At 40.4% G+C, this 144,179-nt stretch overlaps 9 protein-coding genes across 11 annotated transcripts in view; 4 read left to right on the top strand and 5 right to left on the bottom strand.

Moving 5' to 3' along the window:
* Window positions 1-14,151, top strand: part of gabrg1 (gamma-aminobutyric acid type A receptor subunit gamma1) — a 21,841-nt gene extending 7,690 nt beyond the window's left edge. Inside the window, exons 2-9 of the mRNA XM_035167102.2 lie at window positions 2,571-2,731; window positions 3,401-3,468; window positions 4,582-4,802; window positions 5,077-5,159; window positions 6,629-6,766; window positions 8,191-8,343; window positions 10,804-11,006; window positions 11,083-14,151. Of these exons, the coding sequence (XP_035022993.1) occupies window positions 2,571-2,731; window positions 3,401-3,468; window positions 4,582-4,802; window positions 5,077-5,159; window positions 6,629-6,766; window positions 8,191-8,343; window positions 10,804-11,006; window positions 11,083-11,364 (1,309 nt within the window). The 3' untranslated portion in view covers window positions 11,365-14,151. The remainder of the gene's footprint in view (window positions 1-2,570; window positions 2,732-3,400; window positions 3,469-4,581; window positions 4,803-5,076; window positions 5,160-6,628; window positions 6,767-8,190; window positions 8,344-10,803; window positions 11,007-11,082) is intronic.
* A 47,624-nt stretch (window positions 14,152-61,775) lies between these two features.
* LOC118116836 (glucosamine-6-phosphate isomerase 2) lies at window positions 61,776-67,695 on the bottom strand. Its single transcript, XM_035168760.2, has 7 exons — window positions 67,592-67,695; window positions 66,727-66,862; window positions 66,513-66,614; window positions 64,624-64,806; window positions 64,315-64,499; window positions 63,238-63,412; window positions 61,776-62,288 (listed from the first exon to the last, which is right to left on the bottom strand). Exons 2-7 carry the CDS (start codon window positions 66,848-66,850, stop codon window positions 62,230-62,232), a joined length of 828 nt encoding a protein of 275 aa, XP_035024651.1. The 5' UTR covers window positions 66,851-66,862; window positions 67,592-67,695; the 3' UTR covers window positions 61,776-62,229.
* Window positions 67,696-69,162: 1,467 nt separating this feature from the next.
* On the bottom strand, window positions 69,163-70,817 carry LOC118116837 (cytochrome c oxidase subunit 8A, mitochondrial). The gene is made up of 2 exons (XM_035168761.2): window positions 70,625-70,817; window positions 69,163-69,514 (listed from the first exon to the last, which is right to left on the bottom strand). The coding sequence occupies exons 1-2, from the start codon at window positions 70,739-70,741 to the stop codon at window positions 69,419-69,421; spliced, it is 213 nt and encodes a 70-aa protein (XP_035024652.1). The 5' UTR covers window positions 70,742-70,817; the 3' UTR covers window positions 69,163-69,418.
* A 1,217-nt stretch (window positions 70,818-72,034) lies between these two features.
* rrh (retinal pigment epithelium-derived rhodopsin homolog) lies at window positions 72,035-80,486 on the top strand. The gene is made up of 7 exons (XM_035168473.2): window positions 72,035-72,303; window positions 74,339-74,529; window positions 76,796-76,895; window positions 77,577-77,730; window positions 78,655-78,823; window positions 79,828-80,006; window positions 80,151-80,486. The coding sequence occupies exons 1-7, from the start codon at window positions 72,192-72,194 to the stop codon at window positions 80,254-80,256; spliced, it is 1,011 nt and encodes a 336-aa protein (XP_035024364.1). The 5' UTR covers window positions 72,035-72,191; the 3' UTR covers window positions 80,257-80,486.
* Window positions 80,487-81,777: 1,291 nt separating this feature from the next.
* Window positions 81,778-105,377, bottom strand: LOC118116494 (glutamyl aminopeptidase). Its single transcript, XM_035168220.2, has 20 exons — window positions 104,567-105,377; window positions 100,978-101,119; window positions 99,740-99,874; window positions 99,523-99,643; window positions 97,771-97,925; window positions 95,966-96,079; window positions 95,740-95,874; window positions 95,274-95,339; window positions 95,050-95,115; window positions 94,339-94,499; window positions 91,880-91,962; window positions 91,639-91,775; window positions 88,688-88,743; window positions 88,459-88,609; window positions 87,660-87,733; window positions 87,339-87,443; window positions 86,234-86,407; window positions 85,509-85,649; window positions 84,234-84,315; window positions 81,778-82,493 (listed from the first exon to the last, which is right to left on the bottom strand). The coding sequence occupies exons 1-20, from the start codon at window positions 105,208-105,210 to the stop codon at window positions 82,347-82,349; spliced, it is 2,889 nt and encodes a 962-aa protein (XP_035024111.2). The 5' UTR covers window positions 105,211-105,377; the 3' UTR covers window positions 81,778-82,346.
* A 1,711-nt stretch (window positions 105,378-107,088) lies between these two features.
* Window positions 107,089-113,282, bottom strand: lrit3b (leucine-rich repeat, immunoglobulin-like and transmembrane domains 3b). Of its 2 annotated transcripts, none has more exons than XM_035168444.2 (6): window positions 113,081-113,282; window positions 111,180-111,557; window positions 110,867-110,952; window positions 109,871-110,164; window positions 109,710-109,769; window positions 107,089-107,628 (listed from the first exon to the last, which is right to left on the bottom strand). In XM_035168444.2, exons 1-6 carry the CDS (start codon window positions 113,188-113,190, stop codon window positions 107,165-107,167), a joined length of 1,392 nt encoding a protein of 463 aa, XP_035024335.1. In that variant the 5' UTR covers window positions 113,191-113,282; the 3' UTR covers window positions 107,089-107,164. The 2 variants fall into 2 exon arrangements, with proteins under 2 accessions (XP_035024335.1, XP_047197690.1); XM_047341734.1 differs by having other exon boundaries at window positions 111,180-111,554.
* A 2,119-nt stretch (window positions 113,283-115,401) lies between these two features.
* fam241a (family with sequence similarity 241 member A) lies at window positions 115,402-120,957 on the top strand. Its single transcript, XM_035168032.2, has 2 exons — window positions 115,402-115,623; window positions 117,542-120,957. The coding sequence occupies exons 1-2, from the start codon at window positions 115,489-115,491 to the stop codon at window positions 117,836-117,838; spliced, it is 432 nt and encodes a 143-aa protein (XP_035023923.1). The 5' UTR covers window positions 115,402-115,488; the 3' UTR covers window positions 117,839-120,957.
* Window positions 120,958-121,519: 562 nt separating this feature from the next.
* LOC118116358 (jnk1/mapk8 associated membrane protein) lies at window positions 121,520-128,450 on the bottom strand. The gene is made up of 7 exons (XM_035168031.1): window positions 128,328-128,450; window positions 127,662-127,741; window positions 126,216-126,370; window positions 125,455-125,661; window positions 124,587-124,768; window positions 123,723-123,799; window positions 121,520-123,047 (listed from the first exon to the last, which is right to left on the bottom strand). Exons 1-7 carry the CDS (start codon window positions 128,329-128,331, stop codon window positions 122,829-122,831), a joined length of 924 nt encoding a protein of 307 aa, XP_035023922.1. The 5' UTR covers window positions 128,332-128,450; the 3' UTR covers window positions 121,520-122,828.
* Window positions 128,451-130,139: 1,689 nt separating this feature from the next.
* On the top strand, window positions 130,140-136,716 carry LOC118117020 (G-protein coupled receptor 135). Of its 2 annotated transcripts, XM_035169046.2 has the most exons (3): window positions 130,140-130,694; window positions 131,324-131,610; window positions 133,006-136,716. In XM_035169046.2, exons 2-3 carry the CDS (start codon window positions 131,504-131,506, stop codon window positions 134,345-134,347), a joined length of 1,449 nt encoding a protein of 482 aa, XP_035024937.1. In that variant the 5' UTR covers window positions 130,140-130,694; window positions 131,324-131,503; the 3' UTR covers window positions 134,348-136,716. The 2 variants fall into 2 exon arrangements, with proteins under 2 accessions (XP_035024937.1, XP_047197773.1); XM_047341817.1 differs by having other exon boundaries at window positions 130,140-131,610.
* Window positions 136,717-144,179: the final 7,463 nt, after the last annotated feature.

Here is a 144,179-nt window from a genome sequence, read left to right as displayed (position 1 = left end):
TGTCCACATGTCACAACGTATTTAATGGCCTCACAGACCATTGCTGTTTACAAAGTGGGGCCTTTTGCCTCTTTTACTAAGAGGTCCATTATCACAACCTCCTCCACCGTCGCCATGTTTGTTGACAGAAACCCTCGACTCTGCACTGCCCTCTTAGGGTTGTATTGTTTAGAAACCACGCCAAAGTAAAGGACACATGGCGGTATATGAGCATTGACAGCTACATTGTTTGAAATAGACATATATCGCTTGTACATAATGGCAGCATAGATTAGATTTATTGCTAATCCCCTGTGTACCAGTGCAGCAGGTAGAAGGAGAGATGTCCACATGTAAATTAAGTTACATTTACGCTCAAGCACTTTTCAGAAGTCAAGAGGTCACCACCTGTCAGATGTGGTCTGACGTAGCCCCAGGCAGAAGTCACTGTGGTTACATACACACTTAAGTTGGAGGAAAACAGACGGTGCAGACAGCTGGAGGGATTAAACTAAAGCTCATTTGATTCATCAGAAGTCTCTGAGACCTTTTGAGTGAAGACTGCTGAACAGCTGAAACACCTCAAGGGCTTCATTATACAAATTCCAAATAGAATTAGGTGCATTATTACACACTGAAAATTCCCCAGGGCCCTGTACCAGAAATTGGGCTTAGTAAACTGAGTTTGTGTACCCTGAAATGAGGGGAACCCTGGGTGTTCCGTCCCAGCAGCTGAGATCTCTTTAACAGTTCACTGTGCAGGATAATGACATCCAAAATTATAAAATTACAGCTTACTACATAAAGACATAAAGACACAAAGACAATTCTATAGTTTCAGGTGGTGCAGCATGCAGAGGCAGGAAGTAACATAATAATTTTGCTGCGGAGATCACATGTTTTTGTTCACAGCTCATAGACATTGGCGTCAGCCTTCATCACCAAAAGCTCTCTTGACGTCTTTATTGGTGTCTCCTACGTGTACGTAGGCGCCGCTTTTACGTCCTTAGATATTCAGTCTGTAGTCTTTTCAGTTTTTTTAGTTTTTTTGTACATTTTGGGGTTCTGTGGACGATCTCCAGCTGTGCTCTCACATTGGCTCCTCCAGAGATTCTGCAGAAAGTCCAGAGGCTCTCACTTGGACATTTGTGTTCACATCAACAACCACTCCGGAGAATGTCCGGAGGATTTCCTGTCTCTCCGTCTCCTCCTTCTGGCATGATGCTTCATTTTCTCGCTCAATATCACAGTGCATTTATGATCACACTTTTCGATTAAGTTTATAGTTGGGATAAGATTCAAATTCTGCTCGTACATTAGTCTTTACTAAAGTTACTTCTTTAAGGATCAGTCAGTCATCAATGTGAGGACAGTACAGTGATCTCTAACATATTACACTGTGTCGGTTTGTCCTCAGCTTATAATTAAATATATTAAATGTGGACATTAGGATAACTTTCTGGTTATCATTTACTAGTTCATTTAGTTTAGATTATGTGAGATCTGATTTATGTTTGCTGTGTGGCACAAAGACTTTTTGAAAACGTTTAAAGTTTTTAAGTAAACATGTTTAACACCTTTTCAGTTACTGTGTTTACTACATGTTGTGATATGGTCATTGAATGCTCTTGAGTACATTTCTAAATGTTAAATAGTACTGGTAAATGTACTTTTTTTTTCACCTGCAATTCACTAAACTCATCTGGCTGTGACTGGTTCAGACGATGAGGTTCGTTCATGGATCTATAAACTTATGTTATATGTTCATCTCTCCATCAGGTTACAGCTGAACAGATATCGAATCATTTATTCTAACAAACAGGATTTCAGCACTTGAGCACACATTAAAGAAGCCAGATGTTAATCCTTCTGGCTTCACTGAATTTAAATGAGTTGATAGATTTAACTCTGGTCAGCTGTTCTGGAAATGAAAACTTGTAGTTTCCAATCTTGGGGTTCATAGACTCAGACTTTAGAGTTTGTTAAACCTGCTTCTTGGAACAGGCCCCACGATGCCTATATATTTGAGTATAACTAGATAGTTAAACAGGGAACACTGGGCAGGGAAATAGGAATGTAAACATTGGAAGAAGGACATATAGCATATTTGTGCAATTGCTAAGCCTGTGTAGACCCAGATTAGTTGTGGCAATGGATGGATGAATGAGAAATGACAGAAATCTAAGTTCTGAAGGGGGATGGGACTTTTTCAACCTCCTCCAACTAAAACAAAGTAAACTTGTGATGTCAAGGCTCTTCGGTATGGGCGTTTCTCAAATGCAGTTGCTGGGACAGTGAGGCTGTTGACAAATCCCAGTACACTGAAACGTCTGCAAGTGTAGTGGAAACTGGAGCCTCCAATGCTAAAATAGGTCATTTCCATCAAAAAGAGAATCAAATTATGTAAAATACTGAGTCTTATCAGTTGACAAAAAATACGCGTTAACTATAGACTGTCATGTCAAAACTAACAAAATGCTCAAATCTGACCACTGAGCCATTTCATACATGCAGAACCATCATCTGACATTCAAAGACACCCACTCATATAATCTACAAATTCTTACCGTGTTTTTTTTTCTACTCCACAGTGCAGCGCTTGGGCCCATTAAACAGGAAGAGGAGGACTATGAAGATGTGCCCATAAATAAGACCTGGGTCTTATCACCAAGGGTCTATGAGAGCGATGTGACTTTGATCTTAAATAAACTGCTGCAGGGCTACGACAACAAACTGCGCCCTGACATCGGAGGCAAGTCAATTTCATTCTTTATTTCACAGCTACATAGGTTTCTTGTGCTAAGATAGAGATTCAAGGTTTTCTTCACAAAATACTTTATTTGAAGTCTGGCATCTCTAGACCAGTTTGCATTTACAAATGGGAAAGCTTCAGTTCATTATCAGTTTATAAGGGATGTTATCAACAGTCGCAGAGCAGACTCACAACCTATCAAAATACTGTTTCTATGGTGGATTTAACAGACCTCTCCACATCAGTGGCAGCCAACCCTGGTTGTTAAAGAAAGTGCTTAACGACACTCCCATTGGGTGCTCATCTGTCAGTCATTGTGTCAAACGCTCCCCATTTTTCATAAGTGGTTGTGATTGGCTCGACCCCTTTCAGGATGGATGTAAAACAAATAACGACAAGCTTGCTGATTGGTCTGTTTTCCAGGCTTCATTATATAACTAGTTAAATTCCTCACTGATGATATCAAAATAATATAACAGGAATCTGTTGGCCTTGAGGAAAGTGTGTGCTTTGTGATTCGGGGCTATAGACATACATTTTGACGTGACATGAAGTCCCTTCATGTAATATGCTGTTCGCTGCTATCGTTCACCTTGTGATATATGTTAATAACATCAGTTAACAAATATGTTCTGTGTAAGTTGATGTCTGTCTTCTGATATATTTCAGTGAGGCCAACAGTGATTGAAGCAGGCGTGTATGTCAACAGCATCGGACCAGTGGACCCCATCAACATGGTGAGACTGCCTCCACTGACTTCCTGTTAAATCATTTTATTCATTAGGATTCATCCTCTGGGGACCGTGAATGTCTGTACAATAATCGAAGGCAATATATCCAATAGTGTGAAGGTTAATTTAATGATCCTTTAAAACATGACACAGCTATTTAGAATTCCACATATTTTCTCCAATAATGTTCCACCTTGAGCCACTGAGGAAAACTGAAGGTCAATTTCCATTGAAATGTCACTGAGCTGGTTTGTCGAGTTTGACAGCTGGTGGCACTTTTTTTTTCCAGTTGATGCCATTTAACCAGAATGGGGTGCATTAAGATGACATAACAACCAAAACTAGAATGGTCAAAAAAATATAGAAAACTTTGTGTCACATTGGTGTTTTTCAGTGGACATTTTAGAAGCATGATTCGCAAATATCAGTTTTTGCTCAATCTGATTCCATTGCACCTGGTTGCATTTGCCATTATCGACACACTTACTCTTCCACCTCTTTGGGTTATTTTGAGTGTTTTCTGTTTTTAATTTACCGTGTTTCAACTTGAAGTCTGATTGTAGACAAGTTGAAAGGGAATACAAAACCAGATGGATACTCACCTTCAGCTATGGTTCAAAGTGTGCAATACAGCAATGAAGTGCCTCTGAGTTTAGATTTTTGATTGTGTGCTTCAATTTGCTGCATTTTTAAATGTGCCATTAAATACTCAACTAAAACATTGTCAAACCTAGTGTCACTAGAGTAATGGATTCAGTAAAGGGCTGATTTCATTGTCTGTATGGTAATCGCAAATGTTTGTAGAAAAGATTTGTTTTAGCCCCTCAAGTCAAAATTTTTTAAATCAAGTCAATAACTTCAAATTTTGACCCAATGATTGTGCTATATGAGAGGTCAGCGTCTCACTGTAGAGATTAGAACTGATCCTCAGTGGAGGATTTCATGGCAGTCCATCCATTAGTTGGCTCTAGCGTCTCTCTTAGAGAGTCTCTACTGGCTGTAGGGATTTCTTAGGTAACAATTTAGAAATCCTCTTGTATAATAAAGTTATTGTACATTTATTATAAATTTATATTTTTAACTGGCTGTATCTGCATGGATTACTTATCTCTGTTGCAGGAATACACCATTGACATCTTCTTTGCCCAGACATGGTACGACAGCCGACTGAAGTTCAACAGCTCGATGAAGCTGCTCATGCTAAACAGTAACATGGTAGGCAAAATCTGGATTCCCGACACATTCTTCCGGAATTCACGCAAATCAGACGCCCACTGGATCACCACTCCTAACCGCCTCTTGAGGCTGTGGAGCAATGGGAGGGTCATGTACACGCTAAGGTAGGACAGGTTTTAATGTCGATGTATCAACTCTTGAAATATCTTTGTCGTCTGTGCAGCTTTAGTGTGTGCATCTGTGTTTTTTGTCGTGTAGTTCTATTTTAGGTGACACCATTTTAAACATTGCACAATTTAATTGTCATATTTATTTCTACATTTGTTGGAATAATTACACAGTGAACAAAGTTCCTTTGCTGTGTGCAGTCCCACTTGGGAAGGAAATCAAACAATGCTGAGACTTGCTTTTTCTCTGTCACAATTCTGTTTTTGTCAGGTTGACTATTAATGCGGAGTGTTACCTTAAGCTGCATAACTTTCCAATGGATGAGCACTCATGCCCCCTGGAGTTTTCAAGCTGTAGGTGGTCCAACATTTTCCCCTTCCATTTTCGAACCAGTCATCTCGACTTCAACTTGCCCAGAGAGAGGGGCTTCTGTGTGGGCTAGCATAGAGCCTAAGCCCTCCTTTCTTCTCTTTGCAAAACGACCCATCTGCTTGAGGCTGCCCTCTCTAAGCCTGTATCAATCAATCATCAGCTCCATGAGCAGAGAGAGGAGGTCACCCAGTCCCATTTTCTCTGACAGACTTAATGCATTATGCACCCTCTCCCAGTCTGATTCATGCTGTCTGTGTCATTCTTCATTTGTCTCTTGCATTGTGCTTTAGCCTCTCATGACACACACCAGTGAAAAATGCAAAGACCATTCCATGGAGTTGAGGACAAATGTCAGGACCAGCACAGTCACACTAAATATCTTAAAAGGAGCACAAGTGGTAACTTCATGAACTGTAACTATGGCTTTGTTCATACCTGCCATTAATGTGTGTCCAGGGTGATCCGTTCACAAGTAGAGTTCATTGTGATGCCAGAGTGACCACTTGTGATCAGACTTCACTTCACCACAACTAAACATCTACATAGTTTCTAGTGGCAAAGAACGGAGCCATCTCGTTTTTATCTGGTGGCAGGAAGCAATTCACTTCCCATGCCTCGTCTGCCGAGAATATAAATGAGAAGTAGAAGAGAGTTCACTGAGTTTACTCCTTGGTGTGTTCCAGGTTAATCAAATGACTTAGGATGCATTGCACACTTATATTAAGTATATTATTAATTATAATACATACAAGTATATATAAAAGTTAATATAAAATGTTCGTGAACAGAGCCAGTTTATGTAATTATAGAATGCAGAAGAATCAGTACCCAAGAGACATTTGTGGACACAACGACAAAAGAATGTTGCCTATTCACCCAAGTAACTTTGGAAGGCACTGAAATAATATAGTTTAGGTTTGAAGACTAAACAATTCTTTCAATCTCGATTTAGATTTTCAATCCTTTAAATGTAAAATTATCGATTTTAGAAGCAATACAAGCTCATGTCAAATAAAATACTGAATTCTCAACAAGCAAACATAACTAAACATATAATAATTTATATATTAATATAATCAAAAATTATTAATTAAATAAAGAAATAGGAATTTCCTTTTTCAGGTAGAGCAATTACACTGTGTTACCTGAACAACCCTACTACACACTATTGCAGCAGTGCCTGTCAAAGCTCACTTTAACATACCACATGCGTTAGTACACGGACGGTTATTTGCATTTGAAGACATCTTGCTCATTTGAAGAAATTTCATGAGACTGGGAAAGTCAGTTCCATCTTGAATGCTCCCTTTGCTTTGCCATGGTGCATCGTTCACCTGTGATGTGCAGTGCTCTGAATGACAGATGTGAGCTTCCTGTTACATATCATAGGCATTTGTAAGGCTGCTAACTCATCTATTATGTGACTGTGTTGGGTGTGGGGGTTCTGCAGATGGTTATCCTAAGAATGAGATCATGTACCGGTGGCAGAGACGAGCGGTAGAGGTGGCCGACCAGCGATACTGGAGACTCTATCAGTTTGCCTTCGTTGGGTTGAGGAACAGCTCTGATGTGGCCCACACCCAATCAGGTGAGAACTGTTATAGTTCAGCCACATCACATACATATGGTCAAATGTATTGGTACACTTAAAAAAGAAAGAAATTCAATTATATCTAAAATAAGGTGAACATGAAAAAAGTAACTGTTCTGTTTCATATTTAGTAAAAGGAATTGGTCTTGCAGCCTTAACTTTGACCCTTATCGTAGAATAAGCAGGAATTCAGCACTCTTCACAGCTTCTTTGATTTCTTCTGTAACAAACCAATTGTTAGGAGCCACGATTATGTTAGATCACTGACCACCACTGATACGAAACAACAACACAAAGCCTTTAAAACAGCCCAAACCATAAGATTTATTAACATCAAACGACAACACACACAATGTTAAAATCCCAGACTGAGGCCCAGCAGGACCATCAGGACCCACACTGGAATTCTCTCTTCTGATCCTGACACAGGAGTTTTTAAAGAACCTCAATCCAATGGCCAGGTGCACGTCAATGGTGACTGATCAGGGTGGAGCTAGAGAAGAGACAGGAGAAAAAGGGGACACAGAACAGGAACACATCCAGCAGTAACACCAAAGGCCTGCAGATATATAAGACAAACAAATATTTATTTCATCACTTTCCTATGTAAATGAGTCAAAAGAGTCAAAGGTCATGTGTTGTGGGATGCCACAGGGTATTCTGTGGGGCCCTTTATATTTGTCAGTAAATGACCACACAGCAGTGGCTCGGAACACAGTGAGGACCTTCAAAATGTAGATGGCTCTGAGATATTTACTATCATTACACTGGGGGGAAATGAAAGCCAATCTTTTTCCTTCTAAATTAAAATGATCAAGGTCATCAGATTTTATAGTCAAAGTTGGAAAGGTCCAACTAACTGCTGTGGACAATTCAATTTATATATAATAAATATTGCTTTAAAAACCCTAACTCTTAAACACAGAATTGTCTTTCTGGCCGGAAGCCTTTCTGGAAATTGGATCAGAGTATTTTTAATTATGTAGCCATCTCCTGTTACATCACAGCACCTTAACAATAAATGACAAACGGCTCAAAATAAACGTAAAAGGGTTCTATTAAAATTCCATCCACGAACACATGTTGGCCCTGATCAGACTTGGTATTATCAACTGGCACTGCAAGTTCATCTTTTCACACCTGACATTAAAATGCGTCTCCACATGTGCCTCCAATGACCACTTATGATTGCATCCCCCCCCCCGCTCTATATGCAAATATACACGTACATCATTTCACACTGTTAAAAGAATATGGACACTTCCCAATGTGATCTGAGCGATTGCATCTCAAATACATCCTCACTGAGTTTTCGGTGTGTTCTCACCTTAATTTATAACTACTGTCTGAACACCCACTTATTTACCTGGGATTTTGGTCATTCTTTGATATCTAGATTTACCTTTCTGTTCAACTTCCAGGGGAATATGTAATCATGACCATCTTCTTTGACCTGAGTCGAAGAATGGGCTACTTCACCATCCAGACCTACATCCCCTGCAGCATGATCGTAGTCTTGTCCTGGGTCTCCTTCTGGATCAATAAGGATGCCGTCCCAGCCCGCACGTCTCTAGGTTTGATATATTCTCTATGTTATAAAGAGTTTACTCAGAGTGCACTTATATAACATAGTAATCTTTGACAGTTTAAAAGAAAAAAGGTTGAAATCTACAGTAGAGATGTATGTATTTGTTGGTTTCCCTGCTGTTCATATTTTTAAAGGGCTGAGCTCTTTGAATGAGAATGTGATGCGATAGGTTGGTTGTATTCAGATTCACCACCACACAGTAATAATAACCAGCTGAATTTATCAGAGCAAGGACATTCATAAAAGCACCTAAAGGCAGGATATGACATTGTATTGAATTCATTCTTCTTTCTATCCATCCTAAACAATTTCCACCCCCCACAGTTAGATTCTCCTCCCTTTCCTCCGAACGCACCTTTGGTGAATGGAGCCAGAAAGCTGAATTTTAACTTCATTAGTCTATAGGAAATTATAGCTTGATGATATCTGTTTTATAACTTACACTTCTTATAAGCTGATTGTCAGTCAGTTGCTTAGAGGAAACTATGGCTCCTCTGTGACCTCAGTATTTTTTTCTCAGCTCTGGACCTTAATTACAGTCGGTCACTTAGGTCTAATGTACTCATTAAGGTTTGAGTGTTTCACAAGTAGTAGACCCAACTTTTGCAAATGCAGCAGTTAAGTTATTTTATTTTAAGTTTAGTAAGTAACTAAGTGACTAAGTGAATTTACAATAGCAGCTATTTCAGGTAAAGGTCACCAAGTGCTTCATATGAATAAAATAACACCAGTAATGTGAAATACACAATAAAAGTATTAAATAAAAGAAAAACTCTGAAAAAGATGCAACAAAAAGACAATATAAATGCATGGATTCAAACACAACAGTGCACATGGTGAGAAAAAGCCAGTGTAAACAAATGGGTTTTCAGTTGTTTTTAATAGGCTTTAATAGATACTGCAGAACATTAATCTATAGGAAGAGTTTTTCATAATGCTCATATACAAATAAAGGGATAGTTCACTGAAAAATGAAAATTCATTTTGTGGTGGGAGAAGTGTCCACAAAACAGTTTTCAGTTTCAGGGGTAAACAACGTAAACAGCCAAATCCAATGCAATTGAAGTAACTGGGGACTCCTACTTCAAACGTAAAATAAACAACATTAAACATAAAATGCCTCCATACTGCTCCTCTGGTGTCATCCAAGTGTCGGTAAGCCCCAACATTCAAATTCGACTCGAAACTGCATCGTTTACAACATGTTTTTAGTCCGCGACCGGAAGTCAGGGGGAAACATGATGGAAATGAAGCTGTTTCAAGTCAAATTTTAATTTCAGGGCTTACAGAAACTTGGATGAAACCACAGGAGCAGTATGGAGGCATTTTATGTCTTTTTCTGTAGTTTTATTTATGTTTGAAGAAGGTGTCCCCAGTTACTTCAATTGTATTGGATTGGGCTGCAACACTGTTTACCCCTGAAACTCCTAAAGTGTTTTGCGGACGATGAGTGAATTTTCATTTTTCAGTGAACTATCCCTTTAACAGATACACGGGACCCCAGTGATCTACCTGGGCTGTAGAGACACCGCAAACTGGCTGTGAGTGAGTGAGCAGAGAATCTCCTGCTGTGTTGTTTAAATGTGAAAAACAAACTCTGGTGAAGGTCTGGACCCAATTGTACAGACATTCTATGACATTCATGTATGAAAACAGCTCTTACTTTTCACCACCGCTGTTGCTCGTTCGTTGTATTTTCTGTTGCTAAGCAACCAACTGCAGAGTAGACAATCTGATTCCTGTTTAAACTGGCCCAGTGTACGTAACTGGTCAGACGATTAACATTTTCAGGGGCTGATGGTCAAAGAGCATGGACTAATTTCTGAGATTAGTCTGAACAGAAGGGAGAGTGATGAATTTAGGAAGCTATGATGTCTGAAGCAATAAGGAGGATTCAGTTGTATCTGCATTTAGTTGCGGAAAATGTTGGCCATCCAGTCCTTAATGGCAGTCAGACAATCTAAATTAGACATTTTATCAGCCATATCAGGTCTCAATGAAACATACAACTGAATATCATTAGCTTAACAGTGGTAGGAGACGTCTTTAAATTGGTTAATGATGTGATCTATGCATTTACAACATAAATAGTAATGGACCAAGTATGGAACCCTGGAGCACACCACAGGTGAGACCAGCAGACCCTATAGGGACCAACTGACCCTGAAAAACTCCTATCAGAAAGATTGGAGATGAACCAGTCAAAGGCACTCTCATAGACACCAACCTGTTCTCTGAGCTTTTCGATGGCTGTGATCTACAATATAAATACCAGTAACAGTGCATTTCATTTGAAAAGACATTCAATGTCTGTTCAATGTTGCTGCATTGGTTGCATGTACTTTTACACTTCAAAAATTATAATTATGTGAGTGTGCCAGGGGTGGCCAACCATTTGCATACAACTGTGTACAAATATACCATGTCTTTGTGATAATCAATTTAGGTATCACCACAGTGCTCACCATGACGACTCTCAGCACCATCTCCAGAAAGTCCCTGCCCAAGGTTTCTTATGTCACTGCCATGGACCTGTTCGTCTCTGTTTGCTTCATCTTCACCTTCGCTGCCCTCATGGAGTATGGCACTCTGCACTACTTCACCAGCAACAGACAGACCAAGAAGGCTAAAGCCAGCATTAACACACAGGTACCTGACACTTCTCTTCTTTCTTTTATTCATGTCATTCCCTTTTGAACCCACTGAATGTGTAACACCTCCACAGCAGAGGGCGTCCAGCATGGTGAACATCCGACCGGGAACGTCCCTGCTGCAGATGAACAACATTGTGCCGTATCATGATGAGGATGATTTCGATTCCGAGTGTTTGGACGGAAAAGACTGCACCAGCTTCTTCTGCTGCTTCGACGACTGCCGCTCAGGCGCCTGGCGTGAAAACAGGATGCACGTACACGTTTCCAAGATTGATTCCTACTCACGAATATTCTTCCCCACCGCTTTTGGCCTTTTCAATCTGGTTTATTGGATAGGTTATCTGTATCTATAAAACCAGTATTAGTCAGAAGGAAAGCTGAAGTTTAACATCTGCAAACATTTCACGGAAATAGAAATGTTCACATAGCAGAATTAGGAAATTTATGACAAAAAGGTAAACTAAATTAAAATCTAAATAAAAATTAAACCTGCTAGCAGTGAGGTATGGCAGCACAACATAGAGTAGCCACTAGCTACAGAACAGAATAGATATTCATTGTCCCCAGTCCATAATCCCTAATAATTAAAATGACCCTCTGACCTTACATCCATGAAATCTGTTATGGAATCCCAAATGTAGTACTTGTAGAAATATCTATAATAATTGACATATTGTTAACTCATGACACTTAGGGCTCTGTTGTGACTGCAACATTAGTGCAACTAGTACTACAACAATGTGGTATTCTTAATCTTTAAATATACCTTCGAGACGTTGTTCACGTGAGGAAAAACATCTTATTTGCCTTTACATCTCCTACTTTCCATCCAAAACATCCATCGATCAATCTATTGGAAAGGTAGCTTAAACATCCTTTCTTCCCACATTTAATCCCTCCAGCATGTTCGGAGTCAACTGTGCTCAGAAAAGTCCACAGATAGATGCGTCCAAAATGCAGTTAAACAACTCAACTTCCTCCCTTGAATGTAGAGGACAGATAGTAACACTCTGTCCTTCTGTCTGATATCTGAGACCCTCACTCTGTCTGTAACATTGAGACCCAGACATCCTGCAAAGCAAACAATACTTTGGGCCACTTGTAGCCACAGTCTCATTCTTCTCAGTCATTACCCAGAATGCATAGCAATAGGCAACTAATGCGACACAGATTATTCAATTAACTGAGGCCTTCATCTTCAGGCTAATCGCAGTCTTCATCATGGCAGTCCAGCGCAATCAGAAACCCTGAGATTCTTCATGTCCTTCCCTTGTGGCGTTGATTCTCTACCAACCTAGAGGGGGCAATGCATCGTTTCCCAGCATCATGTTCTGTGTCTGTACGAGTCACAGCCCACTGTGCTTCACACTGTGCTGTACTGGTGTTTGTGACTGCACCATTACATCAGAGCTCTAAGTACATTTTTCAATAGCAGGGGTTCATAATATAATATAATATAATATAATGGCTCTTGATCTTTAAGGTTAGCTCAATACTGTGATTCAATTCAATGCTAATGACTTCTGTTGCGATCATGTTTTTAATTGAAAAAGAACAACAGGCCTCTTTGTTAGCCAGCATTGTCTGTCACTTTTAAGAATTAAAATAACAAAAATAACTCGTAGCAGATTCAGCTGTAGCTAACACATTTAAATTCTACAACAGATAAAGTCAACTTTTAAATATTGGAATTAAAAACTGATTATATCCTGAAAGGATTGTGATTTATTTACCGACTCATGGCAGCTCTATAGCCGACACATGTTTGCAGAAGTAAAACTCCAGTTTAAACAGAGGAGATATTGCCATCAGACGTTTATAAAACAGCCCAAGTGTTTACTCTTTGCTGCTGTGCTAGTGACATAGTTGAGAGGCAGGAGTGAGGAGGTGCATTGAACTTTGGACCTGCAATATGGGATGGAGGGTTGTTGTGCCCACTCTTAAAGATATACTACCTGATTTAATTATAGAGTCCAGTAGTTATAATGATCAAAAGTGAGTTTTGGAGAGTTCTGTGACACTATTGGTCAATGTAACAAAACCAGGGAACATATCTTTATATATTTGAACAACTTAATTGTTCTGCTGCCTTTTCTTGGCAGCAGCTCATAGAGGTAAAATTATGGAGGTCAAACTGGGCCAGATTCTGCTCAGAGGTGAATTCATGGAAGGAATTAGTCAAATCTGTCAAACAGTGAGTATCAATGAACGGCGATGGTTGTTTTTCCCAGCAGCCACATTTTATACTGAATGAAGTTATAAAAAAAGTTATAGAATTATCATTGATACACTGTAGAGGGAAACGCTAACACGCCTGTGTTAAAAATTGAAAACGTCCAGCTCTAAATTGTACATTTCTTTTTTGGGAAGGATTGAGAAAACTATGCCCTTTAGATTATACGGCTCAAAAATTACTTGAATTTCCTTTTTTATGGTTGTGTTGCATGTTAAAGGCTTACAATAATGCCACCATGCAGTCTATCTGAAACACAAGAGATAGATACATACTGATATATTTCCAGCAATACCTTGAAATTGCTGTATACATGTTAGATACAATGTCTGAATGGCAGCTGTCAATAGCATAGAGTCAATAGCAAAAGGAGCATTTAACTATGATAGACTTCAAGCTTCAATTTTATACAACATTCTTTACTTTTCAGAGGCAGAGGTTCAGAAAGTGGTCCTGGAGTTTGAAATGTAAAACTTTAACTCTGAATTATTGGTGGAGATGATCAGGTCAAATCTTTTCCCTGATTCCTTCAAGATTCTTTTCACCATTTATAGCACCACAATGTTTCACAGCTGTTTACCACTGTTGCCTGATTGACTCTAAATTCAATTCAGTACAAATCAACTGTATGACACCGAGTTGACAGTGGAATCAATCTCAGTTGAAGAATGATTTGTAGGTTTGGAGTTAGTTGACAATTTGTCGTTTGTCACATGAGGTCACCAAGGGGCTGCTGTTAGTCAGGCGGCTACTGTTGGAAATATTGGTGATTTAATTGAAAGAAATTATAATTATTGTCTCTGCTGAATAAAAAGTATTCAGGCGATTATGTAGTGAAGGACTACATTCTCTAAGACAGTGCAGGATACCTATGTTCTTTGCTCTACAATAAATGCTTAAACCAGAAGTTAAATAGTTGTCATAAATGTGCCATCATCAAATAATATGCCTTTACCGACATTTGCTTTCTTCATCAATTTGAAGTTGCGAAGCATTTCCTGTTGTTAGTATTTAGAAAGAAGGATGGAGTGAAGCCCTAAAACAATACTACTCTTTTTACATCTTCGAGTTAAGAAGCATCAATATACCCTGCTAAGTCTTTGGCTTTACAAAAAAAAAAACAGGTGAATTCTTCTTCAGGTATTTTTCTCATGCTTCTTAAATGTAGTAATAGAAATGTGGCACCTGCAGACAACACAGATACTAAGGGAGAACAAAATCATACACCAGCATTGGTCCATTAAATGACTGCAGACGAGAACTTTTCACATACACCAAAGAAACTGACAAGACACAAGTTTAGCAGTGATGTCATGTTGCTCTCAGTTCTGATTGCATTTAGTCTAAAAAACGTATATATAAAACATTAGAAACAGAATAGTCTTAACCTGGAAAACACCATTCCCCCATTGCCAAGATGCCATATTTCTGCCAAGTTTATACAAATAATAAGTTGTCATAATCCACATTTCGTTAATAATTATTGTCTGATATGTTATAGATATAAGTATCTAACAGGGAATGTACGGAAAGCCTCATCAATCTATGCAAACATGAACATTGTTCCAGATGTTATTAATCTCTTTTTCATTGGTGTTAGCTAGAGATGTACAATTTATGACATTACTTTCTATCAATGGAAATAAAGGAACAGTAGAAAATCATTTAGAAAATGTCCATAGTGCACCAATAAAAATATGATGCACATGAGGAGTACTTGACGAGGCCAAAATGGCTTTACATGGCAACGCGTAAAACATGGCATTCCCCATGTATGGCAGCTCATTGCAGCCACGTTGGAAAAAGAAAAGACTTTTAACATCTTATTGTCAGTAGGCGATCATTCCCCTGATAAACTATCAATTCTGCTATCCTATCTCAGCCATGCCCCATCCCCTATGAGAGAGAGGGCTGTTGATGTGCAGATAAAGAAATTGTGTGAGCAGGGGGTTAATTGATTAACTTGATTCTGGAATCTGCAGTTTAGTTTTTAAAGTTGAAAACCCCTGAGATTTGGGCTGGAGAAGGTCAGAGCAGTCTGTCACTGTCAGACTGACCATCAGCAGCACCGGGAGAAATCAGCGTGAAAGCAGGCGTGATTTAGCATAAATTCAGCTTTCACTGTGCAGGTTAATACAAAAACCATGTGTGATTGAGATACACACACACACACACACACACACACACACACACACACACACACACACACACACACACACACACACACACACACACGCTTGTAGGATGATAAAGAAAGAATGAGAAAGTACGACCATACCCTGATAATATTAACAAATGATTATGATCCATTTTTCTTTTTCTGGTGTGGCACCAATACGTCTCCAAAATTGTATTTTGACTTTTCTCCATGTCTTTTTGGAGTATTGGTTCCGCTTGTAACCCTTCTACAACTAAATGCATAATTCGATATAATACAAAAAGTCGATTTCATCAGGCCTCTGGTATACCAGTTGTCTTGATTAATTCATTTCCTCGTAATCATTTCTACGAGTGCTCACCACTCTGCTGCTCATAGTTTCTCTTCTTAAGACAAATATTGACCCCACTCACTGATTAAAGGCACTGTAAAATCTGTTATTCAGATAGAACTGAAACACTTGAGACAGCCCTTCTCGCAGGTGAGGAATGGCAGGGAAGGACTGTGGTGGATATTAGGCTTAAGGTTCTGATTGGTGACAAAGGCTCAAACTGAAGCTGTAGCAGGCTGGAGACACCTACGGCTCACAGGGTCCAGGGAGAGTTTCCTGCTCCTCTCTGACAAATTAATACTATCGTCTCTCTCAATCACTTCGATCCACCTAATTATCATATAATAGCTTCAGGCCTAAGTTAAAGGTTGAGTGTGTATAATTTAGTGACATCTAGTGGTGAAGTTGTATGTTGCAGCTAAATAACCCTCACCTCACCCTCCCCTTCCAAACATGAAAGAGAACCTGTGGTAGCCTTCAGTTGTCATAAAAACTCAAAAGGTGTTTAGTTTGTCCAGTCTGGGCTACTGTAAAAAACATGTCGGCCTCCGTAGAGAGGACCCACTCCGATGTAAATATAAAGTATTTCAATATAAAGGGACAATTCTAGGGACTTTACTGATGACATCATAGCTGTATCTGCACTGTTCCTGATTGTAATATAGTGGTTTTACCGTATAGCTTGGCTAAATCCTGGAATAAAAGAGTATAAAAGAGTACTCCTTGGAGACTTCATCCCTTACTGACGCCAACAAAGAAATCGCAGTGCTCGCTCAAACTGGTGATGCCATCAAGCAGTCATAGCAACGTCTCATTTTACGAGTGTCAATTCTTACAGAATTAAAAGAAAACAGTCTTGACTTTTACAAGTCAAATTTCTGTGATGGTAGCAAACAAAAGAACAGCAGTAGTTAAAAATGGAATTGTTTTTCGAGTGGAAACAGTGTTTCTGTTTGGTAAAGTTTTTGTTTTGTTAAAAAATAAATAAACGCAAGCTGACAGATAGACATACAGTGACACAAAAAAATTAAAGTTAATAAAGTAAAACACAATTTGTCATGCATATAGTTAGGAGATGATACATTTTAATATAAGTTCAATTCCAATGTGTTAAAAAGAGAAACTGGGAGCAGTGGAGGGTTGAGTTTGATATAACCCTGTTATGATTATATTATATAATTTGAATACTGAATTTATGTGTCACATTTGAGCACAAGTTTAACTGTCTCTTTTATTACCGATGCCTTTATGTGTTTGTGCCAGCTGAGAATAGCCAGTCATCTTTTTAAACTGAGAAATTTATACCAGGTTCAATATCTCCACACGCTGCAAGGTTATTGCAATCTATTCCACTGTACATTAGATTAGATGGAGTTTATTTTCCAAGTGGAAAAGTTGCCTTGGACACCACACTGTCTGCAGTATAAAATTGCAGCCATAAAACAATAAACACATCCGTCTGACAATTGCACAATCACATCTGTAATATCATCAAACAATAATGTTTAACTCCACCAGGGGATGGTTGATCCAAAGTCACACAGAAGTTCCTCTTACCTCTCCCCACCTCTGTGGCCGTGAAACCCCTCAATAGGTTTCACTGATTCCAGTCACATGATTCTTTGAATTGCCCATTAGTAGCAAAAACAAATTCATGTGCAACTGAGAAATATTCCTCTTATGTAGCATTCAAAGCAGGCCTGGTACACCTGTTGATACTGTACCAAAAGGAAATTATGTAGATATATAGGTTGCAAAATGTTGATTCTCATCATGGCAACGCTTATAAAAATCTAATATTGCATTATAATATCGTGTTGGTCTGATATATTGCTCTCTTTTTTTCACTAAATGCATTTATTGATATTTGGAGAAATCAAACATTTGACTAACTGAATCTGCTTAATATGTACAGCTTATTTACAAAATTATCAATGCAAGAACTATTTCTCTTTCAAAAGGCCTTTGCCCAAATATCATAGCTACATCCGCTGACTGTGTTAATTGTATATTGTATAATTTCAAGAATTTAGCAGTTTCTTACAAAGCTGTGTCTTGGGGTTAGCTCTAATGGCCCCTGCCTCCCTCCTGGTAGGATGGTCCAGTAGTTTCTATAGGGCCTTCAGTTTCCCCAGCTTTAAAACTCCTCTGTCTTGGCTTCAAAAATCATTGTTTTCATGATCTGTGTTTAAAAAAAATATATAAAATGCAAGTTTATATTGCTTTTCAATCTTTGTAGTGCAACTGAAATCATTCATTTAAATGTATTCAAAAGTTGTATTGTCAGACATTATGTTGCATATCCTTCTTTGTATGTAGCCGACGACTAGAAATCAAATGCTGTATTTTTCAGCCCAACAACCTCAAAACTGTGTTCATGTGAACATGACGGCAAGGTTTTTTTTAATGATAATGCTACGTATTGCATTCAGCTCAAGCCATAAACACATCGATCACCTGTGTACAATGTCATTCTCTGTAAATGTTGCTCATGTTGTGTCGTGACTACTAACTCAATACACTGTGAGACAATAAAGCAGTGCCTGGAAAAAAGATGAAGTGGTCGGACTCCATATTGGAAACCAATGTCAGACACGCCCCTGTTGTTGATCATTAAAGGTCCAGTGTGGAGGATTTAGCAGCATCAAGCAGTGAAGGTGCAGATCCCAGTGCCTTCACTGCTTGATGCAGGGGGGGGGGTTGTATGATTTAAGAATTCACCTGGCTTGTTCATAAGGAATAAGTTCCAATCTAATTTACTTATATAGCTAGAACTGCACTCAACATTCCTGAAACCACATAAAATTCTCTAGATTTGGATTTTATTTGAATCAGCAACTACTTGTCCATGTTGAGGTTAAGAAGAGCCAACATATAGAATGTTCAGTCATGCTGACATTCAAGTTGTATTTATCAATGTTGTGATTCTGCTCTTAGAAAACGTATTACTTTTTGTATTTGGCCTTTTATGTTATGGTTTTGGATTTGCCTCTGAGTTTTTTTATACCCTGTTTTATTTTGAAGTTTTGTTCCTTGTCTGTCTCTTGCTTCACTTCCTGCCTAAAGTTGGCTTAGCAACATTTTCAAAGCCTCCCTATTGGATGACCTCTGTCTGCACTACAGCTTTTGACTCAGCACACAGATAAATGAAATCATTTAAAACACAAACTTGCGTTGAGTCATCTACTCTGCTTAATGCCACATTATTTACAGCCTACTAAATCCATGATTTAGTTCAAGACTACTACTAGACTCACTACTGCAAATGATTCTCAGTCCGACATGTTGTTGTGTGCTCAGTTACACTTAAATAATGTATGTCAACTTGGCACTACAGCAACAGTGGTTACTAAACTGATCCACAATTTAACTGAGAATGCACGTCTGTGTGGGTGTCTTAGGTTCGCTTTGGCACATGAAGAAATAACACTGCACTTTTGTTAACAATTACTCAAACACATTTGGGGCTGTTGGTAACTTGAAGCATATGAATGGAGCCTTTGTAAATGAGTTCCCTGGCACATGTCTGGAGGGAACAACACAAGCTAAACACTCATTCTTCTCCAAATATTACCTCAGCTGTCTGTTCACAATGTCAGGGCTTTGCACAAACATTGTTGTCAAACTACTTGTAATTTCCTCAGTGTTCACTTTTTTCTTGATGAATTTTTAATTGAAATTTAATGATGAAACATTCAGGGAAAGGAAACATTTTCTACAGGCAAAGTCAGCTGTTGGGTGCACGACTACAAAAAGCTATTTCAAAGCTGTGAGTTATCCAAAGACACTTTGAGGTTTCTTTTGTTGTTTAGCTTCCACATCCCTCGAGTCGTGCCTATTTCTCTCCTTCTATTTTCCCTGGAAGGTACCAATTAGCATGTAAGCTTAATGGGAGAAGGCAGTGGCGGCTGAATGAGGATGCTGACAACAGGAGGGAACTCAAACTGTTGTTTCTTGGTGATTATGGGGTATGAAGTTGAAAAGCTCCCACCTCATGGCAAGCAAATGAGAGTGCAGTATGAAACCTTCTTAGATTAGATTAGCACAGAAACTTGTAAGTCTCAATTCGTAGGACCACTGCTCCTCTCATTGTGATTGAGGTCTCTTGAGGTTTTCACGAGGCAAATTTGCTCATTTTGAATGTACTAGTAGAATCTTCAATTACTCTCACATGACTGGGTCAACCTGAGCCATCGGTTCTACTTGAACCAAGAAAATGTCAAACGCCCGATTCAGACATACTGAATGACCAGAAAATGCTCTGTCAGCTTGTTCATATCTGCAATTATTTTTCTCAGAATCTCTTGCCTCTTTTATTGAATTCATCTATCTTCTCACCTGCCTTGTACTTTGCCGGCTTTTGGGTCCTATTGAAAGCAAACTAACAGTAAGAACCTTTATATTTGCATCCAGCAATCAAATCTTAACTCCATCTCTTTCTCTCGTAGGACAATTGATTTGGTGATTGTCATCGTAAAGTGTGAAGTGTGGCTGACATTTTGGTTAATATCTGGTCATAATCATTTACTGAACAACTAAAAGCCTGGAATAAAGATATAAAGGAAGATATCTCTTTAGAAAACTAGGTAGTAATAAGTGGAGATAACTAAATAACTTAAGATAACTACAATATGATTAAACTCATTTTACCCTGGCCATACCATGGATTTGACAGTTTATCATTGCCACATTAACACTCCTAGCAATCCCCTTATCACGGAGAAACACTCAAAGATCACGGGCAGAACAGGATTAGGGAAATAAAAAGTCGTTCTCCTACAATAATTTGTATTTGTATAGCACTTATCTAAACAAGGTTACAAAGTGCTTCACAAAAATCCATGGCAAAAAATCAATTAACTAAAATAAAAGTATGGAGAAATGACCTATTTTCTGAAAAGGTAGAACCTTCCATAGAAGTCTAGGCCCCAAATCATAGCATACATTATCTCAAGGAATTTACATAGTAATTTTGAGACCTAACAATATTTTAGAGAAACTCAACAGTTCCAAGCACTGATTACTGTGGAGAGAAAAAACTCCCCTTTGACAGGGAGAAACCTCTGGCAGAACCAGACTCAGTGTGGGCGGCCATCTTCCTCGGCCAGTTGGGAACTTGTGATCGGAGAAGAATGGGGGAGAGAAGATGAGTATGTAAACATATTAGTAAGTTTCTAAGTCGTGTCTTGACTTATACATTTTAAGTTATTTTATTATAATTATTTCATTGTTGTTTTAACCTTGTGCAAAGCAATTTGTGATTTTACTAAGTAAAGTGTCATACAAAAAAACTATTAGTATTATCCACCTACTAATTCCACAAATGTCCGTTATATGTATGTGGAATGAATATCTTGTGAGTCGTTGCCTGTTGCAAATGGATCGAGAAAGTGCAGTACCAAGTTTAGTGTGATTTGGACACACATTAAATATAAAAAATGTATTAAACAGCCTCTATAGGAGTCAGTGGGGGCGGGGCAGTGTGTCTACTTTCTGTGGACTGAGTCAAACATTTCTTCTACTACGTCCTCTAATAATCTACAGCAGGGTTCAGCAAACTACAGCAGGGTTCAGCAAACGAAAATTGCATTATTATTTTTTCACCATTTATTTCCTCGGACTGTCACAGACACCCGCAATGGTTGCTGATTTCATTGGATGTCATGGCAACAACGTTCCTCGAATCACTTCCTGTTTGGCAAGTTGTCCTCTAAAGCGCAACAATCGTTATTTGGCTGCAATACTTTATGGTGAGCATAATTACAAAGCTTTTATTTCTGAAAAGGTGCTTAATAGACTTCTAAATTAGCTGACATGCAATGAATGAAAAAAATTACAGAAGCTCAGCAAATGATTCAAACTTATATATAAGCCAAAGATGTGGACAGTAATAAAACAAATTCTGTTTCATTTTATGGAAGACATAAACTATAAAATCTTCATTGCAGATAAACCAGGTTGGATGAACAAAAGGTTTTCTAAAAAGCTCTGCACACAACTTACAGCACACCATCAATAAAAAATGACAATATTGTAGAACAGACAGGTTTAGAAAAGGCACTGCACTAGTTATTATAATGTAGGCTTTGACAATCGGTAAAGTCCATCCCCACATTTAACCCAAACAGTTTGGTTTTAAAGATGAGTTTGCTTCTTGCATCAATACAAATACATTTTTCACACAATTTCTTACAGCTTGACCTGGAAAATAAAATGGACTCTATTATATTGAATATTTGTACAGATTAGGAAAGAGCAACCTCAGTGTGTTTTCTTCAATCAGTTCATTCACCAGTCAGAACTGGTTAAAATCATACGTGATAAGTCAGATGTCCTTCCTCAAAATAATTAGCATGAGTAGGTGGTGTTGTTCCATCCACCCCCCTCACTGTCAGTCACTGTGGAGTCAGACATAACTGATCTCCAGAGGGTCAGAGGTGGCTGTGGCTCTACCGGCCTCTGGAGGCTTTTCTCTTCCCACTGCCTGAATCAGATGAGGTCGGTGGTCGTGTGGGGGGGACGCTGCTATTATCGGTGTTCTCTGAATTGTGTGAACTCATTTGAAGGTGACATGCTGTGCAAGTGGCTGTAGCGCTCCAACATTAAAAAGAGACGCGCTGGTAAAAACACAATCCTTTTTTCCATGATGGAACACAGCACTTGACATGCACGGCTAAATTCTGACAGCCATGCATAACTTCCACTTTAAGCCTTTGGAAAAACACTTGATTAGTTTATCTTCTATCTACCCACTGATGAGCTGCAGTAAATGGCTGATTAGCTGCAGCTCTGAACTTGATCTTGAATGGTGCAGTGCCAATTCTTTCTGTCTCGTTCCTCTTCGTTGATGCACACCAAAGCAAGGTCTGTCACATACTGAAGAAATGCACACAGCATGACTGATGCATTGATCTCATGCCTTGACGATTCGGTCTCTCGTGACTGGCCTAGGTGTTTCAAGTGTGAAAATAAAAACAAACAGTAAAAAATAAGGTTTTTATTTTGATGAACATTTAGTAATAGGAGCATTTTAAAATGAGTGACAGGACACCTGTGCAACAGTCTTGGACCCATAGTAAAGATGGATGTTGACAACACAGAGACTGAAAAATGGGGGCAACTTCACTGGTTGCGAAAAAAGTCAATTTTCCTATAGAAGTCTATGAGAAATTGACCCAACTTCTCACATGATTTATAACAATAATAAACATTGTTCATGTTAATGGTCTCCATTGCTAGTTTGACATTAATTACACTTCACTAAAGAATGATGTTTGTTTTGTAAATTGCGGTCCAATTTAGACAATAAATCTCTGTGTCTTGGGGCTTGGTTACGTCGGGCAGGCGGTACTGTGCCATGCACGGTGACTTTCCATTCTCTCAAGACCGAGGAGAGAGAGTACTGTGTCAACGCTGTGATCCATTATTTCAGGTCATGAAAGTAAATGGTAACAATTTGTTTACCTAAATTGTCCCTGTTAAACTATATAGGACATTGTAAGGAGTCGGCTGTTCATTTTTTCAGGTAGGTATTTAAGCCTGGTTTTCACTTGCCAAAATAAGCCTCCCAATTAATATCACAGTAAATGTGAATTGCATACATTGTTAACCAAGCTAGCTAGCTAGTGCTAGAGTTAGATGACAACTTAACATTTAATAAAGATGTTTGTTTTGATGGCCCACGTGTCTTTTGGATTCCTTTGGATAAGCAGCAAGAAAAAGACCCAATAATCAACAGTAAATGCTCTGACTCACCCTATGCACCACAGATGCTCTTCAAGGAGCAGCCAGGCTCAACCTGTCTGCATGGGTTCCTCCTCAGAGGGAGGTGCAGTGTGTCTGGTGGGTCAATTATGTTCAGGCTGGGCTCTGGTAATCTTAAGAGATGTAATGTAGTGTCTGGGTTTGTCCAGAACTTGCTCCCTCAAGTGGTTTTCCAGTCTAATTGTGAGGAGACAAGAGAGCTCAAATTACATGGGACATCACAAGAAGCCAACGCATTTTTCATCAAATCATTCAAACTTTCAAAACTCCTCTTAATTCTTCCTCATTCCACTGGACATCAGCAAGTATGGAAATAAACAGTTGTCAGTTGTGACACTCCTATTGCTCTGCTAGACTCAACAAAAGGTTTGATGCGTTTCCCCTAAAATGTGCCAGTCAAACTCATCTTTAAACCTGGTACTACATTCTTCATACGACTGAGTGCTCTGGTGGCCAAATGGTCCCAGCACATGACACATTATTTCTGCGCTTCCCATTCGATTCTGGTTGTGGACCTTTGCTGCACGTCATATCCTTTCTCTCTCGCCTTGTTTGCAGTTGACAAATCAAGTTAAGATGAAAATGCCAGATGAAATCTCCAAGAGTATCTGAGGGCATCTGAATCTTCAGCTTTGTTTGGATGGGATCCACCTTTGAATCAAGATGAGTGTGCATGTCTGTCTTGATCTGTTGTATCCTATCCCATAAAGTTTGCCAAGCATTATGATGATTTTCAAGCTAGAAGTGTAAGTAATCTTTGAGGTTTATAGTATGAACTGTTGGGAGTCTGAATGAAGTAGAGCATTACAGCGGGAGCAGATGAGAAGCAGGAAAGGAGTCTCTGGATGAGGAAGGGGTGAGGCATTGGGGTTGTGGGACTGAGCAGGATAAGTAATGAGACTATGGAGAGCTGGACATTGGGGACTGAAGATCCAAAGCAGGTAGCAGAAGACAAGGACGGAGCTGCAGGTGGCACACAACAGAAGGCAAACTGGCTTACACACCTGGAACAAAAGGACAGTCAGGATTAGAAATGCACAAAATTACTCAAAGTATTACAGACTAGAATTTGGCCATGATGTTATACCGCATGGCAGACATTTATCTGGCAGCGTCTGCAGGGATGAGCTGGGGTTTAAATACTTTATCAGGTAATAGGCTGATGAATCACAGGAGCTCAGGTGTAGTGACGGGAGCAGAACCCATGTAGCCACACCCAGGGAGACACACAGACAGACAGGAAGAGAGACCAAGTGGGGACAAAAAGCTACACGAGTTTAACCGTGATACAAAGTGCATGTGTAACCTCACAACTGAATGCGTAACTCTAACCCCTTGAAACCAAGTCTAAACCCTCTAATAGCCATTTGAAGATGTGTTTGTGAAGACTGACCAAAATGTCATTACTTGCTCCAAGGAACAAAACACACACACACAATTATTAAATGCCAGCTGAGGTGGTTTATTATGGGAGGAAAGAGACCATTATATAAAGTTTGCAAAAACACTGTGCAGCTCTATAGATTGTTGTTTAGCCCATTTCAGACATGACCTATTGGCTATGTATTTTACCCAGAGTTTGCCTTTCACACATGCACAACACGGGGAGGTTTTCTGCACAGCCACATTCATAACAGCACATCAACTGCTCCTGGATTTCTACAGACTCTGTACTAGGAGGTCAGGCAGAGAAAGCCCGTAGAAACTATGGAGCATCTCACTCAGACATCTGCGTTCACACATGCATCTCTTCCGGAGAGAATACGGAGGATCTGCGGAGTCCAGTGCATGTCTGAAAGCAGCTTTTGAGAATGAATAGTTGAGTGCGCAGACACTTCATGTTTTAATGGACACAGAATAAGAAATACAAAGGCCCACTCACTCACTGCCTTTCATTGACAGAATAAAAATCAGGTAAAAGCAAGTGGTAACCTGTCACTAACACTTTGTTTACTTTCCTTTATGGCCAAAAAACTATCATCTGAGCTTTAGATTTCTAAAAAGGGGATGACTTTGAAGCCTGTCACTTAATTTCAAATTGGACTCCACCTGTATATCTCGTATCCAGTGTCATTGGAACCATGGCTGTGGCTCAGGGGTTAGAGCGGTTGTCCTCAGAAGGTCGGTTGTTCTATCCCAATCTTCCCCATTCCGCATGCTGAAGTGTCCTTGGGCATAGAGAAAAGTGCTGCACATACGTATCTTTCACACACAATAATTTATTATGGGGACAGATCAGATGAAGAAGCAGTACTCTCCCTGACATGAATATTGTGGTAGAAATAAAGAATAGAAGACATAGACTCTTGAACAACTGCCTTAACCTTTACTAACTTTTTAATAATATTCTTTGATATCAACACTGTGTGCTAGCACATTGCCAGAGTGTAAGCAAGTATACAAAGTCAGCAAAGACAATACTTTGTGTTAAGATGCAGCTGCAGACCGTATAGTTAACAATGATTATTTGCTATATATGTGGGTGGCCACCACAACATACTGTAGAAATAACCAATGTAAAAGGACCTCAGGGCACTCACAGGCTTTAACCCCTATAAGTGTGATGATAAATGTAACAAAGCAATTCCCTCTGTTTGTGGGTGTGTATTACTGAAAGTTCCTCCTCATATGGTTTTAACTATTTCTGATGTTGCAATTCAATTGTTTTATTTACTGAGGATCACTGGAGCATGTGATGCAGGACGAACCTCCATGTGGACAGGTGTCCAAGTGTCGTCACCCTCAAGGAAACATGAAGCCTGGACATATACAGATGACGTGCAACAGCAGTTCCTTCCTGCATAGCTGAGGTGGTTTGGATATCAGTGTATTGATATCATATTGACCATCTCCAGATGTGTGTTGAATCTGGAACTTTCTAATCACATGACCTATGTTCTTTTTACACCTTTACATAACACATGAGATAGGTAGGTGTTTAGGATGTCCCTTTTCTCCCTGTCAGAAAAGAGGACTCTTTGTTTAGAGAAAGTCCACTTGATTTGTTACACTGCTGAAGTTTTATATTAGCTCCAGACAATAAAATCCCCCATCACTTGGCAAGGGGACTTTTAATTCAGTGTCTTTTGCAGTGGTATGATGTCATGCAGCTTCCACCTACATTGCAGACTAAAGTCATTATGTGCATGACTGCATGAGACTATCAGGGAAATGAAGATGGAGGTTTATTTGGTTAGTTTTAGACGGTTTCATTTTATAGTTTTCTATACCTTTGCAATATGTTTGTGTTCCAGGCAATGAGTTCAAAGTGTGTTTAACCATACATGTTATTGCTACAACAGATACAAACAAAACTTGTCGGAACATTTGTTAGTGTATTCTAATGTAAAGTTTTCCTGGTGCTTTTAGAGACAATTGTCTGTTTTCTCCTGTACAGTGAGTGGAAGTAATTAGTGAGACACGAAATGAACCTATTAGAATGATAGCATTAGGCAATGACTTGTATGATTAAAAAATAACTGGAGCTTAACAAAAGTTTACTTCACTCACATTTATTCCTTTACTGTTCTATTCAACACACCATCTTATGCTAAGCTGCACCTCAGCCTTGTCCCACTTTCACGTTGAATTCTTAGGGGGATCATTCAGTCACTGATATTCAAACTAAATTTAAAATACATTGCAATCCGACCTACAAAGCAGCCTCTCATCAAACTGTTCTCTGTCGCAAATCGATTGTCATCGTTTGAATTTCCAATTGGACAAATCCTTATAGTGGGAGTGCAACAGAAAGTACTGTGGAAACCGTTTAGTGATCACGGATAGAGTGGTCAACAGTTTATATGGATCCAAAAGCTTGGGACAAACTGTTGAAATGATTCAGTTATAGTGATCAAGTATAGTGATTTTTTTTTACAGATTTCCCCGACTCTGTCAGTAATTTACTGCTCCTATCTGTGTCAGAATCGACCCAAACTGATCGCGCCCGACATCTCCTCCGGCTCTCCATACTCTGTCAAAGATTTGGTGTTTTTACCCAGTCTGATGACACTGTTTGTGTGTCGGTATGTGTCAGAACAAGAGATGAGCTGAAAATGAATTAATGGATGCGCGCAGGTATGTCAGCTGAGGCGGTGTTGGTGTGTGTGTTTCTGTGTGTGTGTCTGTAAGGCAGCGAAAGAGAGAGAGAGAGAGAGAAAGAGAGAGAGAGAGAGAGAGAGAGAGAGAGAGAGAGAGAGAGAGAAGGTGTGTGTGCACGTACATCAATCAATCAATCAATCCAATTTTATTTGTATAGCCCATATTCACAAATCACAATTTGTCTCATAGGGCTTTAACATGGTGTGACATCCTCTGCCCTTAACCCTCAACAAGAGTAAGGAAAAACTACTAAAAACCCTTTTAACAGGGTAAAAGTCAAGTTGATTTAGTATTATCTGAGAAAATATATCAAGCAGTCTTGTTGTAATCATAGTCTGGTCAGCTAAGTGCAACTAAATCCATTGTGTCTTACGTCTTCACTGTGTAGTGAAGTTGGTGTCTCTTTGGGCATCTGGTACTTGAAAAAGTACCTCATAGACAAAGACTGTTCCTTTCTCAATGCATGAATCAACATTCTCTAATGGTGTAAGAGGATGTGAATGTCAAAGTAATCTTAAACTAGTCAAAGCACAATTGCATGGATGTTGGTTCTGATGTGAGCTGTTGCATTTAGGAGGCAGCTTAACTGGAATCATGGCAATTAAAGCTGCTCATCTTCAATTGAGCTGCCAACAACTCATCTTACACCTTTGTTCAGACAGTATGCCACAATATGGACACTTTGAGTGATATGTATGGCCATTATACCTCGAGAAACCCTTTGTTCAATTCCTTCCCAGCAACAAAAATGCAGTCAGTGTGATGGAAGTTTGGTCAAAGCTGGTGAAAGGAGAACTCAGGCAGCAGCTGATGTCTTATGCATTTTATTGCAGGGTTGATGCACCAAGTAGACCACGTGGTTGATAATAAAGATTCCTTCACAGTCAGGAGGTGGTATTGGTAGCTGTAACTGTAACCTCAAAGGTAAGGAATGGGTCAAGCTGTGTCAAGTTGTTTTAAACTCATCACGGTGAGGTTTCACACATTTCATAATACAATGTTAGTCAAAGTAATGACCCAAGGAACCAACTCCACCCATCTCAAACCTTGTCTGATCATCTGACTGCTTTTAGTACCTGACCCGTAGCTGATTCAGTTCATTACATTGGTGAATGTGATGTTATTCAAAGAAAGATGAACAATGTCTTTCTATGAAATATAATGTAACTTTAAAATATGAGAGTGCAGCATTGTAGCTACTTTGTTCCAACCCTGCTGAATCCTGGGTTGATTGGTGACTAACTTTGACACTAATTAGATATAAACCCCAGAGCCTGGCAGATAAAGTGTCTCAGAATTGTCAGTATAGTGTCACTAAAAATCATAGCAAAAACTGAAAACACTCTTTCTCCGGAGTAGAACACCAGCTACAGTGTCTGTTTGCTGTTTTTTTAGTTTTTTCAGCAGGATAACGTAAAACGTATTGAACAGAAAATCTGCACCAAACTTGGTAACAGGATTAGGTATTGATCAGGGAAGGACCCATCATACTCTGGTGCAGATGGAGAGTGTAGATCTAGGTATTACTTTCAATCACTTTCCTTAACATTGCAAGAGATGGCGTTCTTTTATTTAGATTTCTTTTCAACATTTCAGGAAATATTGTTAAGGTGTTGAGATTGATAAGAGCTAGACAGAAGTCTGGCCAAGCGGAGTAACAGTGTGTGCTCTTCTGAATACTCCTAGTGTCTGTTTTATGACACTCTGAGCTGCAAAGAAGAAATGATGATAATTCCCTGTAGTATTATTGACCCTAACCCTTGATGGCCAGCACTTTCTCCCACAGTCCAAGCAGTGAGATGCAGTTAGGTTATTTGGAGACTCTAAGTCGACCATATTTGTGTCTCTGTAGCCTGTGATAGGCTGCTGGCCTGTTTAGGGTGTAACCCCACTCTCGCCCAGTGTAACTGTGATTGGCTCCATATCCCGTATAGTATAAGATATATTCAAAATTCAAATGCAGATAATGTAACCACTTTTGTATGTGTATAGGCAAATCTTATAGGTTTATATGGAGTTGGAACTGGAAGAAAAGAATGTAGCATATAAATAAATTAAAATAGGTGATCTGACTCAGCCATGTAGAATAAGCCTATCAGCCCCATCCAATGTCACACGTTTACATCCTAGAGCTAGAATGATATTCAGTAGAGTACATCCCATCAAATTGCAATGTTAAGGGAAGGAATACAAAAAACATAAACCTACAAACACACCAGCAGACAGGGCTGAGAACAGAACCTCCTTGGCAGAGGTTATAACACAGCATCTCACCCATATTAAACAGGCACACAGCAATAATTCAGAAAATGTTCTGGCTGCTTGTCGTGTCATCGTCTCTTCTACTGTGAAATTCCTCTTTCATCTAAAACCCTTTATGTTCCCTGCAGGTGTTGAAAAATAATTATTTCTCCAATGCCACCCAGTCTATAGAGATACACCAACAATCCTAACGAGCCTCTGCAATATTACAGCCCCCCGCTGTTATGCAAAATAAATTAAAAATCGTTGTGGCATATAAGACCATACATAAATTTCCCCTGTTATAATTAAGAGGAGATGTCATCCATAATCCAGGTGACGTGTTACCCTGATGGTAAATCTTGTGACCAAGATGTATTGAACAGAGCCATGTATTGATGCTCAATGCATCAAGAGGGAAGTGTGATGCGCAATACTATAAATAACTTAACCAGTAAAGCCACCCAGAATCTGAAGCTGTTCCCTGAAAAGGACGTATTTAAACCCACAGATCCTCACATGGACTGTGTAGCATGTTACGTATGCCACGTAGAGACGGTTTGTGTTGACATTGAAACACTGAGGCAGTTTTTTATGTAGATTTATAATGGTTCTTTAACAATATCCACTAACGTTATCATATTGTGACTTTAATAACTGTAGTTCCTCAATTCCTAGGGGAGGATTTTCTACTCCCTTGTGGCTCCGTTCATATCTAGGGGTGTAGGGCCAAGGGAGAGGGACTGGGACATAGAAAACGTCTAGTTGGAGCAAATATGTCACGTGACAGAAAGTGTCCTAGTATCTTGTGCCATCAGCAAATTAGACAATAAAAACAGTCGTCAGCTTGAGGGTAAGTGACCCTGAAACACAGCAAATGAACTGTACTACTCTAGAGTCAACAACAAATGTTCACCACCTGCCACACTGAGTCAACACTACTGGCCTGACAGGTTTGGGGTGTTTTTATGTATGTAGGTAACCAAAAGGACAATAGCACCCAGCGGTTCTTCATACCACTGGGAAGTTTTGTAAATACGTTTGTGTTATGGACAGATAAACATTGTGTTTCACAGAAGAATAAACAGAGAAAATTATCTTTTACCTGAGTTTTGATGTTTATCTGTTGAAATGATGTCACAAACATGCATTTTAAAATGTTAAAACCACTTTCTGTATGCGTTTCAAAATAAAAGCACTCCAGCGTTTCTGTTGACGGAATCCATTCTTTTGTTTAAAATTTTTTTTTTATTGTGAAATATTTGCAGGAGCGATAGACGCACGGCTTCATACTGTATATTCCATGTATTTATTTGAGTACAAGGGACTACTTTCATACAAGGAAATAGTCATATTTGTGGCCATATTCAAGGCAAAGCCTATGTAACAACATTGTGCTGCAGTAGCAGCTCCTCTGCAGAACACAATATTTAACTGAAGCCAAATATTGTGCACTGAACAGATGCGGTAAATATGAATTGATATTAATGTGAATATTGTGCATTGAATAGAAACAGTTGCACAGCTGTCTTTCTTTGTGTATATTTATTTTGTGTACATTCAGCCTTTAACAGAAATTGCAAAAATAATAAATATGACCCTCCTAAGTGGGTGTTTTGGAAGATATCAGGGTGGTAGATCTCGGCTTACGTTTGGAATTAAAAAGGGATCTTGGGCTCGAAAAGGTTGGTGATCAGTGCTCTGAAAGTTTGAATGAACATGTGTTAGCGTGTTAGTGTGTTTGCTGAATCTTACAGAGGTATTAGTGTCAAATGACCTCATGATACCTGGTGTCTTGGTTTTGGGAAATGTCTCGCCCCCTCCCCTCTTCTCTCTCTTCATCCCTCCCTCCTGTTCCCCTACTGAGGGATATGAGTCTGTCACTCATTCCTACATCCTGAACCTTCATGCTATCTTGTTGTGGTTGTTGTTTGGATTTCACTAAACTTCATGCATTTGGTCCAAAGTAAATTGTAAGTAGTAAATTAAATTGTGGTCCATTGGTCCAGACCGTGGTTCAAGGCACCTTCCACGCCTGTTATTTTGGCTCAGAATAAACTGAAGAATCCAAGGTCTGAATGTGGGTCAGTTCTTTTCTATCTATGGATGCATTCCTGTATCCATGCACATAGCATCAAGATGTGTTTAGGAGTTAGTTAGTTGGTTGTCTGATAAAAGCCATCAGGTGGAAGGTCAGAGTCTTTTAAGGAGCAACAGGAGTCACGTATAATAAAGTCGGTGGACCAAAATACATCGCAGACAAAAAGCCATGTTGGCCGACAATCCTGAAGTGAGCAGTAACAGCACAGCAGGGGATTCCTGCAACCCACTCACTTGTTTCATTATCAGCTGTGTGCCAGGTGATAGCCAATGAAAACTGTCAAATCAATGAGATGTTACATATTTAGTGCCACACTGACCAATAGTGTGTGAAATCACAAGAGAGTCTGAAAGGGCCTCTCTGAAGACTGGCTGTCCAACTGCTCCTTTAATCGGCGTCTAGTCTAAATGAGCCTTTTTTCTTTAGACTACACTGATGTGTCACTTAACAGCTCAACAGCTACAGCATCTCATTGGACTACAAACTGTGGAAGGAGTTATCCACAGCAAGGCTCAGATCTTATGTTCAACACGACTCATTTGGAACTGATTGTGCTGTAATGCTGACATGATAAAGTGCTGATGTGAATAACCCAACTATACGTTATTCCTGCCGGATGACTCCACAGTCTTGGGTTAGGGTTAAATGGAGTTGATTTAATTCACAGTAGTCTTAATTTAATCCTCAATGGGATGTCAATAACAAGGCACTGCTTATCAGTTTCTTACCAAAGTTGCAACTTTGCAATTTGCATTTTCCAATTTTATTCAAATAATTTATTCAATGCGATAATTTATGGATTGGAAATGGTTCCTTTATGGGCAAGAAATGGTGGCTAGATTTAGAGTGATTATGATACAACTTTGAGATCCTGCGTCGAGAAGTGGACAAAAACCCAGTCACAGATAAAGATCCCGCACCAACCCACCTTAACACATCTGATGGACAATCCGTAAATTGACTGGAGGGCGGGCTCTGTCCAACCAACCACCCTTTCTGCAATCTGAATTGTGCTTGTTGTTGTTTTGTTTTGACCCTCAGCATTAAAATGACTTCTTTGCAAACAACTTCTGAAACTCAATTTCCGGAAGCCAACCCCCAAAGCATTTTCATGGAGACATCCAGAATATAGCAGCTTTAATAAATAATAACGCTAATCTTAGCATTCTGAAGATTTCAGCAGTAGTTGCCGTCTTCCAGTACTGATCCATGTGCCACTCAGATGGAAAGCAAGCCTTTCTTTTAGTGAAATGCCTCATAAACAATGCATGACAAATGTATGTCAGTGGAAGTGCTCCCCTTGATGGAATTTCCTATTTTAAGGTATGAAGGAGAAATGTCCCATCCATCCCATCTTCTGCCAGAAGCTCTGCAGCCGCGGCCCCAGCACAGTGGAGGAAATAGATCACACACAAAATGGGTGGGGGTGGCACTCAATGGTTGAGATGTATCATCTGTTTTCAGCTGCTGTTAGTACACATAGTACAGTGCACACAACTGATCACATACTGTATATACAGATGGACAATATGTCATCTCGCCAAAAGGGATAGCAAATCATCTTGATCGCCCCTGGTGGCTGGCTGCAGTATAGGTCATAAACTCTAATGTGTTCTCGCGATCGAGTGCAGGGGCAAACTGGGGCCAACAAATGTTGTGTTCAACACACACACACACACACAGGAAGATAGCACCACTATAGACAGCACAATGAACTTAGAAAATTTGAACTTTATGATTTCAGAATGTCAACTAAATAAGAAGTAGCCTTTAGTATTTTGTCAGCAGCTCAATCTTCTGTGCCATCAATCACCATGTCAGTGTCCAAGGTCATCCTGCCCAGCACACACTGGAGGTGTGAGCAGTGCGTGCACATCACAGAACATCTTGCTTTTCATTTAGGCTCCCATGTTATCAGGTTCGAGCATTGCCTGCTTGAACCACGTGTCTCAGACTGTTCTTCCTCTGTTTTCCATCAAATTAAAATTTGTAGGAATCCAAACAATGATACAGACAAAAAATTAACGTGCTTTGGGTCTGGATTCAGAAAGAATGCTGCTCTTAAAGTTTAATTGTGAAATATTGTCTTGTGTGTACAAAGATGTAGACTGAATACTGATGCAAAAATGAGGTTAATAGTAAATATTTAATGTTTCTTCTTCTTCAATGATTCGGTGCATCTTCTAGGTCAGTGATCAGAGTCAAGGTATTGACTCCTCAGCATGTCTTCTCTTGTATTCCTTTCATTGAATGGTGCATTCAGGTGAATTTTAAATAATCATCAGAAGCTTGCTGAAGTAACTTCCAGCTTCCAGTTTCCAGGTGATGGTTGACTACTGAGTAACTTTGAGATACTTGGAAAAAAGGCATTAGAGCTAAGTGAATGGCCGGAAGTCAAATAGTTATTCTCAGCAGAGAGAGGCTTCACCAGCATCAGAGTCTGTCTGGACTAAATGTGTCAGCGGTGAACTCGACAACAAACTGGATCAGTTGTGTCGAAGGCACGAGCAGTCGGACCAGTAGTGCCCACACCATCAGAAGATCAATACATTAAACTTAGTTGCCTGAGAGACAGAGACACAACTTCATCACAGATACACAATTGACTAAATAAAAAGGGAAAGACTCCAGTCAGCTGTATCATAGTGGTCTCAGAGGAAGAGGAGCAGTTTCTAACGAGGACAAACACTTTCACAGTGGACGACTGAAAAAAGTCCAATTTACTGATGAATCCAAGTTTATTAAAGTGACAGAAGGGGATTGAAAGAGCACGAACAGGAGATTGAATGATTCCAAGTGAATCAAACCAACAGTGACAAATAGGTTTATAGGTTTTATTGTAGGTTTATTCAAGTCTGGGGGTGTTTTGTCTACTCTGGTGTAGATGTGAATAGAGACGTCATTATCTGTATGAGTTCAACCAACAAAATGATCTCAGTATGTGTATTCAGCTAGAAGTAAGTATGGTAAATAAAGTATGCTAAGTACCATTACATCAAGCAAATGTTGTACTTTCCAGGGCTGTAAGTGACGAGTTACATTTACCCTCATGACAAAAGACATTATTTTTTTATATCTTACTCTCCTAAGGCTTCTGTCGTTTGTTTGTTGGACTTTTTTTTTCAACTTATTCACAAACCTTGTTCTATATTAAAGACACTTGACATGAGCCTGTGACTAAGAGTCGAGCATTTGAGTCCAGAGTTTGTTTCGGTGCACATACATGTTAATGAGGACATGGCTTCGTTATCCCACACCATTTTCATTAGAGTACAGAGGTTCCAAAGATGCTCTTAGATTTAGCTGAAGGAACAGCTGATGTATCTGTCTGCAGCTGCACAAATGGCATATCAATCCCCACTCCCACCTTCACAGGCAGTTGGTGCATGACTTATTAATTCAACAAGGCATATGGGTTCATTATTTATAGAACACAATGTGCGGCACTGTCCCATCACTCCTGATGTAATGAAAGCTGAGGCACTGGGGTTTTGGCATTATAAATAACCTTTAGGAATGGTGTCAGAGTGAATCATGGGAGGGGTGAGATCAATGCATTACACTGAACAAAACTCTCTGCAGACTTTAAAGACATTGCTATTGGCAGGAATTCGCTCGAGTATAGGCACTGAATGCTGACAGTCAACACCCATAATGGCTCTAAAAACTGCATGTTATATCGAGCATTTTGTTCACTTTCATTAGGCCTGTTGAAAGGCTGACAGCATAACTGATATCCTTATAAAGTCCAGTATTGATCCTCGAGAGGAAAAATTCAGGTGGCAGAGGAAACAAAACACAGAATGGGATGATACCCAGCTTAAAACCTTTGTCTGTTAACTTAAAAACTAGATGTTTGAATATACTCACCAAGGTTTAGGGGATAATGTGTTGGTTAAAAAACAAATAAATAACAAAAGGAGCATCTTTATTAGAAACAACAATAAATCAAAACAAAGTTATACAATTATTTGAAAAACCATACTAGATAGTTATTTTCTCTTAAAATGGCTTCTGTGTTTCATGTCATAGATTCCACAAATTGAAAACGTTCCTATGAGGTTGTGCTCCATGTTGACATGGTTGCATCACATCATTTCTGCAGATTTGTCAGCTGCACATGCTTTCAGTCTCCTGCTCCCTCAATGTTGAAGTCTACTGCATGTTGAAGTGTCCTCGGGCGAGACACTGAACCCTCAATTGCCACTGATGCCTTTGCGTGTGTTTGTGTATATAGAGGATCCAAGTGAATGGTTAAAAGTGACTAAAATGCTTTGAGTGGTCATTAAGTCAATTTCTTCTCCTTTCAACTTACATTACACTTGCATTATTTGTTTGTATTTGTTTTATAATTAATGTTAGGCTGCTGAATTACTGAAACATTGATCTTGATGTGTCGAATCAAAAGCAGGACAAGGGGCATTTTTGACTCTTCAATGTGAAGAAAAGGGCAGGGACGGTTGAGTTTAATACATACATCAACAGATAAATTATGAACCTCAAAGTAGCACATTCTTATATTACACTGACTTGTAATTGGAAAAGTGTAAAAAGTGCAAAACTGAATGATAGTCAATGGCTCAAACACACCCTGTGTCCCCTCTTTGGCTTGTGGGGCGGCTCTGGAGTTGGGATAGAGTGTGAGCCGGCCCCCAGCTCTCCTTCCAGGGAAACTGGGAACGCTGAGACCGTTTCACAGCTCAATGATGTGTGTCTCCTCACCCTGTCCGCCTCTTTTGATGCTTCTTTGATCAGTGAACTCACAGCTTCCTCTGGGGAAGGGAGAAGACCGAATGACCGAGGCCTTGAGTTTCCCAGGATCCAACGCTATCTCTGACAGGAACAGGTGCAAAGCAGGTAACTGTGTCTGCGTGGGAGGGGCTTATCCTGCTGACCACCGTAGATATCAACCAGCATGATATTAGGGGCAAGTGCTGGGGGTTCAGGAGGCAGTGTGATATTTTCTGCTCTGCCACTGTATTAATGACATGTGGGAGGTCCTAGATCACCACTCTGAAAGGCTGGCAGGTGGCCTACGGGTGGGGTGGTCGAGCAATGGTAGCATCGTTGCTGACATCCATATTACCCAATGTGGAAATGGGAGATCTAGGAAGGAAGTGGAGATAGAGGGAGCTAGAAGACTTGCGAGCAGGAGTGCAAGGGCATGTGGAGCAGGCATTGAGGGGATTGCTTGTGTGCTCCGGGCCAAAGCATTATGGGGACCAGGCATGGAGGTCAAAGTTTAGGTATGTAGCTAGATTGGAAGGAGGGGCAGAGGCCGAAACCACCGATTAAACATTGTACTTTAGCAAACATCTTCATCTTTTGCTCTTTAGATTGCTGGAGAAAAAGAGGGAGCAGATATCACATCACATATAAATCTCATATCACGTGTTATATACTGTAGGTGCAGAGGTAATTGTAGCCTGGTGCAGGGCACAGATCAAGAAAAACTGTTTTCACTACTCGGCAATCCTGAGGGACAATGACAGCTTTTAGAGGGCGAAGCCTATACCATATAGAATATAAATCATTCGGCTGGGTTTCACTTCAGTTAATTGGACTACACAGGTTAAGCGATTGGTGGAAGAAAACCACTTGACTACATGGACTCAGAGCCCAGCAGAATTAATTATCGCATGCAGCTTTGAGGCAATATTTCTCAAGATCAACAGAATAGGGAGCAAAAGAGCAGTCAGTATGATTGTGACTGTTTTAATCTGTGTGAATCTCATTAAAGGGTCTTACAGCAATGAGAAAAAGGTCATGCTTTTTATTTAAATCCCACTATGATTGTGGTCCCCTGCATTGCCTCCTGTGTTGGTCTGTGTCCTGCCCAGATGTCATGGACATATATAGGCTTTGGTGTGTCAAGCACATTGTGTTCTGGTGTTTGTAATGCACAACTGTGCTCTCTGGCCATACCCCCTTCAATACGTGATTATGATAGTCCCTGTTGGTTTGTCTCCTCAGCGCCATGTCAGACTCCTCACTGCTGTCTCTGCATGCACTCCACTCAAAGTGTCACTGACAGTCAAGATCATGCAAGGAATATCCTTGGAACTCCCTATACATCTACATGCCCCTGTTTATAAAAGTCCTAACTATAACTACAGGTGCTATTGGAGTTCCAGGCTGTGAGAATATGACCAAATGTGTGTTGTGCTGTTGCTCTGCCTCTAAGGAACTGGTACTGTAGCAACCACAATGTTTGGTCAGACAGTGCTAACAACTGCTAATAGCAGTATATTAGCATTACAAGGGTGTGATAGGCATGACCTCAGACCAACACAGCATGTCTTTTTTTGAGCAAAATATTCCACAACACGAAAGCACTGGATGACTTCAATAAACCACGTATTACTAGATGTATGCAGTGTTTGTAAAAAACAAATACATTGATAATGATACCACATTAAATTACAAAAATGTGACTACATATAATGTGGGGGTCACATCAATATTATCAAACTACCAATCCTCCCCTTTAATTGGCAGTTTATTAGGTAGTCCTATGGTAAATATGATATAGAAATGTAATGGTCCTCAGAAGAAATAGAATTAGTAAATTAGTTGTAAAATGAGTAAACAGAGGATCATCATGGCTGAGCTTTATCAGACTTCAAAAGAACTAGACAATCTTCAAGCTCTCGTGCGTGGTGACTTGTTCTCTCATGAACGTCCTTCTTTAACATCTCTTCTTCTCAATTTTCCCCCAGCTTTTGTTCACATGAAGCCTCATATATTTCTATAACTTGGTAAAATGGTGACGGTCTCAGTTGGCCACATTGTTCTCCTTCAAAGTCAGGAATCAATGCACTGAGTCATCTGACCTCATCGGATCTTACATATTTTTGTCATATAAAATGGAATAAGACATTGACGCTTTCTTGTACTCTCCACAACCACTCCGCATCCACCCTGCAGGCAACGTTCACAGTTAAACATTTGTGTCAAGGATGGTTGTGTTGTCACAAAGGAGGCAACTGTATGTGCCTCCCTGCCCCTGGTGCCTTACAAGGAGGAGAACAACCCCCAACACCTTACATTGGTGTAGTTCTCCATGTGCTCTGCTAGCTGAGAACAACAGCTCCAAGTGGCCGTGACTGAGTTTGTAGGTCAGAAGGTATCGGCATGGGGCAGTTGCAGGTTTATCACACTTCTGCAATACAGTTAAGTGTATTTTTTTGCGTGTGGAATGCACATGTACAAGTCTCTTTCTTTTACGTTGAGCACATACAGCAGTGACCCCATTTCTTTAATCCCTCCCCAAGTCTGTTGAAAATGTTTAGGATGTCAAAGGCTGCATCAATTATGCACAGGAACTGAACTCTGGTTGTATTGTATCTCTTGTTTACAATACCAATCAGCCACTCCACAAAGTCTGGGCTGCAAGATGGACCTTCATTTTCAGATTTTGCCTCTGAATGTCCGATATTTTTTATTTGATGCAAGCCATCCTTCACATGAAACTTTGAAACCTCCTTGATGTAATTTTATCTGCCGGCTATCTTTCCCTGATTATCAGAACCTCAAATGATGAGAACACATTCGGAAGAAGCTTGAGCATGTGTCAGTTCATGGACTTTTTGTGTTTAATTCCTCAGGATAGAGACGGTGAGCTCTCGTGTCAATGATGTCTTGGTTGACACCACACTCCCCAATCATTGTGAAGTTTTGAGAGGGTCCATCACATGTCAATGGGACAACTGCGTGAAACCTAATAAGGCTCTCATGGATGAGGTGTGCTCTTTTGCTCCTGTCATGCCGTTGATAAGAGAGTAGGCATTGGGGATCTTCCGAGACTCATGGTTTGCAACAACGATGCTTGTGTCGCCACATTTTCAGTCTCACTGCCACAGATAGAACATGTCCATGGATTTACCCTCCTGCCTTCAGTCTCCTTGTTTGGTGGCTTTTCCACCTCAGCCTATTGCGAGCTTCATTGAGCTTCTACTTTAGTTTTTACTTTTACTGCAGAAGCTTTCCTTGTAATTGTTCTGGGAAACTCATAAATGATATAGCAGTGATCACTCAGAAAGCAGCTGGTTTGAGACAGTAAAAGTGGCCTGATGCTGAATCTGCCCATCCACCATTTAGATTAGTTTGCTTAACTCGACCACCATAGCCAACATTGTAAGATACATTTGCTGTCAGAGCCATATGTCATCATGCACATCATCTTGAGCTACATAAGCTGTTCAGGTTTGTCCTCATGGCATTGCTCTGACTGATGTCACGACTGCAGTTGTCTACATCGCCAACCTCCTCCTTGCTATTTCCAAATGAAACTGAGATGTCAGTTATCTCCCTATAAATACTTAACAAAAGCAGTTGGCTGCTCATCTCCTCGGACATACTCATCACACTTGTGCAACAAGCAATGAAAGAACAGATAGGTGTTTTTTCTTATTTTATACTATTTTCAGATTTTTATATTAATGTTAATACACTTAAGACAATAAACTTCAAACAGCCTCTACCTGTTTAGTGCAACACACCTGGCTGGCAGAAAGGTCCCATTTGACCGGCAGGTTTGAACTCAGAAACTCCTTGCTGTGAGGTGACAGAGCAAACCACTGCACCACTGTGCCGCCAAGGGCTGATGTTAGACTGTCAACATGCAGTCACATTCTGAATCTAAACACTATAATGAGCAGATTTGCAGTCGTTCTGAACTGCTAATCTGCCTTTGACATACCACAATGTTGATATATTGGGATCCAATAAAGAAGCGGCTGAATTTTCTAAAGTGACGGGTCCTTGTCATTTACAAGTGGGAAAAGCAAAGAAATGAATCAGTCTTAGTCAGGTGCCGATTTGAGAGGAAAAACTCACTGCTGTGCTGCCACTTTCTTATTTCCTCCAAATACGCCAGCACAGACATGAGCTTGATAATCTCATTCTTAGATAGGAAGGAGATTGTTTCCCCCAAAACGATGAACTATTCCTTTAGTTTCGTGTCCGTCCAATATTGTGTGAGACAAAATGTGAAGACCTAATTTAAAGCAGATGATTTCAAGAAGTCTAAAAACTCAGTCTACTTGTTGTCAGTGTTATTTTATAGTTGAGTAAATACACAAGAGAAAGGTAGGTTATGACAGATCTGTGATCCATCACAATGGACTCCTGCTGCGTGCTTGGTTGTCAGTATTCATTCAAAGATGCACTAATGAGTATGCAATATAGTTCTAATGATTACTGATAGAGTCACAGTGTGAGTTGAACAGAATTGTGTGGATGCAGCGGTGCTTGTCTGTCCTGCGGTAAACCTGGTGTGCTCAGTCAGATGTGCTGGATTACTTCTTGTCAAGTTCATTCTTCATTCCTCATCACAGAAGCTCAGTTTCCATGGAAACAGACAAGACAGCCACAGTGACCATGAATAGCATACTAGTGTGCTGAGCATCAGGTCAGTCCTTGCACACATGGACTATGAGAGGAGCTCTAATGACTCACAGCAGTGGTGGAGATGAATCATGAGCGAGGTGACGCAAGGTGATAAAATATTTGAAACCTATTTTGACGTAGCACTCACCTCAAAATAGGTTTGGCAAGTGGAGCAATCCACCTGAGGCACACTGGCATGTGTCAACAGTGAATCCTTAACCTCACTTGATTTGAGTGATAAAAAATAGATTAAAAAAATACAAATTGTGTTTCACATTTAAAAAATAAGAAGAAGTATGGGTTAGGGTTAGGCACAGAACATCATGTACCTAGTGGCCCACTGTGGCCGCGAGTCCACAGGAGTCAACTGAAGATCCCAACAAACATGCATGTAGAGCATACCATGTGACCAAACTTAAATTTATTTCTCGTTTAAACACGTGTTCGCGAAGACAACCGGCCGCATAGAACAGGGTTCAGCAACCTAAGGCCAATGATGGCACGCGTGCCAATTGCCAATTGCTTTGTCTCACTTTGAGACAAAGCACGAAAGAACTTTCAAAGATCAGGCAGACAAGGGAGAATCAATCAAACGTGCAGTGTCCAGGTATGGGAAGCAAGCCAACTCTCAAAGTCTTTGCCACTGCCAAAAACCATGCGACTGAAGCAAGCTTTTCGCAATTCTGAATATGAGTGTGGTTGGTGGGGTTAATGACAAACTTATTATTTTCAATCATAATGAGATAAACATGTTTCTTTAAAGTGTTGTTCTATATATAGCCAAAATGGATGGAATAAAATGACATGTCTGTTGGAAATATTAATGTGGTTCAATAATAAAACTTAATTAAAAAAAATGTTGATATGGCACACTAATTAACAAGAAAATTTCACATTGGCACTTATTGTCAAAAAGGTTGCCGACCCCTGGTATAGAACATCCGGATTTGCATGATGTAAACAATAAACATGGCGACACTCGAGGAGGTAACTATTTTGTTCATTCTGAGATTACGGCAGAAAAAGAGACAGCGGCACCATCATAGATGGTACTGATCTGTCGCCAGCTATTTTGACAAGCATATTTGTCACTGTGCAGTGTCAATGACACATCGTACAGATGCAGGTAATTGCGGACTTGGTCAATAAGCCTGTCTTCAAAACTTTCCACCATTGTTGTCGCTGCTTTTGTGCCCATTGACCCCTGACCTGTTCGTTAGAAAATCTAAAATCTAGCCCACAAGATTAAAACTTAGGTTAAAATCTTCAAAAAGCCTAAGGGTTCAAATGTGAGGTTGAATTGTGTTAAAAGCAGATGAGAAATCAATAAATAAAAGCCGAGCATGACAGCCCTTTCCCTGTAAGTGTTTAAAAAGCAAATGGAGCAGAGTTAGTGAGGTATCCTGTAGGCAAACTGCAGCGGGTCAGACCGCACAATGTTTTTAAAAAATGTCATTAAAATAGAAGTTAAGGCCACAGGTCTGAAATCATTAAGGGTTCTTGGAGTGTTTATTTTAAGTACAGGGACCACGATGGCATCTTTCCAGACCGTGGGAACAAGCTGTGTTTCTAAAGATTTATTAAAACTATAATTAAAAACTGGGCTCAGCTCTTTTGCACAATATTTTAATATGTGACCGCAGATATTGTCTGGCCCATGGCTCTTGTTCACCTTTGTAGAACGGAAATATATATATATATATATATATATATATAAATCATGCATTGCAGTAGTCGAGTCATCAAAAGACAGAGGCGTGAATAAGCTTGTCTAGGTCAGAGACTTTATTTTATTTTGGTTATATATCTCTTGCTTGTAGTAATGGCTGCGAGGTGGTGAGGTCCAAATATTATGATTGAGATTTTCTTTCAGAATTTTGCTGCAAGTTACTGGACATCAATTTCTCAATAGCCGTGGCACACTTCATTAAATTACTGAGATGATTAACATTATTTGGTTTAAAAGACATATAAATGAAAAACTAAATATGGCCAAGAACAGAACCATGTGGTACCCCGCATGTCAGTGGAGCTGAGGATGACATTTGTCACTTAAATTGTGTTTCTAAAGTACATAGACTATGGTTGCATGTGCAAATAGACAAAGCAAGAAAAATAAAAAATACAAATTCAACTCAACCAAATACAGGAATGCGCCACAATTAGCACAGACAACAATGGAAGTGTTTTTAGGGGAGATAAAAAAGTATTTGTCCTCATTCACCAATATCATCTCAAGATTTTTATTTAATTTGTTCTCAAGAAAATTCCTTTTAAAACTCTACATCAAATGCATGACGTGTTCTTAAGCACTAGTATTGTTTGCACCAGTGTTATATATATCTTATATTGAAGCATGCCTATGTCTTTGTGAGTTGAAAGCGCATACCAGTCATTCCTACATATCATAGGTCAGCACACTGCCAATGCTTATAAAAGGGCATGAGACTGCAGGGCAGACATTTCCCAAACATATATCCTGTAATTACTGTGGTGCTGATAAGACGTTGTACAGTGCTAAGATTACCAACTCAAGCTACCTAAAAAAAATGCTGTCCATCATGATGCTGACTGATATTTTCTCTAAAGAGAATTTGCACACAACAATTATTCCACCCATCCAATGTTAGAATGATGAACTTTCACTGAAAGTTGAAATACTTTTCCTTAAATCAGTCTTTGTGAAAGGTTGAACCTCAAGATGAGGTATGCCCATATGCTATTCTTTTCATTTCAAGGTTATTTTAGCGGAGGCTGATAGCATTTGCATATATATACAACATCTATCATTTGACCCTGTGTTTGCTCTCAGTTACACAGACGAAAATGAAAAGACTGCTTCGATCAAAGCTGGTGATGGAGATGAGCGAGGAAGAGCAGGTGCTGCCACTGTGTCGGATTCACTGATCACATTCAAACAATGTGGGTCTAATTACTACAGAGATGTATGTTCTTTTATAATAACAGTAGAGCCTATACGCTCAATAAAAAAAAAACAAATCTAGCTTACTTATAATAATAATAATAATACAGTATAATTGTATTAATACATCGCTGTATGATACACATTTTGCTCATGGTTATTGACAAGTTTCTATAATTCAGTGAAAATGTCATGATTGTGTCCTTTGTTGAACTTTTGAGAGACTTTGGACATTTAGGAAAGACATTTGATTTGTGTTGTGGACATGCATTTCCCTTTTGGGGCTTTTTCAGGGCCTAGACATGCTCAAATTGTTACCAAAGTTTGCAGGGAATTCAAAACCCCAAAAAGTAATTGTATTCTGGAGTAATTTGAAATGGAAAAATGGCTCAACAGCGCCATCTAAGGAAAAGCCCCTCAGTTAGCTTTCACCGATCTTCACAAAAATCGTAGCCCAGGTGTATCATGACCAGACAAACAAAAAAGGTCAGAGGTGCAATGGGAAAAAAGAAACAGGAAGCCCGCCATTTTGACTTTAGTGGCCATATTGGCCATTTTCCAAATTTTTACTTTGATGTACTTGTCCCAGGGCTTTCATCAGATCAACTTCATATGGAGATGCATGTCATCACAACAAGATGGAGATATAAACTACCTTGAATTTCGTGTTTTTGTCACACGGTGTGACCGTGGCGTGGCGTCAAAGTTTGATTACACGCCATCAAAACACGAGGTTGTGTATCTCAAAAAAACCTTTTAAACAAGGGAATGGATTCCATTAACAGAAACGCTGTAGTGCTTTTATTTTGAAAAGGCATGCAGAAAGTGTTGCAACCATTTGTTTGTGACATAAATTCATCAGATAAACATTAAAACTCAGGTAAGATCATTTTCTCTGTTTATTCTGCTGTGAACCACAATGTTTATCTGTTTATGACACAAATGTATTTACAACACTTTCCGAACCCGTTTCAAAGTAAAAGCACTCCAGCGTTTCACTTTCGGAATCCACTCATTTGTTCCAACGGGGCTTTGATTGTTATCGACAGACCAAAAGATGCGCATCTTCATGGATCATCATTATGTCGATAACGTGAGCTCGCACATCGTTAAAACAACAATTAAGACATTATCATAGACGATATATATCACACACCCCTAGGTTTCAGGTAAAAACATAGACTGTCTATAAAGATGAAGAACACAACCTATTGATTTATGTAGTATCATAATCATACTACATATGCTTACATGCGTCAAGTGGTTTGTTAAACTGAGGGCACAGTTTGTTAAACCGGGGGAACGGTTTGTTAAACTGAGGGAACGGCTTGCATCCATGTAGCCACTTTCTGATGTAATTGTTCTCAGTTTTGAACTGAAATGGCTCTCAATAGAACGTGTACCTATGCCAAGGCCAAACTGTCCGCTTAAATTCAGTCAAACTGCACCGAGTTGCACACGGTTTAAAATTTATTTTTTTTCATCAAGATCCTGGGAAATTGGGAAAATGTCCAAAAAAATTCTGTCTTACAATGTTAAAGAAATCTGTGCCTGAATTTAATTGTTTTTCTTGACCTGTCACATCCTTCCACCAAATTTCGTGGAAAACCGCTGAGTAGTTTGTGCATAATCCTGCTGACCAACTAACCCAGCAACCAAATCATAACCTCCTTGGGGAGGTAATCCATCTTAATACAGTGGTGGGAAATGGACCTCAAGAGTCTCAAAAAATTACTGAGGGACAATGACATTGATGAACTGTTCCCCTGCACTGAGTTGGGTGATTTTATAACCCCACTGATTGCTGCTGTTGTATATCAAAAGAGGGATATTGGCATTTACCTTCTAAAGGAGAATGGCGATCCAAATGCCCTTTCCCAAAAGATCTTGACACCTTTGCATTACGTTGGACTGTACAACCCACCGGCAATTTGTGCAAGGATATTACTTGATGCAGGCGCTGATCCAAACGGACGGTTTCCACAGCCAATCACACCTCTGCAAATAGCCGGCATTTTTGACAGGGATGATGTCATGAAAGAACTCCTCTCTGCTGGTGCACCGGTAAACTTGATACATTCGACTAAACCTGAAAATCATTCTTTTAATCATAAAATAGCTCAGACAATTTTTAGGTTGGCTTCCAGTGGAGATGAACTTTGCTCCAAATTAAGGGATTTTGTGGAACTAATTGCTGTGCTACACGGACCAAAACCAGAAGAAGTGTTTAGAACTTTTGACAGTCGTATGCTATGGTCTTGATCCTCAGACTCATCTGACCATGATTGAACTTCTCTTTACTGTTACTGGGAAAGATGAAGACAAATACCGCAGAGAAAGCATCAAATGGCTGAAAGAAACTGGAAATTTGAACTCCTTCATTACAGGGGCAGTGAGTCGCCTTCCAAAGATTCATCAGGAACATGTACATTGTACAGTTTAAATTTTCAGTCGTTAAAACAGTTTTGTTCAGGAGATTGTTCGTGTGAAGTTAGTAATGATCATGTAGGTTGTGTTTTGGTCCTTTAGATTTATTTTGCCGACTCGTTTTTTTCGAAATATAAACTAGAACATAAATAAATGACCTTGTTGAGAATGTCAGCAAACTATACAAGGAAACATTGTCATGTGGAAAAGAGATACATATGGGGTTATATGACAGACAATTTATGGATATTTATATATGTATATTCCTAAATCTTTTGTAATAGACAAGAGACCATTTCTTTTAAGGAGGAGGAGTAAGGGCTTAAGAGGCATAAGTAAAAACATCAAGACATGAGGATATATTGAATATCTTTTTATTAGTTTACTGTTTTCTGTTTTTAAGTGTTTGATTCTCAAAGAAACAGAAATAATCATGAAAAGAGTTTGGAGAAGCACAATGGGAGAAAAATCTACTGATGGCGCTGGATCTTTATGGTGGTGTCACAAGCAGATCTTTGAAGACAGAGACAATATATTTGTCCAGTGTTGGGTCTTCCATTTCAATTCAAACAGCACACTTACAACACCGTGCCACTTTTTGCAGATTTTTGAAACGGCTTTTCAAGGTGTTTCATCATTTTGGGTGATCTCAAAATCTTCATCTTGATTTACCCATATGTTTGTAGATGCTCGTTGATGGTGTTTGGTGATCTGAGAGTGTTCGACAACTTTGCTTTAGCAAGATCCTCGAAACCAGCTTCAGAACAATTATCTGATGGGTAATTTCCTTCCTTCACTGTTGGTTCTGCTCTTCTCTGTATTCTTCATTGAATTCAGGAGTGGTCACCTTGCTTTCTGAGCCAGACCCTTTACCAGGTGCCGAAGGCAGACTGGCCCCACCGATCGGGCCCTCTGACACAGCTTTTCTAAAGTATGTGTTATCACCCTGAAGTGAGTTTCTGACTTGTGTGAAGCCACCACCTCATTACAAGGAAACACCACACAATGGCAAGGATGTCAGCTGATATGATAGCACGTGGCGGACAAACCGTTATGCTTGTGCACTGTGGTTGTGAGGCTTTTGGTCGTGAGGTAATCTTAAATCTCATCCTATCTATGTGATTGTTTAGGATATTATTCAGCTTGTTGGTTAACTCGAGGGTTTCACCACTGAAAATATCATCCATCCATTGAGACCCATTCTGCCCCTGCTGTATCTCACCAACTGCTGCTGGAAGCAGAGTGTCAATATCACTCATGACAGATTGCATTGACTGCCTACTTAAAACCTTGTCAAAGGCTGGGTTGTAAAGGCTGTCAAAGTACTTGTTATTCAGTCTGCCCACAATATGACAAATGGACGCTTGGGCAAACTGCTTTGCAGCGCATGTCTTAATCCTTTCAGACACTTTCTTCAGAGAGGGTGTGCTCTGGGCTGTTTCTAGATCATCTTTCTTTTGCGACATGATTTCATCAACAATCACCTCAGCAACGTCATCTGCAACATTCTTAATCTCCAGAGTGGAGCCAGATTCTAACTGTAGTCTTTTTGGAGGTGTGACACGAGGAGTAGTTGCCTTCACACTGTCCACGCTCATGGAAAGGACAGAATTGACACACTCTGCAATCTCTTTAGCAGTCAACTGGGTCAAATTCTCTGAACTTACAAGATTGATCTCATCTGGAACATCAAGAGCCAGTGCAAAAACCTGAGGAAGTGTGTTGCCCAAAGAGCAAATCACACTCTTCTCAGACACAGGCACAGCTGTGCTCTCAAGACCCTTCATGATGGATTGTGTCATCAAAATGACAATTCCCAGCAGTTTCTCTCCGAGTATGGTCATTGTGGCCACATCAGGTTTGCCTGCTTTCGAAAGATTCCATTGTTCTGATGTCATGCCTTTGAAAAAGGACGTCACAATGGGCAGAATGCTGTCGATGTCCATCTTCATGTTTCTGATATTGTTAGGCTTAGTAATGAGCAATTAGCAGGCAAGGATCGACATCACGTGACGGACGAAGGAAGTGAAGCGTTTATCCTTGCCGCAGTGCGCAAAACGCATGCAACACGGAGACGTGTGCTTGGTCATTGATCGCTCTCTCCACTAACCGCAACAGGCTTCGAAATGCGTGTGCTCGGGCCCGTCAGTGCTACAACGTAGCCCTAGTGTTTCTGTTGAGTTTTGTTTCTCGTCTTCTTTTTCCCGCCTTCAGAGACTTTAGGTCTGTTTTTGTTTTGTCTTTGTTTAATTCACCAGCCATTGCATCTGCACATGCATTTGGGTGCTGCTTTGCAATGCGTAACAAAATGATGCAAACTCAGTCACAAAGATGAAATAAAGAAGGTGCAGTTCTTTTGAAAACAACAAGAGGAGTAAGAACATTCTGGACGGACAGTGAAATAAACAGTGTGGTGTGAATTTCCCTTTACTTGGAATAATTTAATTAAACAGAATCAACATTTATTCAGATGTTTAATTGTATCTTCTGTATATTTACAGATTGAAGTGTGGGTCATTTATTGATAGATGCAACCTGATCCAGATTGTTAATCCTACAGCTACTGGTATAGTTTTAAATCTAAATCTTTTTTTTGAAAACCCAAACAGTAAAGTGCGTGAATAGGTAGATACGATTTTCATGGGGCCCTGAACCCCACTAGCCAGCTCGGTGTTCATACCCGTGTATTTCTCAGTATGACCAGAATTGCAATGTTCAATATAAAAGTATTAATTTGGACTGTATGGCATTTACAGTGAGCAGATCACATATAGGGGCAGTGACATAAAGGTGAGACAAATGGGTGTTTGACCAGAGGGTCACTGGATTAATCTCAGCGCCATCGAGACAAATCTGCGAGGGGAAATTGACAGAATAGGACTTATCCCTCCCTCATTAAAACCACCCTGATGCCCCGGAGAAAAGCTATTAACCCCCAGCTGTTTGGAGACTGGGGTTATACTGGGCACATTCAGGGGTAAATGAGTGTCACCAGGGTCTGAGCTGCAAAATCCTTCCGACTCATAAAAAGTATATACATTTCAGTTAGTTTTATTGAAATTAGGAATTCTACACACATACACATTGATATTAATACAATGTGCAAAAGGATTTTATTGTGATGAATGGACTTTTCAGGTTCTAATGCAGATACTGAGCTAATACTTAGTATTATTTAGTATTCACTCACAGATCTGCATTGTATTTAAGTAGTAACCAGTATGTTGTCACATTTCTCCACATGATGTGAGATTTGGTGAGATGTGGCACTGAGGGACTTCACTGACCACAGCACATGTAACCACCGCGCTGGCTGGCAGACACTTGCACAGTCACTAAGGAGCAGTTGCCATAGTGACAGCGCCCACACAGTGCCAAGGGGATGTCCAACGCCCATTTGAAGGGAATCCTAATCATCGCGTATCACAGAGATGCATGAAGGAGGAGGGAGGGACTCAGTGCACACTGGCCTGAGGAGGCAGGAACAGGGGCTGAGAAGCTGCTGATGGCTCCAGTGATGTTATACCCTCAACATGAAACACTCTGTGTTCGCTGGAATAATGGAACATGTGGGTGGGTTCAGTCAAGATGCAAGACTTAAAGTAAAATGGTAAATTATTTTCAAGTAAATCAAACCAATAACAAAGAGATAAAAAAAAATAAAAACAGATCCACAAGCTGTAAGTAGTTACATCTGAATAATCTTATACCTTTGTAACACTAATAGTGTGAAGAAAACAGTGCAGCAGATAAAACACTGTTTTATAGGGTTATTAGGATAGTGTTTCAAAAACAGATAAAATATATGAACTCCATCTAAGGATCTTAAATAGTTTTTGTGTCCATACAATGTTTCCTATTAATTATCAAATATGTGAGAATGAAGTGGAGCCATACATGGAGAGGATGCAGATGTGTCAGAGTTTGGTGAAAGCAGGAGGAGCCGAGCAAAAGGTTTTAACAAAATGTGTCCTTTTAATGAGGCAGGGTTCAATACAAAGCAAAATCCAAGAAGCTCCATAAACAGACAGAAACACGGTGATGTAAAAAAAAAACAACAAAAGGACAAAAAGAGAAAAGCACTGGAATCCAAAAACTCAAAAAGAAGGCTAAACAGAAAAAAACAAGGGAACACTAGGAGACACAAGGAACTTTGAGGCGAGGGATGATGGAGGAGAAATCACAACATACAATGTTCGACAACCTTGTATGAAGATGGCGAAGTGACAAAGACCAAGGGACAAACAGAGACAATCACAAGGGCAGGAAATAGGACAAATACAAAATAAGTCAAGGTGGAAAACACACAAGGAGCAGAATCTACAAAATATACCAGGAGGCAGAACTCATGGAGGAAACATAAATACAAACACCAACATAAACACAAGGAGACACAGGAAAAGGCAAAATAAACAAGGAATCTATAATTAAACCAAAGACTCTCCTTATTCAGGAGGCAAAATCCAGACAATATATATTTCCATAAGTTCATAATCATGACAAGATGAAGAAGTCATTTGGAAACACGAGATTTGAGAGTTTTCAGTGATAAGGGCAGAGGCCAGTGTCGGATAATTTGGATAATAACACACTGTCTCTGTCCTTCAGGCACATTCAATTCAAAATGTAACAATACTACATTTAAGTGGTAAGGCTCAGTTTTAATTGCAGTAGGTATACATCATTATATAAGAACTTCGTTTGGTCCACAAATTTTCTTTTAGTTCTCTGTCAACAGTAAAGAAGATATGTTAACGGAAGCTTATATTAAATTTAAACAAGTATTTCAAGTTCATCGACCACATTGATTTTTACAGATTTAGTTTTTGTTGAAGTGTAATGCTGTTTGGTAAGATATGTTTCATTACACCCACCTGGAGGTTATGTTTCCGCCCCTCTCTGTAATGTACTGAGATGTGTTGGACTCAAATGCTCGACTCGGAGACAGAGATGATAAAGAATAACTTTTACTGAATGGTTTCGGTACACGGGTAGCAGTCCAGTAACAAACTCAATATTCCAATAAGTGTCGGGCAGCAGCAGAAGTCGAAGGAGATCCAGTCCAGGTTCGGTACACAGGTGAGGCAGTCCAATAACAAACACACAATTCCAATAAGTGTCAGGCAGTAGCAGGGTTCGGTGAAGATCCAGTCCAGGTTCGGTACACGGGTAGACAACAGTTTAACAGGCAGAGGTACCGACAGGGAAGAAGCAAAAGCGGAGTCGATTACACAGACCGGGGTCGGAATCACTAGAAACTTAATTATCATAGAAATCGCTGGGACGCTTGAGACACGGGGAAACAAAGACGAACTGGCAACGCGACACAGGAACACACAGACTAAATACACTAGGTGATGAGGAACAGGTGCAAACAATCGGGGAGGAGCAGACAATCAACAAGGTGGAGACACACACAAGGCAGGGAGTGAGGAGTCTGAAACGAGAGGAGAGATGAGTAAACAATCACAACACAGAACAGAAGAATAAACGATAAATATCAGGCCAACTTAACTAGTAAGCAGGACTGGACGTAACACTCTCCTTTGTTTGTTTGTTTGTTTGTTTGTTAATTGACTGTGCACAGAACAATCTTATCGAACACTAGTCAAATAAATTCACGTCATCTTTATTCGTCATAATGCAAAAACTACTGAATGGATTTCCATGAAACTCAGTGGAAGGATGGGACATGGGCCACAAGTCCCACTCCCCTGGCTTATGTCATGAATCTGCCCCCTTGTTAACTTCTGAGAGACTTTTTGTGTTTGGACTTTGTGTTGTTTATTCCTTTGTGTATGGTGCAGCTTGATTGTATTTAAGGGGACTGTCGGGCTGTGGTGGAGGTATAAGCTCTACTGAGTGCCATTCTAGTCTCATTTTACTCACTTTCATTGCACAAAGCAAATTGAAGTCTAATGTTTGCAAGACACATTACCGCGCCTGTGTTCCCCCCCTAACAACACTTTTCCTGCTCTGATTTCATTATTCAAAGGTCATGTCTTACTTCTGAATTGATTGGAACTGGCAGTATATTGTATAACACTGTAACACTTGAAGATTCCTTTTGTGGAACACAAAGCTTTTATTTTCCGCTTATACCTGGAGATTCTCAGTCATCCAGGTCACGGTATCTTCAGGAGTTGTACATAGCACACCTCTGAGTTCAGACACATAGTGGATTTACACTGATCTGATTTATATCACATACATTAATATCATTTTCTTTATATTAGCTTGAGATAAGATACGATTGGTAATGTGGTGGGACTGCAGGCCCTGTTCTGTTTCTAGTGGTTGATTATATCCAGCATTGTTTTATACACAAAATGGTTTGCAGTAATTTGGGTGAGCCAAAAAAAATATTCTCATAATATTGGCTCATCATTAGATATTTTAAAGCTACACCTGGCAAGACTTTAGTGTAACTATATGCTCATAGTATCTCACATCCATCTGTGTGTCCCCTGTCTGTTATCTCTGTGGGCGTGTGTGTGTGTGTGTGTGTGTGTGTGTGTGTGTGTGTGTGTGTGTGTGCGCGTGCATGTGTGTGTGTGTGTGTGTGTGTGTGTGTGTGTGTGTGTGTGGGCATGGCATCCCCTGCAGGTTCCAGAGGACCCCTACTGCTCATCATCTCATCAGCTGCTGCAGTAACAATACCCCAGGTCTTCCTCCACTCACTGTCAGTTTGTCCAATCAGTGTCAGTAGTAATATCTGCTCTGCTCTCGTGGTTTTTGGCTCCATCATTTATGATCTCTTGATGCAAGATCCTTTGTGAGATTTTGGCAATTTCTAACACCTGTTCTCCACTGCCTCAGGTTCCCTGCCTGCCTGCTCAAACATACTCTCCTTTGGATTCTTTCGACCCACTGAGCAATCACCGTTGACACATTTCACGCTCTGCGGCTCTTCAACTCAATTCACCTCTTCCCCATCTCATCGTTCCTTACCTCTGTCTGGTTTCCAATAAACCTTTTTATTATTTCCTCAGTCTGCTTCACTGATCCTCATTCAAGACTAAATCCCAACACTGTATTTAATTATTTTAAATGAACTTCATGGCATCTAAAATCAAGATGTCCAGGTGGTGTTTTATTCTGTTATATACGGTTTGGACCACAGTACAGTCTTTGAGGTATCATTTTGTCTGAATACACCTTTTCCTGCTTGTGCGATGTGAGTGGCTGCTCTTATAATAATTCAAAGTATATCTATCAATCGGAGAGTAAAGAGTTCATTTGCTTTACACTATTTTTCATAAAATAATCCAATATTTGAGTTTAGGTGTGATACCTAAGTCCAGTGGAAGTCATTTTGGATATTAGTCCAAATGCAACTTTAACTGAATATTTAGCAACCATTCTCTGATGAGTTAACAAAATAAAGTCAACATCTTCATAGATAGTAATTCTGTCTGTAAATAATTGTGGTAACTTACGATGAGTGTGGTGGGTCAGAATTAAGATAGACATTTTAACTTTTATTAACAGATAAATACTCCCAATGTTTAATCCACTAATTGAAAGGCACATCCCTGACTCCGTGGCATTTTAATGTTATTTAAATTAGAAGAAATATTTAACACAAATACAATGTCGTGGAATTTGATGAATATAAAATCTTTCTCAGCAGAAGCAGGAACAAAGTTATTTTTTTAACCTTTATAACTACTTTACTGGAGTGAAGCCCACTCACCTTATTGCTGCTTTTTAAAACTCGTATTAAACTGTGGGAGTGCAAAACTTTTCTGCAGAGCGGAATCAGCTGGTCATTGGAAAATAACAATTTTATCCTAAAAAATGTGTTGTACTGTTTCTGTTGCACTTTTATTGGTATATGATTGAATTCAGTTCAGTACACTCATTATTTACAGTTATAATTTCTTTCTGCTTTTGCCTCTTCCTTCAGGCTTACACAGCTTTTTACAAAGTTATACTGCTGAATTCTCCTGACCCATGGAATCTGTTTTCTAACTTTGTATCCTCTAGTAGCTCTTTGTGTGTGTGCTGGTGCAGTATTTGGATGCAGCCTCTGTTTTGAGCAGCATGAATTACACAGAACTGGGATGAAGGTGTCTCTTCCTGCACCAGATAATGGAAAGTGACAGTACTGACAGTACCTGGAAATGCCAATACAATTCAATTGACTGTTGACTGCACCTCCCACTGCTGACACAAATCAATTATTACAGCCAGCCAAACTCACTTTCCAAGTTCAGTGAATTGAGCTGGAAATGAACTGAGGCTCATTGTCAGACTTCTAAAAGTCATCGTCTATGGCTGCTTCATATCAAAACTATAAACTTCTGAAACCCCCATGGAGACTACAATAGTTGTCATACTCCATTTATTCCATTATTCTTGTATATATTTTTATTATTCAGATTTTGGGATAGATGTGTTACAAAGTTGGAGATGTGGGTGGAAGACAACCCACTCTAAAGATGAAAAGACATTTACAAATTAGCTGCTGTTTTTGTTGACAGCCAGGAGATACAGTACATGGTGTGTGAATATACTCAGGGTTTGGTACATAATGACATTGGGTTGTGTTGCAGGTGTAAATGAACATAATCACCAAACCATTCAATGACACTAACAGAATGAAAACTACAACCAGAAGAGAAACATACCTGGTTTTGAGTTAGTATTAAAATAATTAACCTTTGAATCCTAGACTTTTTTCTTGGTTTTCTCTGAAATGGATTTATTGCACAGATGTCTTAGCTAGGCATGTCATATATGTATTAATTTCCTCAGGATTGGTTGGGCTGCTTGAAAATGTCAGCAAATGGCATGTTAGTATCACATATTGCATGTGTTCAGACCTCCTCACGTTTTGCACGCTATTGTGTTATAAATTTGCTACATTTGGCAAATGTTATTCAAAGTGAATTACAACTGTGGGCAAACACACCAACACAGAGCTTCAGCGCAGTAGGAGATCTTGAATTAAGTACTAAGTGCAAAATGTATCCAATGAGACAAAGACTAAGGAGATCAGGTAAAGAAGTGCCCTGTAAATGCTAGTTAGGATGTTAGAGATTTTAGGAGACGAGGTGCACTAGGAAGAGATGAGTTTTATTAAAGATAGAAGGGTATGTAGTTGGGTGTTATCTGCAAAACAGTGATATCAAAAAAGCCATGCAAGCGGATAATTGGATCAAAGGAAGTGGTGAATATTGCAAAAGCGAGGGGCCCCAGCAATGAGCTGTGGGACACCCCTGTGGCAAGAGAATAGGATAAGGATATTTGTCCATGCCATGACACACAGAAGGAATGCTCACTGACATAGGATTCTGACCAAGAAAGGGCTTCTCCCGAACTGCCTATATTGAAGAGAATGGATTGCAGGATGTGGTAGTTCACTGTATCAAAGACTGCTGATAGGTCCAGACAGATAAGAAGTGAAGACTGGGCTGCAGCTCTAGTCGCCCTCAGGGTTCCTGTCACAGATAACAGAGCTGTTTGAGTGGAGTGGCTGCTTTATAAGCCCAAATGATTTAGATCAAGGAGGCTGCTCTCCAAGTTTGAAAACTGCCCTTTCGATAGCCTCAGCGAAGGGACCGGTCAACAATTGTTAATTGAGCAGAGTTGAGTGAAGCTTGAGCACTGTCACCTGAGCCTGTTTGAATGCATTTGGAAATGTTCCAAAACCCAGTTAAGCATTTATCACATGTCTGGTTCCTGGTGCAATGGTGGGGGATATGGTTGGAGCAGATTGGTAGGACCAACAGGTCCAACGGGTCCAACAGGATGTTTTGATATCTTGTTTTCAGTTAGAGGGGTGAACCAGAGAGGTGATGCAACAGGAAATCTAGTAGGATTTCTGCATTTTATGCTTTTTGGAACCTTGCAACTCAGTTAGATTGAGCAATTTGGTGAGCAATTAGCCAGAGGAGGCAGAGAAAGGGTATGAGAGCAGAGCAGGACTGCTACATGTTTATTGTAATGATGTGCTGCCCTTGATGAGGCTTGAGCATGGAGGATGATATGTCCTTAGTTTACTCTCAATAATCTTTAATAACAATGTGACTGTTGCTAGCAATAACACCTTCTAGGGTAAGTTTCTACAAGCTTTGTGCACTGGGATTTAGGCATTCTGTGTGACAGATCCTCTCAAGCTCCATCAGATTGGATGGGAAACTACTGTAAATAGCCATCTTCAGGTGTTTCCACAGATTTTGTATGTGGTTTAAAGCTGGGCTTTGGTTGGAATGCTCAAGGACCAGCAGAGATGTCCTGAAGCATTTTCTTGGCTGGATAGCTTCAGGCCATTGTCTTGTTGAAAGATATGCACACACTGAAGCATCATTTCCTTGAGGGACCAATCTGTTATATTTGTTATGCTAGCAGCTAGTTAGGAGGTCCCAGTCCGAAAGCTCAACCATGAGGATCAATTTAACATAGTCTGTAATGTAAAGCATTTGTTTTTAGTCCCAAGACAATCCCAAACCATCTGTTTCCTCTTTATGTTGTGATGTTGTGGTAATAATATCCCACACCAAATATCAAAGGTTACAATTATTTACAGGTGAAACGTACAGCAGTTAATGTGTAATACCCAAAACTACCATAAATTGGGGCTGGAAATTAAATCACAAAGAAAAAGAAGCATTAAATATCGAGCTGACACAGACACTGCAGCCAGTTAAACCTAATACCCATGACGAAAGGTGTGTGACTGAGCGAAGATGAGTCAGTGCAAAATCTTAAGCTGATAAAGCTAGCTGCTGAAATCATAAACTGAAGTGTTGCGTTATGTTTCTCATTGAAATATAGTAGCTGAGGTTGATTGTGATGATATAATGTATGCTTTGCTGCTTAGAAAGATTATCATTGTTGTGGATTTACAAGAGTTGTTGTAGGATAGTGTGTGTGTAGGTTCAACACTATTACAGTATTTACAGTATGAATCCTAAAAGTGTATTATTATTATTACTTTTAATTCAATGTTCTTAACAAAAATGACTGTTATTTCCAAGCTGTCACTTCTCTATCACCTTGTTTTTCCTGTTAATTAATTCTTCTCCTGATCTCTAAATGGTCTTGTTTCTACAGAAATGTGTAAAGATAGGGGGTCGTCTTTTCATTGGATTCAACAGGGCATGTCTATGGCCCCTGGGGGGGAGACAGGGCTGAGGTGAGTGTGTGGTGCCCACTGTGAGTCATATCTACTCACTCGCTGTATACTGCTGGATCACAAAACCTTTAGATAGAATATATACCCATGTGATGTCTGTGGTGTAGCCGCAGTGAGGCTGCAGGTGAGCTGCTCCATAGGACATGGTGCAGGTTCATACTACCGGTAAATGTGGCCCCTGGCTGTGCTATTAGAGGCAAATTATCCGCGACAGGCAAATTGCCCTCCGTGCTGATGAGCCGGATATTTAAAGACACCTATTCTGGTGATTTTAATCAGCTAAATAAACTGATGTATTCTTTCTGTTGCTCAGCCCTTGATGCTACGTGATTTGCCCTGTACGACTAGGTGAGATGTTTATGACGGCCAAAAGTGAGGGGTTGGATGACTGCTAGAGCTAAACCAGGAAGCTTCTTTGCTTTTTTTTTGCAAGATTCATTTCTTTGATGAACGCCTGCCTCTTACTGCTTGAATTAAACTATATCATCGAAAGACAATTCCTAGCTTTATGTTAGGCCAACAGAAGTGCATTTCCCTGGAGATCCCAGAGGACTGATTTCCTGTTTATTTTACTACACATTGTAATTACAGAAGCAAAAAGCAGGGTTGTATCTTCAGAGAAAAAAATGAAACATAGAGTAAGGCGGGACTGCTGTCATTGTGCTGCCTGTTTAATCAGGCCTCACTGCATCATAATCATCATAATGAAGTAATTACTCAGTATTAACATATGCCATATTTAATCAGCAGCGTGGATTTCAGAGGTGCTGGAATGCAAACACGAGTCTGTTTACCACGTCAGACTGCTACTGTGGGCCACACTGAATTACCATCCTGAATCAACCAGGCAGAGCCACACTTGCTGTTTGTCAAATGAAAATAAACTCGGAAGTAAAAGTTAAGAGTGTGAGTCAAAAGTTTGGTTTCGACCAAAGTAACTGGAACTTTTTTTCGAGGAACTAAAAGGTTCCTGCAGACCTGTTGTCCCCCTGCATTTCTACCACGGGCCTTAAGACCATGGGGGATGTGGCAGAGAAGTTGATCGGAAAAACGACGAGCACTAGAAACAAATTTCAAAACACCTGAAATATTCGACTTTACACATTAAACCAATCAGGCATCTTCAGCTCTGCAAGCCCCACCCCTAAAGATTCCTGTAAAGTACTGCCCTCTGAGCAGGGACTTTTTGGGAAGGTTAAATGTTTTACCCAGAGATGAATTTAGAGCGTGATCTCTGCTGTGGATGAAAGAGGAGGTGCTGCCACCGGAGCCAGGACAGGATCAGCATGATGCCCTTGTGCCGTTCAACACTGACCTGAGCACATTCAAACAATGTAGGCCAAATAACCACAGAGATGGTTTGTGAAATATCTTGCTCAAAGCTCTTTACAGTACAGTTTTACATTCCATTCACACACACAATCATACAGTGCATCTATTAGCAGCACTTTGTTGTTCTATGAATTGTTCATTTCCAAGGACATCTATCAAGCAACACTTTTATTTAGTACTTAGTACTTCAAAATACTGTATTTCATTGTATAAATATTATAATATAAATTCTAAAGCTAGTGCTATCCAATTTTATCTTGTTTGGTTTAATTATATCCTTGTTTTCTTGAATTTCTTTTCTCCAGAATGATACAACATTGTCATTTTGTATAAAATGCGTTGTTTGCCTTTTTTTCTTTTAAGTATAATTCTGTTCTCCATATTTGTTGCATCCAGTAGAAGATTGTGTGTGACGTTTTTTCTTTCTGGTGTCAAACGAGTGATTTTACTGAATAAATCACTTAGAGTTTATATCTGTTTTGTAAACTGGTAAAAACTGAATTATGTTTTATTTACATAACTGCTATTATGTAAATATGTGACAAATTATATAAATTGAATAATGTGTCTTAAATAAGTACTATTCATGCAGTGTAGTGTACATGGGAAATATCTGATTCTGTTAACATAGATGATTTTGGTAATTGATTAAAAATATTTTGTATTATGCGTTACATTGTGTTACCTAAATAACATAGTCTGGATCTCCCACATTAAAAAAGTCTGATTGAATGACAAATTAAACCATGGCGGTCATTTCAACACATTGCATCTGAGAGTGCACATTCAAGTCTTAGCTATGACTGCCCCACTGTGGGAAACAATGGAACTGCATCACAACGTGGCTGAAAGTTGTTTCCGGCACAGATGATGTCAGGACTGAAAGTGTCCCCCGGAGAAAGGACATGGTGGCCTTTGTATATTTCTTTCACAATAGATGAGACCTTTGAAGCAAAGGGTTCTTATCAACGTTTTAACTGCCATCACAAATATGAGTAAAACACTAGAAACAGCCTGACAAAAAGAAGGAGAGACATAAAATAGAAAAAGAAAAAAAACGTAGGAAGGAATGCTGTGACCAAACACAAAAGATAGAAATAAATCACACTATCAGACTGGAAATATTTCAAAGCATTCAAAAATATATGACATGGGTAAATAACATTTAATTTAGCTGACGCTTTTATCCAAAGCGACTTACAATAAATAATGTCATCGAACTGTTACTCTTACATTTTCTTAACAACTCAACTGTCACTGAATCTTGTGAAGTCAAATCACTGCTCAAAACTAAACTAAATATGGTGTTTGTAACTTTGAGGTTCACTGGTGGCCGAGGGATCTGTCGATGTGACAAACTAATCTCAACTCAAAGTTTAATTAGTTGCTTTTTCAGACCTTTCAACCACATCTCAGTCTTCAAGAGACTGGATAAACACTGTAAAAAGCTACAGGCTGCAAACACCAAAACTAAACCATTCACTGCATCCATTTGGAAAAAATTCAAAGGTCATCAACCAGAAGTCAGAAAACTGATAGTTGGGCCTTGAGTTGAGATTATTTTGTTACAATTAAAAGAGGGTACTGTTTCTAAAGTCCATGTAAACGTCAGTGCGCAGTAGGGGCTGTCAGTGGAGGAGCCCCCGGTAACCTACTTTTTACATACAAGAGCAAGTCTGACCAAAGACAAAGGTACTTTAAATGGAATTCGTTTGAGTGAAGGAAGTTTTATAATCGCTTTTAAGTTTTAAAAAGTTCCCACTATAGAAGTGTGCTTACCAGTGATATAGGGTAGCTAAGCCAAACTGTAAAGGGCTTTGAGTGGTCATCAAGACTAGAAAAGCACTATATAAATACAGACCATTTACCATTTACCATTTATAATGAAAAGAAAAATAACTCTGCTGGGAGTTTTCTACCATGTGTCGTCCCTTACGGTCGTGCTAGCTGCTCTGTCCTCTCCTCTGCTGCAGACAGATTTGTTTCCAGAGGATGTAGTGACTCCGCTCAAATCAAATCTAATCTAAAAATATTTTAGGATCGCATAAAGGCCCTCTGAATTGAAAAGGAAATCACTTGAAGATTCACGGCCCTAGAAATAAAAAAAATACCATAACCTTCAACTTTTTTTCAATCTCCTCAACCACCATCCTCACCACCAACCCCCCAGAACTGAGACAGCGTATCATATACCGTGTATAGTACACACTGTACTTGATTACTCTGGCCAGTCAAGAAAAAACATCATTACAGAGCCTGCAAGTCAGAGCTGTTTGATTCCTCATACTGTATTTGCAAGTGTCTGGTAAAAACATGAAGCTTTATTACGCCCTTGTTCTAGAGTTGACAGTAACTAGCAGCTCAACGTGTGATGTCATGACAGCCTGCTCTCCGTTTTCAAAGACTTCCTCCTTCCTCCTTCGACTTACGCCTGTGGTTTAATCATAAAGCGTAGGTCCCTGTGCACCAGTCGCTAACTGGTTGAATTTACAGTCTGGGGGAAGAAGTCCGAAATCCCAGAATGCTTTATGATTGGGTGCAAACTGAGTGCAGGAGGAGTCATCAAACAGTTCAAAGTGTTTTACAGGAAGAGAAAGGACAGAGATTTAGATAAAAAACATTTGTTTGATATTGTTTTTATAACAAGAGATAAATGAACAGTTAACAAAGGGATAACAGGATTAAAACATTACATGGGCCCTTTAACACTGTTTAATTCATTGTACATTATTTCAAACCGCAGTTTCAGTTACAGTCTGGGTTGATTTCCACACAAAACCAAGTGAACAAAACTTTAGAACTTCCCTTTAAACACAAACTGCAAAACAAAGAACTTTAGAGGGAGAAGCTCCATTAATGTAAAAGGAACCTGATCATTTCCCCACTCACTGAGGATGTGGAACTGTCTGGGGCTAACATTATCCAAAGTCCTTTAAAGTCCATGAATTAACAAAGTACATAGACATAGTACAAAGCTGACAGGGAGTCAGCAGTTCCTCTGTATAGAACAGTACCACAGTAATAATGTTGTCCATTCGTGTTGGATCCAGGAACCTTCAACCATCGTCACTGTGTCATTGGTCCTTTATACTGAGCACCGGGTCCACCAGCTTGTTATGAACATGCATTAACCCTACAATGCACATGAACAGTAAAACAAAGTATTTTAGATACACACAGAAAAATGCCGATGATATAATTACTTTTATAATATTTTGTGACATGTTGATGTTCAGTTTAACTTAAGACCACTCGGAGTGACCTTTTTAGAGCTGTAGGGTACCTCCTTTAGTTTTTAGTTAATAATCAACTGTTTTGCTGCTAACAAACTAAGAATTTTGACAGATAGTAATAGTTTAAAAAAAAATCTCAACTAATAAACTCTTTAACATCTCTGCCCTCCTGGGACACCAGTACCATCTGAACACATAATCTCCACCTCCTTTCACAGTTGACAGACTGTCACTAACCCCACAGCATGAGGACATGTGCTTGTTTCTGAATAGTGTTGGTTATTGTGATTACCTAGAGTGCGCTCGTATGTGCACCAGTGACAAGCGAGGACAGGTGATACACTATGTTCTGTCTGCCTGTTGCGGATTGTAAAACACTTTATGGATGTTGATGTGATTCATGTGCTTTAATTTAATAACCTGTTTTTATATATTGACAATTACAATATGTGTAGGTGTATATATACATACATACATGTATATATACACCTGCAGGATTTATTAGAAGTCTCTCTTCTGATTTTTAAAATATCACAAAAGCATGAAGCTGCTTTGCTTCCACACCACAAACTAACTGACTTTTCAGATGGTTTAGATCTGGTTGTTTGCACAGCAACAGATCCAGGTTGGTATGAAAGCAGAGTTCGGTCCACCGAGTTGAAGGGTGAAAGGTGCTAATGTTGAGGTTTTGGTGACACTGATTCTGATAAGTGTTGATTCAACTTAATTCTAATTTTGGATGCTGTTGTTTGCCATTTACTGCCGTTGAATTGAATTGTGATTGTAACTCTGATGTGTTATTTATATTTAATCAACCCCATTTATAACCTCTGGTATAACATTTGGTACCTTTAAAGTACTTCACAGTCTTGACTCGCAGCTCCAGCGTGGCGTCCTCGTCACAGACAAAGATGGTGCGTGGGTGCTGCTGGAAGGCTGATACTGTCCACATGTGGTTCACTCCCTCCTCTATGGCTTTATACAGAGCAAAGGCTTTGTGTGCTCCTGTGATCAGAATCATCACCTGAGCAGAGGACATCAACAGGGTTATACTCAGTGCAGCTCCTACTTCCTGTAGATCCAGCTGAGTGTGAACATGAAGTTGGTTAATATAAAGTGTGACAAAGGAACTCTTAAGTAGTAACATCATTTGATAAGTGATCAGCGCTAAGCTCTGGTCTGTTCGCACTCAAATGCGTCCTGAATGCATCCTGAGAACTGATCACTCAAACCATAGTAGAGCTGCATGCAGCACATTCGATTTTCTCAGCCCCCCCCTGACTGCTCTCACTAATAACAATAATAATAATTATTGTTATTATAATTTTTATATTACAACTGCGGTCGTACATTGTCTGTTGTGGGTGTGTTTTCTGTTTTTCCCATGGTGAAAGTTGGCCTGACTTGTCGAGTAAGCGACTACATGCAATTACGACGAGGTGGTGATTGGTGGACTAAGGCCGATCTTGCAGCTGATTGGCTTGCTGCTTTCAATAAGAAGACCCAAGATGGTGCGGTTGAGTTGCAAGGGGACACTCATCTTCCAGTAGAGGGCAGTACTGCATTACTAATGGACAAACATACACTGCTGAAGGTTGTTTCTTGTTCACCCTTAATGATGTCCTTTCATTGTTCATTGAGTATTTCAAAACATTGTGTTCGTTTTTTAAGTAAGCAGTAAAGTTTGTGATTTTTTTCATATTACTAATGAATACAGGTTCATGTTTATACTTACATTATGTTAGCATGGAAATAGCAGGGAAGCTACACCTTGCTGACATGTTTTTTTAAAAATATGATCTTATTGAATCTAACACAGGGTTTGATTTGTGTACACAAAATGTACATATATAGTACAGAATATGTTGCAGTGGTCAAGTAAGATGATGTTATGGGAGGAATGAATGAACTGCATTCCAATCTGACCTCTTTGGCTGCCATGACAGTTCCTACACCCACAGTGAGAGCCATGGTGGGAACCTTGGACAGGTCGTTACCAAAGAAACGAGCGTTGGCCACAATGGTGTCCTTAGCCAGGGTTTTCACTCTGGTCCTGGAAACGAGGCTGGAGCCCGGCTCGTTGAACGCAATATGACCATCAGGGCCAATACCTACAGAAACACAGTGAGAAGGAACCAAACCACTTTACATTACACAAGAGATTAAATCCCCCTAATGTCATCTACAATAGGCTCTGTTTTACTGATGAGTTACAGCAGATGAAACATGTCTGACCTCCAACAAACAACTCGATTCCTCCGGCCTTTGTGATCTGCTGCTCGAAGGCCTGACACTCGGCCTCCAGGTCGTCTACGTTTCCATCCAGGATGTGAGCGTTGGCTGGATCGATGTCGATGTGCTTGAAGAAGTTGTTCCACATGTAGGAGTGGTAACTCTCTGGATGAGCTCGTGGGAGACCTGAAGAACAAGAGGGTCACATCGGTAACCTAAGAGCTGAGAGGCCAAATAACAGCCTGCTTCAAAACCATGGGACCACAATTGAAATGATGCTAAAAATAAAACAGTCCAGAGCTAACCCATGTAAACAGACCAGGACACTTCATTTGACATAACACACGTCTCTAGGACAGCCTTCTTCCACATGCGCAATATCATGAAAATTAGAAACATCCTGTGTCAGAAGGAGGCTGAGAAACTAGTCCATGCTTTTATGACCTCTTGACTGGAATTTTTAAATTCTTTATTATCAGGATGTCCCAGTAAGTCTGTGAAAAGCCTCCAGTTGGTCCAAAACTCTGCAGCACGAGTGCTGACAGGAACTAGGAGAGATCATATTGCTCCTGTCTTAGCTTCTTTGCATTGTCTCCCTGTAAATCCTGCTCCTTACATATAATAAAGCCCTTAACAATCAAGTCCCATCAATTATTAAAGCAGCATATTATCCCAATAGATCACTTTGGTCCCTAAACACAGGCTCTCTTGTGGTTCCTTCTTTCTCCTATCTCCTCCATTTCAACCCAACCTGTCGAGGCTCATGTCCCTGTCACACTGAGCCTGGTTCTGATGGAGGTTTTTTCCTCTCCACTGTCACCAAGTGTTTGCTCATTGTAGGAACGGTTTGATGTCTGTCTAGAATATTGTAAAGGTCTTTAAACTACTCTGTTAAACTTTTTAAAATTGGATGACCCTCTCAACACATTACTAAAGAGTCCGTGTTTGCAAAGGTCAGTTTGCAGAGTTCCAGAGTAATGAAGCCAAACGTTACCTCTAAATGATGGAATTGTGCAATAAATTTGTCGCCTAATCAAAATTTAATTTCAAAATGTGCTGGCAACATTACCTCAATTGCACAACATCTATTGTTTGGCTGAGAAACAGCGTAACAAACTAAAATACATGCAGAAGGAAGCAGAGTGATGACACCAAAAATCAGAGCATGTCTACAGAGACTGTTCACTTCCTATTGATGCCATTGGACTGAAATTAGCTGCAAGTCACCTGCAGGTCAGTCGTGAAGTAGTCCTCAATGAATTGGTGGTGAATAGAGCTAAATGGCTAAAATAATTATTTACGCCTGCTTCTGGACAAAAAGGATGCATTGTATTTGAATTCTTGCAAATATGCAAATCGATTACATGTCAGAGTTGATATGAAAGAATAGTTGAGGATTTACGACTGATTGTGACAGGACACCCTTCTCAAGGCACTCAGAGGAAAGCAGGACCCGGTGAATCATCGTGTCTGACAGAGAGATGTAAATGTAGCAGCTAATAACTGGTCATGGTGGCATTATGTTTCATGGTCACATAAAAAACAGACTCTGGTGAACCCCAAAAAACGGTGAATGCTGTAAAGTGTCATGTGGTGTGTCAGATTAAAAGTTGAAAATCTAAACTAAATTCCACCTCTCATATCACAAACATAAAGAGAATTGGCAGAACATTTTTTTCACCCCATAAATGTTATGTTTGAGGGCAACAGCTCCATAGGGGTTCCATTCAATCTTGACCACACAACGTGGAGGTTGTTAGAGTGGAAGTCCTCCATATGTTAGAAATGCTACAGCATGTTCTCCCAAATATTTCAGAGCTGCTCACAAACTTAAGGATCCATTGTGGAGATGAAGTGGACATTTGAGATGAATCAGTCAGCCTTTAACTCACCTACATATTCATCCATGTTGAAGGTTTTCACATATTTGAAAGAAATATCTCCATTTCTGTAGTATTCAATTAACTTCTGGTAGCAGCCGTAAGGAGTGCTCCCTGAAAGACATTGGACACGTTAATGCACTCCACTCAGTTGCAGTGATGTTGCAGAGATACTTCACCCCTGAAAACCCTGGAGAACATCAGTGTGGGTGTGGACAGTGCCGACCTGTAGGCAGCCCCAGAGTGAAGCATCTGTCGGCGGACGGCTGGAACTGGATGATCTTGTTGCGGATGTATTTGGCTGCCCACTCACTGGACAGATCGTAGTCGTCCAGAATGACCAGCCTCATTGTATCAGCTTTCTGAATGAATGAGAACGATATAATTAATGATAAATAACAGCCTGGCTGGCCAATTATACAATGTCAATAGGATTGTCATTTATTTCATTTTATTTTCTAGGAGGAAAATAAATCAGAGCACTTAAAAACATTTGCAGGCTTTGGTCCAGACTCAGTTTCAAACTGTTTCCCAGTGGGTTTACAGGACAGGAGTGATGCAAACATAGAGTTTCATCTCACACAGACTAAACTAGACACAGAGAGTAGAGAAGAAGTCAGAGGACCAAAGAGCAAGATGTTATAACAACTAAGTGATTGCAGATCAAGAGCAACATAACCGACGTCTAATACACATCGATATATTGCCGTTAGAACCACGCCAAACCCCATTCAAAACGTGCAAACTGGATGCGTGTCTGCTCGCCCATTTTCAAAGATGTTAGCCTCGCATATTTAAAATATGATCTACAGCATATCACTGCCTCACAATGGCTGGATATAATCTGCTATCGATCTGTGTATGGAGGGAGAAACGAACGGTGCGTGACGGAGAGCGACTCTCACAAACAGGACTCTGGTAAATTGTCAGATTTTTCTCTGGAGTTTGGTGAGGACGTGGCTATTAGCATGTGCAATGCTAGCGAGAGATTCGTTCCACGCACATTTAGTGAAACGTGTCGCTGATCTGAAGTGAAACAACGAGATAACTGTCAACAGGAAACAAACGCTTCAACAAGAACAAGTTTTTACCTTCAGTCAGTGGAGAAAGTCAGCTGACGTATCACGGCCGCTGTGTCACATGATCTGCTTCTGTCACATGATCCACTACCGGTCAGGTGACGTCACCAAACTGCTTTTGCTAAACCATACACAAATAAAAAAACGATACTAATAATAATTATTATTTTCTATTTGATGTGACCTTGTAGGAACAGTTACTCATGAATTGGGCAGTATAATTTGAAGATTGAACATCCACACAGTTCAGTGAATAAATAATATTATTAAGGACCAAAGGTGGAGGAAGTACTCAAACAAGTAAAAGTACAAATAAATAGATCAAATGTACTCAAGCAAAAGTACTACATCAACTTTTCTAACTGTGCTTGCAGTATATTTTGTTTTTCAGAAAAATAGTGCAGGCTTTGTCATATTAATAATGAATACTGCAGATGCTACTGCTGGAAACACGTTGTCATATTAACAAATGGCTGAGTCTGGGCAGTGGCCTCTTCTGAATCTATTCCAGGTGTTTCTTTTTCACTAGATGCTGCTGCGGAAGGCGGGGTCTAATGTTAACTGCCTGATTTGATTGGATCAGTGAATAAATCCCACCCTAAGGGTCAGGGATAGGGTTACACAATGTGTCACATGTAACATAATGCATTGTGAAAATGTAGTGGAGTAGAAAGTACAGATATTTGCTAATTATACATGTGGTGGAGTAAAAGTGATAAGTACCGGAAAATAAAAAAAATGCTTAAGTAAAGTACAGATACATGCAAAATATGTTACAACAGTAACAAAGTAAAGCATTGTGTTACATTCCATCACCGTTAAACACTAACACATTAACGCCAGTAGTTTAACAGAAATATTTCATGTGTTTCATGATTAGCTGGATGCATACATTACATTCCTATGCTGCTTCAGTGACTTTTTTGATTACTAACCTCCAAGTACAATCAGACAGACCAGCCCTCATGTGAACATAAAGAAAAAAGTGACCACAGCAAAGATCAGTATCTTTACACAAACACTCCATCTTGTACTGATGGCTTAAAGTAACTGAGTACATCTACTGAGCCTGTACTTGTACTGTACATTTTTTTTGGGAAGACTTTTTGAGGGAATATTTTACTTTATGCTGCACTACGTTCTGAAAACCCATTACACTGACATTTTATACATTGACCACAAAAGTTTATATAATGTATTGTAAGAAAATGATTAAAAAAATATATAATTACATATTTAAGTGATCTCAGTTCAAATATTTGAACAGTGCTATAAATCAACAAATGGACTATACACACGTAGAACTAATCAGGTCATATGATCCACTCAAAGCAACCATTACTATATAGTTCACTTGATCAACTGCCAGACCTTCAGGTTAGTGGACGACTCTTTCTAATCACGGAGTCACAGCTGCCCTTAAGGAACATCCAAGAGGAGGCCTCCCAGTAATTTCTTCTGATAATAGTGTTAATGGATTATCTCAGATTGAGTAGTGATTATTCAAAGTGTGAGCTCTCCCGACGACCAGCAAACCCCAAAAGCCTAATCCAAAGGAGCCAAAACACACAAAACAAGCGTAGCTGGGTTTAAAATTTAATCTTGTAACATACTCCTTTATCAGGGAAATCATACAATAAAAACTTTAAAAGATCACAGTCAATGTTTCATGAACAGTTGATGTGTATCTGAGATTTGGAGTAGAACAGTCGGAAAGTTGGAGGAATGAGGTAAAACTATATTCTTCTCTGCAGCTGAACATTGATGGTTATGGTCCCAGGTGGTCACTGGAGACAGGAGGCTGTGTACACCAGGCAGCGATCTGTTAAAATGTTCTGTTCATTCTTTCTTCTTGTAGTCCTCCAGGTGGGCCAGGATCCACCCAGATGGGCCCAGGATGGCCAAGGAGAACATGCCGAGTCCAATAACAGTCTCCTAGGTAACAGAGAGTATTCAGTCAGCTTAACATAAGTGAAAAGAAAAAAAATCTGTTGACAGATTTGAAGGTCAGCCAATTAATACATTTATTAATAAATAGACCATATCTACCATCTGTATTACTCTACAGGGTATCAGTAGTAGGACGCTTTTGTAGTATTGAGTCATTTATTGGCTATAAGATGGGTAAAATACAATAAACAGTTAAAAGAGCAAAGAACAAAAATAACATACCTATTATTATACTACTAACTTTCTTTAGATATGATTAACTTAATCTTTTTTTCCAGTCTTTCTGGCTTTGTAAAGCAGTAGGTACCTTGAAAGGTGCCATGTAAATCCAAATGATCATTATTACTACTATGTGACCTTGTTTTCATTGCTCTCTTTGCTGCCACTGGCTCGAACTAATGCCTCTAAAGAACTTCCCATTCAAACTGAATCCCTCAATCCCGTTTCAGAACTGATATCGCCTACAGAGTGTAGACTTCAGTAAATGTTACTGAGTCACCGGCGGTGCTTCTGTCTTAGTGTTAATGTTACTGTACAAATCCTGCTGACACAATCATTGTCAACACTATAGGGTTCCATTTTGATGATATGTGGACAAACTAACCTCTGATACTAGTTTACACAAACACCGACAGGACTGTTGAATTCTTAGGCAGTTAATAACTCAAATCTGAGTGTAAGGTACGGAGACGTGGGACATGTTCACAGAGAAGGACTGGATATCTTAGTGATGTCCTGCGGTAAAGGCAGAGGGACACGGTGTAACTCCGGACTGACGAGTGTTTACGAAAGCAATAGTTTCATAAACAACTGTTAGCACAACGCTAACAGCTAGGGTGGCTAACCGTGTTAGCATGGGGCTCACAAATGCAGGAAGAGGAAAACACCGAGCAGCCGCTTAAAATACGTCCCCGCATATTCAGTCATTTGAAATCCGTCACTTTAGTTAAATAGATACGTTAACGTTAAAAAATAAGACAGGCGCCCAGCACTGCCTGCTGACTTTGACCTCGTCAGCCAAGGACAGCTAAAGCTTGTAGCTCGTCGTTCAGTTAGCATGAAGCCAAGGTGGGTGAGAGACAGCAGCAGACTCACGAGGGGGCCGATCTTTTCCTTGGCCGGTCTCGAGTAGATAGTGGCCCGCTGAGTGACGGCATGTGACCGCAGGGCCGGAGCAGCACGGCTGGCGAGAGTCCTGAGGAAGACCGGCATGTTTGTCTGGAGCGATGGAGTCTTCTCTTCTGAAGGAGCTGGTATGGAGTGAGGAGGAAGTGCTTCTGTGTCTCCACTGTCCAGTGAGCTCCACACTGCCACCTCCTGTCCTGGAAGGTCGATGACGCACCACCAGCGTCACAGTGATAAAATATTTCCCAAACTTATGACTAAATGTATCGTTCAAATAAGCCTTGATACATCTGTTTACAAATTAATCTATCATACACTCAATTAAAAACGTATTCATGATTTGATATTTGAATGGGCAATAAAAAGAGGACTTAGAGAAATAATTTACAATTTTATATAGTAATTAATCAATAAATTGTTCATATCAAAGAGGGGTTTACAAAAACAACATGAAACCATCATAAGGTATATTATTTAAAATAACATTAATAAAATCATAATTTAAAAATCTATTTTAAAGATACAGTTTAAAAGGAAAACATATGAACAGATAAACAAACTGAATTTACAATAAATATATGAATTAGGAATTTAATAGTGATTTGCATTTTCATTGACGTTTTTGTGTAGTCTATTTGTTTGTTAGCAGGGTTACATAAAAACTACTGGAAGGATTACCAGGAAACTTGTTGGGAGGATGTGATATGGGTCAGGTACAAACCCATACAATTTTGGTGCAGCAGTGGGCAGAGTAAGGAATGTTATTTTATTTTCTTTCACTTTGGTTGACATTGCGAGATAGATAGTAACTCCTGGAACATGACGACAAGATTCAGGTATGTTTAGGGCACTGATATTTGAGTGTGTGCAATTGCGAGCAGATCTAAATAGAAATCCAGATCTGGTGAATTGAATTGCCGTTTCATGAGGGGACTGTTAGACCTTGGCGCAGATATATGCTCTCTGAGTGCCCTCTAGTTGTGACATGTTTTTAAAGTCCATCCAATGTGTGTGTGTTATCTTCAGACCCTTTCCATTAGTATATTTATTATATTAAGCAACCTAATCGCACAGGGAATTAAGACCATGGGCCTTTCCCAGCTGGTAATCCAGAGTTGGTGTTGGCCACAGTTTGTACACGCAGTGAAGTGAATAGTCTTTAGGCATTTACACAACTTCAGTTCAGTTTTGTAATGTCGCTCACTGGCCAGAGCCCAACAGCTCCACGTGAGTGGTAATCCGGTCTTGTGCAGCCCTGTTGTTCACGTTACTTACACACAGCCTCCTGCTATCTGGGGACACAGGAGCAATGGTATGTAATAATCCCCCTCACGTTCACCCCCCCACCCCACCACTCCACCCCCCCACCCCACAAGTCCCTTCAGATCTTAGATAGAAACAGCATTTTGCCATACTGGCTCTCTACATCTCTTTTGATCCCATTTTGTTATCACCGTTTTTTAACTTCATTCCAAGACTGTCTGTGGGAAGACTGCCGGCATCAACGAAGTGAATTCTTTTTCTAACAACAAAGAAAATGGGGATTGACTCTGGGGTTAATATTTCAGATGATGTTGTACCTTACGGAGGAAAAAGTGCCTTTACTCAAATGGAGCACAACATCGTGGCTGGATATCTTATTACTGCAGGTAACTGGTGGCATTTTAAACATATTTCATTGAGACAAATGATGTGAGTATTGTGTTTTCTGTAGAACCAAAGAATGTACCTCTCTGATGTAAGGGACATTCCAAGAGAGTCATTGTTTTAACATGAAGTACATTCAACACAGCTCATCATTTTCAGACTATCAGGGAATTTTGAAATTGTGAGCAATGTTGGTTGTTTTACAATTTCAGACAATTAATCTCTATCGATGAACTATGAACACAGCAATGAGTTTATGTGATTTCATCAAAACTCACTGCTGCTTTCTGGAAAAAAGAAGAGAACATCAGTGAAAGATGGTGGCTTTGGTAACATTTAGAATAAAGAAAACACTTCTGGTTTTGTAATTCTTGTCATCATTGTTTTGTTTTTACCTAACACAACCTTAACATAGTCTTTTGAGTTACTCACACTGACCATAAAACCATTACTTGTGGGAAAAACGAAATAAATACGTTGACAAAGAACATGTACAGTATTGTTAAGGATTTTTTTTAAATGTTGTTATTAAGAAACAACACCGGCAGCAGTATTTGCTGTTGGAAATTGAAGTCAATGTGGTTGCATTTAATTTGTCATGATCTTGTGCTAGGTTTTATTTTGTAACTGCTTTTATTAGGTATCTATTGGGTTTTACTTTCTCCAATTCACCTACTCGACTCTTATCTCTTGTTATTTGTGTGTGTGTGTGTGTTTGCGCGTCTTCCTGTTGCCTGCTTGCTTTCCTGTAACCTGTCGGTGAACCAGTCATCCTGTAAGGCTGTTAACATTATTGACAGTTTCGTCATTGCACCTACCTGCCTCTATGTGTGCACTTGTGTCCAGAATTCATTTTAGTGTAAAAGTCCAAACTGACCAGTACGTGGAGTCAGCAGACATCCCCTCAGAGTTTGTCAGAAATATTTTTTGCCTGACCGGCTCTTGTGGTTTTTACAACGTTTTGCCGACTTTTTCATAAATGTTATGGGCCATAGTTTTTTAAAAATTTGTATTGAATATATAATGTATTTATTGAAAAACTTGATATTGCAACATTGTTTTTTTTTTATGAAATGCTTTACAGATTTTCCAATAATACGTCTTCTATAAAGAGGTCTATCCATATGGATATGCTCAACATTTTACTGCTTTTCCAGTTTAGGAGGATTGTTTTCTTGGCATCATTGAAACAAGGAAAACTACTTTTATGATGTGATTTGTCAGTGTAACAAGTCAACTCACAAGCAGTGTGATGGAGAGAAGGGTTACATTGTTTATTTCCCCCTTCCCTCATCATGCTTCTTTTAAATCCCTGGTGATTCTTCATGTTTTTTAATTGTTTCCATTTTATAGGGTTAGGGTTAAAATATAAGCATTAAGTTCATCATGCAACCTATATTTTAATATTCAAAATGCTTGTGCAATGCATGTTTAACAACCTCAATAATCATTTTCAAGCAGTTACACACAGAACACAGAAGACGTTAATGTTCTTTCTACATTAGACTGACAAAAGTCTCTTTTAGAGCAGCTTAGAACAATGAAGTGTTTTTTTCGTCCTCAGCCTCTGTGATTATAGAATCTGTTCCATGTGCTGGCTGCGTCAAACGTTTTTTTCCTACATCTCAAGTGTATTTTTTTAAGATTAAAAACAAGATATTGATTTGGTAAATATAGATGATGTAAAAGATTGCGTAGTTTGTTTATATAAACGGTCAAAATGGTCTGTATTTATATAGTGCTTTTCTAGTCTTGAAAAACCACTCAAAGCAATTTACATTATTTTTCTTTATGTACTGTATGTATAAAACTTATCAATTATACATGATTGTATAATATATTTATATATAACCCAAAAAGGCAGATATCTAGAAAGAGCCTGGGAGAAGATTATATATTGAGTCAGTTTATATAAGATAATCATGTAAGTGCAGGTTCATTTGGAATTTCCTTTGCGTGTGTATAGAATCAGGGGTTTCAGGATCTCCACCTCCCCCTTCATGTCTCTGTTCTCCACATCTTCTCTCCTCTCCTCAGGAGTCATCAGTTTAACAAGCAACATCGTGGTGCTGCTCATGTTTGTGAAGTTCAAGGAGCTCCGCACGGCCACCAACTTCATTATCATCAACCTGGCTTTAACTGATGTTGGAGTGGCTGGTATCGGCTATCCCATGTCAGCTGCCTCAGACATCCATGGCAGCTGGAAATTCGGCTACACCGGTTGTCAGGTGGGTGGGATACTAGTGTTCAATTGTAATTTTGCCATGTTGGGTTATTCTGTACACACAATGTCTTTAACACATCTGAGGGAAATTTGGAATGTATTATATTGGGCTGTATGAATGAAACTGACTTGACTTATTTCAATACTAAAACAATCTACATTAAAACGTTTTGTAAATCACAGCAAATATAATGTTGAAATGAAGGTTTCAGTTGTTTTTTGGTGCATTGTTTTATTTCTTTTTTCTTTTGTTTGAATATGATCCCAGAAAATCATCTACTCAAAGGTCAGTTCTCAGAAAGAGCTATCATGCATGGTCCCATCATGGAAGTAAAGCAAAGTTTATTTTTATGAACCAGACACATATCACAAAGTGCTTTAACATCAAAGTGATCAAATCTAAAAGAGTCGGATTAAAAACAGAACAAAGCACCAGATGAAATATATAAAACTACATGTTATCGAAATGCTTGTCTGAATAGATGGTTTTTAGCTGCTTTTCAAAAATGCTCTACAGAGTCTCTGTTCTTCCAAAGCTTAAATGTGACTGACTGGAAATCATGATCCCTTTGAGTCTTAACGCGTGTCTGAGGTACACTAAGAAAGTCCTGGGAAAAGGAACTAAGTGCTCAGCTCGTGGACGGGGAGTCAGGAGGTACATGATGGAGCCTGGCCATAGGGCTCTAGAAGTGAGCACCAATGTTTACTGTAAAATGAAGAGGAAGCCAGTAGTGAGATGTTAAAATAGGTGTAATATGTAATATGTAGTCTGATAGGTCCTTTTAATGGACCTGGCAGCACCTGAGCACTGCCTGGGTAATAAAAACTGGTTTACTGCTTGTTCAAGTTGACATAAAAACACCCAACTCAACTCCACCATCAGTACTGCACTTTCTCTGGATCCAAGATGGCAGGACCTGATTCCAAGATATTTTGGCTTCCTTTTTGTGCAGTAGGAGGAAGTGGAGAAGCGTCGTCCATCTTTATTTACAGTCTACGGTGTAAACCAGTGAGGTTGGACTCGGCACCCTCCTCTGTTTAAACCATCTGTATAATGTTTGCTCTTGTGTTGTGAGGAGAATGTATTAATATAAGGGACGTTCATAATTAAATGTTAACAATCAATACGATTTTTGACAGATAAATAGTTCTACTATCAGTTAAATAAGTATAGGCTATATACTAATGAGGAACCCTACGTGGCCACGCTAGCAAGGCCTGTGCTGCATGCCTCACAGCTAACCGCTAACCCCACAGCATGTGGAAATGTTGTCACTGACTAAAAACCAGTAGATAAGCTGCTCACAATCCTGAGGATCTGAAAAATGTGATTATGTTTGTCCATGCTGTTAACCCTGTTGTGGGTCACAAAACCATCCCATGTACCACTGTGACTGTGGCCAAGACTTGGTGCTGTTGTATTTAAAAGGTTTTTGCTATGCTCATTTGTTTATACATGAAAGTCTGCCTACTATTTGCATTTAAGCTCAGTAGTGTTTTCTATTCTTCAGTTTTACTCCAATCACAGCAGCTGTGTGTGATGATGTGAGAATCCTCGTGTTGCATTATGCTGCTATTAATATATGTGAAAATTAGCATCTTGTTATAAAACTCTTTGCTATGACTTATTCTGAGCTGCCCATGAGACTAAACCTGTGAGCAGACTGACGCACACTCACACAGGCCACGTGTTGGGGTCATTTCAGCAGATTATGTTTTTCTTTTGGTCAGACCTCGTTATTCCACAGTGATATTGACCCATGTGATGCTAATCTAGAGGGAGAGAGAGCAGGCCCAGAGCCAAACTATCCACCTGGACAGGGATGGCTTTCCTTCACACACTATATGACAGAGTAACATAATTATTACTCACACCCAGTTCAGTGGATATGCTTCGACAGATCAACATGCTGCTGATACCAGCTGATTTACAGACTCGCTGCCCTCAGCACTTACCATACTTTCCAATCTCTAGTATTTGTTGGCTTGTTAGCTTGTTAGCCTCTGAATGTTACATCCAGCTGCTCAAGGACTTTGAAGAGACTTGCTTTACTTTACATTTTTTACTTTTGGGCTGTCCTGACAATAAACATGTGAGTTGGTAGATTGCTGTTTATTTATATGGGGTTGGTCTATTGATTGAGTCTTTGTCTATAACTTTATTTGTCCCAAATATGCAGATTGTCAAACAGTTGCAAACTTAAAGGTAACACCAAAGCAGACCATTATCATGAACTGTCTGGTTTTAACTTCTGTGGTTCCGTCTCCAGATCTACGCAGCTCTTAACATCTTCTTTGGCATGGCCAGTATCGGCCTGTTGACTGTGGTGGCCATCGACCGCTATCTCACCATCTGCAGACCAGACATAGGTATCCACTGACTGCTCCTCCATGACCACAGAATACACTCACTTCACAGTTAGTTAGGCACACTAAGCTAAAACAACGTAAAGACTAACACAAGAACATTCAGGTTTTGTTGAACCAGTTTTAGAGAGGTTTCATTTCAAATGGCTGCAGTTTGAACACAATATTTCAAGAACCTTGAGAGAACTTTGCAAATGCCGCGCAAATGTTCATTGAACTGTAAGAATGAACTGATTCGATTTTAGTGGTCACTAGTCAATGTTGCTGTGACCTCACAAAACACATTTATTGTCTTGTGAATGCAATATCTTGAGGACGCTTTGAGAGAACTCCAAATAACTCAGATGAATTGATTAGATTTGGTTGGTTAAAGGTCAAGGTCACAGGGGCCTAACAGAACATGTTTTTGCCCTTTTGAACCTGATATCTCAAGTCTCCCTTTTTTCTAGTTCTGACCAGTTGTCATTTGAAAAATTATAAAACTGCACTGGTTGGCAGAGATATACAAGCTCAGGGCGGTACTTTTAGGTTGAAACTAATCTGTTACTGTTTAAAGAAATAGACTTTCTTATTTCCATCAATTTTGTCAAACATGACAGGTTTGAAAATGTTTGCCGCTGCAAAGGAAATACAATCTTTTACAATTTTACTGACTTCCCTGATCTGAATGGTTTCTCTCTTCAGGGCAGAAAATGACGATGCAATCGTACAACCTTCTCATTCTGGCATCGTGGCTGAATGCTGTGTTCTGGTCCTCCATGCCCGTAGTGGGATGGTCTGGATATGCTCCTGACCCCACTGGAGCTACATGCACCATCAACTGGAGACAGAATGATGCGTGAGTCATGTGTCAGTGCACACCTGAACATGGCTATAAAATGTGGCTTTAAAAACTATGAAGAACTAATAACAAGAAAGAATGCCAAAATAACTGCTGCCATGTTAATTAACCAATGGGAATTACCAAAAACAGAGAAAAGCTACTAAACTAATTCCAGGTCATGACCGGCTCAAGTCCATGACAAAAAGACGATCGGTGACGCAAAAAGTTGGAATGGTCAAATTAATAATTTATTAAACAACTAATAAAAACAACTTATAGTGCATAAAGTTATGAAGTGTGGCCGTCAGTAAATCAGTAGTGTTGGCATGTCTGCATAAGTGGCAGGATGGAGAAGCAGAGCTCCCTATTGAACCCCCCTCCCGAGAACCATTCATCGCATCTGCTTGACACTTGGTATGTGTATTGTTAGGGGCCCAAGGAAGTGCAGTGTGGAATTTGGTGTGATTTGGACACATGATATATGATATGTGTCTTCAATCAGTGTTTCAGACTGCATGTAGCCGCAACTTAACCACAGTGTGTTTCACTGGTGTCTCCCACTATGAGTAGCAATAGGTCCCATTTTGACAAATCCCCATGTACCCCAGATGCAGTGTCACTGAATGCTCCAGGGTACAACATCATCTCAAGTCATTGCATGTGGACTTTCTCCAAAATGTTTTTGCGAACTTTTACACCCAAATAAAGAGTAGACTCTCTTTTCATTTCTCAAAAATAACCATTTCATGACAGGTGTAGTGCACAGAAATCAAGAAAGTACAGTGACAATTGTGAAGTTGTTTGTATCGACACAAAAAATGGACCTGCACTGCACTAGTCTCAGTAAGTACAGGTAAACACAGAAAAACAGATCTAAGGTCAAACTTAACCCCATGTAATCATGTGTAAGCAGATACTGACTCTGCTTCTCCTCCACAGCTCCTTCATCTCCTACACTATGGCAGTGATCGCAGTGAACTTTGTGTTGCCTCTGTCTGTCATGTTTTACTGCTACTACAACGTGTCAGCCACTGTGAGGAGATACAAAGCTGGCAACTGCCTGGACAGCATCAACATCGACTGGTCGGATCAGATGGATGTCACCAAGGTGAAAACACATGAGCTCGCTCTTTTCTACTCTGCGGTCACTGAGATAGAGTTTGCCTCAGCAGCTTCAGTGTAGGCCATCATTTTAGTGGCTGGACAAAGTCAAAACAGTCAATTACTCAATGAGTGTTTTCCCTGTGTGTATCACCAGAAAATGAGCGACTTGTGAAATGCTTCTGGAGCACATTTTGACAATGGCAGAGATGTGACTTAAAAACTCCAGACTCAAGAATGTAATGTGTGAGTTATCCAGCCTGGATACAATTATGGTCAAATGTTTGTGGTCGTCCAGCTCACGTGCTCCTGTAGTCAGTCTTTTTCAACACTCTTCGCAGGTTGTGTATCAATATTGTTTCACATTCTGTGACCCAAAACTATTTTTTTGGGACATCCAATTCTACTTTGTGCTGTCCTTCATATGTAACTTCATTTATTGTGTAGAGAAAAACTTCCAATGAGACTCAACAGATCCAGCCTAGACAACCTACAACAATGGTCATGTAGTGATTTCACTACACAGCTTGTGTAGATGAGTTGTAGGCTCACTGCCAAGCTGACCTGACCTGTGTTGGAGAGTCTCATGAATACATTCGACACATGTAGTGTGCTATAGCCTTTAGGTGTCCACAGATCCTCCAAGCAGACTCACATTAAAACCTTGTGAGTCTGCTTGACCAGGAAAACCAACACAGTGAAATAACTGAGCCCCTTTCCTCTAGGTTTTGTGGCTGGTTTGTTAACATGCCCATCTAAAGGTCTGTCTCCTACAATTATGTATACAGGTGTATTACATGAAAGCTTAGTTGTCATAATAGCGATTTAGTAGCACTTATATGGCACTTACCTATAGCACTTTGTAGTTTGGCTTTCTTGAAGAAAATTGTACTTTCTTGATTCTTGTTCTGGGTTTGTACCCTCATGGTTGAATGCACTTATTGTAAGTCGCTTTGGATAAAAGCGTCAGCTAACTGCAATGTAATGTGATGTAATGTTGTTGGCCTGCAGATGTCCATAGTGATGATTGTCATGTTCCTGGTGGCCTGGTCTCCCTACTCCATGGTGTGCCTCTGGGCATCCTTTGGTGACCCCAAGACCATACCTGCCGCGATGGCCATCATCGCTCCACTCTTTGCCAAGTCCTCCACTTTTTACAACCCCTGCATTTATGTTGTTGCCAACAAAAAGTAAGTGTTTTTCTTTACATTATTCTTTGATAACCGTTTGATGTGCTTGTGATAGGTATTGTTTGAAGTAGAGAGGGTGTACGTGTTGTAATAATATTTTAGTGGTTGGTGCATTAAAGGACATAAAAAGGTGCTTTCTTTCAGGTTCAGAAGAGCCATAATAGGAATGGTCCGATGTCAAACCAGGCAGCGAATCACCATCAATACCCAGGTTCCAATGACAACCTCCCAACAACCTCTGACCCAGTGAGATGAAATTGCCTCAGAATGACTCTGTAATAATATACCCTGGCATTGAAGCCATGTATAGAAGATTGCTATGATGAAATAACATCAGTCACTGTATTTCTTTCTGTTGGAGCTATTTTTTGTTGTTTGATGACCTAATTGTGGTTTTTACTGTGTAAATTCCACTTCCTGTGGCATTGTAGTCATTGTTTGTGTTCCAGTTACTCCAATAACAAACTGACAATGAAAATCCTTTTGTGTACGGACTGAATTCTTCAACTATTTTTTAAGTAATGTCCTGTGCTTGAAAACAACCAAAGAAACATTAGGAACAATCTAATTTCTCCTTTTCATCATAACTTACATACAGAAGTACCAGCATCAGGAAAGAGGTGATCAGGTCAGGGGGAGGAAGTGACAAGTAGAGGGTAAAACAACAGGTCCTGTCACACTATTTGCTACTAAAATGGGTAGCGGGGCACCAACAAGGCACCAAGATCTCCTGCTCTCTTGGCGGAGGACAGGGCAAGAGGAGCGGCCTACATTGACAAAGGCCAGCCTGGATTCAAAAGGCCCCAGGAGACCATCAAGGATTGTCTACATCTTCCAGTGTGGAAAAACACAGGGAGATTCATGAAGTTACCAGGCTCAGGGGACAAATAGCTCCCCCCGTGATGTTGTCTGATCTCAGCTGAATTTTCTGGTAACTGAGGTGGAAAATGAACAGACCCCTCTGAACTGCAGTGACTCAGAAGGTCGGTGTGACGAGACAACAAACGTCGTTGCAATGTGTTGTCTGTCAAGCAAGCATTCTGAAAGAAGGCTACATCAGTGGGGCCAGTGGGGATGTGGAGCTTGAACCATTATTGTGCTGAGAGAAGAGAGGGTGAGACAAACAGTTGTATTTGAGCACTGTCAGATTTGTGTACCAATGTTTACCATCAGCTGCTCTCAGCTGTATGTGTCACCGTGAATGTCTGACTGAGAGTTTCAGGACTTTCTGCAGACACAATCCTCCGGCCAGTCGCCTAGAAAAAGGTCACAGCACGAGATCCTCCGTCAATGTGAGTGAGAGGGTGTGTTGATATTTTTTCATGGGACGATGCAAAGAATGAAAAAAATATATATATATATTAATTAATCCCAGGATGAAAAAGCGGAGCCATACACGTTGAAGACACAGGTGAATATGTCAAGATAAAGGGATAACTCTGGATGACATCAGAGCCCTGAGGCTCACCTGATACAGCACTTTTCTAAAATATATCTAAGATATAAGAACTTTTTTAAACTACCCTGAAATGTTTTAGGGTGTCTCCTCTGGTTGGAATTGTTTTGCTCTGTGTCTCGCAAAGGTTGTGTGAAACACAGTAATACAGCATAAGCACAAAACACCTGGGTTTTAAAGTCATTTTAATTCAATTTAAAGAATATATCATACAAATATTTGCATTTTTGTCTCGTTGAAAACAAAATAATTCCGATTTTTTTATAAGTTAAATTTACAAGAATTTTATAACAAGCAAACATAAATATCCTTCTGGTGATGAGCAGAAACAAGAGTTATTTATTAGTAAAAACTAGTGAGGAAAAGGATACAATGATAAACAAACACTGGCCTTTTATATTTTCCAACCAACATGATGAAAGAACACTGGAGAGATTGAGCTGCAAGACCACAGTGTTTCAACTATCATTAACTATCACAGGTAATGTAAATTGAATACTCTTGTATTGCTTGTTTGTGACCCATGCCTCATTATGTTCAATAGTCGTGAAAGCAGTAGTACATTTGTTTTGCACACCTAAGAAAAGTTCATGACATTCTGGTCAAATCCAGACTTTTGTGAAAAACAGCATCTACAAAAATGGAATTTCACATATGAGATCAGGTATGAATTTCGATATTGTGAAGTGCTAAAAACATTCATTTCTATTTAGACATTTGATTTTTTATTATTGTTCAAGTGTTGATTCAGACCAGCAGTGCCCTCCTTATGCCCTTCAAAAAGGACACCCACAACCTGTATGCGAATAGGTATGTGTGCGTGCTCTGATTCCTAACAGTGACAATGTGCCTGTATCCCAGCAGTGATTTGCAATGTTGCTGTTTTAGGCCACATTGTTGTCCAGCCACCCTCTGATCTCATCTCCGTTCCTCCTGATCCATTCGATGTTGTTCCTCACTTTCTCCAGTGCCTGCTGCCTGGGCATCTCCCCCGCACCAGCATCCGGTGTTAGACTGAAGAAATGCTCCATCTACAAGAGCAGCATGGAAAAAATGTGTTATAAGACACGTGGACAAAAACTGACACCCTCTACTTGCTTTGACTCAAACTATACAAACAGTGAACCATTTTTGCAGTGATCAGTAAACACTCTGTCCAAAACCTCATAGGACTTCTTTGAAAAGCAATGTATAATAGAAGTACGTTTTCAAAATGCAGAACATCTCAAAATGTCGATGGCAACATCTGAATCCACCCCTCTGAATCATAATCCCCTTCCCCACATGCATGAGTACAGTCTTTTTCTCCAAATCATGACTGAGAGCACTTCTGGCAGAAGAGCACTAAATATCCTGTTATGTAATAACAGACATGTATTCATCAAGTGTTTTTATCCAAAGTGACTTGCAACTGAAGAACAACCTTAAAGCTTCAGTACAGTGGAGACCATGAAGTTAGTACTACGTGCACAAGATCAGGTAATAAAATACAGAGAAAGTACACAGTCAGTAATAGTTAGACATGTCAAGGTGTTAGAAGAGGTGCTCTCAAAAGATACGAGTCTTCAGGAAGTTCTTGATAGACATGGATGCCCCTGCTCTGACAGTATTTTGGAGAAACACAAAGAGGAACAGTCTGTACTGTAATTGCCTTGTGTGCAGGGATGGCACTGCCAGACAATGTTCTGAAAGAGCATAATGCAACTCTCTCTCTCTGGTTCTATAAGGACTGGATGGCTTGAATAAACAGCCCTTGTACATCATACTATTGCAGTGCTCCCTACAAGACCCTTGACCCTTGAATTCTTGTCAAATTCCACAAAGCATATGTAAAATGGCTGAGCAAACTCCCATGATGCCTTCAGGGTTCAACTGTTGTTCCAATGTTCTATGCCTACATAGGATTTCACATTTCTCCTCGTGGACACTGAGCAGTGTGACATCCTGATCATTAAAGCGCACCCTCCTGTTACCCTTTTGTATTCAATAACCTGCAGTCTGATTCCCATGCAGCATTGTTATTCATGTTACAGTCAATCAGCAGTTTATATTTTTGTAGTTTTATGATTGTAGGTTTGAAATTAGGTAATATTTGTGCTATGAGTGTCAATAAAATTATGAAAGACAACACAACAGTAATGTTGTGTTGTACAAATACAAATTTACCCAGATGCACAAGTTTACTGAGTAAAGGTGCAACAGCAAAGTAAAATTTTTGCGATTTAGGAATTGATAATGGGTCATTTACATCAAAAATGTAATTGTTGATAAATCTTTTTTCTAACCCAGCCCCGTAATCCAAACTGACCGCTGCCAGTATCATCCATTACTTTTGAGGCCCACTGAGAGGATCATGGTAAAAGATTAGTATTTATTGAGGACTTTTCTAGTCTTGATTAGCACCACAAGTGCTTTACAGTACAGTTTGTTGCCATTCATCCATTCACACAGTGCATTTATGTGCAGCAATCTCTCTATCAAACTGAACATGCCAGCAGTGATCTGAGATCGAACTGCCGACCTTCTGGTTAGAGGACGACCCGCTGAGCCCCAGCTGGCCCAGCCACAGCCATCTCAAAAGAAATATTTTTAGTGGAATTCTTCTTGGAAAAATAAATATAATAACTATATAAGGTAGTGGAAGACAAAGACATAAAAAAAATTACTACTATTCAAAAGAGGAAAACCCTAACAGGTTAAATTGAAAGTGAAAAAGACCCCCCCCATAAATAACTTAAGTAGGAGTAAGTTGCAGTACGGTCAGTGCTTACCTTCCACAGCTGCAGCTCTGTGTTGTAGTTGGTGCTGATTCGACTGAGTAGACGACCAAAGTTCCTGTCATTGATGGTGTACCTGGTAGAAGGAAGACAAGTCGTTACCATGACGAGCACAGTGTGCATGCTTTTCTTCTTCTTTTGACCACTCTACTCTACCCAAGTCACAAAGATCATTCAAGTGTAAAAAAAGGTAATGTCTGCAATGTCAGATACAGATAGAAACTGGTATTCACCATGTTGTTTGCATGGCCTTCATTTGTCAAAACACTTTGGTAAAATAGCAAAACCAGGCCCCTGAGATGGGCCTTGGGAAGTGTCACACTGAATAATGTGGACTCCAAGAGGGTATGTGTGATTTTTTAGTGAGATTCAGCTCAGGCAGTGCCACATCTCTCTCTCCTCCTCCTCCTCCTCACCTCCTCTTCAACTCTACCAGGCCCCTTGTGGAAGCTTCTGGCTTCGTCATGTATGTCTACTACAGATCACACCCTGTGAGACCCTAGTGATTAAAACCCTGTTGACAAGAACTACCAAGGAACACAGTACTTTTTATTATTCCCTACCTCTCCCTGTAATGTTAGTCCCATCCTGTTGGGGTTTGAGGATCAAAATGACCACCTGTGATCATGTGATCAGTTGGATTTAGTTCAGTGTAGCACAAGTCAAAGCTAACACTGTGTCTGGATACCTCTCTTGGTACACTGCCTTGTTGTACACTGTTTTCTGTGTGATTGTGCACTTCACAAAAACAATAACAGCAACATTTAACTGTACATGTCACTTATATCTAAATATCGGCCCTTGACTTTCAGATACATGTGACTTCAGCCACCATCGGCAGGAACGACCACTTCCCTCAGCTGCCATTTTATTAAGTTCGAAAATGGAGCCCCTTTTCCACTGGTCAAAAAACCCACTAACATGAACGCCTGTGGGGGTTTTTTCTCGCACTGTGCAAAATGCAACACTGCCAAGACAGTGAGGTGAGAGAGATTCTCAGTTTCCAGCATTTTCTTGATGACATCAAATGTGACTCAGAAACAAATGGGGGAAAAAATCTGGCGATGGGAAAGGAGTCAATCAGCTTTTTCTGTCAGATGAGTCGACTATGTGTGTAATTTTGGAAGAATGCAAGCTAAGTGTGTTCGTTTTGTTCTGGTGTCACCAAGGGGCTAAACATTTACCAATGCAGCCTAAAGATTATGTATCATTTTGAGGTGCATTTAAACATCTGTCGCTGTGAGCTGTTGTTGCCTCGTTGGCACTGACCTGTTGACCAGATAGTCCCAGTTCAGCGTGGTCCAGTCCCAGGCCATACTCTCTCCCAGTGGGTTAATAGACACATATCGCACCACGGTGAACAGATCCTGACTCCTTATCACATTCTCATCCTTAGTGGCCTCCAGGAGCCTGTGGGGCAGAAGAAACGTTTTCTCTCCATACTCAGTTTTTACTCTTCATAATAATTTTAAAGCAGTATTCGATCTTATGACAAATAAGCAGACTAAAACAAAATAGGGTGTTACAACGCTGGGGAGGATCCTGCACCAGAGGTGTTGTGACCCCCATTATCCCTGAAGGTGGTTGAAGCAAACAGAGGATATTGATTTGAACTCTATCCCAAAGACCTGCACATGTCAGTGTTTCCTGTGGTGCTGTAAACTGAGCTGCTGAAACCGATGCTGTTGCTAACCTGTCATAATCACCTCAGGGGTCACATGGAGACAAAGACACCAGAAAGCTGGTAACATTTTCCTATTTTCATTGGTTTAGTTCAAATTTAAAATCTTTTTTTTTTTAATCTTTTCTAACAAAATGGGCTGGTTGAACACGTGTTTGCCAGGAGATGCTTCACACTGTTGTGTTCTGGAGTGTGGAAACTGAGATTTTGTTGCACATCACTGTTTCCACTATAATATTAAATCTGTGGCTAAAATGATGTTATAGAACTGGGTGATCAGGTCAGCCAAGTAAAGACGAGATGTTTTGATTACTTGTACAGAAGTTCCACGTTGTCCACAGACGACAGTCCATACAGCAGCTTGTCCTTCTCTTGAGCCAAAGACGTATTCTTGTATCTCTGGAACATCGTGTTCCACTTGGCTTCTGTACCCGAGTTCTTCATTCCATATCGATAGACCAGCAGCCTCAGGTTCACTGCTACGCTGCTGCAGGTAAAAAGGTTAAGAAATTTCCCGGCAGGTTAAAAACTTGATTCTACAAAAAGAGCTGTATCTAAGTAATATTTGTCTTCACAACCAACTAAGTAGCTGCTTAGGACCACCAGAAAACTATGCATGTAATGCAGTCTGTGGGCGGGAGAACGGCCCACCTCCCTCAGTTAGAGAACTATTTGCACAAAAAATTGGATGGACAGAAACAACCACAAGATAGTGTTAAGCCATGTAAAATGTACCACGTCAAAAACATTGTTTTTTAATCTCTTCACGCCACCTGTGAGGGCAACAAGTCAAAAAGAAAAATTGTTTGACACAAACTGAGAGTGTAAACAAAACATACCCTGCTTTGTGCCCTCACTTTGTCTTGTTTAAATGTTTACATGTGGCTCCATGTGATTATAATAATAATACAACAAATATGGGAGGAAAAAGCAGAAAACGCTTTTTATTACGTCAGTTTTAAATAAGTCAGGTTTGTAAGGATCAGAGAACAATAGTTCCTATAAATCTGTCTTGATGTCTTCATGTAGTTCTGACATCAATAGTTGAATGAATGATACAAATACTACAGTATATTTAACTTGATGGTGTGTTACTTGAGAATACAGTGGAAACCACTAACAGTGATCACATTTTTCCCGGGCCAAACTGTTCATTGGCGTTGATAACTACAACTGGATTTCATACTTTCTGTATGACAGTCCCAGAACTTGAGGGAAATGTAACAATGTTTTTTAAGATAAAGGCCATATCACATTGCGCACTTTTCTTCAATGAGTCAAATCTTTCTTCATAGCTGTTTCATAGGTTTCATTGATTCATTGATTCACTCAGCACATCCTGACTCTGCTCGCTCTCTTCCTCTCTCTCTCGCACTGACATACTGACACAAATATATATAAATGACAGTGAGTTATACCTGAGACTTCCATTAATCCAGCGGTCAAAAATACTGGAGGCTTCATTCAGAGCATCCTGATCCCCCATCTGACAAGCAATACTGAGCACGGTCTCCCTCAGTAACCTGCCAATCACATACAAGCCATTTTACATTGGGTGATAAATATCTGCATGGGTTAGCATAAAAGAACAAAGACATATTTTATTGAATGGTCCCAATATTGTTACTGTTATCATGATCACAGACTGACTGTAAATAACACCAGGGAAAGACCTGAGGTGTTTACTTGAATGGACATATACAGTAAGTCTTGTTAAGTATGCACTTCTCCCAGTGTACCTCTCTGTCTGAGTTCCTACATCGTTCCATCCAAGTCGTTGGGAGATCGCTCTGACGTGATTTCCAAAGAGTTTCTAAAGAAAAGAAACAAGGATGTGATTACACCAATTACTCCTCACTCCTTGTCCTTTTCCCAGCACCGAGGCTGGTGCTATCGTATAATGAAACCATCAAAGTCTCAAAGAAACAGCATGACAATGTAGGTTGATCTGATCTGAAGAGAGGATGAATAAAAAGTATGACTCTTGATCCAAAAAACACCTCTAAAACTGACTGCTAACCGCTGACTGTCTATTAAAAAGAATCAACGACTGTAAATAAAGATGGATGACACGTCTCCACTTCCTTCAACGGAACAAAAAAAGGACCCAAAATATTCTGGGTACGGGTATAGCCATCTTGCACTGGTGACATCATTTGGATTCAGTCTGTGTAGTAGTTGCACTTGGAGTTAAGGCACCGCCAATGCATTGGCTCGACCGATCAAGAGTCTCAGCTGTCAATCATGATGTCTCAGGCCATTTCTGGCATCAAACAACTAATTCAAACTAATTAAACTAAACTTTTCCGAAACATGAAGACTTGAACATACATCAGTTTGACGTGACCTCGCTAAAATGACAGAAAAGACCTTTGGGAGAAATGTGCCCTTTTTAGTTTGTAGTATGTCCCACCCACTAACATAAGGGAGGCAGGGTTAATGACCTATTCTGCAGCCAGCCACCAGGGGGCGATGGAGGTGTATATACTTCTTTGTTGGGAATGTGACAGCTACAGGAATGATTTGCAGCTTGCTTACCTGGAACTTTTTGTAGAGAGCAGCATCGGCTACCAGCATGTCCCTCACATAGGAGATGGAGGAGTCCACGCGGTCCCACACTATGTAATCAATCTCATTTGTCAGGTACATGGTCAGATTGAAGGCATTGCCATAGTCTATAATGTCTGCCCTAAACAATGAAATGAAAACAGTGTTTACAGTATGTACATGACTGGTAACACAAATGTGTGTTTGGGAGAAATCTCACCGGGCAAGTGCAAAGACATCATCAATGTAGCTCGTACGATCAGCTGCATCAAACTCCTGTTAAAGACAGTAAAGTCAGTCTAATGGAAGATTAACACATACAGTAAGATGATGATGATGATGATGATGATGATGATGATGATGATGATGATGATGATGATGATGATGATGATGATGATGATGATGATGAAAACCCTCCTACTCCCCCCGTGAGTTCGTTTCATTCATTCTGGTCGGTGTTTACATTCCACCGCAGGCTAACGTGCAAGAGGCACAACGCATGCTCGCCGACCAGATACTGTGTGTGGAACGGACTAACCCGGACTCCTTAGTTATTGTCCTCTGCGACTTTAACAAAGGAAATCTCACCCGCGAACTCCCCAAATACAAACAATTTATTAAATGCCCGACCAGAGAGGAGAACATTCTGGATCACTGTTACACCACAGTAAGCAGTGCCTATCACGCCGTCCCCCGGGCTGCACTGGGACTCTCGGACCACGTCATGGTCCATTTGATTCCTGCATACAGGCAGAAACTAAAACTCTGCAAACCTGTTGTGAGGACTTCAAAGCAGTGGACCAGTGAAGCTGTGGAGGATCTTCAGGCGTGCTTGGACTGTACAGATTGGGAGGTGTTCAGGACTGCTACAAACAGTCTGGACGAGTACACAGAGGCTGTGACTTCTTATATCAGCTTCTGTGAGGACAGCTGTGTTCCATCACGCACCAGGGTGTGTTACAACAATGACAAACCCTGGTTCACAGCCAAACTCAAAAAGTTAAGGTTGGAGAAGGAAGAGGCGTTCAGGAGTGGAGACAGAGACAGGTTTATAGAGTCGAAATACAGGTTTAGCAAGGAGGTGAGAGAAGCTAAACGTCTGTACTCTGAGAAACTCCAACACCAGTTCTCAGCGAATGACTCTGCCTCTGTCTGGAAAGGGCTTAGGCAGATTACAAATTGTAAGCCTAGAGCCCCCCACTCCACTAACGACCCACGCCTGGCCAACGACTTGAATGAGTTTTACTGTCGCTTTGATAGTGATTACAGACCCGTTGCCCTGACTTCTGTGGTGATGAAGGCATTTGAGCGCCTTGTGCTGCTCCACCTCAAAGCCATCACTGACCCTCTCCTGGACCCCCTGCAGTTTGCCTACAGAGCCAACAGGTCTGTTGACGATGCAGTAAACATGGCCCTTCACTTCATCCTCCAGCACCTGGACTCCTCAGGAACCTACGCCAGGATCCTGTTTGTGGACTTCAGCTCTGCCTTCAACACCATCATTCCGGCTCTGCTACAGGACAAGCTCTCCCAGCTGAGTGTGCCTGACTCCACCTGCAGGTGGATCACAGACTTCCTGTCTGACAGGAGGCAACACGTGAGGCTGGGGAAGCATGTCTCTGATTCCAGGACCATAAGCACCGGTTCCCTCAAGGCTGTGTTCTTTCCCTCTACTCTTCTCCCTGTATACCAACAGCTGCACCTCTAGTCACCAGTCCGTCAAACTCCTTAAGTTCGCGGACGACACCACCCTCATTGGGCTCATCTCTGGTGGGGATGAGATTGACCATCTGGTGACCTGGTGTGGTCAGAACAACCTGGAGCTCAATGCTCTGAAAACAGTGGAGATGGTTGTAGACTTTAGAAGGAACCCAGCCCCACCCACCCCCATCACCCTGAGAGACTCCCCAGTCGACACTGCGGAGTCCTTCCGCTTCCTGGGCACCATCATCTCCCAGGACCTCAAGTGGGAGCTGAACATCCACCAACAGCTCCCTCACCAAAAGAGCTCAACAGAGGATGTACTCCTTCGGCAGCTGAAGAAGTTCAACCTGCCAAAGACAATGATGGTGCACTTCTACACCTGCATCATCGAGTCCATCCTCACCTCCTCCATCACCATCTGGTACGCTGCTGCCACTGCCAATGACAAAGGCAGACTGCAGCGTATCATCCGTTCTGCTGAGAAGGTGATTGGCTGCAATCTGCCATCTCTACAGGACCTGTTTGCCTCTAGGACCCTGAGGCGTGCAGGTAAGATTGTGGCCGATCCTTCCCACCCGGGTCACAAACTCTTCAAGGTACTTCCCTCCGGCAGGAGGCTGCGGTCCATCAGGACCAAAACCTCACGCCACAAGACCAGCTTCTTCCCGGCTGCAGTTGGCCTTATCAACAAGGCCCGGGACCCCCACCTGATTTGGACTCTTATCCCACCCCCACGCCTCAAGTCTGTGTTACATTAACACACATTACATTACATTGCACATTGCATATTGCACATTCATATTGCACTCCTGTTTTGCATTTTGCATTTTACTTTACTTTTTATATCTTTTATATCTTTTTATTTTATATATTGTTTTTTTCTTATGTGTAGTACTTATTGTGTTTTTATGTTTTATGTTCATTGTATGCACCTATATACCAAGGCAAATTCCAGGTAGGTGTAAACCTACTTGGCAATAAATACATTCTGATTCTGATTCTGATTCTGATTCTGATGATGATGTGAAAGCAAACTGTAGTTTAAGATTTTTACATCTCTACCAAATGCGAAGAAGGTAGTATGCAAGGAAAAAATATAAAACATGTAAGTAGAGTATGAAGATACTCTACTTACATGTTTTAACTATGCCAATAGAGTACAATCAATATTATGTTCAGTGTAATTTAAATGTACAGATAGAGTAATAACTTCTTCCAGAATACAGTTATTAATGGTACCCTATTTTTATAGTAAGAGTTGTGTGTTGTGTTTCTTATTAGGGAAAGATTAAATATCACAACACTAAAACAAGACCATCTGCAATATTTTTATTTTACAAGAAAAAGTCAAAAATAAAAATGTCAAAAGTCATAGTAAAAATTTTTATTAGTTTGAAAAGATTTGATAACATGTGCATGTTTTAGCAAATGCTCCTAAAATTGTAACTTTTATTATTATTGAAATACCGTATGGTTGTCTTGAAGTTGTTTGTTGATCGTGTTCCACATGTGGAGGTCATGGTTGACTCTGTAGAATCCAATGTGATCATTGTTCACCTTAAGCAGACCATCCACTGAGGGCGTGTAGTTAGTTATGACGTGCTCTGAAAATCAACACAGTCATAATAATGTTATTATTAATAATAATAATGTTATCGATTGATTTGAAGAGCTGATTATTTTTGTTTGAATATTTTGTGATCATTACCGTTGCTGCTCTTGTCAAACATTGTCAACATATTCTTGTCACTTTTCACAGAGTGCCATTTCACTGGGATAGTCCACTTGTACCTGTAACAAAGACACAATTATTTTTTATCAGTGTAGTGACACAAAACCTTAGGGCGTAATTTTATGTAACAATGTCCTAAAATGTAAAATGATTTAGGACATTGTTACAAATACATTTGCATTTGATTGTTTAAAGGGGACATAGCATGCCCATTTTACCACAAGTTGATATGGTTCCTTGGGGTCTTAATGAAATGTCTGTAACATACTTTGGTCAAAATACCACAAGGATCATTTAAAACAGCACCCTTTTTACCCTGTATAAAACAGCCCTCCACAGAGTGACCTGTTTTGAGTGCCTGTTCCTTTAAATGCTAATGAGCCAGCTCCCCCCTCCCCCCTCTCCCCCCATGATTTTAAACGATATAAATTACATATTTTATATGATATAAATTATCAAATATGCATCCCATACTTTGTATTCCCCTTCTTTTGTCCTGGAGTTTTAATTTTCCCAATCACATAATTAAATGTCCCCCTCTGCCCATCCACTACAAGCACACAAGCAGACAGACAGAGAGAAAGAGGGGGGCTATGAAGACCATCATTTACCCCGAACCCCGACATTCAACGGGTACAACAACAAGGAGAAAGCAGAATCGCGGGCTGACCTTATATATACAGTCTATGGGGCTGACCAGCGGAGAAATGCTCGTCCCGTGTGAACAGCCAGGCGGCTGCGCGGAGAACGGCGCTGCGCTGCCTCGCAGCGGCACTTCCACGTCCGGTGTACCCCGGCGTAACGAGTGGGGGGGCTCGGTGTGTTTGTGCCGGTGTTACAGTAGTGCTGAACACTGCGGAAGTCTTCCACACTGCTGGCTGTGTGGCGCTGACACAAATTCCAGCTCACGCATGGGAGAGCGAGCGGTCGCTCCCGAGCAGCTGCTGCAGCCTCCCAGTCCCAACGATCCAGACAAATGCCACATGTGAGTGAATCGCGGGCTGACCAGCGGAGAAATGCTCGTCCCGTGTGAACAGCCAGGCGGCTGCGCGCTTGGGAACGGCGCTGCGCTGCCTCGCTGCCTCCGGTGTAAACCCGGCGTGACGGGGGGGGCGACGGGGGGATGAGGTGGGGGGTGGGCCAAGACCATGTAGGGAGACTTCCAGTTCCTTGTTACGACACAAAACCCAGGAAGCTCAATCGAGTCACTCAAGCATGACGTTTCTGACTTAGAGGAACTATAACAAAACGCGCGAGTGTTTTTTTCCCAGAGTTTTTGGGTTGGTAGACATGCCAGATACCCACATTAACGTGTAGAAGCACTAACAAAGTGGAATTTGCATGCTATGTCCCCTTTAAAGCTGCACTCATTATCTTCCATTAGCTCTGCTATGGAAATAGATTTGGCACATAAGCTGTTAAATTCTCCACTGTGGTCACCAGCTAGTCTGTAAAGCTGGATTTATGCTTGTGGCATCTACATGTGTAGGCTGTAAGGTTACACTGTAGCTAATGTGTTACTCATCCACAAAAATGTAAATACTTTGGGGCTGTGGTGTCAACACAGACACCACATGGGGGCAGCAAGAACTGACTGGCCGCTTGTGCTTTACCCTACAGTTTTCTGATTTCCATGGAGTTTGTTGACAATGAAGGCAACAATACGGGAGTTAAAGATTGTCAGTGCTCTTCTTCATGTGCGAAACATGTAGTGTTGCAGAGGTGAACAGTTTTGCTGTTCAGCAGGGTCCATGTTAACCGCACATAAAATATAAATCCAGCAGAACTGTCTGTGTGTGTGTGTGTGTGTGTGTGTGTGTGTGTGTGTGTGTGTGTGTGTGTGTGTGTGTGTGTGTGTGTGTGTGTGTGTGTGTGTGTGCGTGTGTGTGTGTGTGTGTGTGTGTGTGTGTGTGTGTGTGTGTGTGCTGTGAAGGAAGTTTACCATGGCCTTATCACAGCACTTAACAGCTGCTGCTGTCATTTTGACCAACAGGGTGTCTACACAATATTGGTTTTCTGTCATCTGTCACCCAGACAACTTCCCCACGAAATCTGAATCATTACACGGAAGTGACTACTAAGCTTCAGTTCAATGAGTGTATGGGTCAGAGGGGAGAGTAGGAGCGGATCATTTGAATCTGCCATGTCAACACAGACCCTGTAGTAGGTGTGCAGACAGGGTGTCAAGCTAAACCAGAACTATACAATTGGGGACCATAAACCAAAATGATGCTATGAAAGATGATGGATGCTGAAAAGCTCTGTACACTGTATCTGGGGAGAACTGCAGTGTTGTGATCACATCTCTTTTCTCATAAGTACACACTCCTACCATTCACATTGCATTCAGCCATTTGAGCCATTATCAAAATATTGACGATGGCGTGATAGAGCTCTGAGGGTTTAAGCAGCTCTATCCTCTTTGCGTCACTTACTCCAGAGGTGAAGGGGGCTGGCTGGGATTAGCATTAGGATCCAGGAGGAAACGCTTCCGGCTCAGTTTGGTATTCGCTTCTGTGACAGACAGATCCAGCACAGGATAACCCATCTGATTGGTCCATGTGTCCATGACCTCTGCAACTGGCAATCTACTCACCTGCATAAATAGCTTATATTGGTTAATGTTCTGAAGCAAAGGTTTTGGAATACACGCATTGTTTATTTCTTTCTGAGAGAGAGATGTTCAGATAGATATCAATTCCACATCTGTGTGCATATAAATTAGCACACACACACACACACACACACACACACACACACACACACACACACACACACACACACACACAAATATATAAACATGACAATTTGTGGTTTAAGAAGGGTTATGTGCCGTAACCATTTTCTTGTTGAATAAATTCCAGGCACAGTAACTGTATGGATCTTTCCAGCAATGACAGACTATGAGTCTATAGGTCTCTGGGTATAGACGTATAAAGCTGGGGGTATTTATGAACGTTGGACAGCATCAGGCTGTTTCCTGCTTCCATGTTCTTATTCTTGACTACAGCTTGGTCCCTAACACGCAGACATGATACTTGATATCCATCCTCTCAACCCACATTCCTGACAAGAGCAGAAAAACATTATTTTCTTGGTAATTATACTTTTGTACGGAAAATGATTAGGATAAAGGCGGGACATACATCGGCGAGAGATGCCCAGAAGTTGGCTGTTTTGGCGTTCTTGAAGTGGTAGTCTTTCAAATATTTCTGGTGAAAGAAGAAAAAACAAACATAGAAACAAACAAAAACAGGCTTTTACCACTCAGCTACTGGAGCACTTGAACCTTACTAGGTGTCATCATTAATGAATTATTGGTCATAACTATGAATTATTTGTCATGAAGCTGCAACAGTGTCTGACTTACTCGACAGCCATCTCTGAACATATCTCTACCCATCCAGTCCTCCAGCATCCTGAGGATGGACGCTCCCTGGAATAGGTTGGATAATTTCCATTACAAAGGATTTTTTTCATTGCATGATACACAATGCATTTAGTCTGTAACTGGTTGGTGATGGTTTCAAGGGATCAGGGTTTCATTTATTAAAATTTTACATAGCAGGAAAAAACAGCAGAATAGAAAGTTTTTAGCCTTGAATCCTGAAGTGCATCAAAACTAACAGAGCTCCTCATAATAAACAAAGAAGAAACATTTTATCACAAGCAAAAGCCTTATTCAACAACAACAAATACACAAACATAATACCAAAACAACGTAATAGCAAAGATAAACAATTCCTTATTGTAGCTGATTTTAAATGTTGCCGTGGAAAACAGGGTTTTTATGGACATTGACACCTCAACTGTGTGAGGTTTCTCAGGAGTCGTACCTTGCTGTATGAGATGCCATCAAACACGGAGGTGATCTCTGCTGGGGTCGACACGTCCACAATGATTGGATGGGAGGAGAGGAGGGCGTCGTCCACCATCACAGGAAGCACATCGCTGATGATCATGATGTCTCGCTGTAAACAACAGGAAGACACGAGGTATGTGTCAGAGTGCAGACATCCTGTCTCACATGTCCACTGTCAGTGTGGGTCTGGTGCAACCTACCATGCCCCAGGAAGGTTCAGCTCTTTCCACACCGATGTACTCAAAGAAACTGGCAAAGCCCTCATTGAGCCAGAGGTCGTCCCACCAGTCCATGGTCACAATGTTCCCAAACCACTGGAAAAGACAACTAACATGAGCATTGTGCTTTCAAACAAAGGAAACTTCATATGGAATTTGTAGGAGGAGGATTCACAGGTTCCATTCTTGGCAGGCTTTCAAACTGGGTTTCAAACCAGTGATCGTAAGGATCGTAAGGTCTGCAACTGGAAAACAGTTGCAGACCTTACGATCCTTACGATCCGATTTGAGGAACAAATCTGATTTGCCTGAACTCTGAACAAAGCTGAAGTTCCTTATGGGAATTGTTTCCCCCTCCCCCATGTTGTGTGAGGTTTCAGTGGTTCTCACACCACTCCATGTATGGTAATGTCAGGTGAGGGCCCTGAAGCAGAGAAACAACTGTTTGAAGATGATAAAATCCCATTTTCATAATGACCTCAATAAGACACAAAACAACCTAAACCAATGGGTGATAATATTTCTTATTTTATATTCCGCTAAAACAGCCTGAAGTCAAACTGAACTCAAAGAGCACTTACGCTTTTACTGTCTCCATTAAAATACTTTAAATAATCATGTCCAAAAAGAAATGAAGTCATCATTTATCTCGACATTTAGCAGGAAGACAGGATGTTGCTACATTGCTTGCAGATGGGGGTTTAGTGTCATTAAAAGGTCAGTCAGCTAAGGGTGTCTGTATATCCTGGAGTGTTTAACAAGCTTTGCATGCTAGAGCACAAACAATAAGACTATACAACAGACATAGTCAGGTCGTATTGAATGTGTCCATGCAGCTAAATGTGATCTAACATTAACTGATCATTCAAATGCAAATTAAACAATGTTTTCACCATTTGCATGTGTTTTGTCTATTTGCACGTGTTTTGTTAAGTGTGTTGAACCCTCGGCCACCGAACTCATTGGCACAACTTTGAACAGTAAAACTTTATTGACTGCCTCAAGGTAGCTTATCTCCCATCACAATAGCTGACATCCTGGAAAGACATGTTCCCAGATTATGCCTCATAAAAAAAAGTTTGAACAATAACTCGAGAAACATTTTGAACTTTTACAGTTGTGAACTGTGAACTCGTATATTACCACTTGGTGTGACTAAAATAAAGATAAAAGCCTTCATAGAACTGCCAGTGAGCTTACGGGATGTATTTGGTTTCATCACGTGTGGCTTAATTGCTGCACTGAAACTAAAATAAAGCTGATAACAATCTGCTCTGTGATGGAAACAGTTTCTGCAGCAGCTGTTTATATGCAGTATAATAGGTGTCAGTTGACTGTTTTGTACTTTCGTAAGGCAATCTGTTTCAATCATCATTGTGGTCTGAAGTGTTAAGTGTGTGCTGATGCTGATGCTGACTTTAATTTAATTTCTGGCCTTTTATTCTCTTTCTTTTCTCGCAGCCCTGTAGATGCTACTCTACTAGAGTAATAACCCTTGGCTCTGAAATAAATTCAAGTAGAGTTTATTAGGATAAAATGGAAATTATAGGGACAGTTCTCGAGAAATTGCATTTTTCAGATATAGTGTCCTGAATGCGATGTACGTATAGTGCACAACAATAAGGTTCTGACAACCACATGTGCCACATGGTTCCATTACACAAATAAAATAAGCAAAGTAATAATTCATATTTCTGATTCTGTCACTGGGTGCATAAAAAACTGACAATTAGAATATTTGCGAGGTCATGAAAATATCCTGGATACAAGTGAGTAGACAGTTGTACCTGGTGAACCAGCTCGTGGGCAATAACACTGGCCACTCGCTGCTTGTTGTAGGAGGAAGACTGGTTCTCATCGTACAGCAGGTTTGTCTCCCTGTAGGTGATGAGGCCCCAGTTCTCCATGGCACCGGTGCCAAAGTCAGGGATCGCTATCTTATCTGGAATGAGACAGCTCAGGGATGACATTGAGGCAAGCTCTTATCGGATGTTTTATGGCGTTACTGCATTATCAACTCTGGTGAGACGTTGATATAATGACTGACTCAGATTGTATCTTGATTAATTAATTACATTATCACCATCAAAGTCGGCAGGGGCATTCTTCATTCCCAGAAATATGTTGCAGATATTTCCTTTAGATTAGAATCCCTCACAACAAATGACCCTCTGGTACACAAAGAAGAATCATATCTGCACAGTAGATTCTGATAAACTTTATTGATCACAACGAGGTGTGTTGATTCGTCTAATGTGAGGTGATATGGTATGTTTTTTTCTTCAGCTAGGACAGTTAACACTGGATGTGATTCATTTTTACAGGATCATTATCATGGGATGTCAAACTTTAGTACTGTGTCAATTCATTAAGACCCACTCTGTTAACGCAGATGTTAAACAGCATATAAACTGCTTCTCTGCTTTTATTAACACGCTGTGGGCTGCAGACCAATGCAAATACAGTAACTGAGGCCTTTTCAAACATTGTTACCTCAGCCAACCATGACTCTGAGAGGCACAGTTCACTGCACTGTAAAGTCTGGCTAGTTGATTTTACTTTTAAAAAAATGTGCCTTAAAAAAGGTACATAAATATAACTATTACTCTTAAGTACTTCATATCTACTTACTTAAAAAGTTTTTGTTTGTCAAGTTGTTACCACTTAAAAATTGCAAGTGATATTAACTACCTCGTTCTTGTCTGGTTTTCAATTTTTTTGTTTCACTGCTTGTTGTTAAGCACTTTATACCATTTTTAAAAGAAAACTTTATTATTATTATTATTATTTCTAAGTATTAGTAGTTTTAGTAATACAAGTAAGATTGTTTATATGATTTATCTATTTATTCAAATAGTTTTGTTTACTCAGTGGAAATTAGGAAGCTGATTATCTTAGACAAATGATAATGTCCTTGTTGACTCTAACATCTTCCAGTACTGAATTAGATTGTAATGTCTCATTGATCAGATATCAATGTTGCAGCTCATATACAAATTCATTAATAGCAAGAAGAAGCAACTGCACCTATTATACTGAAAAGAACTGAAATACATGTGCCAAGCAACATTTTAGACCACAACTTAACTTATATAAGCATATAGGCCTAAATAAGCACACATAAGCACATTAGCTTTTACAGTGTGAATCTACTTGACAGGGTTTTTGTTCACTTTTGTTGTTTTGCCTTATTGTGAGAATCACTAGCTCCCATCACTGTCCACAGTACTGATTATAACATTTCTTTGTGTGCTGACAATTGTCTCTACCACACCTTTACAAATATTTTGTTTCCTGGTTTAAATATACAGTGGATAAAGTGATCTTCATGATCTGTTCATTAAGTTATAGATCATTTTTAATACATCTAATGCCTTGAAACACATATTTGTATACACATATTACTGAATGACATAGACAATGAATTATTTCAGATTCTGTTATAAGTTGATCTGGACAGATCTCTAAAATGAATACAATTTGAGCTATTTTATAACCACAGTTGGGACAGGGATATGAATATGAATGTGAAAACATACCCAGTTTTGGGATGGAGTATGTCATGTTGAAATATTCCTCAAAGAAATCAAAGATGACCTTGGTCGTGTTGGCTGCGTACTCTGCAGTTCTCAACTGAGTCGGCTGAGCGTAGATTCGCAGCTGCAAAGGCAGAGGAAGAGCAAACACAGAATGTATCTGACAGTATACATCAACAGTATACATCACTATTAGCAATGGCACTGATGGTGAACTCACAGGAATTCCTCGAGCAGAGGTTCGTTCCACGTGGCCAAACTGGTGCACCGCGAAACATACCAAGTAGGTACTCATGGGGACGGACTTCTGGAAGGAGGTCTTCCATTTATTACGAGGCAGTTGTTGAGGGGGGCCCTGGAGAGGCAGAGAAAAAAAGGCTAGTGGGTTAATGTGGATGTCACTCAGTCTGTAGAGCTGGGTGGATCCCCTGGCCCCAAAACACAGGCACAAGATTGATTCCTCTGCTTTTGGTATTCAAAGTGTTTACTCTGAACTCGGCCTCCTTTGTTTACCTCAACCATGGGGAAGTTTGAGAAATCATACTCATTCCACCTACTGCAACGGGTCTGAGTTCAGCAGGATTGTTAACAGTCCTCCTGGTAAAGTGATGCTGTATGTACCAGGAAGTCCGAGCAGTAATTATAAGGATTTCATGGCTACCTCTAGAAGTCTTCAGAGGAACGATGAAGCCCAGTCAATAAAGTCAAATGGCAATAAAACATGTTGAGCAAAAATTCATGATTGGCAGATATTTCCTTCGCAGGTTTAATATTCAAGACCTGTGATGCAGTGAAGATCATTTATATTGACTAAACAGGCTCCCTGAGAAAGCAGGTGCACAGACAAACTGAAGGTACAAACTCAAAACAACACCAGAAAACAGGAAATAAGCAGGAACAGAAGGTAACAAGAGGGAGCAGACGTAAAGCATGAGGTAAAACAAATAGCAGCATGAAGCAGAATCAGAGAGCTGAAAGGAAGCACAGAGAATGTGAATAGAGAAACAAGGAGTGATGGAGCACAGGCAGGGAATGCAACAGGGAGGCAGGGAGAGCTGGACACAAATTAAACACACCAGGCAAGTAAATAACCAGACACAATTAGAGTTCCTCTACACATCTTAACACATTTCGCAATCCTGACAAATGTCTACAAACTATAATCTAATTAGAGTCAAAACTAGAAAACTGAAACATGGATATTTGTTATGTTACATATTATTACTCTATCATGTTTTCAAACCATATGTTTCACTTTTACAGGAAAAGGGGATTTGGGGATGAGGACTAACTTGCTGTAAAGCTCCAGGTTCACTGTAGACTCCAGCAGTCAAACCAATAAGATTGTTCAATAAGAGACAACCCTCCAGTTCCAGAGCCCTGGTTCTTAATGTGACCCTAACAATGTGAGTAGAACAACTGATGGTATGATGTGGACATTTGAGTCCTCAGTCCTACCTGCAGCGGCATGTTGGACAGAGCTTTATAGTTTGCGTCATGAATGATGGAGATGCTGTATGTGGCCTTCTTGTTGGGTTCATCGAAGCAGGGAAATGACTTGCGGGCGTCTGTCGGCTCATGATCAGTCGCAGCAATCTTTCTGGTGATAAAGAGATAGAGAACAAATGATTACAGGAAGTGTCTGTGATCAGCTGTTTTACACCTCACCCTTGAAACTGGTGAGGGCCAACACTTTACAACAAAGTAAAATATCAAGGTCAAGTAGAGTCAACTTTTATTGTCATTCATCGTCATACAGAGCGTACTGCTGAACATAAGGTCGTTCCTCAAGGACCAAAGTGCAGAAGACAGTGCAACATAAAAACAGGACTACAGACGTGGGTGTTGCATAAGATTAACTAACCCTAACCCTTATGAATAATAGATAAATAGTGAATATTACAACAGCAACACACTTCTTCCTCTCAGGTGTCCAGTCACATGATCAGTATATATGATGTATTGATTCAGCTGGAGAAACAATGACTGTTTGGAACATGCTCAGCATTAGGACTGAGGTGGATTATATTTTATATTTTCTAATCATGCTTTTACCACATACTGTCTAAACATGTGTCACAATTGGAAACCATTGTAACTGCCATGAATCCAGGCGTGAATCCAAGTGTTTGCTAATCAAAAGTTTGATTCTGAATGGTCAACAGAAAATATAATTTATTATTCTACCCAAAAAGACAGCTGATGAATGTAAAATTTTATAGTTTGACTAAACATTCCGGAATCAAGGTCCACTTATTCAATTTCCTGGAGCTTTCCACATTGTCTTCAGCAGTACCTCTTGAGCAAATTTCACCCACTGATGAAGATCATGTCAAGTTAAAGCTCCTGTAAAAAGCCAGTAAGCAGAACCTGACATGGGACTCATTCATCAAACTATTATGTATTTTATATTACTTTACTTGAATATTCAAGCTTGGGCTTTAAAAGTATCAGAATGATAAATTGGTTGATTAACTGATTGGTCTCTGATGTTTTGTACAGCATGTTGGTGTTGTGGGATATAAAGTAAATGTCCATTGGAGTGATTTATGAATGCGTTGACTGGGAGTTAATGATTGCACACTTACGTTTACATAGTAACCAGTGTTATTCATTTTGTCTCTAAGTCCAGGTGGGAAAAATGCTATGTTTTCATTTTCAACCACTGGTTCCTCTATGCACAAGTAACTATGAGTATTCACAGAGAAAACTGATGCAGTTCAGACACCCTTCCAGTGATGATCAACTGTATCTGAACTTTGCTATGGATTTTTTGTATCCTTTAATCAAGGAAGGTCAAGGAGGAATTAAAGGTAGCAGGATTTGACCTTTGGATACTGAATGCATCTAAACAGAAACTGTTGCTGTGCCTCGCTGAGGTTTTCCTTTATTTTGATGTAGAACAATAAACACCCTCATAAACGGTCTCAATACACACTAAAATAATAAAAGAGCAAATCCCAGGGAATATCTGCCTCCGACCTGTGCAAAGTTGATTGAACTTATTGAACACCACCACTATCTCTTCCAACATCATTAAGGTTGACCAATCTTTTGCTCAGTTCAAGGGTGAATAAATAAATAAACAGATTCATTACCTAATCACTCAATGGGGGCTCTGGAAAACAACTCTGGAGGCCAACTCGAAGCCCATATCACAAGTTCATCATCAAGTGCGACATATACCAAGGAGATGCTCTGTCCCCACTGCTGTTCTGCATAGGCCTGAACTCCCTGAGCCAGATCATCACAAAGAATGGCTACGGATACCGATTTCGAAGTGGTGCAAAGATCAGTGACCTCCTCTTCATGTATGAAGTGAATGAGACATGGACTCACTGATTCACACCAGCCGAATCTACAGCAACGACATCGTCATGTCATTCGACTGCAGCAAGACGATCAGGACTAAAGGGATTAACCTACCAGAAGGAGGCAACATAACAGATGTTCAGGACAGCTACAAATACCTTGGGATTCCACAGTCAAATGGAACTGAAGCTGGTGTAATAACCTGGCCAAAGAAGGAGATAGAGGCCACTGATATCAAGACAAAGATGCTCCTCACTGTGCATGGAGGGTTTCACCCCAAGTCCAGCACCCTGAGGCTGTGCACTGAGCGAAAGGAGGGAGGCCGAGGACAAGTGAGCGTCAAAGCCACTATCCAGCAGAAACCCAATGATGATGAGGAGGACGACGACGAAGAGGAACCATCATGGAAGGACAAGCCCCTGCATGGCATGTACCACTGACAAATAGATGTGGCTGATATCAAGAGATCCGACCAGTGGTTGGAAAAGGCTGGTCTGACAGACAGCACAGAGGCACTCATCATGGCAGCACAAGAACAGGCCCTAAGCACAAGATCCATAGAGGCTAGGGTCTACCACAGCAGACAAGACCCAAGGTGCAGGCTGAGCAAAGATGCCCCTGAGACAGACCAGCAGATAGGAGCAGGGTGTCAGATGCAGCCTGGGACAGCGCACACTGAGAGGCATAACCAAGTGGTGGGGATAGTGTACAGGAACATCTGCGCCGAGTAGGGATTAGAGGTGCCCAGGTCCTGATGGGACATACCACCGGGGTTGGTTGAACAGAGCTAAGATCCTGTGGGACTTCAGATTCCAGACTACCGAACAGCTGCTGGCTAACCAACCGGACATAGTGGTGGAGGATAAAGAACAGAAGATGGCAATAGTGATAGATGTGGCAATCCCAGCGGATAGAAACATCAGGAAAAAGGAGCATGAGAAGATTGAGAAGTACCAAGGACTGAAAGAACAGCTAGAACAGATATGGAAGGTGAAATGAAATGTGATCCCTGTGATAGTAGGGATCACATTTCACAGAAGTTATGTACACAGATAAAAAACGTCCCTCAGTTGCTCAATTGGATTTGGGTCAGGGGAATGTAGGTGCTAGTAAGAGGGTTAGGGACTGTAACCCCCAAACTGGGAGAGGGGCCCCAGCAGATTCCAGGTACAACATCTGAAGCCTCTGTCCATAAAAGCGCAGTCTTACGAACATCTAAAATAGAGAGAGAACCCTAAAACTCCCAGGCCCCTGGTAGAGGACCCGAGCTTGAGAAAGACATACCACCCCATGTCCCATGTGTGTGGTGCGAAAACATTAAACATAAACATAATTTATTACGAATGCTTTTGATTTCATTATCTGAACAAATTATAATTTGCTACTGAAGCAAATTTTTATATCTGAATCCTCTTTTATTCTACTGCTATTGTTTAATAGTTGACAAGCTGTGCTCAAGATCCTGTGATTGGTCCGACAGTCCAAACAATCCAGTATTTTCACACTGCAGACAAATCAAATCTTATACCTGACCTTATACCTGGGGACTAGCTGGAGAAACTCAGCAGGAATTCCTTAGGCTCTCACTCAGACATTTACATTTACACATACAGCCCCCCTCTTAAAGCAGCTGGTGACATGTTTGCTGTTGCAATTTGTAGAGAAACATAATCCTCATCCTCTCCTTAACACTTTGTTTATATTATTTACGACAGTTCAAATCTTGTTAACTTACTTGGTGATCCCCTCCTCGGTGTAGATGACCCTGTAAAATCCCACCACAGAGCCATTAAGCCAGCCCTGGAAGTCCAGACTCAGCACGTACACCTCTCCTGCGGCAGTGACTGGCAGCTCCTCTGCGACCTCCACCACCACATACTGCTGCGGTTTGTATTCAAAACAGCTTTTCACTGGCAGCTCCCTCTCTCCCCCCTGGCTGTTCAGCATCTTCAGCTTAGGCATGGCACTGACGAACGTCTCTCTGATGTGGAGCCACAGGTGGCGGGTGGGCTTGCTGACTTCTACATGGATGTCCACAGTGCCCATGTAGGTGTCATCTTCCATGTTCGGCTCCACATTCAGGTCATAGTGGACCGGGCTCACGTAGTTAGGGAGGCGGAAATTCCTCCAGTCCCCAGTGGAGTTCATGGAAGGTTGGCAAGGCCCTCTCCCAGTAGGCAAAGGGATTGTAGGCCCTGCTGTGGGGCCTGGCGTGGAGGGGGTGGAGGTGGGGTTGGTGGTCGTATCTGACCTGGAGAGGCCCACCCCAAGGCCCACCGCCAGAGAGCACGCCACCACCGTCACACATATGATGACAACATGCTTACCACGGATGCAGTAACGCTTCTGTTGCTTCTCATAGTCCATGCTTTCAACCATCGTAACTTCTAAAACCTAAAAACGTCCCTGTGCTAAAACAGGTGTAAAGCTGACCTGAAGTCACAGCTGTAGGCTCCTACTGTATTTACTGTGTGAGCTGATCCAGAGCTGGCCTCCGTGGTGCTGTGGGGTGGAGAGAGGAAAGAGGAGGAGAAGTCAGGAGAGGGAATCTGTCAGACAGTGTGGAGAATCTCACATCGAGAGAGAGATTTATTCTGTCCTCTGTGCTGTTTACACGCCTCCTCCTGTTAAACATTGACAAATCTGTCTGTAAATCAACATCTTAACTTTCTGTCTGTCTGTGTACATGCATGTGGACAGAACGTGTAATCTGTAAGTAACTTTAAAAACAAGTCTACGTGTGTTTGAATCCCCATCAGATTTAAATTTAAGTATGTTGGTTACAGTGGAATCTGTCTTGTTTCCAGTGAATACCCAGAGGGGTCGGGGGTCTATTGCATTTGCTTTTTGGTCAACAAAATTCTGATTGCAACAGAGGGATGTGTGAACCGCAAAGCAACACAATGGCTGCATTGTGTTGCACCGCACCAGCAGGATTAACCGTGCAGAAAGGTTTCCCCTCGTTTCAGTATCAGCAGGGCCTGAAATCAGTGGTGTGCCATCAGTGAAAGCAGAGCAAGTCGTCCTCAACCTGTTAAAGTTAAGATACCAGACTAAATTAGATGATACCTCTGTGGAAGTGGTATCTGTCCTTACATCTGATCTCAGAATTGCACTTTGTATCATATAGGATCTGATTTTGCCTGTTTGCATTCATCTTGTAGTAGTATACTGCCCTCTTATGGTGGCAGCAACGAGACACAGCTGGACGCTAGCTGGACAACCAGCCACTAGTCCTCATCATTTCAGAGGTGCGACCGCGTTCAGTTGACAAAGACTGGGGTTTGTCTAGAGGAGGAAAGAGCAGTTTAATTTGGGCGTTTGTGCATTGAGGATAATATGGGGGACCACAAGTGTCAGAGAAATGGTAATAAAGACTTTAATCAATTGAAAACTTATTGTACAATAAAAGGAGGAATTCAATCTAAAATAAAAAGAGATATTAATCCATCAATAAAGTTCAAATTACAAAAAACAACATAAAGCCAATCAAATTAGTCAATAACAACATAGTTTAAAAATCTATTCAAGAATTAATAAATGAATAATGGAGAGGAGAAAGAGACCAGGAACAGTTGAGTAACAATCATGTTTCAGCTCTGACAGACTAGTTGTTATAATGAAAACAATAAGAGTGGTTATTATGGATGTTAAGATGTTGTTAATGACAGCAGCAACAATTCATACAATAATAATAGTGCTCAGTGGATGATGGGAGTTCCCCCAGCAGTCTAGACCTATAGCAGCATAACTAAGGGATGGTTCAGGACTCACCTGATCCAGCCCCAACTATAGGCTTTATCAAAAAGTCTAACCTTAAATGTAGAGATGGTGTATTTAACATTCACACCACAGTGGGAAAATGACTTCAGGTTACAGCAGGGATATGGCTTCATGAGAGAGAGATACCTTTTAGGATTCAGGTAAGAGGTGATGGTTTCTAGCCAAGAAACAAAGAACCAATTTTATGATCTGATTTTGCAACCTGCTTAAATAATGAAAGGATAATGAGAGTGGAAAAATCAACATGGACTGAACAGTAAGTTGTGAACATGACTGGGCGTCGATCTCCAGCATGGATACAGCTCACTCACATCCGCTACAAACCAGAACTGCAGGTGCATCACTGACGCTACATCCAAGTGTCACACATTTTATTTTTACAAACTGACAGCATAGCTCCTCAATGAACTGTCTATTATTCTACTGTGTAGAATGCCCCCCCACCCCCCCAAAAAAAGCACAGTACACTTAAACTACAGGTTTATAAACAATGACGTTTATTTGCATCTCCATGCCGACCAAGTCACTGACCCTGGCTACCTTCATCATATTACAGAAGTGTTGCTGACAAAAGAGCAGTTGTAGAGTTGTTTGAGGACTCGGATGTAGACTTGGTGGACTTCTGGCTCTTTTTCTTTGCACTGTTCAGTTTAGGCCTTTTAATGTTCTTGTCTACAGGGAGTACTTTGGACACAATGTTAGGGACAGTCTGGATGTTGTTGGTGGACGGTGGTGAGATGTTTTGGAGTATCTGATTCCCCTTCACTGAGGGGGTGTTGGCAGTACCTGGGTTCTGGTTTGGCTTCCGGTTTTTTGATTTGGATGGAGTCTTTTGGGACTTCTTCCTCGGAAGACGGAGTCTTGTGTTGCCCACTACCTTTAGTTTAATCAGGGCTTCGGATATTCCCGCCATGTTCCGTGCCTGGCAGCGGTATTCACCAGCATCCTTGTATGACAACCCGTTGAGGCTGATTATCGACCAGCGAACCCCCACTCGAGGAGATTCCTGCATAACTGGAACATAAAATGGTTACAATCTCAGAGGCAATCTTTGAGGCCAGACCCAAATAAATTCAAGTTCTTCTACAAATCTAGTAATCCAATCCAGCCCAAAACCTACTCATTGGCAACAATTAGTTCTCCAGGTTGGCTGATTGACTTTACTGTAGCTTTTTGACTTTTCAAATGGACCTATTGTGTATCTATGTGTACAGTGTGGCAAAATAAATATTTTCTTCAGAGATGCTTAAGTAATTTGTGTCAAATGATTTTACAGTTGCATCTGGTGTGAAAAGGTTTGCAGTTTGAGGAGGCATTCAAACTGTAGCATATTCAATTGTCTGTTATCACAATGTGGTATAGAATTAGAGAACACAGATCCCTGCAGAACCAAGTCCTACCTTTGTTCTGTCAGACCTGGTTTGGTCATGATACAGGATTCACACCTTGTGGTCAAACTAAACGCATTAAGTGTAGAAATTCGTAGCAAGGGAAAGGGCAGGTCTTATGTATTATGAGCTAGTCTGAGAGCAGCCGCTACGGAGAGTAGAGGAAATGATGTGTCTTTCAAATGAATGTGTAGCAGATTCACCAGCCATTACTTTACCAATATTTTCCACTTAACCGTAAAATAAATTCATTATTTGTATTTATTTATTTATTAATATTGTTGATTTATTTGGATATCATTAGTAACTTTTTATTCCATTGAATCGATATTGTTAAGAGTGCATCATTATCCCTCTGGGACAAGGGTGTTGTGTGTAACATTGGCTCCCTCTGATCCCCTCTCATCCATCCATCTATTTTCTGCTGTAAGGCAGGGGTGGGGCACCTTTTTCAAGGGTCATTTTAATTAATTAATCGATTCTGATTCAAAAGGTCTCAAAACGATTATATTCAATATTTATTTAGTTCAGGATCTTTCATCGTACAATACCAATTTTGCTTGGACATGTGTAACTGTGCAAGGAAACCTCTAACTTGGGGCATTATTCAAAATAGTGCAGGCCTGTTACAATAATAATTTTTGTTGTTGGACGATATATAGTTCCAGAATTATTGTGATGAATGATATTATTGTCATCATTTTAAAACCATTTCATACCTCTGATGTAATGACAATTTTATAGCATAATAATGCAAGTTCACCCTTTCAAAGAGCAATAAACTTTATTCTTAAGAATATTCAGTCTGACATTTGAATTAAAAATATGTAAAGGGTAATAACCACAACAATAAATAAAATGGACGCTCTGGCTCTGTTAACAAAAGCTGCTGTTGAATAAATATTAAATATCTGGCTCAGGATATATATTAACAGCTCAGCAAACAGGATGGGGTGGTTAAGATTTACATGAGCTTTTAGCTTTGTATTGTATTAGGTTAATATTCCAGCGTTGTCCTCTATTGTGTGTGTGTGAGAACACGTGACTCACAAACTCTGAAGCTTATCAAATAACCACAAAGTAAACTTCAGTACTGTTCAGGTCCTGATAACTTGTGATAAGTGTTGGTGTTTATCGTTAAAGTGAGTTCCGCAGGAGGGTGGAGGGAGGACACTCAGACTGAGACTCTGACACGGTACAAACCAACCGCTGCTCTGATCCTGAAACAGTGACACGAATAATTTATCATTGGTGGTTCGTCGTCCTGTATTTACACTTATGTTACCTGTGTTGGACATTTACCGCCTCGTTCACGTTACCAGGTTCTCCTCTTATCTCTGCCTCACTCTCCGTGCGTCAGTGTGTGAGTGAGCGGGGCCCGGGGCCTGTATGTGTGGGTAAATCTGCCTCGCTCCCAGACTCAGAGGAGATGAGACACAGAGCAGCTAAATGCAGAAGTACCGGTTTTCAAGGGATTTTTCATGGCACTTCACAGATTTAGAGTCGCTGTTCAGTGTGTGTTGTTGTTTTTTACTGTATTTATGAATTGCCTCGCAGACCGGATCAAACAATCGTGCGGGCTGCATACGGCCCGAAGGCCGAACATTCCCCACCCTGATAGTTAATTATTGCACCATGTGCCTCCCCTAATGTGAACCGCATATATTATAAAATATATCTTGAAAGAGACAGAGTGGCACCACTTACAGCTCTCCAAGTTCCTGGGTAGCTGTTCAGAGTTCTCAGGGATCTGTTGCTGGCAACAATCTGTAAAAAGAATAAAATTACAATATGACTAATGCTCAGACATTAGTGACGTAAATCAGAAAGTGAATCACCAGAGAGCAGACTAACCCTAGGCTACTTACCAGCGTAAGATGAGGTTTTGATCCAGGTTAGGGTTGGGGTTGGGTAGCCACTAGCGTCACAGCGGAGGATTACATTACTGCCCAAAGGAGAAATGACTTTGGTGGCTGAAGGCTGGACCGAGGGCCTCATACAGCGGGACAGATCTGCCTGGGTCAGGAGCATCGCTGACTGACCCAGAGACCTGCTGCACATCAGAAACTGGTCCATGAGAACTACAGGACTCCCCAGAGACATGGACAAGGACATCACCATGGAGATCTGGCAGTCACATAACCAAGGGTTGTCATGGAGACCTGGGTATTCAGGATAATTTGACTTGTTAACACTGATGTCATGTTTGATAGCCTATGTGTCATGCACTGGGTGGAGAATGCCTGAGGACAATGAGATGGCTGCAGTGGCAGGTTTTCAACTGTGCACATCAAAGTGTTTTCAGTAGTGACACATGAGCTGTCATATACAATAGATCAACCCTCTTTCCCTCTTTAGGCAGGTGACAAATGTGTACAATTAATGTAATGTTCTCTTTTCAAAAATGATGTGATGGAACCTTGTCTGCCTTTCAGCACATATGGAGAGGAACAAAACAGAACTGCAAATTCTGTGTGCAAAGATTTCCCAAAACTTGTGAACTGACTACTACTATAGTGGATTGTTCAAGAGAACATTTCCAAGAGAGGAGTAAAACATGATGCTATTTGAAGGTCTGGAAGATAATTTGCTTGGACCCACCTTTAAAGGAGGAGCCGTGTCTATCCCTTTTTTGAACTGCTTAACACTTACGTCATTATTTGACCCTTTACGTCAAAAATCCAAACTCAAAGGATCGAGATATTCTAGTTCAACATGTGTGTGGTGTTGTATAACGTTACAAACATTACAGTGAGTCTGACAGACAGTAGGCCTCTCTGTGTCTTTGCTGATCTACATCAGTTGTAGCTGCATCGGACAGCAGTAGAATATTATGTGTCCCCATTTCTTCAAACATACTGTACCCAATATTCTCCTCTTTACTTGACCCTCCTGTTGTCCTGGCAGAGGAAACCAGAGGTCCAGCAGCTCTGCAGGTAAAATAGTTAGCCTGAGGAGAGGAGAGGACATTTAATTACAGGAAAGATTATAAGAAATGGAAAGATGATAAGAAAAACAGGAAAGAAAATTAAGCAAATGGAAGGAGAAGTAAAAGCACAAGGAGAGACAAAAAGGGAAGGAAAGGAAAGAAAGGATAGTTGAACATGTCTATTGAACATGACTGACTGCCCTGTAGTTCCTTACATCAGGCTGGCTCCATGCAGCCTGTGGACCCACCTGTTGCTGGACAGGTCGAGGTAGGTGATGTTGGGGAGGAAGAGCACAGCGTGGGCAGGCAGGCTGGACAGACGGTTGTTGTGGAGACCAAGAGTTTGGAGTTGTGGCATGTCCCTGAGACCCTCCCAGGGGAAGGATGACAGGAGGTTCCCATCTAGGCGCAGCTCTCGCAGGGCCTTGAGGTTGACAAAGCTGCTCGGGTGTATGGATGTAATGGAGTTGTAGACCAGCCACAAGAATTGCAGCTCTGACAGGTTGTAGAAGGCTGCCCGGGGCACCCTGGAGATCAAGGTCTTCTCTAGACGCAGTTTGACTGTGTCAGCTGGGACATTGATGGGAATAGATACGATTCCAGGGTCACTGCACTGCACCAACCTGCTGTTGAAAACAAACACAGATATGTATTTATTCACCCTTAATGATCTTTGTTTATGTTCTGAAAGGTTATAGTTTTTCACTGTATACCTAATGATCAATTCCTGTGAGGAGTTTACATTTTATTCACACATCTGTAGGTAGTTTTCTAACCAGAATGTTTTTTTAGGCCTTACATTGCTGAGTGTAGCTCTCACATAAACATTCACAGTTGAATTATCAGTCCTCCTCCTCTATTTTATTGGCATATTGTTCCTGTTATATGGGTTTTGGAGTGTTTCATAATAGTAGAGGCTCTACAGTAAGTGCTTCTCATAAAACATTTACAAGTACTCATTTACATGCCTTATTGATCCAAACAACAGAGGGAAAAACGTCAGCTTCCACTACCCCTTCACTACATTTAGGTGACAGAAAGAGAGAGAAAGATGACTTAAAATAAGAAATTAACGTCTGCACATATTCACGCAAAAAACTAAAGTAGATTTTGTTTAGATTAATAACATTGTAATTTATTTAAACATGTATAGTTTAATTACAGAATAAATAAATTGGAAAGGAATTGACAAAAAAAATGTTTTTAATTGATTTAATTATAAACTAACCACAATTAAACAATGTCAAATGTATTATTGAATAAATTATCAAATCAAAACCAATTATTCCAGAGGCTCTGTCTAGGTTCCACATTACTACCACCAGCAATGGACATGGTGCCTTTAATAACTAACATATAAACAAAAAACAAAGTGTATTTTATATTAAGAAATGTTATATTTTATTGTATAGATTATTTATTTGATTTGCATTAAGCTACACAATATCACAACTATCTAAAAATAATAATCATCAAATATGTTGATAATTTATAATGTGATGATAAAAAAAGTTTTCTTTTCTTTAAGAATGAATACAAATATCTATTTGACTTAAGAAAATATTCTTGAAATTCAATTACAAATACATATTCGTTACATGTCATTTTTACTCATAAATGTTTTATTTATTTCAATTAAACACAGACAAATTTTGACTATGCAATATTTCTGATGGCACCTAACATCCTCCATACATAAAGATGGTCTTCGGGAAGTCAATGTTTTTTATTAATTTAATCTTATTGCTTTCAGATCATATTTCATCTAAAAGCAACACTATGTGATACACTGTATGTGGCATTGTTGTAGCATTGATACTTTGCTGTTAGCGGGCACCAGATTTAGTTGTGATAAGATGACTGCAGTCCTGTTCCTGTTCATATCAACCACTTTTATACAGAATGTAAACTACTACTCACATGATGGACCGTACGATAACAATTCTTTTTGTCATGCAGGATGCTATTCAATGATTTGCAAACATTTGATGAAGTTTATAACATTTGTTGTATTAGCACTGCAGCGTTGGCTCAAATAGAGCTTTGATCATATTATTAAGATAAGAAAATAACAGGCTGAGTTCTATTCATGGAGAGACAAATCACTTAAACACGAACACACACAGATGAGAACGAAGTCTCACTCAACCTGAGCTGTGCTGTTCCACTGCTCCCATACGTGCACGCACAAAAAGCCGGGCACGAGTGGACTCCCAACAGAGACGACTGCAAGATGTGAGCCAGGAGCAGCAGATACATCTTTCAACAGACGAGCCCCGTTCTCCGGCAGGCCATTTGTTTCTCCATATTCCCAGTACTCCTCAGTCTGAGATTGTAACCAGGGTGCAGAGTGAAACAGAATCCCAGATTAGCTGGGATTACACTGTGTACATGCGGCATGTAATCCCACGCCTCACTGTCAGACGAAGAAATCACAACATCAGGGCCAGACCAAGCATTTAAGGCACCCCGGAAAATGTTAACACCATCACCCTGTAGAGTCCTGAAGACTATTACACATCACTGTCCTGTTGAATATTGTTATATAGCGCTGAAAGTTAACACTGATGTTAACATAAGGAATAAAACACTAATAATTACATTAGTCCATAGTGTAAGAAATGCACACTTAAAAAGCATAGAAGCCCTGCATTCATAATTTTACTTGCAGTAAATAAATGTAAGTAAGTTTTTCATAATTTTCGCTAGAACTGAATTTAATTCCTAGAAACTGACCAATAACGTCATTGGGAGTGATCATTATCTTATAGGCTGGTAATGTGTTGTAGGTGTTGTGACTCTGAAAAAGGTAAGACAGACATGCCATGAAAACACAGGTACAGTTTTTGTGGATACCAACTCATACTAGACATTAAATACTGGATCATTTTAACCAACCACGGATTACTAAACAAATAAAACTGCAATGCCAAGAATTAAAACACAACATGAAATCCCACACATAAAATCATAAACAGTAGAAGAAGGTATGGAACGAAGATCTGAAAGAAAGACATCTACAGAAAGAAGATGGAGTGGGAAAAGAAGTAGAGAACAGAGCTTGATTAGAGTCACAACAAATTAAATTCCTCACTGGATCTCACTGGAAATCATCCAAATTGAAACTGCAGGACATCTGCAATAAAACAGACTGCGGACTAAATGTGTTTTTAGTTACTCGATACATAAGAATGAGAGACACTTACAAAAGACTCAGCTGGAACAAAATAATAACAAACACATATTAGCAATATAAAATTGCCAACAGGAATAATACATATAGTATCATTACTGGAAACTGGACTGATAACAAGAATATAGAACTGTACAACACAGTACCGTAGGCAGGATTAATGCTCTGTTAGTTTGCAACTTTCCAATAAAACCAAACAAGGTCAAGAAGAAAACAGCTGCTTTCTCATCCACTATTCTTTGACCTGGATGGAAAATGTCATGGGGTCAAGGAAAGTGTGAAGGAGAAACATCTTGTTTTTGATGTTGTATTTTGTTGTAATGATGTGAACTGTAAGTTCAATATGCTTGTTCTTCAACGTTACTGTTGACTGGACAGATGTGGCCGAGAGGAAATACAGCTTATATTTATGGATTTGGTGCATCACTGTAAATGCTGAAACTTTATTGTGGGACAACATTGTCTCGCCTTCTCTCATCTCTTCTTTCTTTCATCCTCCGGAGAAAATACGGAGGAACTGGAGAGTTAACTGCCTGTCTGAAAGCAGCTATAAAGGAGAGTCCAGTGTATCCTAGAACATACAATAAGGAAGCGCGGAAGCTCCTTGTAGAATTCATCACTGCTGACAACAGCCATGGCTGACACCAAGTTATTTTCATATTAGGTATTAGGAAAAAGAAAATGACAGTCTAATTGTTTGTTAAATATATTGTAGTGATTGGTGAGTCGGTCGCTCTATTGGACAACATGTGAGCAGAGGCTCATGGGAGCGTTCGGTGGCTGTCTCGTGATGAGTCTAGTCATGTTATGTTGATGTTTTGACTTGTTTCATACATTCAGAATAGTTTATGTTCAGTTTATGTTTAGTGAGAAATGTAGACACCATGACGTGGTGATGTGGTGTCTTTGATTGTGTGCAGTTACTGTGTTTCCATGAACTACTCCTCATGATTTTGTTGTATTGCTCTCACTAATAACTTGACGATCATGACAGCATTGGTGCGACAGAATTAGTTTCTTTGCTCCAAACCTTCAATTGAAACAATAACCTCCCAGTGAAATGCATATCGATTTAAATCAATTACTCTGGATCTCAATTTGAACTGATATACAGTGGCTGGTATTTTTTAAATAATATTTCCAATTTTATATTTACGTATATTGTTCATTTAGTTATACTTGACTGACGGACAAACTTGATGAATAATGGGGGGGAGTCACTTCCACCGGAAGTTGCTTTTATTTTGAAATCTGTTCCTTCCGCGTTCTTACCGTAATGCTCAGTACAGACAAGCACCGCTAAACAAAGGTGACTGGCCCTGCCTGTGTTCCGGAGTGAAGCCTGGCTCTACCGCAGTGGAAACATGTCCGCTGCACCGCCTGTCACAGACCGGCATGTTTTTAACCGACGTGAACGTGAGGAGCCCCCGGCGCTGAACCGGAGAGGAGGCGGACACGCAGCTCCACGACAGACCGCACCACACCTCCAGCGTCACCGGGTAAAGCAGCTCTTCAGCGGATGTCGTGCTAGCCGCGTCGTCCTAACGTGGGACCCCGGGGAGCAGGTGTCAGGGGAGCCGCGCTGTGTCGTAGCTCCGCTCACAGAGCATCTGGGATCGTGCTTCTCATTCATTCCTGTTAAAACTAGCAACAGCAGCGCCTCAGCCAAACTCCATTCAGAAAGCCGACTTTTACACAATCACACGTTCTCAAACAAGCGGCGCAGCACTTAAAGAACACGACTCGTGCATATACAGCGTTAACATGATCAAGTATCGAAATCGGGATGTATATGAGACTCATGTAAGTTCCTCCTCGGTTAATAAGAGCTATAAGAGCTGTCTGGGGGTAATACACACAATGTGATACAGTAGTTAACTCCACGCGAAGGGAAAAAGACGTTTTATGTGATAAACTCCTCATGTCCTGGTCTGTGAGGCGTGGGTTGGGTTATAGGGCAGCTCAGCAGCTTTAGATGAGCTGCTGTCTCAGTGCTAACTGTGACATGTTCATCACAACGAGAGAAAACATCATGTGACAGATTCTCATCGTGAGCTCCGAGAGAATCTGAACAAAGTCAGGAGGAAGCTCACCGACAGCGTGTCCTCAGCTTCAGTCTGTTGACAGGAGGATGTTATAGGTCAACACTGACTCCTTTCCACCAGGAGGAGAGCTTTAATGACCTCTGGGGGTCAAAGGTCATGTCCCCAATGTGACCACAAGGGAAGTTCAGATTTACACCAAACAACATCCAGATCTTGGTTGGAAATGTATTTGTTAACTCTTGACTGTTTTGGTGGAATTCTTTCATTCTTTAATCTTTTATTGGAATCATCTGTCTTATACTTTCTTTACTTGTCATTGGCCAGCCATTTAGCAAGTTGTATTGGGACTCATGACATATATATGATGTGATTGATATAACATATGATTCAAATCACTGTCACTGACATAAGTATTTGACATAAGTGTAATTCACATGAGTTGGCCTTCCCTGAAATGGAACTTCAAAGTTTTAGTCTATAAATTTAAACTTCTCCATTTTCTGTAAGAGTTTCAGATTGATGGGTGAAGTCGATTTTTGTTCGTGGTGATATTCGTTATTGAGGAAGTTGGAAGTGCAATGCTTTAGAGTAGGAGTTGAGAAGCTATTTCCAGTCGAGGGACATTTAAATTGTTAAAGTATCCTGCGAAGGCCATACTAAATTGTCTGTTTGCAGCAGTTTTTTTGTAACCATTAAAGCTTTTAAAAAATGGTTTGCACACTCACTGTGCCTAAAGGGCCTTATTTCGAAGTTCAAGCGCTCATAATCAGTTCAGTATTCACAGTCTCTGTTGCATTGTGCAGGCATATTTCCTACACACATAGCATTAGAATTTTACTCCCTGCGAAAGCTGCAAATTTCACATGTTTCTTCTATTACCCTGTTAGGACAATAACAAGACAGCAAACCATATTTTATGACCAACAGTTGCATCAAAACTTCTCCAAGAGATAGTGAAAGCTAGCACCTATCTGAGACTCAAAGTAGTCACACCCCTAATTACGCATCATTTAAAGCGTTAATGTAATTTAAACTGATGAGTAAATATAGATAAAGAAGTCACCCCCTGAATTAAAAGTCAGCCCCTCTAAAGTTGTCATGAAGGGGGAATTAGCTGTAGAGACCAAATCTCTAAACGTAATTAATTCTGATGCAAAGTTGGTTATTTTAACTTGTGGGTCTATGGGGATTGACTTGTTTTTGGAGCCTGTCTCAAGTGGCCATTCAGGAAACTGTATTCCCGTTTTGGCTTTGGGGTTCGGTTAAGAAGGGTAAGACAAAAAGTGGGGGCACATCTGGGAAAACATCTGGTCTAAAGGAGTTACAGTGTGCAGGAGCAGCTCTGTTCATGTCTGTAACTTTGTCACCACAGGCTGATGGCAGCCAGACCCGACCTGGACCACCCATTGATCCCAGTGCCGGGTGGCCCCATGTGGACGACCCCACCACCAGAGAGCCTCAGCTGGATGACTGTGAGCGGATGGGGACTTTGTTTGGGATGCTCAACAAGTGCCTGCGAGGGATGGGCTTCAGCCAGATGTACTTTGGAGACAAGATAGTAGAGCCAGTGGTGATTGTGTTCTTCTGGCTGCTGCTCTGGTTCCTGGGTATTCAGGCCCTGGGACTGGTGGGAACTCTGTGCATCATCATCATCTACATCCAGAAGTAATGAGAGCCGACGATAAGCAAAGCCTGCTGTTTTCTTTGGTTAATACTTACACATGCAGGACTGTAATAGCAACGGATGTCATGACGGAATATTAGGTGGATCTATGGTTTTTAGGGGGGGGGGCCTGTGGAGAGGGCTTTACTGCTCTGTAGTGATAGAGACAGACGGACCTTAGCTGCTTTCTGGAAATGCTGTAAAGCTTGTTGAGTCAGGATTCTTCAGGATTGTCTGGTCTGGAGCGTCTCCAGCCTCAGTAGAGAGCAAGCGAGCTGTCCTGCTGCCGCTGCTGACGTGACATAATGGTATTGATCCTGTGATTTAAAGGAACCGAAACCCATGGTGGGAAATGCTTTGTTTCTGTTTGAGTCAGAGGCCAAGAGTTCCAGTGCTCAGGAGATCAAACTGCACCCATCTGTGTGGAGTCTCACACTTTGCTGTCATACACTGTGAATGTGGCGTGCAGGCACAGCAGTAATATGACTTCAATCACTAAGCGTGGGAAACAGTGTCTGGAAGTAAGCTGACACAGAATACATAATTTGTTCTTTTGAAACCTTTTTTGCTGTAAAATGTTTACTCTGTGAGCAGTTCACCAAGCGCTCTCCAACAGTCTGTCACAAATTCATCTCTTGAAATAACCTTTGATTATCTTCTGGCCCACCAATCACTGGTGAAGAAATAATTGGCCTGTGGTCCAAACTTACTTGTGCTATGTATGCACACTATATTCTGATGAATGGAAAAGTGGTTGAACAAAAACGTGTTCAAACAGACCTATCAATAGCCCTGAAATTGCACATGTCTAATAAATACAAGTAGAAGTCTTCTCAAGGGAGTAGTCAGAAATGTGAAGAATGTAAATATGCAATTCTCACAGTCATGGAAAGGTTTGAAATTGGTAAAATGGATAAAACTTAAAACTGGGATTTGCTTTGGAAAATGTGTTCAACAGATCAAATATTCTCATTCCAATTCAACTGTGGATTGACAGAGTACCTTTGTATACTGGGTGAAACTTACAGTAACGTACAGTTTGCTTTGTCTTCCAGTTAGTCCAGTTAATGTTCAGCTGAGGGACTTTACAGTGTTAATGTTTGCATAGCGCTGGCCGGGTAAACTGATGATGTCAAGATAAGCATATCACCCTGGATGTTTCTTAGGGCTTTGGTTACATTTCAAAATGCTGTGTATATTCAATATGTATTTTTAGTCTGCATGACATTTAGGTTAACTGGACCTATCGGCCTGTTTTATTTAAGGGGGATTAACTCTAAGGGCCCTAACTACCTGGAACAGGGCAGTGCTGAGTGTAATGCGAATGTACCCGCCTCCATCTAAGCACCCATGGGTGTGCTGGTCTTAAAATGAGGTGTGGTCAGACACATTTTTGGTGCATGATATCTTGAGGCAGTGGAAAGAGACAGTGGTGCAGAATTTGACTTTTATTTTAACGCTCATTATCAGAGAGGGATATGCTTTTACAAAAGCAGATGCACAACTAGTGCACATTCAGCTTGTTAAACAAACACACACACACACACACACACACACACACACACACACACACACACATACACGCGCGCGCATGATCTCTTTTATCTGCAGAGAAATGTTCTCTCCTATTGCCAGAAAGGTCCACCATCATAATATGAATCCATCAAGGTCCCAGCTCACCTGGCTTATAAAGGGATTGGGAGCTGGTGCTCTGATTGGTTTGTTGCATGTTACTCCCAAAACACCCATTTCTTAAAGGAATAGTTCACCCTAAACACTTTTGGAGTTTCAGGGGTAAACAGCATTGCAGGCGTTTTGGGTGAACCATGCCTTTAAGAGACTATAAATACACCTTTGGAACCATGAGCCTGGCACAGTGACAATGTTTCCTGCAATTAAGCAAACAGAAATGGATTTGGATGCAAACTAAATGCATTCTTTTCCATGAGTTTATATCATTTTAATAGAGCCCTGAATGCCTTTTTGAATGCCCTGGGCAAGAGGATGAACCTCAAATGGCCATCAATGTGGTTGTGGGATGTATAAGTAACATATCTAAGTATAGAAGTGCTGCATGAATGTGTGTGTGTCAGTAGGTGAATGTGGCTCGTGGAGTTAAGTCCTTTCAGTGGTCTTTAAGACTAGAAGAGCCATTTACCGTTAACCCCAGACTCCTGCAGTGCCCCCCACAGGGTCACCTGGGTTACACGGCCATAAGCCTCCTGCAAGTTTACCAAACACATGTTGTCTGGATGATCAAACTCCCATAATCCCCTTAGCACTCCTGCGAGGGTAAAGAGCTGGTCCAGTGTTCAACGGTCAGGATGGAATGTGCACTGTTCCTCCTGAATCTAAAGTTTGACAATCAGTCTGAGCCTCCTCTCCAGTCACAGAAAGACCAACCTAAATGTTTAGTGTTCTGTGGGACGTGTTGTTGGATGGATGATTGTTCTGTTTTTGTTTGAGAGAGTCGTTCTCGAGCTTTAAGTCATGGTTGACTCCACAGTTGCTAACATGACCACTATCGTTTATGAGCCATAAGCAAGTGTACAAGTTCCCTAAACACGATCTGCTGAAGTCACCGAGAGGAGTCAACACTTAACTGCTCTGCTCAGATTAAATACATTCACATTTAGCATACCTTAAAAATATTTGCAGCATCATTTCTCCCCAAAACTGTTCACTGTAAATGGTTGCGTATGAATGTAGATGAATTGTGAAACAAGGACAGTAAATACGTAACAGTGTGGGAACACGAGGAGCTGGATGTTAGTTTGGTTGGCCTTTAATTGTAATGATAGTCTCAGGTAGTTTTTTACAGTTAATCACATTTCACTCTTCTGTTGTTTTTGTACATTGTGTTGACATATCAAAATGTGCAGGCGTCCATGTGAACTGATCACACACTGTAGTCATCTCACTGATTCTAAATGTAACTGCTGAGTACAGGGGAAGCATTACCACTCGCTCACTGAAACTCATGCTGCATCGGCCCTTAAGAAAAATCTATTCTTTTTATCATAACTTTGTTTGTAAGGCATCTGTACTGAGAGATTTATGTGCTAAAGAAATGTTGAATTTAAGTGCACTTTGTATGATTAAAAGTGAGCGTTCCTAAAAATGTTCTTTGGGTGTCACTGTGTGATTATTGCATATTTGATTTGAATTATATTAGCAGAGTCATGTGATCCACGGCTGTCCCCACAGCCATGCTGCTTTCATAACTAGACGTTTGTCAATTATAATAAAACGCTGACAGGCACTTCTGGGAGAGGGATCGCTCACTTGTGACTCTCCCTGAGCTCTCTCTGTTTCTTCCCCCTCTGTTCTTTGCTAGTTTTTCCTCACTCTAGTCAAGGGTTAAGGATGTTGCACCTTGCACTGATTGTTAAGCCATATGAGGAAAACTGTGATTTGTGAATATGTACAAGTAAACTTTATTTGTATTAAATTTGAATAAACCCCACCATGCCGTTCTTTTAATGACTAAGTCTAATGGGCACATGGTTTTTCTTGCCACAACATGTGTGCTCTGCGGATTGTGTTGAATGGAGCTGGATTAGATTTGCAGGAGACATGTCTCCATTCTGAAGTGAATAAACCCCTCCCTGACAGCAGGTATGTGTTTATGAGAGTCATAAAGGTGAGTCATAAGTCCCCAAGTACAGGGTTCACTCAACAGACATGTTGTCAGTGGTAATTCAGACTTTATTATTACCGACAAACATTTCTTTGCAAATGGAGCTTGTGTGCATGAAGCAGATCCCACTGAACACAGATATACAGATATTTACAAGCACTCTTATATTTACAATCATATACATATACACAACATAAGCAGCTTCAACTGAGAACCCCATGAAGACCATTTGAAGGATCACAGCTTGGTTCAGTACAAAAGGACAAAGTAAACACAGAAACACAGGCAGGTGCTTCTATACACAACTACAACGAAGTTCACTTAAATACAAACCCCCCGCAACTAACAGAAGTGTGTGCCTCTTGAATGTTGTAATGTTTGTTAATGAGATAAACCCCGAACGAGCTTTGAAAAAACCCACTAAGATGTAGCACCTACTACTCTTCAGTGACCTCAGGGTTTTTTTTATAATAAGAGTCTGCTGCAGCCAAGTCTTTTCGCAGCACCTGAGCAAAAGAACTTAACAGATTTCTAACACATTGCTGTCATTTATGGTCCAGTAGCTTCTTCCACTTGTTAGAGCGAGGGTGGGGCTCAGCTCCTTTTATAATCACATCCCAGCCCTCTGAAGCTGAAAGGAATCGAATTGTACTTCTGTCCAGGCTTCTTAATGTGCTTGTTTTGATCAAGACAAACTGATAAATGACACAGTGAATTCAAATTAAACAAAGTAACATTAACAGAGAAAAACAACCTTTATAAATTTGTCTTGTGCAAATCAAGCAACATCATGTCATTTTCATTTGAGGAGTAATGGAGGATTTTTCAGAAGTGGGTTTTTCAAAGATGCTCAGGGTTGTTATGAGAGGAAAAGATGCTCAGCTCTGTCACTAGAATGTGATGGTTCAATGAGACTCAGTGTCTCCAGGCTGAGGCAAACTTCTATCGCACTTTGGTATATACATGAGGCCTAGAGGAGGTCTGAGTGACAAGGCCACCTTCACTCTACATTTATATCATGTACTGTGTTTTACAAAAAATATGTACAACATTGAATAAAGTGCTAAAAAAACACCTCTCAGGACACTTTGGGATGATGTCAGACGGATATAAGACATGTGAGTGAGAAAACAGGACGTGAACTTGACAATAAATCAAGTTTTCTGCTCTTCAACAAAGTTCAACTATAAATACTGACTGGTTGCTGCTTCTCCACTGGGAGCATTTGCAGTTTCAATCATTCTACACAGAATAGATTTCATTTGTAAAACTAAATGAGACATTTAAACACACTGGATTATTAATGACTAACACACTGATGTCTGCCATTTCTGTCAGACTTCTGATGGCAGCAGCTCAGTGGCCGTTGCCGCCCTCAGAGAGGATGCGGCTGGGCTCGGTGAACTTTGCCGTGATGATGTAAAACAGGGCGGGGCCGGGCACCAGGGCCAACAGCGGTAGGTCCTGCTCCAGCTTGCCCAGTCGGGAGATGGAGATGATGCCGTACGCGTGGAGCAGCCAGTGGCTGAACAAGACGACCAGACGCTTCTTCTTAGCAACCAGGTGTTTGAAAGACTGGTGGGGGATGAACAGAGGAAAGAGGTTAGGACCAAAAACACTGAGATCAGCTTCCAATAGACACTTATCAAGTGCTCTATGAGTCTGAAAGTGTTTGTAAGGCCTAGAATTTCGAACGTTAGAAACTAGAATTTTAATTTAACAATGTTTTATGAGAAATAATATGATGCAGTGACACAATAGTAAATGAAATAACAAGTAAGATTTATTCATAGTGAAAAGTCTCACTCACTCCAGTATTAAGTATAAGCAGCTCTTATGCTTTAGAGTAAGGATGCCACTGTGTGGAAATCTTCCAACAGGTGGTAAACTTGTGAGAACTTGTTACCAATTACACCGGACATTTAACAAGTGTCTGTGGCTCAGCGTCTTTAGAGCGTTAACTGACTGAGATCTGTGACGTTAGATTTCACTTGAAGTTGTGTGCAGTGTTCAATTACACAGACTGTGAAAGTCCACTTCTACCACTGATACACAAAAATAAAGTTTTATGTCTTGAAAAAAAGGAAACAGACGGTGTGGCTAGCAGACTACCACAGCAAGCCCACTTTAGAGGAGGTCAAAACTAGTCAGTTCAATTTACAGGTGTGACGACACTTTGAATGTTACTACATATGACTAAGATATGACTACTACATATGACTAAGATGCAGGGGCAGTGCGTGTGGTTACCTGTATCTCAGTGGCAGACATGTAAACAGCGAGTGTTACCAGAGACAGCACCAGCATGATGTAAGGAAACGCATAGTCTGAAACACACACACACACGTCAACCTACACAACTAGTTATTATTTTAGGTGTGACACTACATGTATATGGGATTCAAATGTTTAGCTAATAGATATCCCCAAAATTTCCGTTGATTCACTTACAACAGATATTTGGTTGTATTACACATTCTCTGAAATGATATGTTTAAATATGGAAATGTTACATTATCTAATTAAATGGGCTCTAGTTTACATACATTTCTCAAACAGAAATCTGAAGGAAATACATTTTGTTGACATATTAGAGGGAGGGAGTTTGGACATTCCTTTTTAACATTCTATAAAATCAGAAAATACTGGCGATATCCATGTAAATTCATTTTCACCAGGGAAAAAGGGTTCTATAAATCAGGGTTTGAATAATATGAGAACAAACCCTCAATCGACTCTCAGGATAAAGACAGGAATAAACCTTGAGGGTTTGGTGATTGTAGGTGATACTGAGGTGGACATTTCTGGCTCAGAGCGTTAGAACAAACTCATTTCGAGAAAACCACCTTTAAAGATAATGCATGTATTGTATATATAGTTAAATCTAAAGATGCAAATAGGTCGTATTTTACTTCACTTTGCCTAACAGTTTTCTATCACTGGTCTGAAAGAAGATATATTAAGCAAAATAACCCCAAATCTCAAAACTGACCAGTGCATGAAAAGAAATAACACCATAACCTGACGTTTTTTAACAGCTGTGTAATATGGTCCCAAGCACATCAAAAATGACACAACTCTCCAACAGTAGTTCAGGATGGAATATGAACTCACAGAGCAGCCCTCCTCCCACGGCCTGCAGCACTGTCAGGATGGGGAAGAAGTAGAGAGCAGCGTAGATGCTTTTGAAGCGGTCAGATTTACCCAGACCACAAGCTATCTTCTTCACCAGCAGAGGGCGCAGCAGCATCATCAGAACCAGGCAGAATGCATAGTAGATCAACACAATAGTGTAACTGAGGACACAAAACCAGAAAGCAGTGATGTCACAAAGGTATATTATGGTCTCAAAAGATGCTGATGCTGCCAAAGTTGGTGACAACACTGAGTTTCCCCTGAATTATCAATAATTAGATGATTATTGGTAAAACATACATGTCACACAACACAGGACCAACAAGATTCATATCCTGCAAGATGTTGTATGAAGGTATAAAATACTTTGACTTGAGTGGCTACGTTTATAAAGTATATAATAAGTGGCTTTACAGTGTGCCACACTGATAAAAGTACAGATTTAGAAAAGTATTTAAATAAATGTAAAAAAGAAAGAAAAAGACATGTTTTTCCACCAAATTTGGTTAAAAACTGCAAAAAGAACTATCTATAAATCATGTGTTATTATGATCCCCCACAGGCAGATGACAGAAATCCCCTGGCACCACCACCCATTGTTACCACAATTATCACAGTACGTAACGTAACGTAATGACGTCATCACAAGCGAACAATATGACAACAACAATCTCCTGCGGCCAGCATGAGAGACGTCAGTTTCAGAGGGTTCATTTACTTGGCAACATGTAAATACTGTTTCAAAGACTTCTCCTTGCTGCCATCTTTTTGTGTATGTGTTCCATTTTCTGTCTTCAACTGCATAATAAACACGTTTTTTTAAAGCAACCCAGACGTCAGCACTTACAGTGGGTAGACAGCCTCCTGGGTGCAGTGTATGGTGTTGATGTAGTCTGGGCTGGGGTTGTATAGCATGGTGTACCAGTCTGACAGCATCTGGACACCACAGGAGCGGATACTGAGTATTCCCACCGGATCGGTGACCAGCAGAGTGACCACGGCCGACACGCTGCACTCCAACATGGCTGTGATGTGCTGTAGAAGAGCACTGGAACTAAACACACAACAACACAAACACGGAACTAAGTTTCACACTACAGACTTCAAACAAAGCATATGGAGAGTAAGTATTCCAGGAACAAAAAGAACAAAGTAAATGAGATCTTTCGGAACACGTAGAGCAGCAGTAGGCTCAAATTAAACTCCACTGTAAACACAGTCCCGTCTCAACACTACAAAAGTAACAAGTTACACTGTCGCTGCTCACACACATCCAGGCTACTTCCACACTGATATGATTTGTTTTAAATCACAACCATTTTGCATTTTCTGACATCCACCCTACTCTGGAGTTCACTTCCAGATTGGGTCATCAGTCACAGGGTGACCTTTCTGATTCGTCACTCTCTTATCATGTGAACCTTTTTCTAAAGAAAACAAAATCGGTTCATGCAACATGGATAATGACTTACAAGCAATCCCTACTCTTACTTTTCTTCATTGCAGTTCCTCATTTGACATATTTTTTGCAACTAAGCAAACAAATGCTGAGATTATAGTCAATGTGTGTGTGTGTTTGTGTGTGTGTCATATTGTGCGTGAGCCCACCTCTTTTTTCCAGAGTACCACTCAATGAAGAACCAATGCAGCACCAGAGGCAACATGGCCATGAATCCCAGATAGAGCCAGTCGTAGAGATCAGGCGACTCAGCGCAGCGTTCACATACCTTCTGAAGGTTGGACCGCTCTCCACGAGGACACACCTGGCAGGACACACACAGACGACTGAGATTAGAACTGTGCACCCCCACATCATTGACTGCTTATGCACTCACCATAAGTAAAGCATATGAATTGGGATTTCCCCAGTTAGAAGATGTGCACCAGGCCTGCTGTGTCACTGTGTGGTAAAATAGGACTTAAATGAAATGAATGTGTCTCACCACAGTGACTGGGATTGCTTTGCATGCATCTCTCTCCTCTTTTTGCTAACACACACAGTACACATTTGCATGTATTCACAAATACCATTGGTGCAGAGATAGTGTGGTAGCAGGAGCAAGCCATCAACTGCCATCTCTCTGTTCTCACAGTTGAGTCAGCCATCTTGAGCTAGTGTGAGACACTGTCGCCCACATGACCTGCTGCTTGCTTGTTTAGTAGATTGCCGCTTGTGCTCATGGTTGCTTGTTGTGGCTGTAGTTGGATTACTGCTCTTTGTTAAGTAAGGGTAATAGTGATTGGGGATTTAAAAAACTTTTCTTATAAACAGATGTATTTTGTGAATATTTGTGCATCCCTCCTATGATAACAGCTTGTTCCTGTTAGTGTTTGAATTCATGCCTTCACTGTTCATCCCATGAATGTTGTCCCCACACTTTTAGGGGACAACAAATCTGAGATTTACAGTTTGGTTATCGATACAGAGGTGGTGCCCTGTAATGCACCGGGGCAGTGACCACACGGAGCAGTGGGCAGCTATATACAGTATTGGAAAGTGACCGGGGAGCAGATGTTATGCTCTTTCAGTAATTTACTGCTTGTCTCTGTCCCTCTATCATTCACTCTGCACACTGCAAACCGAGCACGCCCCGCCATACATGACTAAATTTACAAATTCTGTTGTTTTTGTGTGTGTTTATGTGGCGTGTTTATGTGGCGTGTTACCTTTCGCTCAAGTTTTGGGACTATCATACAGAAGCTATGCAATTATTTTATAGTAATCAACTGCTTATAGTGATGAATTTGGCCTGAGACAAATATGATCACCATAAGCAGTTTCCACTGTACTAGAGTTCCGCCGGGAGGCGACATGAAATTTGATGGAGGCGGCGCCTCACAATTCTCTATGTAGGAAAAACCCTGAGTGGTCTGAGTGATCAGAAGTCAGGACGCATCTGGCTGCGTTCAGACCTGAAAGTAATGCTTGTGATCAGGTCCCTCAGGACGGATGTTAATATCAGGTCTCTTTCATAGCACTGATGGATGATGGACAATGTCCCACAGACAGACACAACATAGCAGTCAGACGTAAATATGGTGTTTAATACTCACGCCACACTCTCCCTCCACTGATCCATTGACCGTCATCCTGCCACAGTACAGGCCTGGACACGTTGAGCTCATGGACACAGCTGTAAGGACAGACACACAACTTAGACAGCAGCAAACACGTTGACAGCACAAGCACTTTGTTACAGGTTTTTAAGTATGAACACAAATCTGTTCATTCATTAACGTTAGTGGAATTAGGCGGTTGAGGTCAACATTCATTTCTGGTAGCTAACGTGGAGATGTGTTTATGTACCTGACAGAATTCACACTGTGTCGGACAGAGGAGGAGATGTGCATCTCTCGTTTTGTTACTGTCAGTAAATACAGGTGATGTCTATGCAACAGTATTTCACACTGTGAGCTTTCTGGAGAGAAACGTCATCTTAGCTCGAGACCAAAACAACCAGGAGAACTGAACCACACTTCCGCCACTAGGACACAGTTACAGTTTATTAGTCGCTGTTTAACCCCTGTTTGAACACAATCGTGTCTTTATTCCATTACAGAGACATAACCTAATGAAGCGCTCGGACTAGTACAGAGCAGTGGGATGGAGTTAGCTAGCTAGTTGACAGGTAGCTAGTGTGGTAAACCCGTTACTAGTACGTGCGGTGAAAGACTTCTAAGAGGAGAACTAATCTCACATTAAAGACAAGTCTTACTTACACATTTTGGACCAATGAAGACTAAAACTATTTCCTCGCCTCGGTGCTGCTAAACTGTTTTCTGTCGCTCTTACAACACACCCATGACTAAACCGGATGTGGACGAAAATACATGCAACACAAACAGGACCTCTTTTTTGGTTTTATGACGGGTCGCAAACAGTGATCATAAGGTGCACACCGCCACCTTTCGTACTGGGGTGTTACTACTTTCAACTTGAAGTCGTCCGATTTCGGTTTAAATGCATAATGATGTGTTGTGACCTCTGTGAATCTGTTTCCACAATAGCAAAGAACAAAAAGCGATAATTAGTTTTTTCCATCCAAACTTCCATAATAACAGATTTTTCTCTAACTTATATGGTTCTAAATTTCGTTCTAACGTGTATTTTCAACAGCACAACAGGACCTGTTAATGGAGGGTTTAAAAGTCCCATTTAAACGTAAGCTCCATACCCCACAATTGATTGTACACAAGTGGTGCATATTCTTCCAAATGTTAATAAGATAAGGTAAGATAAGATAAGGTAACCCTTTATTGGTCCCACGATGGGAAGATTTGCAGTATTACAGCAGCAAGAGTCAAAAAGGCATCAGCAAGTAATAAGTGCATGCAATACTTAAGTGTACGGAATATAAAATATATACAGAAATATATAAATATATAGAAATAATTAAACTAGTATATACAGTTTAATAGTATCAAGTATTTGGGTTGTTGTTATCGATGTTATTTTTCTCAATGGTTTGTGACTTCTTGGTCATCAATATAGTTTCTGTTTTGACAGGTAGACAAAGATTATGAAGAGTTTAGCTCTCATTAGTTCACTTTTTTTATGAACATATTTTATTGGATTTTCAGAACATTGCAGAGCAGTACAATGACACAAAATATTCCAATACTAACACCCCCCCCCCAAAAAGCCCCATGTCCAAGAATGAGGGAATAAACAACAGTGTAGTGTGTACAGTATATATCACTGAGCATTAATAACACCACAACAGCGTAAAACAATGGCAATAAAAGAAAGACAAATAAATACATACATAAATGTAAAACAAATAAGTGACTAAATTGTTAGTTTGTTTGTTTAAACATAAAGCTACAGCAAACACTATTGTTTGTGAATCTTTCCATATTGAATTGACCAATTAATGGAGACAAATGATGCAGAAGTGTAAATATTTCAAAACAAAAGCCAAGAGGACACCCACTGGCAAAAATAAACCATCAAAATAAATAAAGTGATCAGTCAGGAGAGAACCCATTGAATTTTGTGTGGATTGGGAGCGGGGGGGTGTTAGGAATTAGTTTTAACACTCTTTAACATTGCAAGATTTTCCACATTGTTGTTGATTCTTCCAACAACAATCCATTGATCGTGATGAAACGAATCAGGCATATTTAGAGGACTGATATTTAGGAGTGGGTGCAATCTTGTGCACATCAAAGTCAAATATTAGGCTTTGGCAGAGGTACAATCTACTGAGTGCAAATACTAGATCATCACATGGATGCTCATAACTGATAATAATTCATAGTGCAGGTTATCTGGTCAGTGTTAGGTTCAGTGAAGCCAGATAATGAAAACATATCCTGGGTTTGTTCCACTGATGAAATCACCAAACTGTCGTATTTGTAAATCCAGTGAGACGCAGTCTGAAATATCCATTGTAATCAGTGTTTTCGCTATAGCTGCCTACCCATACACTGTAAATGACTGTCTACCATGTTACAGGGACACCGATGAACAAAAATCTATCACCAGTTACCATGGCAACTGTATTAAACGTCAGACGAAGCTGTGAGCACGTTCGTGTGGAGGGCGTGGCCACTGAGAGGGATCGTAGTGTCAGGAAGAGAGGCACAATCTGCTCCACATCTGGGACCAGTGATCTTCTGAGGTCCGCTCCCTGACGGAGACACTGAGGAGAAGGAGGAGAAACAAGACGAGGCTGCTGTTCTCTTCCTCCGGGAGAGATCAACAGGGCGGCAGCAGCAGCGGCAGCAGCTCTCTGAGGATGTGTGCGTGTTTTTCTTCTCTCTGCTCCTCCCGCGGCGTTGATGGGCTAGAAGAACAACAGGCGGACTGAGCCTCCTCTCCTCTTCTCGTGAAGGATTGCACAGGTTCCAAACATTCAGCGGCGACACGAACGGAGTTGTGTGAACGCGTCGTTGTTCTTCCTGGATACACAAGCTGCTGCTGTGTCTGAGACGTTCAGGCACCGTCAGGAAAGCAGAGAGACAGAGAGACGCAGTTTGTGTGTGTGGAGACGAGATAGAAATAATGGCGGGCATTTTAGATTTAGCATGCTTTAGTAAGACCTTACATTATCACAGCATGTAATCAAATAACACAACATTCAGGTGAGTTGTTGAACTGGAGGTCTACATGGCTATTTTTTCTATTTAAAAAACTTTAGCATAGCATTAGGCTACACATGAAATTGATGCTATTCCTTACTAGCTTAGTGTCGCTAAAGGTTGAACTAAATTCTGCATTTCACATTGTATCAGACTAATAACTGCTGAAGGTGATTCATTTAGTTTCAAAGTGTATGTTTATGGAATTATAAATCTATTTCCACCAAGAGACTTGAGATGCAAAACAAACATCAATCTAATCCACCCTATTATTGTTGTAAGCTCCATATATGACATTGAATTAATGTGAAACAGTTGCTGAATCAGAACACATGTATTTTGTATGAAAAGCTCCTGGGGCCAGTGACCTGTGATATTCTCAGAGCTTTAGTAAAAAAAGTGCCACAGGGAAATAATGTGGCACAGACAAAATGAACAGCCAGCAGCTGATACAACATCAAATGCAACAATAGTGTAGAACATTGGTACATATCATTCCAAAAAGTGCCAGACATTACACTGTATACTTTGATCTCAGACACTTTTATTCTAATCCTACATTTAAACTAATGTCACACAATGACAGATAGTTCAAACTAACCTAATAGGTCCCTCTTTGACTATTACCACAGACTTGCTCGTGTTTTCTGTTGATGAGTATGGAGAAAAATTAAAACTGCAAATGGATGAGGAGGAGTCACCTACCAGCAGCTATGTGTGAATCCAGGAAACCAAAACTGACAGACAATATTCGGACTGGACGCATGTGAGATCGGGGATGAGTTTTGTTGTGTTGTTTTTGCACATTATCGATGGAGTCGACTGTTAGCACGGCCCTGTGGGGCAGCAACTACACCGCTGAAGACTCCCGGCCAAGCTTCACCGACCAGCTGGTGACTCCCTCACCTGTTGTGCCGAGGTAATTTACTCAGTCCATCCATTCATCCAGCTGTCTGAGAAATGAAAGTTACATTTGTGTGAGTAGAGAGAAGCAAGTTGTTATATTGCAACAAAGGGGCACCTGCTAACTGGCACCTCCGCTATCCGCACCATTTCCTGGAGCTGACAAAAACATTTTCAATCATATCGCCAAACTAAGCTCATATCAGCTGAGATACAATTAGCAGGAGAATAAGGGTGGTGGGATATTAAAGCTCGTATACATTTTATGTATGTACAAACCACCTTTTCTAGTTTCCTATTCATACACATTTAATTTCAGATGTGACAAGTACACTAATGGTTTGCAGGAGTCAAATTTCTCTGATCACATTTATTCTGTTCGTAGTCCCTCTTAAAAATTCATGTACGCTAGCCTCATTTCTGCATTGTTTAGTGATTCAAACAGGTATGTGGTAATTGACCTATAAACCTATTACCAATCTGGGCTTTGTAGGCAGTATTAAGAACCAGGACACCATCTTGCTACATGGATAGATAGCTACTGGTCTAGAGTGACTTTACAGTTCAGTCCGAACCAAAATAAAGGGGCCTCAGACAAGTGTGGACAAACGGACCAAAATTTGGTCTGACCAAAAAAGGTGGTCTTGGTCCAGATAAAAATCACAGTTCACATAGTTTGCTGTGGAATTTCTTTTTAGTTTTTTTTACTTTTGGACCATTTGAAGGAAGATGAGACAGCATTAAACTAAAGAAGAAGAAAAGAAGAGGAATGATTTCTTGTAGTCTTCACCTCCAACGATATAATGTTTGAGTGATGACGTAGTTAATTTTGACGTTAGTATTAGTGATTATAAAATTTAATTTTATTCATTCAAAAGGAACGACAACCTTTTTCATTGCACTTTATTAAAAAAGTTAGCTATTACAATAAACACATTAACAACACACTGGAGACCTTGGTTCGATCATTGATAATGTGAAAAACTGCTCCTAGAAGTAGCTGCTTCTGGAAAACACAGAATAACCAGGTGTCAAACATTGATACTGTTTTGATTGTGTCTGCAGAAGTTTGTGTAGAAACTGTCAGCTACCAAAAGCTTGCCACACACTTTGATCAGATGATTTATCATTTTAATTATATTTAATATATATTAATATTTATATATATTAATATTAAATTTGTTGCCATCATTTCATAGTGTATTTAATTTGGCTATTAAGTGCACTGTACCTTAGAGATAGTCTGGTACTGCATCACACTAGTATTTGATAATTAGTATCAACACCCAGCCGTTATGACAATGTTTAGGTTTTGGGATTTACATGAGGCGCTGTTGGCAGTTGTGAAAACATATTGTGCCCAGACTTTGTTGATTGCACAATGATTTCTCTTTCTTTTATGGTTCTTTAGGGTTGTTTCCATAGTGACCAGCCTAGTAACCGCCACCGCAGAGGCCACAGTGGGAACCATAGGAAACCTATCAGCCTTCAGAGACGAAAGAGGGAACAAGCTCAGTCAAACCCACCAGGCATCGACCCCGGCACTGCTGAGTACCGCAGAGGGCAACTCTGTCCTTCAGGGCATCACAGTGGCAGCTCAGGCCCTGGTGCTCCTCTCCATCTTCCTTCTCTCTTGCCTCGGTAACTCTGCAGTCGTCATCGTTATCATCAAACACAGGCAACTTCGAACGGTGACCAACGCCTTCATCATGTCGCTGTCACTGTCCGACTTCCTCACAGCTGTTCTATGTCTGCCGTTCTCCTTCGTCATGCTCTTCAGTAAGGACGGCATCTGGATGTTCGGGGATCATTTCTGTGTGGCCAATGGCTTTTTCAATACCTGCTTTGGTATCATTTCCACCCTGACTATGACTCTGATCTCCTTTGACAGGTACTATGCCATAGTTAGACAGCCACAGGCTAAAATAGGGCGCCAGAAAGCAACTCAGTTGTTGATAGCTGTGTGGGTGACTGCTGTCATTTTCTCTTTACCTTGGTACCTACTAGTTCGGACACCTATAGAAATCCATAAGAGAGGGTTCTACCATTGTATGTATGTGTTCCACTCTGGGACTTCACGCATGGGGACGTCTTACAGCATCTGTCTGATTGTTATTTGTTATTTACTACCCTTCTCCCTCATGTGTTTTTGTCACTATAACATCTGTAAGACAGTGCGGCTCTCAGAGATCCGAGTCAGGCCAGTGACCACATACGCTTACTTATTGCGATTTTACAGTGAAATGAGAACAGCCACCACAGTTCTCATTATGATTGTTTTCATCATTTTTTGTTGGGGGCCATATTGTTTAATGGGGTTGGTTACAGCAATGGGAGACTACAAATTCAACCCTGCAATGGACACAGTGGCCATCTGGTTCGCCTGGGCAAATGGAGCTATCAATCCTTTGATCTACGCCCTGAGGAACCCCAATATATCCATGTTACTTGGACGGAGCAGAGAGGAGGGTTATCGGACCAGAAATATTGCTACGTACCTTTCCAGCCAAACCCAGAACCGTGAGAGTCGGCTTAATCAAGCGGAGAGGATTAGGGACCGCTACGTAAGTCGCGTGGGGGTGAATCATAACAGCCGGATCTCCAGTTCAAGTCCTGGAAAAGGAGGAGAGGTGGCAATGTGGGCCTGTAAAAACCCCGCTGTGTTCTTCTGCAGGGACGGCCAGCCTGACACTGCAAGTCTACCCAACTCTGTCAGCACTCGTAAGATGAAGACAGCTGACACCAGCCTGTGAAATTCTGGAATAATTCTCAAACATCTTATAATGGTTTTTATCGTATCTGTATGTATTTATTATTATTATGGATACAGAGACTGCTGTCACCATTATCGAAAATACCTGATTTCTGTCTCGTCAGATCACAGAATCTCAAAAGTGTTAATACCACTAGTGTTCCAAGAATCAACAGGATCATGAGTATAGTACTATTCATTTGCAGAACTATTCACACAATGGGAAGACAAACATTTTGAGTTATGAATTTATTTCAAGCAGCTGCTGTCTGGGATCCCGTCAATGATTTAGTGCAGAGCATCCCTGTTGAGAACCATGATATGTGTTGATACTTGCGCTGCAAAGATTGTCATGTCAGATATGTTGATGAAGCAGAATTGGAAAACTGATAAAGGGTATATAGTATTTTTTAATCCTAAACCTTCCATGCTTGAAATGTATTTGTACTTTAGCCTACATGTCTTTTTCACACCAACAAAATGACATCATTAGCCATTTGTTTGAATGCGTAAAAGAACCTAAAGATACACTTCCCAAACAATCAACCCCTTAATCTCTTAATTTTAACTAGCACCAGGAATTGGTCAGTGAAGTTCATCCACACATCCTCGCAGAAGAGGTGATTTTAAACGACTGTAGCTGGCAAGCTAACCGCTAAAACACTAAGCAGGGAACATCATTTCTGCTAGCTAGCTTATACAATACACACATTTGTACCATTGACTCGTGCCATAGCTGTCAGCAGTTTATGTCTGGTAGAGCATGGTTATAAGTGGATGGCGCAACACAGCTATTATCCTTTTCTACAGAGGTCACAGCTAAGAAGATGGTTTGCTAGTGGATCCCAACAAGTGAGTTGCTAAGTTAACTGGGACTTTGTCCTAGTGGGCCAGTGGACTGATGAGACCACGTGAGACCTTGACGCGTGTGTGTCCCAGGACCGGGCTCACTGGATGTTCAACCAACAGTACCTGTAGTATCATGCTGCAGGGATTGTTTCATATGTCATCACTGGTAAAGATTACATATGCCCCTCCGAGCAAAAACAGCATGAAGTTATGATGCTGCTTGTCATGGTTGTCAGTTTGGTCTTGAATTCAAAATTTAGTTGTTTTCTCTCTTGTTCAGCTCAGTAGTTCTATAGAAGCTTTGTGAAACTAAAATGGCTCAGTAGAGTGCATACATCTGCCAAGGCCCAACAGATGCCTTATAAAACACATTTAATTTCACTACATCTGGATTTTTCAAAAATCTCCTAAAAATACCTATTTTTAAATCGAGATTCATGGATTATTCTCTAAACCCTTTCTTGCAATGTTATAGAAACTGAAAGAAAATGTCCCATCCATCCCCCAAGTTTCATAGTTCAGTTGTTTTTGTTTAATCTTGCTTATAACAAGCCAAACAAATGGAAATGGGTGAAAACATAACTTCCTTCGAGTTAATAATTTGAATGCCTTTATCTGCAGCAGAGTTAGCTCTCATTATCCCATCATTTGTTTTATGGATATGTGATTATCTTTCAGTTTGAACCAGTGTTACAGCTGAGGTGAAAAGGCTGATATGGTGTTTATATAATGTATATTTTTGCTGTAAGCATGAAATATCCTAAACAAAATGGGTTGAATCACACAAAGAAAAAAACTTTTTTTACAAACTGGACGTTTTGGCCTGTCAGAGCAGGAGACGCACGGGTCGCAGAGTTGCAAAAAAAAGTTGCAATTAATATTATAAAAGCAATTCTCCACTGTGCTGAATCAGCTCTGGAGAACAGTCCTGTTGCAGCCACTATCTTTCTTTCATACGGGAAAATGTGCACTGGCTTGTTTGTATTTCTTTAAACCAATCACAAGACCGACCAAGTACTGTCACGGGGAACCTTTTTTGATGGGGTATTTGTACGTGTGGAGGTGATCAATGCCTTAAAATGGGTAATGGGCCTGGCTAATGGCTAATAAAAGAACCAACACCACAAAAACAGTAAAAGACGCACATCAACTGTGCAATTCATCTTTTACACTATGTTCAGCATGTAGGTTGGTAGTTCAGAGGCTGTTGATGTTGTTGTCAGGGTTGGAAGTATCTCTCAGAGGCTACCAAAGGAAGATACATTTCTCTGTCCTAATAAGAAGTGTTAGTGTGACCTCAGCAGTGTAAAAAAAAAAAAGGATTACTATTCAGACAATATGTTGTTGTATTCAACCAAGCTCTGAGAGTGTTCACTTTTTAGTGCTGTTTCGCCAAAGCTGCAGCAGCGAAGAGGATTCAGGTGCCAAACAGGAAAGGGATATATGACATATGTATATGTGTAAATGCATTTTCATATCATCTTTTCTCAAAAATAAAATGTTAAATTTTTCATCTTCAAATTCTACTTTTGTCCCCTCTGTGAAAAATGTGTTTTTCATCCACCCAACCATGGGGCCAACTCATCTTCGTCATGGAAAAAGACACTTTATCTTACAAGTGCTCATTCTGTATATATGGATTTATCAGGTCACATCCTGTCCTGCACCTAAAGGTCATCTGCTCTTTGAAGACTGTAGAGTGCTATTTATAGACTAACACAGACAGGACAGGAGATCTGAGAGAGGACACAAAGTGACACTAAACTGTTTCATTAGTAACAGACAGATTAATCCTCCCAAGATTAGGTGAATAAACCATCTTGGAAGACGTAAACTACAACCAATGGGGAAACCCCAACTCTAGGCTGACTGGCCAATGGTACGACTTAATCACTGGTCAGTCATGGCCATTTGCATTTCTAGGGCTGCCTCGCTGTTGCAGTCAAGCTAAAAAGTAGCACAAAAGTTATGGTACCACATCAAAACCTCTTCTATGCATCGATAGGAACTACAAAACACACTGACTATCAAGATCCATCACACTAATCAACATAGATTTTGATCAAACAGATGATTTTATCATGTTCTACTGTTTAATTATATGGTGATCTGCCCGACCCTAATGTACAAAATATATTCTATACTACTATACTATTATTTCCAAACACTTTCCAGAGTTTCCCTTCAATACAATTATAATTATAAAGTGTCAAATCATAAAATACATTATCTGAAGGCATGTGTGAAAAGAAAAACATTCAGTGAGCAGCAGTTCTGAAAGCAGAAATGCCGGCCTGAAGCTGACAGTAAGGCTATGGTAACTCAGATAACTGAGATAACCACTCATTACAATGGAGCCAAGCAGAAAAGCATCTCAGAATGCACCACATGTCAAACCTTGAGGCAGATGGTCTTTAACAGCAGAAGAGTGTGTGGGATGGTCAGGCAAGAGCAGAATCCAGAGGCTGCAACAGGCACAGATTCACTTCATCATTTATCTTTGTATTAATTAATTGAGGATTGGGAAAAAATGGTCTGATTAACCAAGGTTTCATTTGAGTCACACAGATTAGCATCAACATCTTGAATCCAAGGAGCCAACCTGCCTTAAAGAGATAGTTCATAGAAAAATGAAAATTCACTCATTATCATGTCACCACTATGCTGATGGAAAGGTGGTTGAAGGGTTTGAGTCCACAAAACACATTTGGAGTCTCAGGAGTAAACAGTGTTGCAGCCAAATCCAATACAATTGAAGTAACTGATCAACTTCAAACGTAAAAAACAACAGAAACCTGCATATTTTTTTTAAGATGCCCTCCTTCATACTGGCTGTCAATCAAGGTCTTCAATGTGTCACACACTAATAATTCCCACCATCTGACAACTGCGCAGTAAAAATGTCGGCTTCCAAAGGTTTTTTTATGATTTTTTAGGGGGAAGAATTTACCTCTGTTTTGAGAAATTAGTAAAAAGTATAAAAATAACTGATATCATAACTTTTTGTATCAGGTCTCCAGATACTCAATCCTTAACATTGGTTGCACTGGTTTGCCTAACTTTCCTAAAGCATTCTCAAAAATGTTAACGTAGGACTATCACAATAATCAATGTTGTGTGTGTTTGTGTCTGCTCATCACATTTACAATGTCTACTAGGGTTGAGCCGAATACTCGGATGAAACGAGTATCCGGTACAGATAATGTTCTTTTACGAGTACCAATCCGAGTAAAATATGTCAATATCCATACTCGTGATGAATGAACATCCTCATTGGATAGCTGTGTCCACATCATTCCTTGATAGGCCAGCCACACAGAGCCAGGGGCGGCTCCTGGCATAGGTGACATAGGGCAATTTTTTATAGCATACATTTTTGTCTGCCTGTGTGTGCATCTGTACACATTCCAAAAGTTTAGCAAAGTTGGTGTTTTAAGCCTGACACGGATATGGTTTGATCAGAAGTTGCTATATTTATTGTTTATTAGAAAACTATTTACAGAACAGCCTTAGAATTGAGATTCAGATCAATGTTTTTGATCACAAGAGTAAGAGAGCTATTTTTTTTATAGTTTTTTATAAACTTCAGTAAATAAACTTCAGTGAATACAATGAACACAACACATGCAGTGTTAAGAAGTATTATGTAAAATGCAGGTTTTCATACTCAACATGCCGGGCATGGTGCACTCTGACTCGGCCAGTGGACGCTGAGAATATCATAGATAATGACGTTAGCTTTAACTTTTTATAGGCTCTGTGTAGGGGAAGAGCTCTGTGTGTGGCTGGCCTATCAAGGAATGATGTGGACACAGCTATCCAATGAGGATGTTAATTCATCACGAGAATGGATATTGACACATTTTACTTGGATTGGTACTCCTGCTTGTAAAAGTACACTTTCTGTACCGGATACTCGTTTCATCTGAGTATTCGGCTCAACCCTACTCCCCACTGCTCTACTGACATCAAATATGAATCCAGGGGGACCACTGTGATGTGGTTGAACAGGAGATTGGCAGCAAGAATGTGCAAGTGACAAATGTGCAAAAATGGTGGAATGCAGTCATGTGAACACAGAGCAGAATCTCAAGGTTAAACGCTGGCCCAAATCAGTGTTAGTAAGATATTCAAGATAAAGCGCTTGGTGAGTATGCGTGTGTAAACTGAACAACGGTTTGTTTTTAGTAGTTTGGATTTTTTGCTCAGAGCAAAAATAGGGAATGAAAAAACGGGTCACGGGCCGAACTGGACTTTGATATTTAATTAATATTATTTGTCTGACCCGAAATAATAAATGTTAGTTTTTTTTAAGTTTTAAGTTATGAGCTTACTGCTCTGACCTTAATGGCCGATATAACTACTGCAAATCAGATGTCACCGTGCTTTCTTTCATCGAAACTTGTCTGCTGTGTCTCACTTCCATTCTTCACTTGCTATTTTGAGTGCATAAGTGCATTCACACAGTACAGGCAACATGTAGTGCACGCCAGTTAAACAGTTGACAGTGAAACAATGGACTCTCACCGGTCGCCATCTTGGCTACGTATTATAAGTGAAGGAACCAACAACATATTATCAAATTTGTAAAAATGACAGCTAAGGAAGAAGCACACTTCATCGGCAGCGTATTTTCCATGTCACATGACACAGGGGGAACACGCATGAAAGTCAACTGTTTGCTTTTATGTCAAATGAGCAAAGCTGCTGGCAGGTATGATGGCAGGGAACGATAAAAAAACTATAGACTGTATACAAAGATGGAGGACATGACCTTTCCCCAAAAGTCAATCAATCAATCAATCAAATTTTATTTGTATAGCCCATATTCACAAATCACAATTTGTTTCATAGGGCTTTAACGTGGTGTGACATCCTCTGCCCTTAACCCTCAACAAGAGTAAGGAAAAACTACTAAAAAACCCTTTTAACAGGGTAAAAAGAACGTAGAAACCTCAGAGAGAGCCACATGTGAGGGATCCCTCTCCCAGGATGGACAGAAGTGCAATAGATGCCACGTGTAAAGGAGAACAAGGTCAGTGAATTGGTGGATTAATGTCATTAATGGTCAAGTGTCTGAGGAGAAATACTATGTATCGAGCAGTCCTGCTGCAATCATAGTCTATGGTCAGCAGCCAGCAAGATCATGATCCACCATCAAGATCGGATGCCACTATAGTCCACAGTCATTGTCCACTGCCGCCATTAGGATCCATCATCAGCTGCCACCTCGGTCGTGGTCCACCACCAGTATCAGATGCCAACACGATAAAGGATCCGCCTTTATTATCATGATCAGCCAGCACGATGCAGAATCCGCCATACTGGATCCACCATTACGATCTCTGATACGCGATCCACAGATCCTAATCCATGATGTGGCCACAGCTGCGGCCCTGGGTCTGCGAGCGATAAGGCAAAGGGACTCCGAGGAAGAAGTCAAGTCAGTAACATGTATTGATGGGATATGAATTACTTTGATGTGATAACGATTGAGAAGAGGAAGGAGAAGCTGGAAAGAGAAGCTCCGTGTGTCATGTGTCCCCCGACCTTCTAGACCTATAGCAGCACTAACTAAGAGCAGGTCTAAGACAAGCCTGTACCAGCTCTAACTATAAGCTTTATCTAAAGGAAGGTTTTAAGCCTACTCTTAAACGTACAGATGGTGTCTGCCTCCCGAACTGAAAGTGGGAGATGATTCCACCAGGAGAGGAGCTTGATAGCTGAAAGCTCTGGCTCCTACTCTACTTTTAGAGACTTTAGGGACGACAAGTAAGCCTGAATTCTGGGAGCGCAGTGCTCTAGTAGGTTGATAAGGTACTAACAGCTCTTTAAGATATAATGGTGCCATATTATTAAGGGCCTTGAAGGTGAGGAGGAGAATTTTAAATTCTATTCTAGATTTAACCGGAAGCCAGTGTAGTGAAGCTAATACAGGAGAAATGTGCTCTCTTTTCTTGGTTCTTGTCAGGACACGTGCTGCGGCATTTTGGACAAGCTGCAGAGTCTTTTTAACGACTTACTGCTGGAGCCTGATAATAAGGAATTACAATAATCAAGTCTGGATGTAACAAAGGCGTGGACTAGTTTTTCTGCATCCTTTTGAGAAAGGACATGTCTGATTTTGGAGATATTACGCAAGTGGAAAAAGGCGGTCCTAGAAATTTGTTTTAAGTGTGAATTAAAGGATAAATCAGGATCGAAGATCACTCCCAAGTTCCTGACTGTTTCATTGGAAGCAAGGGCAATGTCGTCTAGTGCAGCTATATCATTAGATAATGTATCTCTAAGGTGTTTAGGGCCAAGTATTAGAACCTCTGTTTTACCTGAAAATTGCGGGTCATCCAGGTTTTTATGTCCTTGAGACATGCTTGGAGTTTAGTTATTTGCTTACTTTGTTCAGGTTTTATTAACAAGTATAACTGGGTGTCATCCGCATAGCAGTGGAAATTTACCGAGTGTGTCCTGATAATGTTTCTGAGTGGAAGCATATATAATGAGAATAAAATTAGGCCGAGCACAGAGCCCTGTGGAACACCATGGTTAACTTTGGTGCGCACAGATGACTCATCATTAATTTGCACGAATTGGGAGCGATCAGAAAAATATGATTTAAACCAGTTTAGGGCGGTTCCTTTAATGCTAATTAACTGTTCTAGTCTCTGTAATAAAATGTGATGGTCAATTGTGTCGAATGCTGCACTAAGATCTAACAGAACGAGGACAGACACAAACCCCTGATCTGAAGCTATTAGAAGGTCATTAGTGACTTTTGCCAAGGCTGTCTCTGTACTATGATTAGCTCTAAACCCCGACTGAAAGTCTTCATATATATTATTTTCCTGGAGAAACTCACACAGCTGATTGGCTACAACTTTTTCTAGGATTTTAGACAGGAAGGGGAGGTTAGATATTGGTCTGTAATTGGCTAAAACCTCTGGGTCCAGGGTGGGTTTTTTGAGAAGGGGTTTGATTACACCTATTTTAAAAGACTGTGGTACATATCCTGATGATAATGACAGATTGATTGTGTTCAGTAACGAACTATCAATTAGGGGCAGAATTTCTTGAAGTAATTTTGTAGGAATGGGATCTAAGATACAAGTTGTTGGTTTAGAACAGAGGTAGCCAACACGGTGCCGTGGGCACCTGGTCGCCCGCACGGGCCCCGCGAGTCGCCCGCAAGGCATGCTCTAAATTAAAAAAAGAAAAAGAAAAAAAAAAGAAAATATGAAGAAAAAAAAGAAAAACTGAAATTTGAAATTAAAAAAAAAGTCAAACCGCCATCTCACTCTATGCTGAGACAAGCTGGCGGGAGCAGCAACGATGGCGAGCTAGATGTGTTTTTTACCCCCCAAACTAAAGAAAACATGACAGAAAAGCGAAAGAAAACATACTATTTTCATAATGATTGGGAAGAAGAGTTATTTTTTACGACAGTGAAAGAAAAATGTGTGTGTCTCATTTGCGGGGCAACTGTTGCGACGGCAAAGCGGCACAATGTGGAGCAGTGGTCGCCAACCCGTCGATCGCGATCTACCGGTCGATCTCCCAGTCTTCACTGTCGATCCCCGAACTCTCTGGACTCACTGGCTGTCGTCGCTCCGCAGATCAGCTGTGTGTCGGTTGTCTGTTTTTCACACGCGCTGTGTGTCCGCTACTGGCGGTGGAGCTGCAGGTTTATCTCCTGCATTTCCTTCAATACAAGTCGGATTATGTACGAGACTAGATGTCAGGACTCTACGGTATGAAGATGCGCATCTTTCGGTCTGTCGATAACAATCAAAGCCCCGTTGGAACAAATGAGTGGATTCAGAAGGTGAAACGCTGGAGTGCTTTTACTTTGAAACGTGTTCGGAAAGTGTTGTAAATACATTTGTGTCATAGACAGATACACATTTTGGTTCACAGCAGTATACACAGAGAAAATGATCTTTCACCTGAGTTTTAATGTTTATCTGATGAATTTATGTCACAAACAAATGGTTGCAACACTTTCTGTAAGCCTTTTCAAAAATAAAAGCACTCCAGAGTTTGTTAATGATATCCATTCCCTTGTTTAAAAAGTTTTTTTTATTGTGAAATATTTGCAGGAGCGGAAAGATGCACGGCATCTTTCCGCTTGTGCATCTGTTTAAAGATGCACAAGGGATTTCTTTCATACAAGGCAATAATCATATTTGTGGCCATATTCAAATCAAAGCCTATATGTAAAAACATTGTGCTGCAGTAGCAGCTCCTCTGCAGAACATGATGTGGAACTGAGAAGCTACATATTTGCATTGTAAATATGAATTGATATTAATTTGAATATTGTCATTGAATAGAAAAAGTTGCACAACTGCCCTTCTTTGGGTATATTTATTTTTTGTACATTCAGCCTTTAACAGAAATTGCAAAAAATAATAAATATGACCCTCCTAAGTGGGTGTTTTGGAAGATATCGGGGTGGTAGATCTCGGCTTACGTTTGGAATTAAAAAGGGATCTTGGGCTCGAAAAGGTTGGTGATCACTGGTTTAGAACATGAGATTAATTTGGTCAGCTGATCAAGGGTGATCAGAGAGAAGCTGTCTAAATAATTGGTAGGATTCTCAGCAGTTTCTGAGATTTCTGTTCTTGGTAGGGTATTAGTGCCAATTGAGGGCAGGAGATGTTTGATTTGATTTCTAATAGTTAGAATTTTATCATTAAAGAAATTCATAAAGATATTGCTATTTAGGGATCGAGGAATACTGGGTTCGGTGGAGGTGTGACTCTCAGTCAGCCTGGCTACAGTGCTGAAGAGAAACCTGGGGTTGTTTTTATTCTCTTCTATTAGTTTTGAATAGTAGGCAGCTCTTGCTTTGTGGAGGGCCTTCTTATATGCTTTAACACTATTCTTCCAGTCTAGGAGATATTCAACACGGTTGCTGGAGCGCCGCTTCCTTTCTAGTTTTCTTGATACTTGTTTTAACTCATGTGTCTTGGGATTATACCACAGAG

Source organism: Hippoglossus stenolepis, chromosome 10 (genome assembly GCF_022539355.2).
Source record: "Hippoglossus stenolepis isolate QCI-W04-F060 chromosome 10, HSTE1.2, whole genome shotgun sequence".
Lineage (NCBI taxonomy): Eukaryota > Metazoa > Chordata > Actinopteri > Pleuronectiformes > Pleuronectidae > Hippoglossus > Hippoglossus stenolepis.
This window is presented reverse-complemented; position numbering and strand designations above follow the sequence as displayed.

Excerpts from the sequence above, each read along its gene's own strand:
- rrh (XM_035168473.2), top strand. The coding sequence starts at position 72,192 with ATGGGGATTGACTCTGGGGTTAATATTTCAGATGATGTTGTACCTTAC. Across the intron at positions 76,896-77,576 it reads CATCTGCAGACCAGACATAG|GGCAGAAAATGACGATGCAA; the intron begins GTATCCACTGAC and ends TTCTCTCTTCAG. Across the intron at positions 77,731-78,654 it reads AACTGGAGACAGAATGATGC|CTCCTTCATCTCCTACACTA; the intron begins GTGAGTCATGTG and ends TCTCCTCCACAG.
- LOC118116358 (XM_035168031.1), bottom strand. Across the intron at positions 125,662-126,215 it reads TGGTACTCTGGAAAAAAGAG|TTCCAGTGCTCTTCTACAGC; the intron begins GTGGGCTCACGC and ends TTGTGTGTTTAG. Across the intron at positions 124,769-125,454 it reads CAGGAGGCTGTCTACCCACT|TTACACTATTGTGTTGATCT; the intron begins GTAAGTGCTGAC and ends TTGTGTCCTCAG.
- lrit3b (XM_035168444.2), bottom strand. The coding sequence starts at position 113,190 with ATGTATCTGCTGCTCCTGGCTCACATCTTGCAGTCGTCTCTGTTGGGA. Across the intron at positions 110,165-110,866 it reads AGTAAAGAGGAGAATATTGG|GTCTCCATGACAACCCTTGG; the intron begins GTACAGTATGTT and ends CTGAATACCCAG. Across the intron at positions 109,770-109,870 it reads CAAAACCTCATCTTACGCTG|ATTGTTGCCAGCAACAGATC; the intron begins GTAAGTAGCCTA and ends TTCTTTTTACAG.
- LOC118116494 (XM_035168220.2), bottom strand. The coding sequence starts at position 105,210 with ATGGTTGAAAGCATGGACTATGAGAAGCAACAGAAGCGTTACTGCATC. Across the intron at positions 88,744-91,638 it reads AACTTCAAGACAACCATACG|GAGTTTGATGCAGCTGATCG; the intron begins GTATTTCAATAA and ends TGTCTTTAACAG. Across the intron at positions 88,610-88,687 it reads GATGTCTTTGCACTTGCCCG|GGCAGACATTATAGACTATG; the intron begins GTGAGATTTCTC and ends TTCATTGTTTAG.
- LOC118116836 (XM_035168760.2), bottom strand. The coding sequence starts at position 66,850 with ATGAGGCTGGTCATTCTGGACGACTACGATCTGTCCAGTGAGTGGGCA. Across the intron at positions 64,807-66,512 it reads CAACATGGATGAATATGTAG|GTCTCCCACGAGCTCATCCA; the intron begins GTGAGTTAAAGG and ends CTTGTTCTTCAG. Across the intron at positions 62,289-63,237 it reads GACTGTGAAGTACTTTAAAG|GGTTAATGCATGTTCATAAC; the intron begins GTACCAAATGTT and ends TGTGCATTGTAG.
- LOC118117020 (XM_035169046.2), top strand. The coding sequence starts at position 131,504 with ATGGAGTCGACTGTTAGCACGGCCCTGTGGGGCAGCAACTACACCGCT. Across the intron at positions 131,611-133,005 it reads CCCTCACCTGTTGTGCCGAG|GGTTGTTTCCATAGTGACCA; the intron begins GTAATTTACTCA and ends ATGGTTCTTTAG.
- LOC118116837 (XM_035168761.2), bottom strand. The coding sequence starts at position 70,741 with ATGCCGGTCTTCCTCAGGACTCTCGCCAGCCGTGCTGCTCCGGCCCTG. Across the intron at positions 69,515-70,624 it reads AGGAAAAGATCGGCCCCCTC|GAGACTGTTATTGGACTCGG; the intron begins GTGAGTCTGCTG and ends TCTGTTACCTAG.
- fam241a (XM_035168032.2), top strand. The coding sequence starts at position 115,489 with ATGTCCGCTGCACCGCCTGTCACAGACCGGCATGTTTTTAACCGACGT. Across the intron at positions 115,624-117,541 it reads CACACCTCCAGCGTCACCGG|GCTGATGGCAGCCAGACCCG; the intron begins GTAAAGCAGCTC and ends TTGTCACCACAG.